This window comes from Pleurodeles waltl, chromosome 9 (genome assembly GCF_031143425.1).
Source record: "Pleurodeles waltl isolate 20211129_DDA chromosome 9, aPleWal1.hap1.20221129, whole genome shotgun sequence".
Classification (NCBI taxonomy): domain Eukaryota; kingdom Metazoa; phylum Chordata; class Amphibia; order Caudata; family Salamandridae; genus Pleurodeles; species Pleurodeles waltl.
In genome coordinates, this window is record NC_090448.1 from 983,642,476 (window position 1) to 983,786,654 (window position 144,179).

At 44.4% G+C, this 144,179-nt stretch overlaps 1 protein-coding gene across 1 annotated transcript; it reads left to right on the forward strand.

The window, feature by feature from the left end:
• The first annotated feature begins 2,314 nt into the window (after positions 1–2,314).
• Positions 2,315–46,348, forward strand: TMED10 (transmembrane p24 trafficking protein 10). Its single transcript, XM_069208464.1, has 5 exons — positions 2,315–2,532; positions 28,516–28,636; positions 34,909–34,982; positions 42,711–42,837; positions 44,481–46,348. Exons 1-5 carry the CDS (start codon positions 2,359–2,361, stop codon positions 44,600–44,602), a joined length of 618 nt encoding a protein of 205 aa, XP_069064565.1. The 5' UTR covers positions 2,315–2,358; the 3' UTR covers positions 44,603–46,348.
• The last annotated feature ends 97,831 nt before the right edge of the window (positions 46,349–144,179 follow it).

The following is a 144,179-nucleotide window of genomic DNA, read 5'->3' on the forward strand; positions in this document are numbered from 1 at the left end:
ACACTGTAAGAACTTTGTCTCTGGGAGGGTCAATGCGTGGATGGTGTTAAAAATGTCTGACCAACTTGCAGCACAACAATACCTGAATCCGAACTATAAAGTTTTCATCAAATTAAAGTTTATCTTTCATAGAATGTACAGTTTCCAAATGAAGGAGCCACTTCCACCCTGGAAAAATTCACAGAAATCCCCGGTTCACGGGCAAAACTTATTTACATATTTTGTGCATTTGTTCTGTTTAGTTAAAAGTACAAACACAGTTTCTTCTGCATCATTTTGATAACCTGCAAATACGAACTTGCAGACAAGCTTTGATTCAGTGCCTGAATGGTTATCGCATTGAACTAAACTTCAATTTTGTAGAATTTATGGATCAAGCAAATTGCATGCTTGATGGCAAATTAACGCTATTATATTTTGAGGTTTTATTTTATTAACTATATCTATTATTGTATGAGTTATTATTTGCCACTCCACCCTGAGACACTTCATGACACATCACTCAACTCCATTTCACTATACTTCATTATACTCCACTCTGACACTCTCCTCCATTCCACTCTACACCACTCCACTGTAGCCCACTCTGCGCCACTCCATCTTCTGACACTCCCCTTTAGGCCACTCCATCCTTCAACACTCCACTCACCAACACTATATATCACTCCCCTCTGTGTTACTCTACGCCACTCCACTCTACGACACTTCACTCCATCCTCCTCTACTTGACCTCACTCTATGACACTCTACGCCACTCCACTCTACAACACTCTGTTTTACTCTGTGCCTCTCCACTCAATAACACTCTGCGGCATTCCACTATATTCGGCTACACTATAAGCACCTCCACTCTAAGCTGCCCTACACCATTCTACGCGACTCCACTGTACTTCACTCCACGCCACTCCGTTGACACAGTATGACCTCCACTCTACGACACTTTACTCTACGACTCTCCACTCTATGCCACTCTGCTACACTCTACTCCACTCAAGTTTACAACACTCTACATCACACCAGTCTACGCCATTCTACTCCACTCTACACCACTCCACAACCCTCCATTTGATGACACTTACTCTATGCCACTCCACGACATTCTACTTCCCTCCACTCTACGCAACAACACTCTATGACACTCTACTCCACCCAATGCCACAACACTCTACTCCACTCTATTAACCTCCATTCTTCTCCCCTCCACTTTAAGGCACTTTTTCACTCCACTCTGCATCACTTCACTTGACACCACTGCACGACATTCACTATACTTTATAACACTCCCTGACACTCCCCTGTATGACACTCTACACCATGGATACTCAAAGTATGGCCTGGGGCCCGCATGCGGCCCTCTTTACCTTTACATGTGGCCCCCTGGGCAACAGGAGTATAGTGTTGCTCCTAACTCGATCGTAAATAAAGAGGCAATTGTTTATTTCAAGGTTAACTGGTGTTAAGGAAAGAAAGTAACGGTTGGGAACCACTGCTCTACTCCATTCCATTCCACTTTCCACCATGCCACTAACTTTTAGCCACGCTTAAAAGCAGCCATGCTAGTATAAAACATGGCTAAAACACATTGGCAAAGCCTTTTGCATAGGAGAAACTTAGCAGAGAATTATTGGCTTTGCCAGTGCTTGTTTTCACAGCTGGCATGTTTTTCAGGTCCATGCCATGTGCTACTCCAGTCCTGGTTTTTTCCTTTAAATTCTAGGACTTGTGGTGCTGTTTTATAATGGAATAAAAAAGACAACCAGTCTCAGTATTCAAAGAAAAAACCTGGACTTGAACAGCACATCACGCATGAACCTGGGAAACTTTGCAGGGCTGTGTTTCCTAGACGTACACGACTGTGTATAACAAATCGCAAAGAAAAGGTGATTTATGATTGGCAGCACTCTCATTCAATGGCAGTCTTCCAGCTACAGCTTCTATGCTCATTGAAGGCCCGCCTATGCCAACTGTCAATTTGTTGTAGAGGGGAGGGATGTAAAAGACAAGTGATGGGCACGTCTCCTGGCCTACGACAATTCTCCACCTCCCCGCTTTGTATTCCGGAAGTTCTCTCTGTGCCAGAATCCAACATGGCTATCGGTGAGCCAAGAAGGTAGGTTTTCCAGGTAAGTAGGCCCAGACATACCTTGGGCCCCGAGTGCGTGGTAGTACAATGGGTCCGAGTGAGGCAGAAGATGCTGATCGTGTTTCACAAAGGGCTCCGAAAAATGGAAACTAGTAAATGCCCACAGTAAGTATGGCGGCCTTGGCGTCAGACGCCCGCGACGTCTTTTGCGTTGGGATACGTGTCATACGTATCTGTACGTGCTGTGCGTGGTCCGGTCCTTGACTGCTGCCGCCATGGCTGTTCTTCGATTGTTGCCTCTGTTGCTCTTTTTTGGGCCAGTGCACCCTATATCATTTCACCTTCCTTCCAACGGGCGCAAGTGTCTGCGAGAGGAGATCCACCGTGACGTGCTAGTGACTGGGGAGTACGAGGCGAGTGAACAGCCCGGTGTGAAGACCCACTTGAAGGTAAGACCCGATGTTGTGGCGTGTTCTAGGCCAACAGAGAACTAGTTAATCCGACCCAGGAAGGCGGATACACAGGGCTTCATCAGCCCAAACGAGTGACCAGTTATGATCGACTAAACGCACATGAGGGCATGGTCTGAAGCTTCAATAGACCGAGAAAGGCCGAGTTCATGTATCTGATAATGGCAATAAGTCCCTGTGAAACACGGACACCGTGCTGCCACCGAACATGTACGTGTTTTTGTATTTAGCCCACCCCCCCCACAATTATTTTTTTTTATGTTGAAGAGCCTATCGATTATCTTGTAGTAGATGATGGGAGCCTGAACATTTTTAGTAATTAGCTCAAAGTGTGAGTGCTATGTTAGTGGTATAAAGGCTGACGATTGCTAGACACAACAAGCAGGTGTGACTTACGCACGTAACTAGTCTATCGCGATGGAAAATACATCCATGCGTGTGAGAGGTCAGGTCTGATAACTGACCAATGCTAGAGTTTCGTGTCTGTCTGAACCACCAACTCTCACAGTGCAAAAAGTCAGCCTTAGGTAGATGGAAGGATGGGGTATATCTTTGTTACTAGTCAAAGCTACAGGGATAACGCCATATGGAACCCTGCTGCACTTTTTCTGCCAACCTGTAGGGGACATTCTTTCAATACGTTTCTTTTATATTATGATAACGAACAGTAGGCAGCACTTACTACTTCCGGGCAGCTTCAGCATGCTAATTATAGAGCAACGTATATAGGGGGCGATGTAAGAGATGAGTAGGAAGATAGTAAAACCGAAAATGGCAGTTAACATTTGCAATTTCCAGTTAGCAGTTTACGGTTTCTTCTACTGTGTACAGTTTCTGCATGTGGATAGCCCATGGCGGATTAGGCAGGTTTGTCACTTAGAATGACTTGTGAGAAACATGGCCATACATGGTGATTTAGACCATTTCATGGGACCCAGTGTATCCCTGTCTCGATTCAACCTTAGTTAAATCTGGAAAAATCTTTTGTAATAAAGTAGTCTATAGTCTGCGACATGTAGTGTTCTTTCTTTTGTTCTACCATTATAGTAGGGCTACTCTAAACTTCGTGGGCCTGGGTTCTTGGTGCTTCCTTACTTGCACCAGTCTTTGTCAACAGCATTAATCGGGTAGCCTCTTGTCTGATGTAGCCCTCATGTTTTGGTGTGGCTCATATAGTGCTGAATTAGGTTGATTAGGAGTTTCAAGTCCTGAGAATGGTGTACTGAGTTAAAACAATAACATTCTAGGTGAGTATGTAAGTGGCCAACCAGTTGAACGGATATGTTGTGCTCCATTCTCTTCATACCATTTGCTGACATTGCAGGGTAATGTTACTTATGCTGAATTTGTTTTGGTAATCGATTTGAGAGTTCCATGTAGTAGAGTTGTGATAGAATCGTTGTATAAGCGAGGCCCACATTGTGATAGTGTAAGCATTGGTGGGAATTCGCATTGCATCAGGAGGTGAAATGTGCTGTCTGTCCTTTCTTTCACTTGGGGGAAGCAAGCGGTGGCAAAGGCAATAGAACTTGCCTATGCGTGTCAGTGTTTTTTAGCCATGCACGTAAACCCACAAGAAATAAAAATACGTATTAACGGATCCTTCTTTATTTTTTTATTCGGGTCAGTAAATATGAACCAGACTGCGGGTGCCGGTAAAACACAGATTAAACAAGAATAACAAAAATAAATGATACTCCTCCCGCCTCTAAATTGGTGTGAGGCCTATAGTCTACGAAGTGTGGACTGAAGTTGTCAAAAGCAAGGAGAATCATGTCATGGCTGTGATGTCTGAAATACATACATAAAAAGCATTTAAGAAAAAAATCTAACTTCTTTAATTATTGTGGAGCAAAAAAGTACCCCTGATAGAGGCAAGCAGCGGAAGGGCACTCTGTAAGGAAAGCGTTAGATTAGACATGCTCCAGGGTAGGGACAAACACACAGTCACTTGCTGACTAAAGAGAAGCTTGGAAATGAGTGACGATGAAGCCAGCAGATGGTAAGCAATTGGTGAAGTCTAGGCCCTCTTTAACTAAACAAATTGTCTTGCTAGCAACAGTACATTTGCTCTCTCTCCATACATCTAATATAGGGATTGGGTGCAGTGACAAATTGTCAAGAGGTTAAGGTGACTAGCAAAATACTGGATATCATAAGCATTGGCAAAGCTAGTAGGTCTCGCCCATGTGAGAGCTATTGGCTTTGTCAATGTCTTTTTGCTATGTTTTACATGGGTACTGGATATATTTATCTTTTTTTTGAAAATCAAGTATTTATTTGAAAAAAGGGACATTGATACACACAGCGTAATTTCAGCAGCTGAAATATTTATCAGAGGAGTAAATAAAAAATACGAAGAAAGAAGGGGACATAGGAAGAAAATGGGGCAATTCGAAGTAATCCCAGATAATTCAAGAGTGCTGTCGGGGACAGGTGAACAGGAATGAGATGGTCAATTGTATTTCAACTGTTAAGTTGAATTTCATGAAATGACCTCCAAACAGAAGAGCGTGGCGCCATCTTAAGAAAAAAATAAACAAAATAACACAAAAAACAACATAAATTCATAAGTAAAAATCTTTAAGTGGTTTTATAGCGCCCCCCCCCCCCTTTTTGTTGTTGTTGTTGTTTGTTGGGAGCACTCTGGACCAGAGTGAGGGGATCCCATTTCCAGTGAACACGCAGCAAGTGCTGCCATCAACAGTAAAATAAAGCCATCAGAGCACAGTATGAAAAGTATTAGTAACAAACAACAAGGAAGACCTCAGCAAGCCGTATGTACTTCCAGTTGGATAAAATAATGCTCGTATAAATTGTTTTGGTACATTACCCTGTCGCGTGGGCTCTCATTATCCTAAATGAGACTACTGGATTTCTAGGCAGCAGGATCGATAACGGTGTGGGGGACTGAGTCTGACCCACTTGTAAAGAACTCTGTCACCCTAAATCCGTTTTTTGCTCCGGCTAACTAGCAGTGCCTCATTTCTCCCATGGGGAAGAAATGATTAGGCAGCCGAGTGCATGACATATTTGGAACTTCTCAGGGAAGTCGTGGTCACTCAGATCCAAACCAACTCTCTCATTTACAATATGGTCTCATATACAAATGACAAAGACAGTATAAGTTTTATATAATGTTTTAATAAAACGACTGTATTTTAGATAATAAGGCGTGAGCCGCAATAACCTGAACAATACATCATAGTAGGATTGAAATAGTCACCAGGAGAGTAAAACATAAGAACAAAGCTATCATATTGCCTAACAGTTTCTACTCTCCCTCTGCTTGTTTTATTTAGAGCACAGCATGTTAAGCTTCTAGCTTGCCTTTCTGAATCACTGGGGTGACATAAGCCCTCATACCTGAGCAAAGGCCTGTGATCTGGTTCAGCATCTGCAACGAGGCAGTCAGCGTCTAGCTGTGGGTCTCTGGTCGGAATCTCCCTCTCGCATGTATTGGGACAAGGAAGTGATTTTATAACTAACATGTCATCGTGATCACAAAATGTCTCTACGCAGGAATGCCAAATCTAAACTCCTACCACGTCTATCGGCAATGTACCAGACTGTATCCTTGACTGAAGCACAGAGTGAATATGTTATGAAGAACTCCAGTGCTGAAGTAGGCAAAACAGTGTGATATGAATAAAAAACAACACCGTAGAATTGGCTATTTGAAAAATAACAGTACGAAGCCTAATAAAAAGCATTTAGAGCAAAGTGCACAGAGGCTCTAAGCTGTCAGCAAATGAATAAAATACATTCAGGGCAAAGTGCACAAAGGCCTAAAGCCTGAAGCTAATGCGCAAAGTATACGTAAAACTAACCACACTATAACCCTTGAGATCGGAAATGACATGGAAACAGTAAAATAAAAGAAGCAGGCAAACAAAACAAGAAAATAGAACATGCAGGAACCTGGCGTCTCACTTGAAAGAGATCTGTCCTCCCTCCTTATCCAGTAATTTCATGCAGAATATTTCCCTTTTCTTTTCAAGATCTTTGAAATTGTTTTCTTCACGTTGACAGATCAAGCGCACAACGGTATATAGCAGAGTCCTATGCGGCCTGCCAGCGTGTGCTGGGGGAAAGCTTGCCAAGGTGCCCAATAATAAACTAGAGTTTCTTTAAAAAAAAAAAAAAGCCTTTTTAGTGAGTAAGCGCAGTGTCAGGCAAAGTAGAGAGAAGCATCAGAGAGGTAGTGCAGAACAAAAGATGCTTCTAAATTTATGAACTTCAAAGCTTTGTGCGGCCTGTGACATGCCAGCTATGCTGTTTCAGTGGTTAGTTTTTAATAAGTATGAATATAAGGACTGTTAAGGTGTGCGCCCTACCAGGATATCTAAATAAGAGGAAGTTATGTAGTTAACTTTCACTTCAGAAAGTTGTGTCGTGAAAAAAACAAGGGAAAGAAGTGTGACGGGTTGGGTGCAGTGAAGTAGCGAGAGCAGAGTCCAGATGAGAAACAGACTCCCTCCCCTAACCCATTATGTCACAGCACTGGGGATCCCTCCTGCGGCCTACACACAGCTGAGGTGTGCACTATGTGCTGGTTCTTAACAAACCCTCTACTTCTTCTTTTTCTTCACCACAGAGACACACAATAACATTTCTCCCCACATACAATCCACACCTCAATAAACTATTTCACTGGCCTGACGTGGTCCCTCACTCACAGCTTTTAGCCGCCTCAGACCTCCTCAATGTAAACTGCGATGAAATATCGCTATCACAGGGCGTGCACCAGCAGCAGATATTATGCTTGATCTTAGTGCAGCTTTTGACATTGGTCTCCCACAATATTGTGTTAGAGATTGTGGGCATGTGGTATTGGGAATGAGGCATTACTTTGGTTTGCTTAATTACTACATGATAGAATGTTTCAAGTGTCTGTGAAACCATTCCATTCTATGGTCAGTCAGTCAAGGTTTTTATTAGTGTTTAGACACGTCTTTAAAACAACAATACAATAATACTCAAATAAAATTTAATAAAATGACCCCCCTCCAACAAATTCCACAAACCGTGAAATCCCCCATAGACTTTGGTCCTACAACGCTAAAAACACTATAACACGCTTGTTACCCTCAACCTGTATCCATCATAGCAAGGATCATCAAGTCTGAAACCAGCAGACAGCTAAATTGCCCCAAACCTAATTTAAAAAAATATCTACGTCACATGCCTTATATTGTATTTTATAAAAAGAGGTTTTAAAATCAAACAACTTGTTTTAAAAAATGAAGACCATCTAATAAAAGGTGGATATTAAAATTACATTTTGTAACTTTCGCCTACATCTGCAAGAAATCTCAGTGACTAAGTGTGGCAAATTTTTCCGGCCTTTGAAATATATTCTAAGGCCTGTACGCTGCAACAAGGAGCTCTTCAGGTGGCCTGCTTGAGCGCTACCCTTTTTAATGTTTATATGCGGCCTTTGTCCAATATTATGGAAGCCTTTGGCTTTTCTATAACTTCTTAACCAAATGATACATAGTTAAGCATAACGCTTTTTAAGAAACCCTAGCGCAACTGCTGCCCAGCTGAATCATATTATGAAGGCTGCAAAATGGGTGTGCGACAATTGTTTAAAACCCACTGGGGAAAAGACAACGGTGTTACTACTTTGCAACTTTATTGATATCTAGTCTTCTGCACGTATGGGTCCTTGTCCTCATCCAGAACGTAAAGTCCAAAATCTAGGTGTCTGGCTAGATCAAAATTTTATTTTGAAGATCAAGTAAACGTCGTAGCAGCCAAATGTTTTGGCATCCCAGGAGGAAAATTCTATGATTTTTGCCCACTGTGACTTAGAAAACTGTTATTTTAAACTCCAATAACCTCACATCTAAATTACAGCAACATTCTGTATTTAGGTCTCTCACCAATGTGACAGGCTACAGAGAATCCAAAATTGAGCAGCAGGCATATATAATATGCTGGTCTGAGAGAGCTGGATTGGTTACCGGTGAAAAAGCAAGTCCAATTCAAAATCCTGTTGTATTGCTAAAAGGCACTGTCAAATTCAGACCAATGCTATCTTCAAACTCTGATTAAGCCTGACATCCGTGCAAGAAATTGGATGTCTAGTGGGGCTAGGATAGCACAGGTTCCCAAGATTCATAAAACCCCAAAAAGTGGTAGCTCCTTTAAATTTCTTGCCTCTGAAATTTGGAACAGTTTATCAGGAAAACCATGGCAAACGTCTGCTGAAGCACTCTTTAGGAAACAACTAAAAATGTAGCTCTTTATTTAAAGATCAATTTCTGGTTTGTAAATCTGATGTAGCCTTTCTCAGATTATGCAGAATCCTAGCACGGGGAGGCTTCGGTAGAAGTAGCCATACATCCTTCAAATTTGGTGGTGGTGGTTGTCCTCTGGTGGTTTGTTGCTTTAGGTTTTTTGTTTAGGAAGAGCTTGCTGTTTAGATTCCTCTCACTTATTACACTTGAACACTCATTTTCAGTTGTTTCTTAAGATGTTGAGAATGTTATGGCACTTGAGAAGGAGACATAGCAGGTATATCTATATCTCGTCCTTCATGATACGACAAGTAGTTGAGGTAGGTGATGTGTTTTGGACTTCCTGAATACTTTTTAATATCTTCTGGTATGCAGTGTTCCAATTGTCCATTCTAGATCTAAGCAGAGCACTGGATGCCACAATATGAAATTGGGACTTGGAGGACTATCCTAAGTACTTTCAGTTGGAAGAAATATACACAGGCTGCCTTGTCATTGGCTACTAAAAATATGCAGCTGATATTATAAATGCCTAAGTTTCAAAATAACTGAATTGATACTCTGGTTCACTCATGATGGAGGGTCATGGACTTTCTTTCCTGAAGGTTTTGAAAGATGTTATTGTGGCCACATGATCCCTTCTCAAAATCATAGATGGAGGTTGGCTGGTGATTTCTTTGTACCCTAGGCGAGAATGAGCATGGACAGATGCATGTCAAATATGAAATTAATTTGTATAGCATTCTTTATTTCTCACATAACCAAAATGGCTATTTGAAGCTTACACAAATTTAGTAAAAGTGCAGAAATGATGGGGGAATGAGTCACTATTTGATCACAATATGTCCTAACTCTGGCAATTCAGCACAAGCTACTCTGGACTATATGACATAAGATTGCCATTATGAAACTTTTCCACTACCTTTTTACGGTCCATAAGAGTAAGGACCAGAAAGAAGTGTTTAACATTGCAGGATATGACTGAGAGGAAAGGGATCATCTCCCTGCTGTTACTTGTTTTCATGAAGATGATGATTAGTCTGGTTTGGGATCACATACTTGGTCAGGTAGTTGTGGGGATGACCGTGCAAGGTGTAGTGTATAAATTACAATCTGGGAAATAGTAAGTGTTTTTTTTTTTTTAGCAGAATAAAGTACTCCCAGATTGGTGGTAATTGTGTTCCTTAACGGCAGGTCCATAGCCCAGTGTAATAGATGTGTTTGTGTGCTTGGAGGGGGTAAAAGAGACCAGAGTCTGTTTGTGGCCTGTGTTGTACTTGCAAGGCTTTGAAGTAGTCTTGGCTTAAGTTTGAGTTTGCGTACCCTTAGTAATCCAAACTGCTGATAGTGTAATTTCAGGCAAAAGGTAGAATACTGTAGGTAGTGTAAAAGAGGCTATCCACCTTTTGATGTCAGAAAACTGCTGCATTGAGAATCCCAAGTTCTTCCTTTTATGCTATGGTGTCATACTGAAAGTGCTTGATCGCTGAGTGCCACATAGGACACCATAGAAAAAGAACAGTACCTGACATAGGAACTTCTTCATATCTGCATGTTATGTTGCCCTAAGGTAACTGTAACTTGTGCCCCCTCCATGCACAGTTTCTTCTTCAAATAGTACATTATTAATATTATCAATGATGTTATCAAAGGTGTCATGACTGCCGTAACTTGTGGGGTAGATAACAGTGCATGGTGAGGGCGTGAGTTATAGTTCTTAGGGCACAATTTAGTTCCTTGAAATAATTCTAACCGGTGAATTTCTATGGTTTTGTATGTTTAAAGTGTGAGCCTAACTATAACGTCCCTGTAACTTTTTTTTTTTTAAAGAGAAAAAAATATATATATGCTGTCCATTCTCTCTGGCACTCCACCATCAGGCTGTCTTCAACTGCCAGCAATATAATGCACTAGATATTTGTTGAGGATAACTGGACCCCCGCAATGCCCCCCAAATATTGGTCTTTGGAACCCTGAAATAAAAATGCCCAGAGTGCTGAATTAACTTATTAGAAATGTACTAGCAACTTTGTCAATCTTTTATGAAGAGACTTTATGCAGTTTTGAACATGCCACTTCATTCCACAAAGAGAGTGTCCGTAAATCCCTGGTTTGAATTTACACCGAACTAAGATTGCACAAATAGACAAGAAGTCACTCAAGCTGAATCACACGAAGGAGTCTTTTTGAAAATCATCAGAAATTGTTTAAGGTTGACTCAAAATTCCGGGGACAACGTTAATTGAGATTATGAATTAAAATTCAGCACAATTTCGGTTTTCAAATTAATTGCTTTTGAAGTTCTAGCTGTACAGTTACTTTCTTTGAAAAACTTGTCCCTTATTTTATACATCTGCCCTAGGCAGCGCTTCAGGTTGCCAGTGAACACAGAGATCTAACTAGATATATGAAGTTGGCACATATTTGGATGTATCAGTTAAAAGTAAGGTTCCAGAAACAGCATCATCAGAATGAGATACAGCAAAAGTTGAGTCCTATTTTACATTTCTCGTTTCAAAGAGGTCACTAGAGTGGAAGGACAGTGACAAAAGGATAGCCTATTTATTTAGATATAGCTATAAACTTAGCTAATGACTCCTCAAAGAATGGACCGTCTTGGGTGTGCTAGGTCAACAGAGCCCATCACACTTTGGGTATGCCCCAAAGTGAGTAAACATCCTCCTAACAAATGACTCATGAGGATTTTCTACTATTAAGGAATGCCTTTGCAGAATTAATCAGACAACATGCATATTTTTCCTTTTTGTATGACTCTCAATTTTATCTTAAATTCTACTGAGGCGCGACATCCCATAGCTCCATAACCTGCTTCAGTTACCAATGTGGTAATTTTCCTCACCTGTGCAACAAGATGGAGGTCCGGGAAAAAACAATAACCAATAGTCCCCCAGTATTACTGCTTTCTGCTGGGTGGCCTCCTGAACAGTGTGCTCTCTCCAGTTCATTTAGGCCACTGAAACATTGTTGTGCTACCCATCCTTCAATTTTGTCACTGCCTGCTGCTGTTCTGTCTCTAGGTTGTCTGCACCACCATATCCTTTGATTGTATGACTGGCATTTCAGCAGCATCTCCTCCATTTAGCTGCAACGGCCCTCGGCTGAAATGAAATATTGACCTGGAACGCAACCCACAAGTGCCCTTCCCCTTTCAAATTACCTAGGAAATCCTATTGATGATCGAGCTCCACAGTTGTGTTCACTGTGTTGGCCTTGAAAGACTGCAAGTCCTTCATATTTGAGGATGTATCCACAGCTTGCTCCTCCAAAGTCTGCACCCTGCCGCCTTCTTGCATTGCACTTTATTTGCCAAACTGACCAGGTTCCCTGCCACAGTCTTCATTTGACACCACCTCAGATATTCTCTCCCTGTATTGATCGATCAGAGGAGGGGTTGTTAACTCGGTAAAATTTGGATAATCCAAATTCAATCCTGGCTTAGCTGCTTTTGGGTTTTGTTAATATTGAGGTTGAAAAGGTCCCCTTTGTCCCCCCCCCCGCTGCATCGCAAGGCTCGACATGACCACCTGTGCTCCCCAATGCAATAGCCATGCAGGTCACAACAGCATATAGCCCTCCTTCCTCAACTCTGTGCAGGGCACAGCTCACCCACAACTGGAGCTCCCAAGACCGAGAGCACAGTGGTATGCTGTCACTGCTGCCCCCCTCACCACCCACGATGGAAAGTGGTTGAGCACTGCTGCTGCAGCCCCCTTCTCAGTACCACGAACTGCGGTTGCAGCTCTGTTACCACTGCAGTGACTCCAGGATTCTGCTTCCCGGGCCCATCCAGACTATAGTTATGACAATACACTATATCCACACAGCAATCCCTCTGATGAATAACTGGGATCAATTGCTTCCTGCTCATCCTGTTCATTGTCTTGCAAAAATCTATCTCCAGCAGGTTGTAGAAGGTATACTAGTCTCTACGCCGTCCCTCTTTTTAACTTTTTCAGTAGCAAACGTTTATGCTATACATTAACATGATTTTGCATCAACAAGGGTCTGACGCTATATTTTGCTAAGCTACCCTTATTGAGCTTCTGATTGCACAAAGTGCATTCTCATATTAGACTGACAGATTTTTATTGTCTGAAATTTGTTCCAGACAATGGATTCAGGGAGCAACCTAGACTATTCAGTCTGAACATCTTCCAGTTCGTTTCCTTCTTCGCCTTCTGTAGTCTGTACTTCCCCCTGTCCTTTTTGTTCTTGTCCCGAAACCGTTGTAATAGTAGAAAATAAAAGCACAGCAAAAAAAACAATATATTCTCCTTTGCTGCTGAGCTTACCTCTTGCAAGGAGAGTAATGGTTGGAGCATAAAAGTCAAGAAATAATTAAATTTGGAACAACACGTTCTCATGAACCAATCAGACGTCTGCAGTGCCCATATGGATTTGTGGTTCCTCAAATAAAAATGTGTCCCAGCATGCCCTGCATCTTTGGTTCTGAGAACTGTAAATCACAAATACTTTTTTTAGTTGCACTTAGGTAAGGCCTACTGGCAAGCAACATATAATTCTAAAGCTTAATAAAACTTTTTAAATATTCATGGAACACTAAAAAGACGTCTGGTGCGTTCCATCTTGCGAGAGTCAAAAACCTGGGAAAGAGCTTGTGAAGTGTCATCAAAACAGCCACATAAGGATGTCGTAGCCACTTAGCAAAATTGAAGAAGGAGCCAACTACAGCAGTCATCGCCACCTTCTGCATTTGAAGAACAAGCTGGAAGAGGTGAAGAGAAAGTAAAAAAAAAAAAAAAAGTCACTTTCCCCTTTTTTGTGATAGGCTGCTTCACTAAAGACAAAGTGGCAGATGTTCACTTGTGTTGCCCTTAACTTTGTCATGCATAGCTCAGGGTGGTGTCGTGAGTTTTGATACACCACAAAAAAGTTTTGTGGCATTTCAGTGGTTTGACCCAAAACCGTAATTCACTTTCTAACTTTTTTTGTTAATGAAAAATGTATATCTATTTTTAAATCTCTGCCTAAGAGGTTAGTGTTCAGATCAAAAACTTTGTGCTTTGGCCATCCAATAAGTCTGGCTTTGTGACTTGGTATATTTGTTCTGTCACTGCTGAGTTTAGACACTCAGTTACCATCGTACATGCATTGGAGCCCTCATCCATGTACTCGTACATCTACCCACCAACTTCTTCTTGAATTTGCTCACTCAACCATGCGGAGAAAAATACAAACTCGAAACATATAAGCAAGATACTTTGAAAGAAGAAAAAAAAATGCTGCTTAAACATGGTGGGCAGTGAATAATAATAATTAAAAAAACATACATGGTAATGGGCGGCCACCTTGGAAGGTATTGTGCATATTACATAATGGTTTTAAGTTCATTCTGGCTGCCATATTTGAAGTAACATGTTAGCCTTATTGGAATAATAATCACTGATTCTGGCTTTAGCAGTGTAAAGGCTTATTGTCTTTACTTTATTTTTTTTCACTATGTCTGCTTGTTGCTTTTATTGTACCCCTTTGGAAAAAACAGATGAAACCCGTGGCAGCCAACAGACCTTTTCCTAATAAACTAGTTCATTGTATAGTCTTTGTAACTGACTTCTCATCGTACCCAATTTGGTTGTACTGTATTGGCCACCTTTTCCATAGGACCACTATCTACCATACAGTCATACCACAGTGCAATAATAGTACACCACTAAAGGCAAATTAGCTTTAACAGATGCTTTTCAGAATAAATAAGTCAGGCCTTGTGCTTTGTGTTGAAGTTTCTGATATATTTATTGAGCAGAAGCTTTCCAAAAAGACACAACGTTGCAATTCAAGCACTGTAATCGGGAAAAATATAACTTCTGCCCAATCAAATGCTATAGGAAGATCAACCTGTGAAAAGAGTGAAAACCCAGGCTCGGTAGTGCACCATAATTTTCTGCTGAACACTTAAGGTCTGGCGCAGATGCACTGTTAATTTGTAAAAAAAAAAAAAAAAAAAAAACACACAAATTCCCTAGCTCTAGATAGCTGTCCTACCATAAACACTAAATTCCTTGCATCACCAACTTTGCCTATCACAGACAACACTAGCGATATAATTTGGATATCCTCTCTGTACCCGGTGAAAGAGGATATTTACATATAATATACTACATTTCCTTAGTAGCTGTACATATCCTCGTAGCGATTTATTAAAATTGGAAATCTGGGGTTCTATTACCCCCAAACAGTTCGGAAAGAGAATTAACGGCTCAAGTGATGTGCATGGTAAGTTGGTTGCCATTTGTGATGTCTGTAGACAAAAGTTGGTTGAAATTACTAACTCGCGTTCTCCATTTAATTGTAGCAGTATAGTTGTTGGACCACTTTCAACAATTTTCTTTGTATTGTCTATAACTAGAAATGTACTGACACTGTCGCCGAGCCGATTTGAAAAAGAAATATGTAGATTCACTAACATTTGAGACATTGTTTTGGATGAGGAGAGTTTATGGGTGCATAGCTCCCCGCAACTAGTGCAATTAAGTGGTTAGGTTTTAGTTTGTAGGTGTCACCTACCTTTTAACTGAAGCTTTTTCAGGACTTGTATATACTCACTTGTCATACCATAGTCAAAGTAGTTATAGTTACGAATTATAATTCACCTGTTATGCGTAGCTGAGCAGTCTATAACACATTCCAATAGGCTATTCTCATGATCTCACCCTTGTTATAACAGATGCAAATATAAATGTAATTCAATGTATTACAGGTCAGACTGCTTATCATATTACCATTGCCAATCTCAGATTGAAAACTGACTATAATTAGTTTTTGGGTAGTTTGTGATTTAGTGACATGCATTTAATTGTTAATTGTGGATGTAAATATTATAAAGTCCTAAGTAGTTAATTTGGTGTGATAGTTATGGTTTGTATGGCTGTGGCTTTTGATTGTGAAGCTAACAATAACTGGTGAGTTTTTTTTTTTTTTGTAACTAACTTTACATTACGTATTTTTTATTTTTCTAAGGTCGATTTCAGTGTTTTCTTTTAACATAAAGTGCCCATAGCGTCACTCTGTCTTTTTATTTTTCTAGTAATAAAATTCAGGTTTTACATTTTTTTTTTTTTTAATATATATATTTTTTTATATATATTCTGCATTCAACTTCTATGCACAACTGGGTTTAGTCTGGCCCTACTTCAACTTTTGCAGATGGCCAGCCCCCCGCTGTGCACTCATTTTTGTCGTGCACCACAGGGATTGGCTACAGAGCCTGGCATGAGGTCAGGCACTAGTCATCCCCCGCTATGTGTAGCCTTGGGCTAATGTGTGGGCCAAACGACCTGCTCTGAAGCCTGGCATTGGGGTTAACCTGCTATGGAAGGCCACCTGTTTGGCTTGACCCATCGGCCATCCTGTGCTGCAAACAGGCTTTGGCCATGCACATCATGCAGGGGTGTGGAATTTAATAAAATATCTTGCCCCTGTGGTGTCATGTAGTGCAGCGACAAATTATGGCAGCGATCTGAGAGCACTGATAATAGCCTCTCTGATTATGGCAAACACTATACTAGATCTTGAATACTCAAAAGTTCATTTTGCCACCTTTTCACAGATCTACATACTGGGGCTGGAGGTAGTGGTAAGCAATATTTCCAGGGTTGGAATGGCCTTTTGAGTCCGTGCAAACCTACTAACTTGCATGTTTAGGGTTTTCACAAGCTCTTTGCTAATCTTTTCCCATACTGAGAGAGGCTAGATATTTACTCCTGAGAAGGGCAGAAGCAAAACTTCTTCAAGGTTTGGGGAAAAAAGTGGTTGGAGGGAAAGTGGACAGATTTTCGCATGAATAAATCTACACATGCATATTTGCTTGTGCTAGCATACAGTGCAGTGGCGTGGAGTATTCCTAGTGTGGTAGCACACTGCTTTTACAAACCACGCATTTTCATTTGAAATGACTATTACATTTGTACAGGCATAGTTTTGCTAGTAAAACTATACAGTGCACTGACATGTGTAGAAATTACACCACCAAATATAGTTATTAGTTTTGAACATATTAAATTGTTTTTCAACACACTTTAGAAATAAAAAAACTGTGCTTCAATTGTGCAATCATAATTTTGATATATTCTAAAATAAACAGTTAATTTAAATATTATATTTTAGGGGGGAAAACGTTTGTACCCCCAGTCTCTAGCAATATTGTGACATAAATCCTCTCACTTTGAAGTCAGAGAAGGAAAAAGTAAACAGTCGCCCTTGGAAGACAGCACCTGGCGTTTGACCCTGGTCTTTGAATGCAAAGCAAATGTGACGAGATAAGAACAGGATTTACAGGCCTGTTTACAGATAGGGAGGACTCGGAAGGATGCTGTAAATAAGATTTTGGTAAAAGACCGACCTCAAGCTAGACAGCCTCTAACAAATAAAGCCAGCAAATGGAAAGCAAGAACATTTGAGTTGCAAACCACAAAGCCAGTGGCAAGCAACTTTCTGAATGTCCCCAAGATGTCCTTAGCAAACCAGACAGCCATGCTGTCTGGTAGGCTGCAACCTAAATATGGACAAATAAAGGAGGGGCCTCCTGCGGTAGCATTGGATCGTGTCTCTGCTGCAGGATATGACCAAAAGTCTTTCTGCTCCCACCTGCAGGGGCTCATTAGGGGGTGTTTTGTACCTCAAACCCCCAGGGGAAATGGGCAGATAGTCCATTCAAGGTATCTGGCTGTGGCCCCTGTCCAGAATATGCCCAACAGTTTGGAGAAGGCTGTTTGGAATGGGTATATAATTAGGTGGGGTCCGCCTGTTCCCCCTCTCCACTGCTATCCCAGTTTGTGACCTAGAGCATTCATGATTAGATTTGGCATCCAGACTGGGGCTGAGGAGTGTAAATCCCAATTCCCTCTCCCTTGTGATGGTGAACGGTTATACCTTTTTGGGTTCTGAGCCAGCCGGCAACAGGGGAACCCTGTCAGCTCTGGGCATTTATAAAACTAAAAGACCCAGGCAAATCCACAGTGCTGTAGCTTGTATCCATCCTGCTGTGTTTTACAGAACGTGCAGGGATCCACACACATCCTACTACTCAGTGTTCCCACACATCATCTGATAAAATCGGAATCCCGTTTGTGTTGTTGGGGCTAGCACGGCTGCAACATGAATGGATGAAAACGGTGACCAAGTCACATCTCTCTGGACTCTCCCGAGTGTCTAGTTTTTAGAAATGTTTGGGTTTAGTAGTTTTACCTAGGTAGCGGCCGAGACTAGGCCCAAGTACTCTGCCACCTGTAATTCCAACATGGTTCGATTTTGATGATGAAGAGTTTGTCTCGATGTTGCATTTTGAGTACTTTCTGGTCAGAAGCGCTAGGCCCAGCCACACAGGTGGAGTACCGTTTTTATCTGGAGAAGTGTGGGCACATTGAATAGGGGGACGTGTTCTTATTAATTGAATTTCACTCCTATTTTTGGCTTCTAATTGCAAGCCTTATTCAGAGTTGCACAAAACGCCCATTATTCCTAAAGTCAGTTTCCTAGGCACATTTAAAAAATGCATAGATTTGTGCCATGCCAATTAATCATTCATTAGATGTTTCGGCTTAAATTGATAAGCTTTAACTCATTTGTTGGGTCAGTGAGTATCTTTTTATTTTTTGTTTGTGACAACCACCAAACACCTGTAACCAGAAAGTCCTGACGGACTGACAGTACATGCTTGTGAAAATTGCCCATCGGACCACAAAATTACAGATAAAAACGTAAGCTATTTCAAATGTTTACTATTGTATATTTTTTCTGTTTCTTTCTTTGCATAAGCAGCGAGTGATCTATGGAAATGACTTTTTGCTCAATTTGGAAATGTATACCGTTCCTTGTTCACGCATGTGTCACACTTGTTTCCACCTGCATGTATGTTTAAACCACAAAATAATGGGAAAATAGACAACCACAAAAAAAAAAAACTCAAAAAAAACGATGGCATTTTTTATTTTAATTCTGCTTGTTCCTAAAACCTGGAAAGGTAGTGATCATAGCCCAGCAGAACTTTAGTTGATTCTATCTTTAGACTTCTTTGCACTGCTTCCCTTTAAATAAATACATAAAAAATATATATATTGCTCTATTTTGTCTGTTCTCTTAGTAGCTGCTCCAGGGAAATCTCCAAACTCTTGAGTTACTTCAGAACCCCCAATGTGTGTTAAGATAGATGCAAATTTCACGAATGAAAACAAGCGGTTTTAAAAGGCAAGCCCACGAACCAAAGAAAGTGACTAACGTAACATGGGTGTGGTTAAAATCCCCCTAAAGAGAGATTAGAAGAGGGATGCCGCGCTTTGCGCTCGCCCCTAAAAAGAGAAGTATTTAACTACTGACACGAAGTAAGATGGAACACACCACAAACGATATAGTCCGCCTTATTAAGATCGGCACTCTACTGTTACCAGGGTCAGCTCTTGAGTCCTGCTTCCCCTTCTAAGGGGCATGGTTATTTCCCCATTCACATGTGGTGACATCAAAGCTAGGCCCCTGTGGTGAATTCAATCTTGGAAGTTCTTTCAAAAGTCACTGCGGTCCTGCTCTAGAGCGCTTTGATCAGAGCAAGCTCCCTCAGGGAACCAATGGTAATCAGTCTTACACGCGGTTGAAGTTTTGGTTCAGAGCTCCTGGGCACACTGTGGCCCAGCAGTGATCAGAAGTTGAGACTATCAAGATAGCAGACATCCGCAGCACTCCACCGGTCCTGCAGTAGGTTCTCCCGGACTCAGGAGTTGAATCTTTGCTCTTTCCTCTACTGGACACAACCTGCTTCTTAAGTGTATACTGATTCAGGGTGGTGATCCTGCCACTTCATTATAGCCCCCTTCTTGATTTAAGGATGTTTGATGGTCATACCAGTGTGACATCCCCTTTCAGGCTGCATCACTACAATATGCAATGGCCCATTTCATAATACAGTGCTGCACAATGGCGATGTTCTTCACTGCAGCCCCATCTGGGAAGGAGGCACACTTCCTGCACAAGGACAGGCATTCTGATTAGTGCAATGGTCCTGACTGACCCAAATCTCTCACAGTGCTCCTGGAATCAATTTGGCTTGATCCCCATTGCATCTTGCTCCCTTCAGGTGCTCTCCTCCTCACAGAGCCCTCTAGTCTTAGGTCAGGCAGAAGCTGGTGCTCCAAGCGAGTATTATTATCCTCTGTGATGTTACCTCGCCCAACATGGGAGGATGACCGCGCCCAGTCCTGATCACATCTTCGGTTTGACAATTTGGGAGTCTCAAGCTCCTGTTTTTATAAACCTTTTCCAAACGCAAATGCAATTTAGTGTCTCTGTCTTTGAAATTTGTGTGTTGGAGGTTGCCCACTTTGATATGCCTACTACTTTGTTGTGCTCTTCCCCCAAAGAGCAGTCTGTAACAGCCGGAGTTTCTGATAGGCCCATACATAGGCCATAGGAGTGACTAGAGGATTACACATGGATGTCAGCCTCTGTGACAAGTGAATCAAATTGTTACAAAAGGCTCTCAGCACTTACGGATTCCCTTTTCAACCCCATGTTCTTCCAGGGATGTGCCTAGGCCCCCTTGACCAGTGAACTTTCTTTAAAATCAGAGCCCCTTTTGAAGTGCACGGAAGAGCCTGGCTCTTCATCCGCCGGTATGTGTCTGACCCAGCTGTCAGAAATGCAACAATCCACCAACCTCTGTGGTTGTGGCAGGAGGGGGGAGAAGGCCGGCTGAACTGGGTGAGAGGGAGCGGCGGCTCGAGTTGCAGGAGGGTGTTCATTCTCTACCTCTAGGTTCATTCAAAAAGCCCGAGGGTTCCCAATATGGGACCCACGGACCCTCATGCACTGTACCCCTCACAGAAAATTATGCTTGACATCACAGTGCACTCTGCCTGCATGCACTGTCCCTACGCACTATAGTGTGCTTGCCTACGTACATACCAGCGTGATGCACTGAACTCCATTTCCCAGTACTGCAGCTATCTCTCGCTCTCATATAGGTGCAGTGAGCTCAAACACTCGCTGTCCCCATGGACTGTGGCACACTCTAGCTCAAGTACTTGTTGTCGTGCATTCAAACAGGCACTTGCTGTCTTCCCACATCACCCCTGATGTAGGCCAGAGTTGAGGTGAGCACACAGTCATGGAACTTCTGTTACTGGCTCAGTAAGCTCCACTCCCATGGCATGGGTCAGTAGGCCTGGCCATACTACTTGATCTTTCACTATGAAAAAAAGTATGCTGCTACTGCTGCGCTTGTGCTCTAACCTGGCGTTTGTCTTGCCTCGTTTTCTGTCAGCGTGGGGTATTCATTGTTGGTCACTCAAAACTGTCTTGATAATATTAAATATCGATTTCTTTAAAAAAAATCTTTTATGTACAATCTACTCTGTATTATAGTGGTTCTGTGTGTTGATACTTGGAAAAAAATATTGTTTTGACTTTTTTGACAGGTTATATCATTCTTTTAATTTTCTGAAACTACTAAATGGATTTATACCAAAACAAGTTGAATCAAAGGCTAACTTGGATGTTATCGTGTCCAGCTGTTTTGCTGTAGCAGAAGATGGCTAAAAACCTGAGGGGCTCTGGATGAGAAGTGCATGTTTTAGGATTCACCTCTTTGTCAGTCTGCTTACAATGTTAAAGAATCAAACTAAGGTTCCTGTACACTTTGGAAGGTTTTGTTTAACTGGACCGGTTTTTAACATTAAAAAAAATGCTATGTATACTAGCAAAGTAGCCATAAGAAAAGGTGCTTTCTCTCTCTTGTGATATACATTGAGAGGGTCCACAGACACCTTTTTTTTTTTTTTGTTTCAGTTGTGGCACAGTATTGCTTTCAGGGCATTTTGGCTGTTCCGCCAACATTATTCAAGGCATCTCCGTTGTGTTACTAAGTTTGTGTCCTGCGTCTTTTGGGCTTGCTTTTGGGAGCTCATAGCCAGGTAAACACTGCTTTAAAGGAAAACATTGTTCATGGCAGTCCTGTTTTTGCTGGTATTGTTAGTAACTGCCTTTTAACATCTGTTTGTCATGAATCGAATGTGGTGGCATTTCAAGTAGTTCGAAGGTACACAAACCACTCAAAGCACTCTATGCCGGAATCAACAAAAAACTCTCCTGCAAATTGCAAAACATCCAGAACGCTGCCGCCAGACTGGTCCTTGGCCTACCCTGACACTGCCAAATCTCGCAACACCTACGTACACTGCACTGGCTCCACATACAGAAAAGAATCACTTTCAAGATCCTCACCCATGCACACAAAGCCCTCCACAACACCGGACAAGCCTTCCTGAACTAGCGACTCAGCTTCCACGTACCCCACAGGGCCCTACTCTCAGCCCAGCTCTCTTGCAGAAGTACCCCCGCATCAGGAAAAAAGAATGGGAGGATGCTCCTTCTCCTACCTCGCAGCCACCACCTGGAACATCAGCATCAGACAACCCACCTCCCTCCTCAGCTTCATGAAGGAATTGAAGACATGGCTTTTTTTTTTAAACCGCCTCAGTGGTTTATGCTACACGCGACACCCCCCCACCCCATCCAAGCACCTTGAGACCCTAACCGGTGAGTAGCTGTGCTTTACAAGTACTGATTGATAGTGGTTTTTTTTTTTATATATGTTGCAGCCATGCTGCCCATTTTTATTAACGGGCATGACGGAATCGTTGTTCTTGAAGCCATCAAGAATTAATATTTGTTGATCATCAAAATAGACAAAGTAGACCTTTCTAGTTAAGTTGACCATCTGCATCTACCTGGTGTGATTAATGTGACTTGGAAAAGTATGACTTTTGTTGTTGACTAATATTTGGTATACTTTTCTGGTTGTGTTGTTTGACTGGCGAAGTTACCTATCGTGATCCGCCTGCCCTGCTTTGTTGAACTATCGAATTACCTAATTCACCTCGATCTTCCGAATTGTGACCCTGCTCCTTCCCTCCCCCCCCCCCCCCCCCCCAGACTTTGTAAACTAGAAATCCCTTGTGGCTAGCTCCGTATGGGGGGGGGGGCGGAAACTGCCAGGCGGAAGCGTGTGTTGGTTGGCACTTGCCACCCTCTTGTACTGCGCGGGCTGGTTATTCAGTAGCACAAACAATGCCAGCCTTGTTCAGGCGCAGGCCTCTCTGAAGCGCCGGCTCTTTGTGGTATGGGCGCAGGCTTCCCAGCATCGGCTCAATGCTGAGGGTGTGATGTCACCCCCCAGTCCGGCCGCGTGCCTCGGCCCCATTGTTCGGGCGCCCATGTGAGACAGATGGACGTGTTGCTGAAGGGTGGACTATTGTTCCTGTGCGGGGGTGGATTTGCAGCGCCCCGGCGCGTTTACCGTAAATCCTTTTTTAGTCCGTCCGAGAGGCTTTCCCGCCTCTGCCCACAGCGGATTGTTGCGTCTCATGTGACCGGGTGCCCACGCCTGTCATTAGCAGTCGTATCACTTTCTTGACATACATACTCTCCTGCTGACTTCCCACTGCGTTCACATACACCGATTTATACGGTTGCCTTCCATAGGCTTGTAATGTTAACAATCTATTGATTGCGCACATTCCTGGTTTGAAGGGGGTGGTCCCCCTTTTTTTTAATGAAGTCCTAATTTTATCTTTCACCCGTGAAACCTCCCTCCACTTAAGTGCAACTCAATATGGAAATTAATATCCGTTTTTTTTTTTTTTGGCCAACGTCTATCTGTTTGAAGATGTTGCCATACGTGGACATCTTATTTCACCACACGAATAAAATAAATTAGTATTTTGAAACCTAAAAGTTTATTTTAACTTTGATGGTGTCACGTTTTACCACCTCTTTACACATTGATCGAAAGATGTCAAGATATGACAGCCAACAGTCTTCACTCTCAAGCGACACTCACCATGTAATCAACTCTGTAAGACCGTAGAGTTTTAAACAAATGCCTGCAGCGCTACCCCTCTTCTGGCAGAGTCCTGGTTACTAGTGGAAAGAGTTATCCACGTGCTGCAGTCATGAAAACACCAAAGTGATTGGTCTTCTGGCCCATAGGTTCGTCTCTGATAATGGGCATTATATTATGTTCTTCATTTTAGAAGGCAAAGTGAACGTTTTTGACGATGTTCATTTGCAGTAGTAGGATTTGGTCTGACGTTCAAGCTGCAGGAGAGCGGCAGGTAGTATTCCTTGTGACGCCACGAACCTGACATCTGAATCTAATTAAGCACGGCTGGCTTCCTTTTCGTCTTTGCCATTCATCATTTTATTGATTTGGAGGCCTTTCATATTTCTTTTGTCAGGGTGGCTGAAATATACCTTTATGATGGCTATTGCAGAGCTCGTGAACTAATGGCGCAGTAGTTGAGTTTCACGTTATAAAAGGATGTAGTAGGAGCCTGCTTTACTTAAGCACCGGGAACTCATTTGGTGCAGATGTCTGGTTCGATAGACTGGGGGATGCTGTCCATATTGCTGAGAGAACCAAATACTTTTTAGAAAGCAGTTTTACTCGCTGAGTTAATCAAAGCTTCTTTCTGGGTGCATGCGAGTGTCTCGTGGAATCAAAGGAGATTGGTTTTTAATAAATATTTTTCCTTTTCTGAACTTGGGTATCCTTTATTACAGTTGGTCGGTCACTGGAGCATATTTAATGTATGGGTTGCTTGGTCTGCAAAGCCTCTGCCTTCTGAGCTGCAGATGAGCTGGGGAAGCCTGTCTTGCCTGTTATCACATTAAGGAAGGCAAGTGTTTTGAGACTCTAAAGGCACTAAAGCTAAATTGCTGTTCCTCCGTGTCAGTGCTGAAAGTACAGTAACCCATCAGCAACACTGCACCACGCTCTGTTAGGTGAACCATCCACATTCTTTAAATATAAGCTCACATGGAAGGCTCAGGAGTTTTGGGAATTAATTTAACTAGTGATAACAAAGGGCCACTGCTACATGACCAAACTAAAACAGGGTTATGATCTGCTGTGTTTTTTTTTTTTATCCTTTGCTGCTTACTACTCATGGAGTTTCTGTCCTTAACTTGTAACAAAAACACGATTTAGAGCACCCCTTTGCAAAGGTGTGTGTTTTGCAGAAAGAAGGCTCTTCAGTTTCCTCAAGAGGTGCCCTTGATGTATGTATGTAGTAAAATCAGGGCCACTGCAATTATGTGGCAGGAAAGGGCCAAAATATGCGGCAGGGTTGAGTAAATTACGGCATAATGCGTTACTTTCTGTAATAGTATTCATTTATTATTCCGTCATTTTTAGGGTCGAGCTCTATTCCTGTTGTAATCTCTGTGGGCTTTTAACCACGCCCATTAGTTTGATTGGTTTGTGGGCTTGCCTTTTAAAATTAGTTTGATTTCATTAGTGAAGGGCATGCATACGTCATGCCTTTTCTGGTGTTTAGCCCTCCTCGACCGCACCGGCCGGTTACTGAAAACATAGGAGGCTCCATGTTTTCTGTATGGTTTCTGGACTACTTTTTTCTCTTTATTTCGTAGGTAGCACGCTCTCACTGGGCAGTAGTCGAGCACTTTGCATGACATCGACCCTGTTACATGGATAATTGCACTTTTGCCCATACATTTCACTGCAAGCCAACTTCTGTTTCCTTTTGTGTCTGCTTCACGCTTATGGCAGCCCTCAGCTCGCTTATGTGAAACTGTTTTGCTTTTCATTTTCACTCTGTGGCATGAAAAGTCCAGTTAAGAGTTTACAATGCTAATAGCTTTAACTTAAGCAAACGTGAGACCCATTGCATTGCAAATGCTTTGTTAAACTTGGTAACACTCTGGGCATTGATTACATCTAATTCGTACCAGTTTAACACCCAAAAATAGCAATAAGCAACAGAAAGGTTACCAGTATACAGCTTTGCAAAGGGCCTTCCTCTATGCCGCAGTACGTGTTGTGGCATTTTCAGTTACTTTTGAGCAGTTTGAGCTAGAAGCTTATTATTATTATTTTTTATAATCTGCAGATTAGGCTGCAGATGATGGACTATGTGTCAAATCTATAACTATGCAAAATTCACTGCAGCCACACAATTGAAAAATTCTAGTGGCCCTCTTTATAAGAAAACTAGGCCCACAGGTCCCCATAGCGTTGCTGCTATTCAACTAATTACTTTGTCCAAATAATTCTGTGCCAGCACTTGAAAGTATCCCTGCCTCAAGTCGGTAGCTTTTTTCGAATTCTGACAGAGCTTGAAACAATTTGGAATGTTTATGGCATGCTCAAGCCTTCTATAGCCAATCCAATTTTATTTTGTGTCAAATAAGATTTAGTTCAGTGCTCCTTCGTGCCTCGGAGGCAGAGTTGGGATTGAGATATATTTAGAATGTCCAGTGTCCTTTCCCTGTGTGACTGCATTGTGAAATTGTTTATTTGCGCTTTTTTCAACATAGAGAGGTCGTCTATTCATCTAGCTTCTGTAGTATCAATATGATGATGGTATACTTGGAAAATAATCTGCTCTGGAATTCTTTTTAGGTCTCCGCTACAGACCGCTTTTAACTTAATGTAGACGAACACCCATTGTGATTAATACCAAAAGCGGACCTGGAACCATGCCCATTGCTTAGTATTTCTGGCCTTGTCACTTTCATTTGCTTGCTTATTACTTAATAGCTTGTATTTCTATTCTCATGCTTGTCTCATTCCTGTTAGACAAACATAAACTGTTCCATACAATAAGAAATGTGTTCTTTTATAGAATTCAGCAACCATCAATAGATGAGAATTTTGAACATTTCTAAACTCAATGAAGCAGACACACACAAAACGAGTATCCAACATTTCTAGTGATGAATGAGTGCTCAATGCTTGTGAAAGTTCACACCATAAATGACAAATAAGAGTGTGCACACAAATTAAATACGAAAAGGAGTAGATAATCAATGTTACTTAATGTCCATTCAATTATCTGTTCATCAGTGGATACAATCATAAAGTTCCCATTTGCCCTTTGTATCAATGACGGTTAACTCTAGCCTAGTTATAGTTCATCATTAGGACTTTTAAAATTTACAGGGAGCAGCAAGCCATGTACTAGCAAAAAAAATGTAAAGTACATTTTGAGGGGATATCGTGTATATTTGTCTACAAATCATTTTTATTAAAAGAAGTTAACTCGCTTATTCACTGAATCTGGTACAGCAATGTGAATCTACAAATGAGCCGGAAAGAATCAGTGAGAATAAAATAAAAATCATCGTCATCAAATTATCATCATCTAGGATGTGTGGTACCCTTAATTTTTTTTTTTTTTTAAACATTTGAGGGAAGGTTCGACAAGTAGGATTCAGCAAATGCACGATTAAGATTCAGTCACTGTAGGAACCAAAAATAGAGTTTAAATGAATCGTGAAAAATAAGGAAAACTAAGTCATGAAAAATAGTTTACTTTACCAGATATGTTCAACATACCTTAAGGTACTTCTCTCCACAAGGCGAAGCATCAAGAATTAGCCCGCTGTGCGTATAATGAACAGTCCGCCAGACTGCGTCCAAAAGGTCTCATGGAAACCACTGCAGCAGTGTGCGCCCCTACAAGGAGGTATAGGAAGCAAGCAGCTCAATGCCATCCTTTAAATACAAAATAGCCGACCCAAGTCTCATCAGTAACAACTGAAGGAGGGCTAGAACCTCCTGTCTCATGGGTAAACATTGAAAAATGACTAGAAAACAAGAACAGCTGAAGTTTAGTGATGGCTCTTAGCAGTGTAAAAGCGCTTTTACACAACTAAAACTTTATTTTTTTTCTATACCTTTTCGAATTGGCATCCTACATCTTGGATAAGTAAATAAGAGAAAGGCACCTGTCTCCGTCATCCAAGGCATGCAGTGACGTATCTGCATTATCAACTTTTCCTTTTGTTTTTTTATTTTGGGCTGATGCTACACAGCATCGTCAAAAAGCAATAAATCAAAAAGGTAACACATTTTGTCAGTGCTTGTTTTTAGGACTCGTATTAAACCTTCAAGCTGTCTGTTGGCGAAAAGACAGTCAGTTCAGATTAGGGTCTGCCAATTGCTTACTATTGGTTAATGCTTATTTGCTCGCTTTTTATCCATCAGCTTGTGTGAGCTTTGCCTCCTATTCTGATTTGTTCCTTCCCTGAGTAAGAAAGCTACGTGTCATTCCACTGCTTGCTTTTCAAGCACTAATGTTTTCTTTAATACTCCGTGAGTGTGTGTCTTCCAGCTGTCTGCCTCACTCCGCAGCTCAGTGTTGCTGTCCTTGTCTGTCTGATTCTTCTTACGTTGCTTAAGCTACTTCCTTTCTATTTACTGATCCAGCTTTGATTGGTAAAAATAACAAAGTCTGCGTACTTTTGCAGACGTATGCATGCCTACAAAATGAGAGCCATACTGCACAGCAGCAAGGATGCTGTACATTGTGGCTAAAAACTATTGGCAAATACAGTAGGTCCCAAGGGCAAGACCTTTTAGCTTTGCCAATGCTTGTTTTCATGAGCTCTTTGTGTTGTTTCTAGCTCGGTGCTGCATGAGCCAAGCTCTATTGCTTGGGCTTTTTGTGAGTTACATAGTGCAGGCAAAGAGCAGTCATTATACACTGCGCACTTGTCTTTCTGCTGACTTGACACTGGGTAAAATCGAATTTTATCTAGATAGTTGGGTGAAGATGACAAATAGACCACGTTCATTTTGAGCTCCCCACCCCCTTCTAATTCCCCAGCTCTTAACGTTTGGAGAGATTCCTACTTTTTTACAGTGGTGCTGTATCTTTTGTTTCAGATCACAGACTCTGCTGGGCACATCCTCTACTCCAAGGAAGATGCTTCGAAAGGGAAGTTTGCCTTCACTACAGAAGAGTATGACATGTTTGAAGTGTGCTTTGAGAGCAAACTTCCTTTGGGTAAGTAATGTTATTACTGACTTAAAGAGCACCATATATGGACCAAGGGCATCTTTAGAAGGCACTGCCTAGTCAGCTGGACCGGGATAGGAGATTAAGGAACTCCGATCACCATGAGGTTGTGAAAGCCTTCACTCATTTCTTTAATTTGAAACTTGGTATTATCACAGCAGGAAAATATAAGATAAATACTGTTCATCAAAGTTTAAAAGTTTTCTGATGTGGCAAGTGTATCGTTTCAGAGCAATCATTCTTTAGCATTTAGTAAGTGGCTTTCATACAATCTTGTTTGAGTCTTTACTGGCCACCCAGGAGTGCTTTAAATTTCTGAGGACTGTTCACAGGGTTTACTTTTTAGGCTTCTCATAGGCGATGCACATGTTCTCTTTGAGACCCTTTGTAAAAGTAGGTGTAGATGCTGACAATTGCTTACAATTGGTTGCTTTCTTTGCCATTCATTTACTTGGTTATTGGTCAGCTGCTGTAGGCCTCCTTTCTTTTTTTCCCTCCCCTGGAGCATGGATACTTTACTTGTCTTTCGCCTGCTCAGGTTTTTTAGGCTCTATTTTTTCCTTTGTGTTTAAGCACTCTACCAGATTTTTTTTCAGCTGGTTTCCTTGTGTACTTCTCCCCCTCTGTGCCTCCCACCTTCCCTCATCTGAACTTGCTTCCATCCGTGCTTTGTTGCCAGTGATCCTTGCTACTACCTGCGCTCCCTCTGTTGTCCGTTATGTTGAGTGCATCCTTCTCACCTTCATTCAGTTGTTGTTTGTGTTTGTTACTTTCTGCTGTTCTCCCTCATGTTATTTTTAGGTTCCGCATAAGTGTACGACCTCTTGTATACTTTGAGTATACGTTTGTGAGCTTACAGCCATTTCATTTGTTCATTTCAATGTCATTTAAAAATCCTCGCTTGCTAGTGGTCAGTCATACCTCTTTGTCCCTCCTTTATAGGTCGCGCGTGCAAGCGCTTTTTGACCTGTTGTAAGTTTTCTGAGGGCTTTTAACCATACCTTTCACTTTCACTCGTTCACGGGCTTGCCTTTTAAAAATCCCTTGATGTCATTGGTAAATGCTTTGTTTGTCCCACCGTGGGGTGATTTTGTTACCGCCCTGCAGACTGACCCTGTTACATGGATTATTGCACGATTGCCAATATACTTCAGTGTGGGCAAACTATTATTTTTATTTCGTCTCTCCCCTTTGTGCTCCGTGCCGACCATGGCACTCACAGTGCAAACTCCATCGGCGGTATTGATGCACTGGTCATATTGTTCACACTGTTACCTAATCAGAGTCCTTTCTTTTGGCTCTCCCCTTCGCACTCCATAGCTTTCACAAAAACATTTATAATTGCTAAATGGTTTATGTAATAAACACAGAAATCCTCAGAGTGGGTCCAATATTCACTGCACTCGGGGAAACTCTCCCCATAATCGCTTGCAGGCGATTACTTTTACAAAACATTTTTGTTCAGAACAACCTGTGGTGGTCCTAGGGACAATAGGACCACCTTCAAAATGTTCACCACAATGTGCTCTTTCTGTCTAAGTCATCTCTGGGTCCCCACTCTAGGCTAGTGGGGATCCCAAAATAATAACCCCTCCTACCATTCAGTGTCTTTTTTTAAGCGCTCTCTTGGTTGTAACTTTTGGTTTACAACTGGGATTAGTTTGTGCTTTTAAATGCCTTGTTTTTAGTTTCATTGCAGTAGGCATGCTAACCTTAATGTGTATCGCAGTTTGCCCTCTAGGGGTTAAAAAAAAAAAATGGTTACATTGGATTACTTTGACATTTTCCTTTTGTGATTATGCCCTCTAGGGGCTAACTATATGATTACATGACCATGTTTCTTACAAATGCTATTTTCATTGTGATGTTCTCTAGGGGCTGTTCTGAGCATTACAGTCTGATGCCAAAAGTTGTATATATATATTTTTTTTCCTGCTAAAGGTTTTTATTGTGTTTTTCATAATAATTGTATATGTTTTATTAATCTCTCCTTATTGCAGTTTTACCAGGACTCAGGCCACTTAACATCCTTATTACACTATAACTGTTTGAACACTTTTGATTTGTTTGGGTGATCCTTCTAGTTTATTTCTCTTGTTACTCCTCCGTGGCTGTCTTGTCTTTTGGGGGGAATTATTAGCCAGCCAGCAAATCTGATGGTCGGATGGTGAAAGTAGCATTCTATTGGAATGAGCTTGGCAGATTTAAATTAAGATGCTGAATGGCAACATTTCCATCTTTGGCTGCTGATGGTGGAAGAAGGTAAATGGAAGTGCGTTGGTTATAAGCAGGGCCTCGGAATTATGTGACAAGAAAAGACCACATTCTGAGGCAAAATTGACCAATTTATATGGCAAGAAAAATTCAGTTATAAATTTACAACCCTGATAGCTCTAACTCCGACAAATGCGAGACCTATTACATTGCAAATGCTTGTTCTCTATGGGAGCATGGACTAACTACTGCATAATTACGCTTTGTGGTTATCTGTTCTATGAGGGACTTTTTATTTTATTTTTTTCTTGGTTTCCTGCTCGTGTTTGAAGCTCCCCTTTTCATTTGCAGAGCATTCTTGCTTTCAGCGAATATAACTGTTGTTCCTGTTAACATTTCACATGCTTTACTTAATCTTGAATTCTAAGTGTTTGCTTTTTCCAAAATATTACTTTTGTCTCTCCTCCCTCCATAATCTGAATGTACAGAGTAAAACTTTTCTCTAAATGAGCACTGCCCTGCATTTTTCAGCACGGCGCCCAAAAGTCATTGGGGATGTGTTCAATTCAAAAGTGCAGGGGTGCAGTACCTTATGTGGCCAAAAGAGGTCCCAGGGGACACCTAGTGACAGCATGTGGTAATGCACCCTTTACTTGCTTTGTGCACATTAGAACTGTAAATGTTGTAGTTTTTTTCAGCCAGCATATTATAAGTATCTTGCATCCATTTCCCATGCTTTCCTTAAACGTGCATTCTATGAGTGTTTGCTTTTTCCAGGATGTTACTTCTTTTTTTTTCTCAGCCAGCATATTACCCTTTTCTCCCCTCGCTTATAACCTATATCACCACTCCACGTAAAAAAAAAAAAAAAAAAAAAAACAATCCCTGCCAAGAGCTCTTACTTTCACAAACGCGAGACAGATTGCATTGCAAATGCTTGTTATCCTTATTGTTGCTTGCCCCAGCCACTCCCATCCTCTGTCACTTACCCCTTCACCTCTCATTGTCTACATGTTTGCTGCTGTACAACATAGCTAAAAGACCTTCAAAAATCCAATGACTGTCTTGTAGTTGAACCTGTTGGCTTTGCCAGTGTTTGTTTGAATGCTTGGTGCGCAGTGCAGGGAGCTGAAGGCTATCACAGGTTATGTTTTTTACACTAAACAAAAATAATTCTGGACGTTTTTGTGAGCCTTTATTTATGGGACCAGTTCAGTAACTGATGAAAGCTTGTCCTGTAAATGCTCATTTGGCCATTTTAGTCTGGAGAAAAGGATTGAAAGTAATAAATAATACAGCAACCCTCCTTCTCAATGAGTGTTTCTAACCAGTACTTCTTAGAAGCCCTAACAGATTAAACTACATCTATGGAATGCAAAGTTAAAATGTAAGGAGCATGAAAGGGTACTTGAACTTCGTGAGAAAAGAACTTCACGACTTAGATTTGGAGTATTATTACAAGTGCTTGTGCAGAAACGCAGCTTTTAATAAAGGCGTAAATATTAAAAAAAAAAAAAAAAAGTTTCTCCTCCCTATTTCATTTCTGCATTAAACAGCCAAAAAAGCACGTGTTTTCAGATTATACCCAGACTTTTATTATCTTGTTTTCCCTGTGGTCTTGCTGGGAAATCCGTAGGATTGGAGATTTTTCCCGAAAATCAGCTAGTTCTTGTTAACCCTTGTAGTGAACTTTTAACTGGCTTCAGCCTTGGAGAAGGGGTGCTTGCCGAATACTTTGTTTATGTAGGGCCCCTTGCACTTTTAAAACCCTGAGGTTCATGTTGCTGTACAGTGCGGTTACAGATTACATTGGTATGTAGTGTACACAAATTTGCAGCAGTAGGCACACAAAATGGCAATCCTGCGATATGCAGGGCTGGAATACCGAAGAAGCTGTAAATGCAACAGAACCGTACATTCATTTATTTACTAGTCAAATTAAGTCGAAAATGCAGAGTGACGGTATAAGAAATAAAACAAAATGCAAATGTATAGATTGAAATAAAGACTCGGTATAATCCTGTTTAGTCACAATTTACAGTGAGGACGTCAGGGTTTTAGCAACTGTACACTCGGGGCAGCAGCAGACATACTTGTTGTCATTCTGACAAGTTATCTTTTAGTGCCCAAGTCAGCCGCAAAAGACAGTACGGAGTAACAGGAGCATAATTTGTCGGTGAAATGAAGAAATCCCCAAAAAGTGTGCTGTTCCGGTAAAATCTTAGAAAGCGAAAAATTGTTTTTAGCGAAAGTTGTACAGGTCAACTTGGGAAAGGCATCCCTTATCGGATACACAAACCCTTTACCCACCGAATGCTTAATCACTGAGCTGTGCTCCTCGCTGGGCGGGCGGAGCAGTGCCCAGCGGTGCCCACCTAGGGGAATCTTACAGGGGCTCTGAAATCAGGGTAGTGCCCTGCGCTCCGTTAGGACGAGGCATGAAGGAATGGTAGATTGGGAATTTGTGGGGTTAAAATTGTTTATGGGCTCAAAAAAATGAGGAGACCTTTTATTATTTCAGCTAAGAACTCTTGGCAAGTTTAAAAACAAATGTGGAACCCAGAAGGAAGCCAACTAAGCCTTACTCGGACACCTTTTTGGGATTTCCTCATTTATTTAATATTGGATGTGTGCTATTAATTCCTCAAGCCAAGCCCCCTTTCTGGTTGTTTAGTTGTTTGTGGCTTTATAAATAGATAAGCGTTGAAATAACAAGGAGTGAGAGTACAGGACGTTTGAAATTTGAGTGGATTAGGACAGACTAGTAGCCTAAGCATGAGAAAGGCACAAACGAAGGGCAATAGGAAACCGCGATAGGGCGACAGTGTGTGGACATTGTATCTTAACAGTGATTACTAGTACAGAGATTTTTGTTTTAGAAAGGGGGAGGTACAATATTAATTCGATTTTGAGCTTGATTGTGTATGTATGCGTATGTTGCCCAAAGGTAGTCTTGGCCCAAAAGATATTGCTTTATTCTTTATACATCCGTGCATTTTGTGTTTTTTTTTTTTTTTTTGCTTTCACATCCTATTTTACATTTTTGCAGTATTGACTTCACCGTCTATAGATTTAGCTTTTTTTTTTTGTTTGGCTCCATACACATGGAGATTGTTCGTTTTCAGGGACTTTGCTTGGCCCTTGTTTGTGCTTGTATATATGTTGTATAGCTGTTTTGTTTGGAGGTATCACCGGGCTATGATCATAGATTTCGTTTGGCTTAAAATGCATGTGTAGTTTCCATTCAGTGTACACGTTTTGCGCATTTTTCCTTTAAGTGGATTTTGACCGTGCCTTAAGCTTGCACGGATGTGACTTTGCTTTTAGTGTGTAGCTTTGGCTCAACTTTGTGCGGTAGGAGTTTGAGTGACCACATTGCATGGTCTTGGGTACTCCTGGGCTTGCTGTTGTGTTTTTTTTTTTTTTGTTTGTTTTTTTAATGGTGATTCGTAACTTGGAAGAACGACTAATATTTGGAAGGGGGAAGCACTAGATAACGGCAGCTTTGCTGACAGGAAGTGAAGAGACGTTTGACCAGATGCGAGTATGACAAGTCTATGTTACTCAAAACCACAGAGCCACAAATACAGCACAGGGAAGAGAAGAAAGAGGAAGATCAGCGATCGTTCCGGTCCAGCAAGACCTCGTTGGCCAGTCACCTAAAGTACTTCAATCAGTTGTCAGTCCAACAACATTTACAGAGTTTCCCTTACCAATCATTCACTTAGATTGTATATGCAGGTGTGGGACGTTAGCATACATTCACCAGCAATGTTCCACTAGCTGTAGGGCATTCATAACTATTCATCTCAAGCAAATTAGTTTTGTCCCCTTCCAGACCTGAGCCAGTCATTTTCACCTCTGTACTGTGAGCTTTTATGGCAGGGCGAAAGCTGTATTTCTGACAATTCCACAGATGATGCTTGTGCTCTGCGTTTTTTTTTTTTTTGCAGTAGGCGGGTTGGAGGCCAAATGACAGGGGGAATGGCGCCCTGGGATATTTGCTATTTGTGTTAAACAAAAAAATTCCTTTGTTTGGTTTGCAGGACATGGACGAGTGCCGGACCAGCTTGTGATCCTAGACATGAAGCATGGAGTGGAAGCTAAGAATTATGAAGAGGTAGGTGTGGAGGTTAAGGATGTGGAGGAACCTGATGGTTGGGATGAGTGTAAGATACCTCAGAGGGAGCCAGAAATTGGGATGGCACTGAGTTGGACCAGAAAGACTGCGTCAATATGATTAAAGGCAAAGACAGAGCATCATAGATGCCTGGCTGAGGAGAGCATGCAAAGCAAGTGAATATGCCTACCGTACATCAGGAGAAACGTGATTTCTCCCTCTCGTCTTCATGTCCTTCCCTCGTCCCTTCTGCCCTCTGTTCTGAAGTTGCATCCTACATTATCGATCCTTTCATTTAATTTGAAATTCTGAAACACACACACACAACCTGAATTAAGACCGGGGAGTACCTTTTTCTTAGTAAACACTCAAAGATGTGTACTCTCAACCGAAAAGTGAGAGGTCAGTGAAACCTCCTGACCTAAGTCTATTAAGCCTGTTTCGGATCTGCTCATAGGGGATTCACCATAACATAAAGAAGTTCCTTCTTTTAGTCACTTCAGAGCAAGAGGGGCAAAGGTCCACAAGTGTTATTTAAAAAAAAGCATTTTTTAAGTTTTTATTTTTTTTTATTTTCCCTTGGTAAGGGTTTACAAGAAAGGCATTTTGGTGGGTTCCTGTTCGATTCGCTAGCTTCATAGTGAATGCACTGTGGTCGTGAAGGAAGGGAAGAGTAGGAGGACACAGTGGGAATTAGGCTCAATCAATGGATGGCACAGGGAGCAGGATCAAAGTCTATAAACAGTACAGCTGGATGGTGTAAGAAATACACTTTGCGATTTCCCTCAGAGGTCAGAGATGGATGATACTAAAGGCCAAGAGCAGAAAAGAGAGGGCCATGGCCGGAAAAGGGTTGCATGGATATGTGAGGACATCAGTAGACGGGGTGGCACACCAGGAGCACTAGAAGTGAATAACAGAGGGGCGTAGAACAAAGACATGGCACTAGGTTATTGAAGATAGCAGGAATAGGATGTGTTCAATGTGGGGCTGAGGAGATGATGACCGTGCTCTCTTCCTCAACGTTAGCTGCTGCTCTCTCCATCTTTAAGGATCCCAGATGTTTGTACTGTAGCTTCTTTTTTTAATACAGTTCTCAGTGTTAAAGTTTGGGTTATTTCTGAATGATATAATGTCTTCCTATTATGTGTCTGAGGGTCAATTATCGTATCCATAGGGTGGAAGACCTTTTCTCATTCCAAGATTTAAGCTTACGACTTGCAGGTCAATGCTTCATCTTGTTGGCATGTATAGTCATTATCTCTATATTGTAATGTTCTCTTATTAAAATTACAGTACCTCGGGTGCCTTTGAATGAGGTTCATGATCATCAAATTAATGGGGCTGTGATGGTGGCACAGCCAATTGTTTGAAGGGAAATCTTTTTTTTAGTAATATCTCAAAGAAGCAATACTTTTCCCTTCTTGGTGATGGGATTTTCAAAGGGACCTTACAACAGAAATGTGTCCACTAAAGGTAAAGATCTAAAAATAATCACGTGATGGTGACTATGAGATTATGTGAAACGTTGTTGGACAGTAGAAAGCCCTGTGAAGCCATCCTAGGGTAGACTATTCACCTTTGAAAAGCATATAACATAATATGAATATCTCACATTCAACTTATGTTATGAAGTTGAAGCAAAGGACAACTAAGTTGTCTAGCAGAGACATTTCTACTTGGAGCATTATGAAGTGCAAAGAGTTCTGCATTCAGAATCCATACTGCCACTTTTGATACAAGTGTTATGGCGAGAGTCCAGACTAAGCATCGAGCACCATGCCAGAGGTGAAAAAGCTTCACTGATCAGATCCTGCAGTGAAGTGACTATTTAGTAGTTTGGCAGAGAGCAGACTAGACCTTAGGATAATAACTATGCACTTACCAAGCAGAGTGTCAGTTTGCATGGTGACTACTTCTATATTCTCAACTGTTTCCAGAAGTTGTAGACGTATGGTTCCAGGTTTGAACAGAGAGGTATCTACTCAACTCTTGGGGCACTATTGACAACGGCTACAACTTTCACTTTCAAGTGAAAACTACTCTTTACTTTCATCCACATGCTGTCCACGTCAAGGACCAGAATGACGGTTTGATTAAGTGCTAGGTGTGGACTAATCCAGCAGATGATAGATATTTCTTATATGGCCAACCCATGATATCTCTGCATGTTTTGATCCTGCATTCCACATTGCCGGGATTAACTTAAACGTTTTAAACTGTGCAAGTTGATGTATAAATTCTTTAGGCATCCTCTGTAACCCTCTTATTCACTTTTTTGATCGTTTCGTTAATGACAGTTTCAAAATATAATCTCTTCAGATTTGATTTGTGAATTGGATGCTCTCTATAAATAGCTGTTCCCAGCTGTTTTTTTTTTTTTTATCAATGGTGCGTTAGCCAGGAGGATCACATACTCAAGACTTGTCTGTCCCTGCTTTAATGGTGCAAGCCCACAGTTACCTCATTCTAAGCACCACTGACGTGAATGTGTTTCCCCTCATGCTTCCATCCTTCCGGCTTTATCTGCTTTTGAGGTAAAGACCGTGCAAAATGCAGCAGCTGTGTGCTTGTGTAACATGCCAGGCTGACGTGCAAGCATGCTGTTGCATCATTGTTCTAGGCTGCTAGATTATTTCTGCATACTGCTAACTTAGCACTTTCATCCGTGCTTGCAGTTCTCTGTGGGTCTGAAATCTTATTTTGCCCTTTAAATTCTTTTTTGACCAAACACCTCAATTTCTCAACTCCCTCCACTTGATCATTTATGGGCACATCACGCACAGCTCTCAATTTCTCACGCACCATCTGCATACAATCCCTTCATTGTTCCCATACAGAAGTATCTATCTGCACATAATCTTCCCTGAGAGATCACTCACTGAATGGAATCACTCTCCTTGCTATATAAAGACACTTGTGGCAGAAGTCGCTCACTTTTTTCGGTATTATATTGCATTATTACATTGATATGTCACATCATACCTTAATTTTTGGGCATCTACAACTTCATGGAGCAAAAGTACCTCAAATGTTAAACTCTCACAATTTAATTTCTCCTTACGCTGAAACATAAGCCAGCAATCTACTTTTTATCTGGCTTGAATTCCTAAAAGCGACAGCTATCACCACAAAACTAGCTTCCTTGTTTCTAATCTTATAAACCACATCCAAGTTATGATAAGGTGAGGCTCCACCGCTACAAGCTCTATAAGCGTAAACTGTCTCCTTCCAAGATCTGCTGCTGGCAGTGTAGGCTATAGTAACCTGTCCATTTGAGATAAGCTGCACCACAAGAACTTCTGACGCATGCGTTCTAAGGCCTGAATCTCCAAGAGATCATTCTCAGAAACTGTATTTCATCGAGGCTCCTGCTCTTCCTGGTGCAAGGGCTGCAGGTTTGACCAAACCACATTTCCGAGAAAAGAAAAAAAAATCCATATGTAGCAGCTTCTTCTAACGCTACAAAAGAACGGAGAGCCCCCCCCTCTCTGTATTACAAGTGTTCCTACCTTTTCAAAATTTCAGAACATGGCTCTAAAACTTGCTCCTTGAGAAGCACTTGGACCTACTGATCGCATTCTCACCAGCACCTTCCTTAATTCCTGCTTGCTATTCTCTGTGCTGGGCACCTTGTTTCTAGTGTAAAACGCATTTATACCTCTGGGAGTTGAGTGCGCTTTAGAGAGATTTTATATATATATATCATTTTTTTGTTCCGTGCACTCAAACGCCCTTTACAATTCATAATCAATTACACATTTGCAAACAGCCTGTGCTAGTTTACCTGTTCACCTGTGCTCCATCAGTTGAAAAACCCTTTACTTCCAGCTTCTGCACTTTCCCAGTGCCAGTCACTTATCCCTAACTTTTAATATTATATTGTCCGTTGCTGTTTGCTATCTGTTTGTTTTCTATATATTTATTTATTTTTGGTGATGTACCTGTATAACCATATTGGTAACCCTGATATTTCCTTATATATATATATATATATATATATATATATATATATATATATATATATGTATATGTATATGTTGCGTTATGCAGTCCTTGCACTGTAATCCTCTCTAATTTCTGACTAATGCTGTACCGTAAATGATCTACTGTTATACCAGTGAAAGCCAGATTCCCTTTTCCCTGATGTTTTCACACCTTCCTTTGTACAGGGGCTCTAGAACCCAGTTCATTGACTGGGCTCTAGAACCCAGTTCATTGACGTTTGTGCCATATAAGATGATGAAGAAAAATCTATGGATCCCAGGTTATGTTGATGGTGGGACAGAGGTTCACCAGGGTGATCTTCTTCATTAAAATAATTCTACATGTGAGTAATGTTTTAGTATGGCCAATTTTGAGTGTCTGTTGTAGCCAGTCCCTTCAGAAAATAGGTCCTTCGCCTCTTTGGCATTCAATGGTTTGGTTTGGGTGGATTGATACTGTTTTTTCTGTTTAACTGTGTCCTATGGCAATTTCGGTCTGAGTTACTAGTGATTTATAACCTCTAAGATGGTATAACTCTCGTCCACCCTGCATTGAATGTAGTCAGCCAGCTTGTATGGGTAATGTTCAATTTGATTTGCTGACCTTTGTAGTCTGAATGGTAGGAAATGTGGTCGTGTTTCACTTTCCAATTCTCTGATGCTGAAATCAGACCACAAACCATCTGGGGCTGACATCAGTTCTTCTTTGCTGTCTCTGTGCAGGGTCTGTCCCTATGTAGCCATTTATATCCGGCCTCTTACTTGACATGTGCACACACCATGAACTTTCTTCTAGTCCTCAGTCTTACTTTAACCTTTTGATGCCTCTCTTCTTCATGCTGCGGCTCTTCATTGCTACCAAATCCTCCTACCAGAGGATCTTGCCTGGAATCCTCACCTTAAATGTCTGAAAGTATTGTGCTGGTTCGGTGGTTCACTGGTCCCAAACGGACTACTGTGGTGACATCTATGCTGTGCTTCCTGCTGAAATGCTAAATATCCTACATGAAATCCAGAATTATCCGACTCACCTTCTCTTTGGTAGAGAGATATATATAGACCTAACCTTGGACGACCTGGGCCATGAAAACTCTACACTGGCTTCTGCCTTAGCCACAGACCATTTCACATCCTGGCTTCTTGCCTTACAAGCATTGGCATTTTTCCTGCTGACCAGATATGTTGGGACAGCCACCACAACCTTGTGGCCAGCCCCCTTTCCAAGTAAATTGCTTTTGGATACTGATGTATTTACTTTTCAAGATTGCGAAGTCTGGCGGTCTTGTTGCTGCAGCTCCTACCCATACTTGACCATTTCCGGTATAGAAGAGTGTTATAAACCTATCTACGCATATCCACATATAGTTCTTAGACTTGTGTATTTTTAAAGACCTAAGAATTGTCAATCAAGCTAGGGAGCAGTTCAATCTTGTACATAATGTGAGACCATTCAATGTTTTGTGAAGTGGAACTGACATAAGAGCTAGCTTGTTGTAGAAACTGGGCAGGCTCAAAGAACTTTGAAATATTTTTCAGTGACTGATATGCTTCTAGGAGGTGAGTCCTCCGCTTCCTCTCTGAAATGAGATTGCAGCCCTGAGATGTAAAGGAATGTTGTTCAAGATGCTAGGAGCATGTATATAAAAGGTGTCTTTCTTACATGTCTTTATTGTTTTGAGTATGAAGATATTACTATTTGAGTTGCCCTTCTAGGGCCTTGAAGATCATGATCACTGTTGAGGATAGCCAGTGCACGTCCGTCAACTTCTGAGCACTGTAATTTTTTTTCTTAGGTCCTTTGAGTCCGATGTCCGTTTACAGGATCCATTCCATTGAGCCAGGAGGACAGTGGCATGCGAGCAAGTTATTTTTAAACATATCCCTGTTGGGTCCCATCAGTGGAACGCTAGTATATGTGATCCAGCTGCAATAGGAGGCTATCTCTAATACAGCAGGGTGGTTCAGCCCGGAGTTAAAGCTGTTTGAGGGTACTTTGTTTATTGGTGCGTGCAAGTAGTGTTGGCACCATCTTGGCAGGCTGGCGGTTTGGGGGAAGAAGCAGAACTTGGTCTGCTTTAGTGAAATCTGATTCAAGTATGTTAATTTTATACTGTCTAAAATTGAGAAGTGTGAGGTGGTTTGTTTTTTTTCCCAGTGTTTTATGAAGGAGAGGTTCTCGTAGCTGGTGAATCTGAGTGGGTTTGCTTCATGGGTAGTTTAGAAGTGAATTTATTCACCTTCGTATGTGGACGCACATATTGAGACATATTTTGCTACTGGTAGTGAGAATTAATTTGTGTTTTTCAATTGTTCTTCTTGGGACAGGTGCTTGATGTCCCGGTTTATCAGATTAAGGCAATGCTTTAGTCACGACTTTTCCTTGATATTGCTGATTTTAAGATAATTGTATCCTTGGGATATCCATATATTTGTATTCCATGATTGGCAGGAAGGACACTGAGGTGTCCAGTAGAAGACACTGGAAGTGAGGCGGGATCCTTGAACATCGTATGTAGCAGCTGAGGTTTGGAGGTACTCATTGACAGACCAGTTGTGAGGTGGAGAGATGGTATGAATGCCGGAATCCCATGCATGTTCTCAGATTGTTGATATTGTCATCGTACGACATTTTTGTTAGATTTTGCATGCTCTTTTATTTCCTCCCATGTATTCTAAGAGTGACATTACACAGCCCATTGCTTTAAAAAAGAATTTAACATTTTTGTTTAGTTTAACCTTCTCTGTTACCCTAAAAGAGGTTTTACATCTGCATGTGTCTCAGGTGGTTTTAGTTTGATAATATTTCGGCCTTTTTAAACTAGTGAAGGTTTGGATCGAGTGAACACCACCCGTCCTCCTTTTCGCTACCCCTGGGTGTGTGACCTCCCTTGGAGTGAATTCTGTGGCCACTGATGGCCTGTCCCTGTGTGCATTGATAGTGAGTGTCGAGAGGTTGAAAGCCCCGTTCTTGGTGCACTGCATCACTTTGCTTTATGATTAAATAATTGTGTGTCTGGGGTTCAGGTTCCCTTTGAAGGCTAGGTCGGGCACTCTAACTTGCTGCTCTTGGCTCACCAGGTTAGAGAGGGTGGTGTTGGCAGAAGGAGCACTTCATGGTCCCTTAAAGAAGAGGATGTAAATGAAGAGCAGAAAGGAGAAAACCCTATCTTTATACCACTGTGGGGAGATTCATCGTATTCCACATGGTTTTAAGTCGGTAGATCTAGGTTCAGAATGCCCTTGTCTGCATGAGGGGCTTAGCGAGGGCGTTGGTAGGCAGGGCAACTAGCGCATAGCTCTTGAGACTCATTGAGCAGTTTTCTGCAGGCAAGGGTGCCCTGTAGAGGGGTTGTACGTGCTTGATGCCCAGCAAGGAGATCTAGAAGCAAGATACCAGCAGGCAGGATCACTGTGCTGGTGGGAGATGTCCTAGCACCGGGTGCCCAGCCCAGAACTGGTCAGTTAGTGGGTGCCCAGCACCTAGATCTGCATGCAGGACGCCACTGAGGGGGCAGCAGGAAGAGTGTCCAGCGGTGAACCTTACGGCCAAGAGGCCCAGAGAGGTGACATGTAGGCAGAGTGGCCAGTTCCTAGATCAGCGCTCTCTGTGTTTATGGACAGGATGCCTAGCACTTATGTTTGTAATCCGGCCCCAGCACGGAGATGTGCCGCGGGAGTCCTGTTAGGCGATGTGCGTGCGGCGATGCTTCCATCTCATGGATGCCTCTCCTTCTCTTTGCAGATCGCTAAGGTGGAGAAGCTGAAGCCCCTGGAGGTGGAGCTACGGCGCCTCGAGGACCTGTCCGAGTCCATCGTCAACGACTTTGCCTACATGAAGAAGAGGGAGGAAGAGATGAGGGACACCAACGGTGAGTGAATTTGGGCGAGGATACCGCTGCGATCCTAATAAGAGCGGGAGGAGAGCTGCCGCCAGTGGTGAAGAGCTAGCCAAAGGCGCAGAGATACTGGGGACCATGGGTGTAAGGGCCGACTTCACCCATTTAGCACCTGCTTTTTAGTACTAAACCAGAGGATGTGGGGAGACCGTTCCCTTCCTTCCTTTAGGGGCCTCTTCGCCCTTGCTATGCCCTGCTCTACCCACGCATGCACCACGCATCGGTAACTCGTCTTTTATGTAGCACATATCCGGTTTACGTATGTTGATTTGCTCAGTCCAGGCATTCATTACTTTCCTGAGCAGCATACTACTGTTCAAGCGGCGAATTTGATATAAACTAGTAGAGCAGGCACCGCGGATGAAGCTCATGAAGTGGCCTTGGGCTCCCCCTGCCGGCTGCCTCCGGGAAGGTGCTATAGAGTGAGCACAATGATACTTGGAAATAGTTGTGCAGCGAAGCTGTTGAGAGCACTGCTTGGCGCTCAGTGTTCGAAGTGGATACAAAAGGTATAGGAACTGCGACACTGCAGCGACACCTGGGTGCGGGGTCAAATATGTAGTTAAAAAGAGCAAAAATATACTGTAATTAGCTTGTGGTCCTTTCACCGCCAGGTATCTGCATATGAAATATTTGGTCCAACGGCATACTTAAGTGATAGTTAAACAAGTTGTAGTTAATTTCTAAAACGTGGATCGCAAACATTTAAGCTCCTTCTCAGACTTTATCTTGTCACTGAATTGCTGGGAGGCATCTGTGTTAACAGCATTAGAAACTGACATGCAGGTGACACACATCTCTACAGTATATTCACCTTTCTACCTATGGTTAGAACCTGGGATAAATATCCGAAACCATTCTGTGCAGTATATTTATTAACTCTCTATACTTACTCATTCAGGTTAGAAGGTTCTGGTCTCCAATATGTGCATTTACCCACTGCCTTTTCAGATTGGATTTATTGTGCACACTTGGAGGCTATACTTGCAATAGCAACTATTCCGATTGTATATCACACGCCCCCTTACCCACAAACCCCACTTCCAAGCTTTTCAAAAGAAAGGGAGTTATGCTAGACTGATAGTTCCTACTACCCAAGTGGTCTTTTGATTTGGTGCAGTGGCTTCAGTTTTAATAGGGACCATATGGTGTTTGCCAGCCCTGCAGACGACTCAGTTCATCATGCACTTTCCTTTGCCAGAAGGAAAGCACCCTTGTGGGCAGGAATTTTCACTTTAGTCATGCAGCTGTATCTCTGTCCTCAACACACCCTTCCCTCCACTCTGTGTCGGTCAGGGCCAGGATTAACCAATCAGGAACCGTTATTTTATGTATTTATTTTTAATGACGTGTATAGGAACTGTTTTTGTAATTGCATTTATATAGTGCTTACAACGCTTGACGAGGTGGGTTAGCAAGCGCTTTAGAGCGAGTACCATGCTACTCTGGAACCCAAGTTTAATGGTAATTTCAGTGGTTAAATTTTGGTTATTGCGATTAGTCACGCGCTTTCAAGAAAAAAATCTATAAAACAGTCGTTCCCAGTAGTTCCTGCTCATTTTGCCCTTTGACTGCCTTGGTACATGGTTTTGACGCCCATCTCCTTCCTCCCACAGAATCCACGAACGTCCGTGTGCTGTACTTCAGCGTCTTCTCCATGTGCTGTCTGATCGGACTGGCCACCTGGCAGGTGTTTTACCTGCGGCGCTTCTTCAAAGCGAAGAAACTGATCGAGTGAATGGACTTGCGCACATAGGAGGCGGGGAGGCTCCCCTTCCTCCTCTTGCCTGTTCCCATGGGGAGTCAGAGGAAGAGACTTGCCACTGCCCAGAGCCTTTTTATGGACTCCCAATCCCTCTTCTGTGCCCGACCCAGTAAATAAACTGCCGTGGAGGAGGGATTCCAGCGGCTCTGAAACCTATCACATTCTGGCTGGGTGCAGATTCTGGTGACAAAGGTCTTTGGGGTGCAGGCAAGGGTTTTATGTAACATTAAATTTTGGGAAAGGTGAGGTTTCTTTAGTTTTTTTTTTCTTCTATTCTTCCTCCATCCCTCCGCACCTTGGCTGTTCTTTCCTAAATTGACACTGTACAAACCCTTCTTTCCTTGGATTTGGTCCTACTAGTGCTGCTGGACTTGGCAGATAATTTTTGGATTAGAGTTAATGAGGTGAAAAGTTACTGAAATGCCGCCTTCTGTGACTACCAGAGGTGAGGTGTGGTGGGGTCTACTCTTTCCAGCCTGTTCATGCAGTTCTGCTTGCCATGCTCTAAAAGCTCAGGAAGGAGCAAGGTGCCAATGCTGTCTACATGGGGAATAACCGAAGCTTTTGGGGGAAGATGTGGTCATGGTACTATCATGCTTGCAGGTCAGTGGCCTCGTGGGGGTACTAGACAATCTTTCATCTATTTTAATGGTAGCACTGCCCTTTTCTCTGGCTCTGAAACGCATGACTTTCACTAAACTTTGGTATCTGGCTTGATCCAGCAAAACAAAAACAAAAAAAAAACTACCACCGACAAAGCCCATTTAAATGGTTTTCAGCCAGATCATTTAAACCAGGGTATGCTGTACATTACATGTAAATGTCTTTTTAATTCACCTTGATGAACCTGATGCCAATGTTTGAGGTGCTTTTAGCTTCTTCATTCTTTATGTAAGACCTGAAATTCTGTTGTGCACCTATGCAAGAGATTGTTTTTTTTCTCTGCCATTCTATGACAGGTTGAGGGTTTGTCTTGGCTGCAATTGTCACTCTTTACAATCTGCAGATTTTCTAAACTCATTTTTTCCGGGAAGATTGAACCCCAACCCCCTCATTCCTCCTAAGCCGGAGTGTTTGACTCCTCATACCCTAGGCAGTGGCTGATCTAGTGAACAAATGTGGTCTTTGCTCCATTCTGCAGCTGGTGCTTGTTTCCACATTTGATTCATACCAAAGCAGTCCTCCTCTATGTTGGCAGACTGACTTGTTTATTTGGCAACATTCCCTTGTTATTGTCCCACTCTTCATGCAACTGCTAGCCTCACACCCTTCCCGAGACATCCTCCACCCACCCTCCACAATGCGACAACCACTTTTCTAGCCACAGATGCTCCACATATCCTTGTATGCCTTTTGTATCCTGTACCCGTCAAGAAACAAACTGGTTAGTAAATGATGGCAGAGTTCTGAGTGCCCTTGAGGTGTTTCGCAGAATATTCTGTTGCCTTGACTCAGTCGCTAGTATTACTTTTTGTTGTTGCTCGGGCTGTGCTCCGAAGATTTTTCCATTCACATGACTGCTGATGCAGTGGGACCCAAACTGTTGTTTGAGCTCTATTGCGTAGATGAGGCGTGTCATAGCTTTTCAGTTGTGCCACTTGACAGTCTTATTCTCCACATACTGCCTCCTTCCGTTGGTTAACTGTTGCCTGTGTGTATTGAATTTGATGGATGTTTTTCAAACATGTTCTAAAATAAAATATTTAGGGGAAAATTGAAGTTTTTTTGCCAACACTGTCACTGTTTTCTCCTAATGACTTTGACATGTCCTCTTTCTCAATGAATGGCACATGTTTCTATTTTGGTAGGAAATTGAGTTGTAAATAGGCCATGGTAAAATTATGCAAATATCTACCTAAAAGTATCAAACTTGATCAGTAGCTGTACATGTGAGCGATGTTGGAAAGGCATAGACAATGACAGTTTGCATGTAAGGCGCTAATTATAGATGTTCCAGATGATCATTCTAGGGTGTGCGATCAGTCTGATAGATCCACAACAGCTGTCAACGTTTTTTCACATTGTTCCTTCAAAAGATTTGCAGCCGTTCTTGAATTTGTTCTCCCAGTCTACATAGAATCAGTTTCCAAATTGCATGACTATCCTGAATTGCATTACAATAGTTTGGCAAATTGCGATTGTGTTTTCCCTGTCGCGATTATTGAACATCACCTCTTTTAATTAGTCACTAGATGAGTATATCCTGTAAAATGGAGAGTGGAGATAACCCATATAGATGCATTTGAGAGGAATGGTAGAGAAGTGTTCATGAGGCTTGCTTTAGATTAGTCTGATCAGTGCAAGCACTTAGCACGTGGAATAATTTAACTAGCAAAATACAAAATGGACCAGATGGAAGGAATCTGTGACAAGCTTACACACAAAAATTGGCATTGGCAAACCAGAGTAAATGAGATGATAGGGGTGGTTGAAAGAAATCTGGGCATGACATGTAAACTGTTTAAAATCACTCTGCCTTCTTATCCCGATGTCAGTGAAATGTTGCATTGTCCCAACCATCCTTGGTAGTCATTGGAATATTCCTAATATACAAGAGTGCCCAAATCTTGGCTATGTCCTATTCTGAACTTGTAGGGACGTTCCCATCTAGTGGGAGAACAGGAGGCCACCTTTTCAGGGTCCAAATTGGCACATTGTGATGTCTACAGATTACTTACCTGATGCGCCCAACTGGATCTGGAAAATTGAAAAAGCTCACCTACGCTGGCAGGTAGTGCTACAGCTCTAACTTTACACTCGTACCTCCACACATGATTCAACAGAGCTGTATATCGTGTATCTCTGGCGTGCTGACATTGGTTCCTTTCTCTCCCACTCCCTTTGATGGGGATGTGGTGTTGCCTTTCATTTAGTTACAAAGCAGTTATTTTGCAGTGCTTTTGAGGCAGTGTCTTGAAGAGGTCAGGCTGTCATAAACGTTGCTTCTGAGAGGTTCTTCGGATCTGCATGCAACATTCTGTTGGGGTTCCGATCCTGTGCATGCCAACATGCCTGCTTCTGTTTGTGACTTCTCTTTTGATGACCTGAAGGGAGCTTCTTGAGTTTCTGGAGGCTGCAATGACCGACCCAGTTGTTGCCTTGCATGGACTGTTGGGTTCATGAAGAAGTCTTCCTAGTCCAAGTTCAGGACGTGTCCAAGGACTTGTCTTTCTCTTGATGTCACTTTTGGTTGCAGGCTCAGTCAGAAGGTTGGTGGGTCCATCCTCCCAAGTCCAACCTCACTGTTGTCTTCAGCACTGGGCCCTGCTTTGATGGACCTGAGCCCGACACCTGTGCCGGATCCACATTTGTCTTTTTTGACCTGCAAAGTTGGTGTGATTCACCTCACCTATGCCCACTATATTAGTTCTGTTATGTAGGTATCTACTTGATTATTGTTGTTTTTAGTAAGGACGAATGAAGGGTCTGTCTTGTCCATTTGTTACCGGTTTTGTAGGTGCTTGGCATTTCTGTGATGTTTTGTTTGGTCCCACTCAGGCAGTTTTCCAGTTGCATCTTTAAAAAAAACAAAAAAAACATACAATCTATATTGTACAATAAAACCAAGTAATGGTGGAGCAGTTACTTATCGGTTTCTTTATTATAGGTGTTTTGGGGACACTGGGCCTGCCATGCCAGGGCAAGACTGATGCTTTCTTGTTACCCTGAAGTGCCCCTAGTCATCACATGTATTGGCTTCTTGCATGTTTGTTTCTGTTTTGCCTTCACTCCATGAGTTGGTTGTCTCCATGGGTCCTTGTGGCATGCCTGTTTAAGTTTTTCCTTAGACTCCAGCAGGGGCAAAATAATTAGTGCCTTGTTATTGATTTGTATCACAAGACATCAGCAGGTAGACGACCCATCAGAAATATTAGTTGCTTGTCTTCGATAACTTATCAGTAGATAATGAGGATTCCTCATTGACCTGTTCACATCCCCATTCTGAGGAGTAAATTTGTATATTTAATAAGTGTCAGATTTTATTTAATCTCTACCTTTAGGGGTGTGGGGAAAAAAACGGTGATAGCTTATTTCGGATCACCAGGGTGATGCGATGTGGTTCTGTGTAGTCACATCTGGGGAAGTACCTGCATCAAGCTTTAGCTGTGATGTTGAATACTGCAGTAGGACAACTATTTCAACTTGCATCATTACCAAGGGTAAGTAGCCTAGTCCTTTGTGCCAGTACTCTGCACAAGTGCAGGTGTAGTATTTGGCTCACCTCTGTCCCTGTACATATGCCCCTGCCTGTCTGGTTTCTAACTGCCCCAGATAGAAAAATGAGGCCGAGACCTGTTTTTCTCACACTTTGAGCTCCTGAAGCAGGGCCTTGATCCAATGTTTTGGATGTTTTTCCTTTTTTCCCCCTTATATACTGTTCTTTGTGGATCATCAATAGATTGTTATTCCACCATGTTCTGGCTTAAAGGTGTGAGCATCAAGCCACAGGCGTTTGCAGCAGCTGATGCATATAAGCTTACATATTAGGTTTGTGGACAGTCTGTCTACTATCCATACAAGGTCCTTCTGTGCTTCCCTGTTTTTCATGTATAGTAACAGTGCACCGGTCTTTTAAGGCAAAACATTGGATGTCATAATTATGGAAAATCTGAGGGTGTAAGCTCAAGGTCTCCGCCACCTGATGTGATAAATCCTTTTGCATTTGTTAGGTACCAAAGATTGTTTCTCACATGGTTGCTTTCATTGTACCTACCTACCTACATGGTGAAAGTTTTTACTCTATGTATCTGCCAGCTTGTTGCAGCTAGTCTTCCAAATTCCAGGGAAGGGACATGAGTAATCTGTTGTATAGCTATCTGCAGTCACACTACTCTTCTGGGCACAGAGTCCACACCTATACTGTGTTGAAACAATCAGCCAGTTGCTTCTGCATGCAGGATGACTGGTTTGCCTCACTGAGGTCTAGCCAGCCTCCCTCCACAGCAACATGTCAACGCACTTCTGTTAGGTGCCGAGACATGCACAGTGGTATCAAGTCCAGCATCTCTTAAGGGTGGGCTCCAGCACAGCCGTAGGGAGGCCTATTTTGCCATTTGCTAAACCTCTGTGGTTGAGCATTTCTTTCTGCTGGTGGTAGTTGAGAAGAGCACCACTTTAGTTGTGAGCCACTTTGCAAGAAATGTACAAGACAGAATTTCATTGATCTTAAGGCACATCCTTCCTGTCCCAACCATATTCATTTTTTTCTACTTTCATTGTACACCAAGACACACCGTATCTGTCATGAGGTTGGCCTAACACCGAGGCCTGCCATCATGCAAAGCAAGTATGTGACACCTCTAACTTCTCTGCTGGTTTAGTTTCTGGGGAAACAAGATGTCAACTGCCTGACCCTCAGGAGCTTATTCCAATACTGGTAGTCTGTCTCCACCCCTTAGGACTTTCCCCCATCTGTTTCCACTTCTCAGAAGTAGTGAGCCTCATGGCAAACACACACCTTATCTGAGCTCTTTAAGCAGGACTTTGGGTCAGGAATATTTACTTTGCTGACCCTTCCAACCTTCATGTGGTCAGTTTTCCCACTCTTTATGTAATGTGCCTATTTCGGTGGCTGCATAGTTCTACACATAGTAAAAGGCAGACAGTCACTATGTTCAGCAAAAATGAAGATGTCAAAATAAACAAGATGTTCCATATTATAAGATGGTGCTGGTTACCCCCGGTGTCTCTTGTACCCAGAATTGCTTTTAAAAAATGCTTCTAAAATATAGGCTCTTGCACTGAGGAATTGGATTCTTACCCTTCATAAAAATGCTGTGCTCTCTTGGAGAAAACCTTTGACTTGATCACCTCCACCGAGCTTTTAAGACTGAAGAGATTAATTTATTTAAAATCAAGGGTCACCACACCCTCTAGTTTAATCTCCATCTCAAAACTAAAACTACTAAACTAGAGAGTCCAGACTAGGTCGGGGAAGCCTCAACATGTCGACAGACAAAACAGTATTGCTCGTTAACCAGTACCAAATCACAATTGGAGCAGCCAAACTGAGATACTGGGGTGGAGCAATTTACAAAGCTGGAAATAATTAACAGGGTTAGGCCGATTTGTTTATGCTGCTGAAGCTCCAACAAAAGTCTATCCAGGTATAATCCCCTCTGCGTGGATTTGTTAAAAAATAAAAATTCTATAAAATTAACAGTAGGCACCAAGGTTTGTCGGTCAGTGCTATAAATCCCAAACTACTTGACACATTTTCCTCTTTGTTTCAAAAAGTTGGAAAACATTGAACCGATTCTTCTAGATTAAAGTCTCACTGATTTCATTGATTGATTCTGCTCCTGAATGTCTTCTAAAAAGAAGCATGCTCATCCTCTGTCTAACCCCTTTCACCTCCACCCCCAGCACCCTAGTTACCACATGTTCTTTTTCTCTCACGTTGCCAGTGTTGTCTGAAATTCTGGAAACAGTCATTCTCTCGTAGGGGGATCTCCATTGATAGCACAGAATAGCCCTGCCCACTTGCGTGGACCCTGGAGCACTTTTTCCAAAAATATTTTAAGTGTAGATGTTTACCTTTCTTCGCAACGCCTGCAGAGCAACATTAAAAAAAAAATAATAATAATAATAATTAGGCAGCCTATAGCAATATACTGCAATAGCCCAATTCATCTTGTACTTAAAAAGGGGCCAGTAGAATTGTATGCGTATAATTTTGTGATGTTTTTATAAAATCACATACATCTCTATCAAAAAAGGGTTTGTGAAAGAGTATAGAGATGGGGAGAGCAGGACAGTGTAGCCCCGTAGGCTGTTGTGTTAAACAGAGGCCTTGCCTTTAAGAACCTAGGGACCACCAGTATCCTATCATGCTCAGCAGGTGGCAGTTGCTTCATTTCTGTTTTCCGGCTCCTGCTGACAGGACCTTGAAGCACTGAACTCTGCCTTTTAGGCTTTTTCTCTTCAAATTTTACCACAGGTGCCACAGATCAAGGAGTTTGTTATCCCGTCCATTAACACAATGATCTCCCCATTGGTCGCTCATACCGGTCAAGCTGAAGGCCAGGCTCATGGTCTAGACATCATTCCAGATATATGTCCTCCACGTCTACAGAATGCTATTCGCCTACATGAACAGTCTCTCCCCCACATAGTTTCCCCAATAGAAATGAATACCTTTCAAGAGGTCTTGGTGGGAGGAGCAGTAAAATTAAATATTCAAATGTCAGTGTGCCTACTCCTTTAGGACTTCTAGAACTGATACTGGAACTCTTTGACTCCAGCCTCAACCAAGTCTGCTCCGTCAAGGCTGCAAAGAAGTACAGGCCTCCAGAGCAGGATGCACTCTTCCTATGTTCATATCCTCCTCCAGACTCTGTGGTCATACTGGCGGCCAAGAAACACCAAGCCACTAGTCCTGCCTCTCCCATGCCACCAGATAGAGAACAAGAAGTTGGATTCTGTGGGCTGCAAAGTCTGTAGCATTGCGGCAAAGACAATGAAAGTAACCAGTGCAACTGTCCTTCTCGACAGATATGATAATGTAGTGTAGGAGTCACTCCAGAAGTTTGCTCAAGATCTGCCCAAGGACAAATGTGAAGACTTCCTGGAAGTAGTAAATGAAGGTTTGATTGTCTAAAACCAAATAAACGCCGAAACCGATTCCTCTGTATTGGTGGCGCACAAATATATTAATGGCCTGGCCCTTTGCAGACATTCTTGGCTTCGCCTCACATCTCTGAAACCAGAGTCATAACAACGTATACTTAATCTGCGTTTCTCAGGATCGCCCCTCTTTGGCAGCCACACCAATGATAAAATGGCTTGATTTAAATCCAAGATGGACACCCTTTACGGGGTTGGCCTGGAAAGGCCCAAAGAACAAAGTAAATCGTTGAAGCCCTACCAGTGATGATACTACTCTCAGAGGGTTCAAACCCCTCACTGGCATCAAGGCCGACCTCCGCAACGAACGACCTTATACGCAGCAACCAAGGCAGCCTAGGGAAAGAGCCAGCACAATGGGGAAAACCTGCAACAGGCACAAAACCTTGAATATTCCCTTCCCCCACCTCTTCCATTACCCACTCTGGTAGGGGGAAATATTTATCACTAGCAGAGTGACAAGAAATAACAAGACGCCCGGGTACTGAATACTGTTTGGCATGGCTATTGTCTCAGGTTCACAAGTCCTATGACCATACCACTAAAACCATCCAATCCCCACATGAAGATGCTAAGATCGGAAGTCAACATCTTACTTCAGAAACATGGAGTGGAGGCCGTTCCTCACCAACACCGGGGAATAGGCTTTTATTCCAGATACTTCATGGTTCAGAAGAAAGGCAAGAAGGAATTCTGACCTATTCTCGACCTGAAATTGGCCAACAAATGGATTTGACCAGAAAAGTTCCAGATGCTGGCCTTACTTCAGATCTATCCCCAACTACATCAGGGAGATTGGCTCTGTTCCATCGACCTTCAAGTGCATATTTCACATACCAACTTCAAGAAGACATCAAAGTGCTTGAGGTTTGCGGTGGGGCAGTATTACTATCAGACCATGTACTTTCATTTGGCCTAAAGTCAGCACCCAGAACATTCTCAAAGTGCATGGCAGTAGTAGCTGCCCTCCTCAGAAAACATTGTCTTCCCATACCTAGATGACGGGATTCCTGAAAAGTTGACGCCTTTAGTAGCCAAACTTCATTTCAACTGGATCTGTTATCTCCTTCAGTGCGTGCAACTTCATGTCAACCATAGCAAGTCAACACAGTCCCTGGTTCAGACATTGCTTTTTTTTTTTTTTTTTGTAGCCTCCTTCAACACTGTTCCAGGCAAGAGTGTGTCCTTCGAAGGAGAGATGCTTATTGATCCTTCAAAAATGTCACTCTAGTGAAAGTCTCTCATCCATAGGTGAGGGCAGTGTAATCTCTCCTCGGCTCGCTGGTCTCCTGCATCTTCCACACTCCAAATGCCGTCTCCACATGCAGCCTCTCCAAGAATGCCTCCAGGACCATTGGGACCAACTAATAGGAAATTGGAAGGACTGGATCAAACTTTACCTTCGTGTGAAACACTCCCTGAAATGGTGAGGCTCTCAAGCCAATCTGCTTCAAGGACTACCTTTACACCAACAGGGTCCTTCTCAGACCATAGTCACGGATGCATCACTACAGAGATGGGGATCCCACATGGATCGCCTGCAAATTCAGGGCGCATGGTCTCAGGGATGTGACCTATCACTTCAACCTCCTTGAGCTCTGGGCCGTTCATCTAGTGCCCAAAGCTTTTCGCTAGTCATTCAAGACCCAGACCCTGCTTGTTTGGATGGACAATACAACCACCATGCACTACCTCAACATGCAGGGTGGAACGAGGTCTAGGCCCTTGTCACACGAGGCCCAGACAGTTTGGAAATGGTTGGTAGCCTGAAACCTATGGATCACAGCGCCTCACCTTTGAGGTGTGCAGAATACTCAAGCAGACGCTTTCAGCAGGGTTCTGCAAGAAAACTGTAAATGGGTCTTGTGCAACGACTTTGTTCAACACCTCTGCGACCTGTGAGGCACTGCAACCATTGACTTGATCGCCACTGCAGAAAACAAAAAATTGCTGTGGCTTCGCTTTGAAGCACTCCCAACCAGGGTCACTGGGGAATGCCCGGTGGATCGACGTGTTTCGCAAACTTCTTTCTTAGAAAGCGGGTATCCTTGCGACAATAACATCAGCCTGAAGGGTTAGCGAGATCCAAGCACTATGTTCTCATGAACCATATACAGTATTTCACTCTTACAAAGTGGTCATGAGGCCATTTAAAATTCCTTCCTAAGGTTATTTCGGATTTCCATGCTAATCAAACCATCTCATTACCAACATTCTTTCAGAATGCCTCTACTCCAGTTGAAAAACACTTCATTCTCTAGATGTGAGGAGAGTCTTGAAGTTTTATCTGGATAAGACACGTGACATCTGCAGATTAAACCAATTATTTATCAAGTATGGTCTGGTCCGTACAGGGTTAGCCAGTTCCAAGCAATTCATTTTGGAATGGATAGTTTCCTGTATCCTGTTGTGCTATCAAAAAGCAAACAAGACACTCCCAGCTAGACCAAAATCACATTCCACTAGGAGTAAAACGGCTACTACTGCGGTTATGAGGAATATCCCAATAGCAGATATCTGCAAAGAAGGCACACAGAGGTCTGTTCACACATTCACTGAGCACTACTGCCTGTCCTCTAATGCTAGAGCAGATGCTCAAGAAGGACAAGCTTTCCTCAGAAACCTATTTGCCAAGACGAGTACCTTGTTTATTCCTCTGTCTCCTCCACCGCTTTTAGTAGGGATGGGCTTACTCTGTTCAGTGCTTATGAACATCAGTGGATCCCCCTTGCAAGAGAAGGAACAGTTTCTTACATGTAACTCCAGTTCTCTCGTGGGGGAATCGCCATTGAAGTCATAAGCAACCCTTCTTCCTCCCCGGTGGACTGGACAGAGGTAACCGTGGGACCTAAATTCCATCGACGCATCATCTCAAAAAGAACTGTAGCAACTACCACCTGCTAAGCATAATGGAGTACTGGTGGCCCCTAGGTTCTTAATGGCACAGGCTCTGTTTGTAACTCGTATGACAGCCCATAGGAAGCTACTGTCCTGCTTTTCTTCATCACTATGCTCTAGCAAAAAGGTTTGTGAAAGATTTATGCTGTTTTACAAAGACATGAAATTATACACATAAACAATTCTCCTGGTCCCTTTAAGTACAAAATGAAGAATTTGTCCATTGTAGCCTATTCCTATAGGCTGCATAATCTTGTTCTTTCTTAAGTTACAATACAGGCCTTTTCGAAGAAAGGGGGGCGTCTACCCTTCAGAAGATAGATGGTGAAAAAGTGCTTGGTGGTTCCCACATGTGCGCAGAACTATTCTGTGCTAATGGCTATCAATTGAGATTTTACTACAAGAGTAGTGGAGTTACAGGTAAGAAACTGTTCCTTCCTACTCAACTTCAATGTCATCTGAAAAACAATAACCTTTTTTCCCCTTACAGTTTGATTTCATGATACCAAAAGTACATGAATTGGAATAGTGGACAATGCCTTCAGGCTTGTATACAATGGTGATGGGTGCGTTCTGATCATGTTAGATGTTTCTAAGCTTTTGACACTAACTCCCTTAGTCCTACTAAATATGCTAACCTTGATGTTGACTGCTGACAAAACCACTCCTACCTCTCCCACTGGTCTCAAATTGTCACTTTAGGACCTTTCTTTTCATCGAATGTCTTCCCAGCATGGAGTGTCTTGCAGAACTCACCCCGGACACCCTATTTATTTAACATCCACCTTGCTCCTGTATTTCACATTCTCCTTAATACCTATGTTAATGTCTAACCCAGTTATGCAGACACACAGGTTTATAACTGTATCTGTCACAATTCCTCTGTATAAGCCCTCTATCTAACAGCAATTTGTGGAAGATTTGTTGAACGCCAGTTTTCTCTGGCTTAAAAACCTTTAAGACTGAGGTTATTGCCTTTGTGTATAGGGAAAGAGACAGCTTTCACGTACTTCCCATTGAGGTTATTTTAAGCAAACATGTAAGGCCAACACCAAGGTAAAAAGAAAACTGGGTAGAATATTTGAAGCATACATTGACCTTTGTGACCAAATCACTCCTACAGTGGGTAACTTCTCCAACCGCTTGTGAAGTTGTACTGGTCTTATTACGACAGTCATGTTTAGACATACCTTGTGTGATAGGAGCTGCTGTAGCTCTTTTCTGGGCTACTGACTAACCTGTTAGCCACGATTTTTCACACCTGCAAAACAGTTTGTTAGACTTCTCTTTGGATGTGGCAAATAGAAACACATCTCAGAACCTGTGAGGTTGCATCACTGGCTCCATATCAAAGACCGGGTAAAACTTGCCTGCTAGTTGCTCAATTGTTTGAAAAACACTGCGGCAAGCTATGTGACAAACTGCATTGTGGCACACCATTCAAGGAGAAACCTTAGGATCAGGACAAAAATCTAGTGTGTCCCTGGAGTTAAATTCAGTTCCAAAGAGGCTCCCACCTTTTCTGTCCTGACCAAATCTCTGCTGGACCGTTTTATTGTTCAAAAAGTCTTTCAAGAGATGGGACATGGTGACCCCTCCTGTTGCTTGCACTGCACATGATCCTCAACCCCATGCTCAGAATGTTTTCTTCCGCTGTTGAGTCTTGTGTTCTCTCTGAGCTCCAGTCCGAGACTATCATTGGCCTCTTCGGTTCGGGAAAACCTCCAAACCTGTCGGTATTGTTTTTGATCACGTTATTATTTGTTACATCACGTTACGGGGTCGTAGGGAATCTATAGCAGTGAAATTTTTTATTGAGGCCTTTGGGGAGGCGACGTTAGGGTGGTCATTTTTCTCCATTAAACATACTAGAGAATGGAAAACTGATCGAATGGACGCTATTCCGTTTCTGTCAGAAATGTCACTCCAAATTCCTTCCGACTGGTCACCATCAGGTCTGTAACCGAGGTCTGCCAGTTGTTCCGGTCGAAGAAAACCATGAGACCGAAGAGATCATCGACACAAAATGCAGAGGCAAGAATTAGAGGAAACAATATTTTCGGCATAGAAGACATCATATCGGACACAGAGAAGGAGATTCAAGAGGCATCAGCTGCTGAAGAAGAGGACTGTGGAAATGAAGGCGATTTCTTCCCCCATCACCCCCTCCCCCGGTCAACATGCAGTGAGTAAACATGCCCATGCTATACCCAAAAGATTACATTAAACCATCTTAATTGTTTTTTCAAGAACCTAATAAATTCCAGTGAGAATAAAGAACAATCCACTTGTGTACACGGTTATCTTACAATACTTGAAGATATAGTGTTCAGTATCTATACAGCAATATCTGATTTTACCACCACCAGGAGTCTTTCCAGTGTACCCTTGTGGCAGGAAAAGCAACTAACATCCCTCCCTCCCTCCCAACTGTGCATCTGTATAGTTGACGTAATTGGAATACGGGATAGTGTAAAGGGATAGCTTTCAGCCGCTCAAGTATCTGTGACAGTGCAAGAATGTCAATCTCTTTGTAGTCCTTCTGGAGTAGAGACTGGCAAGTGCAGGTTTGGGGGTTGGGTGATTCAGGTCGGGTAATAAAATCGCCCAGGTCTGTAACTCGACTATCGGAGACATGGGTTGGTTTAAGTCCCAATATGATTTCATATTGTTAGCTGCCGCCTCCAGCTAGAGGCTCTGTTAACTTCATTGAGAATCTCCTTCCAGTATAATGATAAGTTTGGGCAACTCTATACCATATGGAAGAGATCTGCATTTGAAGAGTGACACAGCCGGCACTCATCAGGTCTCATACAGTAAATGGCATGAAGTGTTCAGGGAGAGAGGTAAGCCTGGTGTAAAGAACAACAAAAAAAATATTGTCGATGCCTAAAACGGGGATTAGAACTGACCTGACTCTCCCCATGTGCATATGTTCCCATTCACAGTCTGCGATAGATTCCATGGCCACTTCTCTCCATGGCACCTGTATTTTCAGCTGCGTTGTAGTTAAATCTTCACGGAGTGCACAGTATACATGGGGAGACGAGGCGTCTACCCCAGCCAGTGTAGATGAGCATTAGGGAGCTTCTGGGAAGGAAGGCCAAATCTCTCTAGCTGTTGCGGAGAGTTTGTTATATTGTAGGAATTGCCCCAGCCCAAGGCAGAAGGTATTGAATGCTTCTGCCATTGAGATGAACTGTCCTTCAGAGTATAGGTTGCCAAGAGGGGTGCGTCCACTATCTTTCCAGCCTTGAATTGACATTGAGTCCTCTATCCTAAAACACAGTTACAAAACCCATAGGGATATGTCGGAAGCAAAAGGGGCCCGACTGATAACCTTTTTCAGCATGTTCTCCCACACATTTGCCACCTGCTGCATTGAGCATTTTGTGAAATTCTCGAGCCCTCCATTGACAAAACTGGTAATTCTACATCTAAATGTGAGCCTTTCCGTGGGCTTTTTCCTCACGAGTCCTCTGGGTCAAGCCAAGCAATAGCATGTTGGAGATGTGCAGCCGTGTAATAGAGCTCAATATTAGGAACTTCCAGACTTCCTCTCGCCCAAGTCCTTTGTAATGTAGAGACTGACGTGTTTCCATTTGTCAGCCCATAATGGGTCAATGCTGAGACTATTGATAGTTTTAAAATATTTCCTGGGGATAATCTAGAATAATCCCTGGAGGGCATAGAGGCAGCAGGGGAGGAATATCATTTTCGCAACAACCATCCAACTCATCAGGATTAGAGGTAGCTCTCAACAGAACTTCACTGACTTCTGTAGACCCTGTATCCCTGACCTGATGATCAGGTCTAGGAACGATTGTGCAGTAGGTACCAATAGAATTCCTAAGCACTGACATTAGTGAGTTCCCAGGGAATCGCTAGATGGGAGAGATTGTCCTTAGGCTGACACACAAGGGAACCCAAAGGATACAACCAAGATTCATTTGGGTGAACTCTGAGGCTGGACATTTGTTCAAAATTCTTGCATCACTGACATAACGATAGCGATCGACTCTGGCGGTTGATGGATGTAAACCAAAACATCATTGGCATATAGAAAGACCGTGTGTGATCTTCCCAACTGTTATGCCCAGGGATTCATAATCGGAGTATCGAGATTTTATAGCGTTTTAAATAGGTGTATACTCACCGTTGCTTCTCCAGGTGGGTAATACTACAGCCATTCCATGTCAGGCATTTAGTAGTAAAATCCATCAAGTACCGGGATTAATATATCTGCCCTCCTGAGCGGTGCCTCCTGCCTCTCCCTGACCTCCCCCACTATCAGTTATTCTGGAATCAGTTGAATAAATTGACATAAACGGATGCAAGGAATCTCCAACAACCTATTTCAATCTTTCTGGTGTGTGAACTCTGATTCCATTACCCAACTGCCCCTTCAGGCCCCAACCCGTTGGGCAGCCCAGCCAAGTACTCTCACCCAGCTCTACCTCTCCGGTAGACTTGTCTGACTGCCCCATTACCCCAAAAACCGAAACTAAAACAAAACCAAACTAATCTTATCTGCTACCCTGAAGATGAGACCTTGGAGAGGGTGTGAGACATCTAGTGGGAGCCTTCAACCTCCCCCATCATTCGTACAGTAAGGAGTGTTCTTTAGTTGTCAAGTGGTAGTTAAATCACTCCTGTTAAAGTTTTGAGGCTCTTCATAGGGCAGCTGTCAAAAGGCCCCTGTAAATCCTTACTTAAAATGGGTAGCATCTATTCTTGCTTTTTCAAGAAGCATCATGCTTATTCATTACGTGTTGACTCCAGTCGGTCTATACCAGTACTGTCACTTGAGGCGTCTGGGGGTGCTAATTTTTAGTTAACATGCATATGCCTTCCTAGAGTTCACCTTTTCTTGGTGGCTGATACCTAGATTGATTTACAGCTAATGAGCGTGTTTTTGAGGAGGCAAACACTTGGCCACCTATGTGTGTTTGAGCTGTGTTGTGGGCATAATTGTGTCTGGGATTGTCATGGCCAGGTAGGAATGTGAGATGATATGGATGTTCCTTTGGGTTGACTAACCCCCAACTAAATGGCCTGCAGCTGTGTTGTGTTTACTGTTGAATTAGGAACTGAATATCAGAGAGCAGTTGTGGCCATTGTTAAATCCTTTGTGTATCTCTAACTAGCTGTTTTGCCTAGAACTAGAAGGCATACTGAAAAGGATTGTGGCAGTCAAATCACAAAATTAATAATATATCAATCTTGAAATGAAATTAGGGTTGGCATGTTAAATATTGATTGTTTTTCATATTGTGTAGATCTTTGGATATCACATGGCGGTCCAGTCCTTAGCAACAGTGACTCACAGAAGTCTCCTTCCGGTGTGGTTCTTAAATCATTTGTCAAGTCGGAGTTTCAACAGAGCTTGAGATACACCCTCACCTCGATGTAGGTCATAGGGAATCCTCAAGACTGAGGTGTTGAGTCAGCGGTAGTCCTTCAGCCAGGTGGGAGGGGCCGAGTCTAGAAACAGATTTGGCAGACAATAGTGCTACCAAAGATTGGGTTGGGGGATTGGGGGGTTGAGGGGGAGAAATGGATGAAGCTGTACAGGGTTGAAGGGAAATCATCAAGGACACCGAAAAGCCACACTGGGTTTCCCACCGTAGATCAGGAGAGAACAAGAGTGGCAGGGCTGGGCTCAAGGGGACTGAAATAAGGTGCAATGAGTGGAGAACACGCTAGACTGCCGGACCGCTGGAGGAATAATCTAATGGAAAGGAGACCATTTGTGACTACACCGGGGGTAATGCAGTGTGGGGACACCTGGTTCGGGGGTTGGGGATAGTAGAAGTTTTTAGCAGACTGAAAGACCCCAGGGACACCTGGTTATGGATGGGGTAGTAGGGAGTGCTATGGTCTCAAAATTAAATGAGTTTAGTCTAGAAGGCAGAGAGTGAAATCATAAAGTGTGTGACAAGCAGAGCGGGGCAATCGGTATGTGGGATCTGTTTACCAGAAGGACTGGGCCTGCTCGGCAGTGTCCTGTTCCATTACTTGAAGGCACAGGCCTTTCCATAGGTACATGTAAACATGGGCATTATACATCTCTTTTTCACCATTCATTCTTTTCTAGAACATGTTTTCATTATGCATCCAGAGCTCCCAGCTCTGATCTCCACATCGATCACCAAGCTGGATTCCCATATAAATCTTCATCCATCCAGAGAGTAACCCTTGGCTGGGACATAGTTATTAGTTGAGTAAAAAACCTGGAATTGGCACTTGGCCACCACTTTGCCCTGCAGATTTCTCATTCTGTTTTCTTACAGGAATGATGTATTACGAGGGCTGGGAAAATATTGAACTTGCTGCGTAGATGGTGCTGTAAGCCAAGCTTTTAAGCTGATGAAAAGCCAGCTCCAAGCGTTATTGCATTATTAATTGCTTCAAGCTCGAATGTTATTAATTCCAGTTAGGCTTCAGTTTCCCATCAGCAAGCATCTTCTAGAGTCAGGCGTCTGTTTCAGCTAACAGAACATAAAGTACTACTTATGCCGATACCCTCATTCATTAATATATGGAATTTGCTCCACTATGAGATGATCATGCTTTTCAGAACTGTAAGAGAGGGAACCCCAGGTTATTTCTGAAACATCCCCCATTGAATAGTTATATCTGTCAAAGATCACGAAAGGGGGAGTATGGGCTTACCAAAAAAAGACCATTATCAGCAGATTCGTCATTGGATAATGCAAACAGGCAGATTAACAGCCTGCATATGGGAACTACCACCTTCCGAAAAAACACTAATTAAATACTTGGTAACAAGAGATTGGATTGCAAGCCTGTACAAATTGCTCATGGCTTAAGAGTTGGGTGTTGTTTGGAAGTTTTATTAAGAGACATAACCAGAATCTAGGCATGGAATTCCGGGGTCTGGAGTGGAAGTTTCTTTGTAGGGACATAACACAAATGTAGCGTAGCGCTGTAGCATAGTGAATGTTCATAAAAAACAATGATGGTACTTAACGCCTATTAAATTACATAAAATGTTCCCTCGAGCAACAGGTAAGGTGTTGGAGGGGATGTGAAGGAGTGTGCCCCACTGCATATTTTATGGTTGGGGCTGGTTTTAATGATAAATTGGATTTTGGAGAGCGTTATTGACTGGTTAAGATGTTGGTGTTCCTTATTATAGCTGATGAAAGTGCAGTAATTCCATACTGGGAAGAAGCTACATCAAGCCTGTGGAAGCTATTACCTTCATCTGACTCCAAAGAGAAGTGGATCATTAGTCATTTACCTTGTGCGTTGAGTGCCTGTGTCTAAAATGATACCTTTTGTGAAGCAGCTGCCCACTACTCAGAAATTTTCACATTGTGATCTCTCCATTTATTTTGGAAAATTAGTGCAGTCATAAGGAGCTTTGATTTGGTGCAGGCATTTAGTCTCCATGATCCCATGGTCAAATACTTTAAATAGACCCACAATGATGATACTAACATGATAACTATCCTATCTTCATTACCCTGCTTAACCTTTGCTAGTTATGTTTCCCTATATGAATTCTAACGTGATCTGGCATATGCGGTTGGACGATGGGGCTTAGGTGGCTATTCTGCTGTCCATGATTTCTGCGTTGGGGCAGCTTCCATCTGGTATGACACCGGTCAATAAGCTGGCTGTTAATATCTGTCACGCCTCCCTCTGTGCTATCAAAGAGGAAGGCAAATTAGCTGGCGAGACACCATCAGTGTGGACCTCGCTAGCCCAGGTATCTGCCCTTCAAAAGTTCTCTGATTGGGATTTATTGAGCATTTTTCAGTTGAAAGATGCGTTATGCCTTTATGAATCTGTAGCAAGACCGACATACCAGTTTTCTGGTAGCTCCAGATGACACATGCCATCTAGTTCCATCTGATGGATACTGATGAGAGCTGATTTCAATCTTCTGGAAGTTAAACTTAATATGGGGGCCTTTGAAGGCTAAAAATATGTTGCACCGTTAAAGGCCCCTGGGCATTAGCCGAATCCCTGATAAATTTTCTGCCATACCTGAGGTATGAAAGACAAACAAATGTCGGAGCCTATCTGAAGAAGATTGGAAGGATGCCTGCATGTCCACCAGGGAGAATACCGTGTCTGCCCAACACTTGATCCATTTCAGGTTTCTAAGGTGCTATATACATAAGAGATAGTGGTAAATCCTTGGGGATTCATTCCCTTTATGCTGAGGCAGTATACTGAGATTTGACCCTTCTCCGTGCACCTTGAAGCAGCTTGATTAATCAATTAATTAGCAAATCACCGCCCTCTCCAAGACTATTATTGTAACATATATTAGATGGGTTAGAGCCAGCTATGTAGGGCCCTAATGCATTTCAGGTGACAGTGACTGCCTTCCTCCACGAAGGGGTGGCTTTGTGACAAGAAAAGATGCCTGTTTTTTGCAACCCATATTCGAGGATTATGGCGGCACCCAGAAACATCGCAACATATGGGGTGGGGGCCAAGACCGGATCCTTTCCATCCAGAGAAGCCTCATTGTGTAGGGATCGCGCTAAGTCACAGAGCTGGTTGTATTTATCATACCATGTTACTACAGGGAAGTTACTTGACCTCTAAGATTGAAGGCTCTGCGTTTATTTGATTGGACAGAAGTTTAGGGGAGCTAAGGATCACGAGTCTGAGAATGAAATATAAATGGTGCAATAACTGTCATTTCGATGTTCCCCGAGGTTAATTTGATATGTTTGAATATGTCGTGACTTGTAAACTTAGAATGGAGTGGTTGTGTAAGATTATTTTTAAGTTATCTGTATTATGTGAAAAATAGCATGTGATTTAGGCTGGCATTAAAGTGGGTATGGCTGACCTTTGTGTATTATTGATTTTGATGTATGCACATTAGAATATATTGATGGACAATTTTTTATTTTTTTATTTTTGTGTAAAAAGAGAAATATTTATGACTCCAACAGTGACCAGGCCAGCTGTCATAATAATGGGTGACCTGACCAAATGCGTGGTGATGAGAGTATCAGCCCATGGTACACAGGCCTAAAGGTGAGAACAGTTAATATAAATTTCTGGTGATCTGACTACTTGAAGTGTGCGGTTGTGAGGTATGATCCTGAAACTGTTAATGGATTGCCCACAACTAACATTCCTCTACATGCACATCACACCCCACAGTTTACTCAAAAAATCATCTGTAGCTGTCCTGCACCTCACTGCTCCAACCTCAACATCTGATGCTTGCCTTCGGCTGTTCATTTTTCAGACCTACCTAGTACAAGGGCGGAGAAGCAGAAAGCAGTCCATCTTCCCGGGCTTCATCGGCTAACAATACAGTGCCCTAGCTTGCTGTAGGATGTCTCTTGTGCTTTGTTCAGAAACTGGGGACGGATCTGTGTTCTTTGGACTGCGTTTTAGACAATGTTAACTGAGGGTCCGCTAAAGCTACCACTGCTAGATGGATACACTCATATAAAACTCAACTAAAGTTTGCATGAAGTCTAACCTCTTTGGTGCTAGACCGCTGTCCAGCAGGGCTAAGGTGTCATCCGTGGCATTTCCCAGGTATGTCTCTGGCATAAACCGATGCCTGGTGGCTGCACGGCTAACCCTTCACGCAGACTGCCTACACTAAACCCCTGAGACTTCTTTCTGGAATGATGCAAGATTTGGCAAGGAAACACTTCCTTTTCTTTTTGTCTAGGCTTAAGCAACCCAAAACTGCACCCCTCCCCATCCCTTTCTTAATCTCAGTTGCTGTGGAATCTTGCCACTCGATAGAAAGTTCTGATTTTTCACAGGAGGGGTAGGTGGAAACAACATGATTTTATTAAAGACATAGAGGTTAATATTATGCATTATCCTCTTTATTGCCCTACACACACACAGCAGCAACAACTAGAACCTTAACATTTAGAATTGGAATCCTAACAACATTCTAAATGAGTATAAATGCCCCTAACACCAAGTCCCTATGTTGAACAAGAACCACCAGGCAACTTGTAATCATAAACAATATAGTTTAAGGTTGGGTAAAATATTTGGAATTTATGTTGTTAGCCTCTGTCGTTGATAAATTGATGATTTTCTACCAACCTCTGTGGTGGAAAATCTGAATTTTATGGCAAAGCAGGGAGGTCAATATTATGCATGTTCAAAGCCTTGCCATAACGTTCAAAGAAGCACAATCTACTAGTTTAAAATATTTTTTTAACGATCAGTTGACCAATCGGCTAAAGTGAGAATACTTTAAAGATTTCAACCCATCATAACTTATTTTGAAGCTATAGCTCCTTTCGCTGAGTCTGCCCCAAATCTAGCTAGATCAGTTCCTCCTTTGTTCATAACCCCTTTACTCCAATATGCCAGCGTAGCGCATGAAAATGGCTTTAAAGGATACGTAAAAGTAATAAGCAATTGTGAGCTTTAGACATACTTATAGTTCTTTTCGTAAAAACACACCCTCTAGAACATGACTCCTAGAAGACACTTCCGAAGCCCAAATGTTGGACACTCCTCTGAAAGATATTAAACAAAGTAGCATAGTTATTTAAAAAGTCAGATCCTTTAAGTACAGAAATTCATTCTCTCCAGTTACAGTTCCTTCAACACAACATCAGCATCTCAAAGAGAACAATATTTTTGAACCTGGAGGCACTTCCAACCGCACCGTTCTTATCAATCTCTTCACCACATAATGTTGACCTACTGGCAAACCATCCACTAACTCATGGCCTGCTGAAATAGCAGACCTGCTTAAATTTACTGTACAGTAAGAACTTCCTCCTAAAAGTACCTGTCAAATAGTTGACGTTCACCAAAGAACCTGAAATGGATCCAAATCCCTCCCAGCACACCAATTTATCTATCTCTTCCATGCCAACCTATATGCCTTAGTTGCCTGGAGCCTATGACCCTTGATGAGTTTCGTATTCTCTGACAATAAGTCTGACACCTTACATGCTTTCCTGAAATCATCCAAGCCATCAACTGCAGTTTACCCCGTTGCACTAGATTGTGACATTCTCCTACATCCACATTACTTCAAGATTTGTCACAAGCCATCGCTTTGTGACCACCTACAGTGGCCTTTATAGCCTTGTCATCCCACTCCAAAAAAGTTGACCTTTTTCGTTTTGCGTGAGGACCATGTCCTTTTATTTTTTGTGCTCCATCTTTACTTTCCACTAAATGGTTTCTCTTTTGTGTAACTTTGCGAAAACTGTTTGAATTAGCTGCCTTTACCTCAACTTCTTCCACAGACCAGAAGTCTTCATCCTCTGTGTGAACTTTAGTTCTAATTTTTGGAAGGGTTTTTCCACACAATCATGCAGCCTCTTACCTAATTGTGATGCTAAAGCTGAAAATGCTGTCTCCACACAACCATGGAATTTGTCATCCCAATCCTGTCCTTCAGCAGTATTTTCCTCGATCTTTCTATTTTCTTTATGTATTCTAGTTTCCACAAATCCGTTTTACTCCAAAAACCATACTTCCCAATATACTCATCAACCTGTCCTCATAAACACCTTTCATCCAACAGTGTTTTCCGACTAAAAACATATTTTTGTTTTTCCTAAATATGGCTGTTGTGCTTAACTACTATTAATATACCATGAAAACCAACTTAAAATGTCTGCCAGCATCCTTGACACTTCTACAGCAAGCCCAAGGCAGCTTTTCAGGCGTGGGCTTAATTAGACTACACTTGCACAATGTAGAAGGCACCCAAAGTCAGACCACGCAGAAAAAGGTAGAACAGCACTTGTGCGCACAAGAGACCGTGCTAAAGTTTCAATTCCAAACTGCATCCAAAATATTACAAATAGCTAATAAGTGATCACTTGTGTGGTGCAGAAATGTTTCTTTTTGAGGCTAAGTAATGTTTCTGAAGCTTCACGAGTGAGTGCTTGCGCATGCCCTGTCCACCACATTCAAGCCTCAAGAGAAAACTCGCGTGAAGAATGCAGCCATCCTACAGCTCTGATTACCACCAGCTCCCACATAAAGAAAAACTGTAAAACATAAGCCCATTAGAACAAGCAACAGCCTAAGTACATGAATGTAGAGCACTAACCAGGAAACTAAAAAAAAAAAAAAAAGAAAGAAAGAAAATCACATATAAAATGCGATATGGCAGACATTTTCATGCAGATCTTCTTAATATTTCACATCTGACATACAAGTCGCACACAGAACTAAGTGGGTGTATGAAGAGTGGTCAGAGATTTCTTGTTAAATGTACTGTGTGAGATGCATCTGGGGCTAAACTTTCTGAAATGGTAAATAATCTAGTCTGCTATGCGTTCTCGTTGCAGGGGTATAACAAGAGAACTATGGGGTGTGTGGATTGTGGTCCCTCCAGATGTCCCTAAGCTTTAATTCTTCCATCATACTCTGCAGAGTGGCTGTCATGCTGGGTTTGGCATGGTGCCGGGAGGGAGAACGATTCATAGCTCTGTTCAAAATACAAATGGGGTGATCTAGTATGGTATAAGCTGTACGAAATGGAGCAGCTGCCTGGGCTACTGAAATGAAAAAGGTGCTCTCCCCCATTACCCCCCACCCCCAATACAAGATTACCTAGCTTCCCTCTGGGTCCACTACATGTGCCTGGTGTAGAAAGGGTTCTCCCGGAGCTATCCAAATCTACGTTTCCCTAGCATAGCCCAAAGAAGAAGTAGCATAGACTTGACCTCTCCATTGTTTTTTCAAAGTTTGAGTACAGTTTCCTTCCCCCTCCCCCCAAATGTGTCTTTTGTAAAAAGGCTGTCGAGATTTTATAGTGTTTCAAATAGAGGTATACTTGCTGTCGCCTCTCCAGGTGGGCAATACTACAGACATTCCATGTCAGGCATTTAGTGGTAAAATCCATCAACTGGAATTTATGTATCTGCCCTTCTGAGCGGTGCCTCCTGCCTCTCCCTGGCCTCACCCATCATCAGTTACTCTGGAATAAGTTGGATAAATTGACATGCACAGATGCAGTGACTCTCCAACAACCCATTTCAAACTTTTTGGTTTGGGAACTCTGATCCCATTACCCAACTTCCCCCACCCGTTGGGCAGCCCAACCAAGTAATCCCACCCAGCTCTATGCCTGCGGTTCCGACCTCCCCATTACCCCCTAAAAGAGGAAACTAGTTGCTTCAAAACCGAAACTACAGCGAAACCAAACTAATCGTATCTGCTACCCTGAAGGTGAGAACCTGGGGAGGGTGCGAGTCCTCGCTTGTGAGCCTTCAACCTCCACCATCATTCGTCCAGTAAGGAGTCCTTTAGGTGTCAAGTGGTAGTTAAATAACTCCTGTCGAAATTTTGAGGCTCTTCATAGGGTCCCTGTCAAAGGACCCCTAGACATCCTTATTTAAAATGGGTAGCATCTATTCTTAATTATTCAATAAGCATCATGTTTATTCATTACGCGTTGACTCCAGTCAGTCTATACCAGTACTGTCACTTGAGGCCTCTGGGGTGCAAATTTTTTAGTTAACATGCATATGCCTTCCTAGAGTTCACCTTTTCTTGGTGGCTGATACATAGATTGATTTAGAGCAAGTGAGCGTGTTTTTGAGGAGACAAGCACTTGGCCACCTATGTGTGTTTGAGCTGTGTTGTGTGCATAATTGTGTCTGAGATTATCTTTGCGAGGTAGGAATGTGAGTTGACATGGATGTTCCTTTGGGGTGACCAACCCCCAACTAAATGGTTTGCAGCTGTATTGTGTTTACTGTTGATTTAGGAACAGAAGTAAGATCAGAGTGGTTGTGGGTTTGTTAAATGTGTTGTATATCTGTAACTAGCTGTTTTGCCTAAAACGAGAAGCATACCGAAAAGCATTGTGGCAGTCAAATCGTAGGGTTAGTAATATATCAATCTTGGAATTAAATAGGGTTGGTATGTTAACAAATATTGATTGTTTTTCATATTGCGTAGATGTAGGTCAAATGGCGGTCCAGTCCTTAGCGACAGTGACTCACAGGAGTCTCCTCCTTGTGTGGGTCTTAAATGGTTCAAGTCATTTGTCAAGTCGGAGTTTCAACAGAGCTTGAGATACACCCTCACCTCGATGTAGGTCATAGGGAATCCTCAAGACTGAGGTGTTGAGTCAGCGGTAGTCCTTTGGCCAGGTTGGAGGGGCAAGTATAGAAAAAGATTTGGCAGACAATAGGGCTACCAAAGATATTTGGGGGGGTGGGGTTGAATAAAGCTCTACAGGGTAGTAGGGAAATCATCAAGGAGATTGAGAAGCAACACAGGGTTTCCCAGCATAGATCATGAGAGCACGAGAGTGGCTGGGCTGGGCTGGGCTCAATGGAACTGAAATAAGCTTCATTGAGTGGAGAACACTCTAGACTTTGGGACCGCAGGAAGAATAATCTAATGAAAAGGAGACCATTTCCGACTAGACCGGGGGTAATGCAATGTGCAGACACCAGAGGGTGGGAGTCCTAGAAGGTCAGAGCAGACTCGAAGACACCAGGGACACCTGGTTATGAATAGGGCAGGGAGTGCTATGGTCTCAAAATTGAATGAATTTAGTCTAGAAGGCAAAATCAAAGAGTGTGTAACAAGCAGAGTGGGACAATCAGTATGTGGGATCTGTTTACCAGAAGGACTGGGCCTGCTCGGCAGTGTCCTGTTCCATTACTAGATGGCACAGGCCTTTCCATAGGCACATGTAAACTTAGGCACTATACCTCTCTTTATCACCATTCATTCTTTTCTAGAATATTTTTTCATTATGCATCCAGAGCTCCCAGCTCTGATCTCCACATCAAGCACAGAGATGGATTCCCCTATAAATCCTCATTTGTCCAGAGAGTAACCCTTGGCTGGGATCTTGTTATTAGTTTAGTAAAAACCTGGAATTCACCAGTTTGACACTTGACAACAACTTTGCCCTGCAGATTTAAGTCATTCTCTTTTCTTACAGGAATGATGTATTTTGAGGGCTGGGAAAATATTGTACTGGATGCATAGATGGGGGTGCAAGCCGAGCTTTTAAGATGAAAAGCCAGCTCCAAGCGTTATTGCATTATTAATCGCTTCAAGGTAGAATGTTGTTAATTCCAGTTAGGCTTCTCAGTTTCCCATCAGCAAGCATCTTCTGGACTCACGCGTCAGTTTCAGCTAAGAGAACATAAAGTACTACTTATTCTGACACCCTCATTCATTAATATATGGAAGTTGCTCCAGTATGAGGTGGTCATGCTTTTCAGAACTGTAAGAGAGGGAACCCCAGGTTCTTTCTGAAACAACCTCCATTGAATAGTTATATCCGTCAAAGATCATGAAAGGGAGTATGGGCTTACCAAAAAAGACAATTATCAGCAGATTCGTCATTGGATAATGCAAACAGGCAAATTAACAGCCTGCATATGGGAACTACCACCTTCCGAAAAGACACCAATGAAATACATGGTAACAAGAGATCGAATTGCAAGCCTGTACAAATTGCTCATGGCTTAAGAGTTGGATGTTGTTTTGAAGTTTATTAAGAGACATAACCAGGATCCAGGGATGGAATACCGGGATCTGGAGTGGGAGTTTCTTTGTAGGGACATAACACAAATGTAGCGTACTGCTTCAGTGAATCTTTATAAAAAATAAATAAAATAATGGGATGGTATTTAACGCCTGTTAAATTACATAAAATGTTCCCTCGAGCAGCAGGACAGGTATTGGAGAGGACGTGAAGAGGAGTGTGTTCTCTGCATATTTGATGATCACGGCTGGTTTTGATGATAAATTGGATTTTGGAGAGCATTATTGACTGGTTAAGATGTTGGTGTTCCTTATTAAAGCTGATCAAAGTGCAGTAATTCCATACTGGGAAGAAGCTACATCGAGACTGTGGAAGCTATTACCCTCGTCTGTCTCCAGAGAGAAGTGGATCATTAGTCATTTACCTTGTGCCTTGGGTGCCTGTTTCTAACATGATACCTTTTGTGAAGCAGCTTCCCACTATTCAGAAATTTTCACAATGTGATCTTCTCTCCATTTATTTTGGAAAATTAGTGCAGTCATAAGGAGCTTTGATTTGGTGCGGGCATTTCGGGTCCTGCATGACTCCATAATCAAATGCTTTAAATCGACCCACAATTATGGTCTTAGTATGATGGATATCCTATCGTATTACCCTGCTTAACCTTTTCTAGTTATAAATGTTTCCCTATATGAATTTCAACGTGATCTGGCATATGCGTTGGATGATGGAACTTAGGCGACTGTTCTGCTGTCCATTATTTCTACGGTGGGGCAGCTCCCATCTGGTATGAGACCCGTCACTAAGCAGGTCGTTAATATCTGTCACGCATCCCTCTATGCTATCAAAGAGGAAGGCAAATTAGCTGGAGAGACACCTTCAGTGTGGACCTCACTAGCCCAGGTATCCGCCGTTCAAAATTTCTCTGATTGGGATTTAGTGAGCATTTTTTCAGTTGAAAGATGCATTATGCCTTTATAAATCTGTAGCAAGAGTTTGACAGACTGGTAGTTCCAAAGGACACATGCCATCTAATTCTATCTGATGGATTCTGATGAGAGCTGATTTCATATTTCAAGAAGCTAAACTTAATATGGGGGCCCTTGGAGGGTAAAATATGTTGCACAAGGCTCTGGGCATTAGCTGAATCCCTGATAAATTTCCTGCCATACCTGAGGTATGAAAGACAAACAAATGTGGGAGGCTATCTGAAGAAGATTGGAAGGGTGCTTGCATGACCACCAAGGAGGATACCAGGTCTGCCCAACACCTACTGATCCAATTCCGGTTTCTAAGGTGCTAAATACATGAGACATAGTGGGAAATCCTTGGGGATTCATTCCCTTTATGCTTGAGGCATTACACTGAGACTTGATCCTTCTCTGTGCAACTCAAAGCAGCTTGATTAATTAATTAGCTAGCGAATGACCTCCCTCTCCTAGACTATTATTGTAACATATTAGATGGCTTAGAATCAACCGTGTAGAGCCCTAGTTAATCTCAGGTGATAGAGACTGCCTCCCTCCACAAACAGGTGGCTTTGTGACAAGAAAAGATGACAGTTTCCTGCAACTCATGTTCGAGGAATATGGCAGAACCCAGAAACATTGCAGGATAATGAGCGGGGGACAAAGACTGGATCCTTTCCATCCAGAGAAGCCTCATTGTGTAGGGACCACGCTGAGTCACAGAGCTGGTTGTATTTGTCATACCATGCTACTACAGAGAAGTTACTTGACCCCCAAGATTGAAGGCTCTCCGTTTATTTGGTTGAAAGAAGTTTAGGGGAGCCAAGTATCATAAGTCTGAGAATTAAATATAAATGGTGCAAGAACTGCCATTTCCATGTTTCCCGAGGTTAATTTGATATGTTTGAATGTGTCGTGACTCGTAAACTTCGAATTGAGTGGTTGTGTAAGACTTTTTTATCTTTATTATGTGCAAAAATATATGTGGTTTAGGCTGGTATGTGTGACCTTTGTGTATTATTGATTTTGATGGATGTACATTATTAGAATATATCAATAGAAAAAAGTTTTTTTTATGAAAAAGAAAGGAAAAAAAAACAATTCATGACTCCATAAACAGTGACCAAAGCAGCTGTCAAAATAAGGGGTGACCTGACCAAAAGTGTGGTGATGAAAGTATCACCCCATGGCACACAGGCCTGAAGGTAAGAACAGTGAATATAAATTTCTGGTGATCTGACTACTTGAAGTGTGTGGTTGTGAGGTCTGATCCTGAAACTGTTAGTGGTTCTCCTAAACTAACATTCCCCTACCTGCCCATCACACTCCACAGTTTACACAAAAACTCATCAGTAGTGTGTCCTGCACCTCTCTGCTCCAACCTCAACATCTGATGCTTGCTGTGCATTTTCAGACCTACAAGGGTAGAGAAGCAGAAAGCAGTCCATCTTCCTGGGCTTCATCAGCTAACAATACAGTGCCTTAGCTTGCTGTAGGATATGTCTTGTGCTTTGTTCAGAAACTGGGGACGGATCTGTGTTCTTTGGACTGCGTTTTAGACAATAATGTTAACTGAGGGTCTGCTAAAGCCACCACTGCTAAATTGATACACTCATATAAAACTCAACTAAAGTTTGCATGACGTCTAACCTCTTTGGTGCTAGACCACTGTCTAGCAGGGCTAAGGTGGCATCAGTGGCATTTCCCAGGTATGTCTCTGGCAGAAACCCATGCCTGGTGGCTGCACGGCTAACCCTTCACGCAGACTGCCTACACAACCCGAGACTTCTTTCCGGAATGATGCAAGATTTGGCAAGGAAACACTTCCTTTTCTTTTTGTCTAAGTTTAAGCAACCCAAAACTGCACTTATCCCCATCCCTTTCTCAATCTCAGTTGCTGTGGAATCTTGCCACTTGATAGAAAGTTCTGATTTTTCACAGGCGGGGTGGGTGGAAACAACATGATTTTATTAATGACATGGAGGTTAATATTATGCATTATCCTCTTTATTGCCCTACACACACAGCAGCAACAACTAGAACTTTAACTTTTAGAATTGGAATCCTAACAACATTCAAAATGAGTATAAATGCCCCTAACAAGCAGCCATCTTCCTTCTTTTTGCTGTGAACAAACCGAGTCCCTATGTTGAACATTAACCACCAGGCAACTTGTAATCATAAAAAATATAGTTTAAGGTTGGGTAAAATATTTGGAATTTATATTATTAGCCCATGTCTTTAATAAATTAATGTTTTTCTACCAACCTCTGGTGGAAAATCGGAATTGTATGGCAAAGCCAGGAGGGCAATATTATGCATGTTCAAAGCCTTGCCATAACAGTCAAAGCAGCACAATCTACTGGCTTAAAGATTTTTTTTAAGTCAGTTGACCAATCAGCTAAAGCAAGAATACTTTAAGATTTCAACCCACTATAAATGCTTTTGAAGCCATAGCTCCTATAGCTCAGTGTGCCCCAAATCTAGCTACATCAATTCCTCTTTCTTCATAACCTCTGCCCCACCTTGCCAGTGTAGGGCATGAAACTGTTTAAGAGGATACATAAAGGAAATTAGCAATTGTGAATCATCCTGTTTCTCAAACTTTCAGTTCTCTTTCATACTCCTTCAAAAACTTTACTACGCACAATTATTCCTTTTCTCCCATATTTGGATAAAAACAATAGTTTAAGACATATTTTTAGTTCTTTTTTCCAATGTAAAAACACACACCCTCTGGAACATGACTCCTAGAAGACACTTCTAATAACCTTATATTGGACACTCTTCTGAAAAATATTAAACAAAGTAGCATAGTTATTTTAAAAGGCAGATCCTTTAAGGACAGAAATTCATTGTTTCTCCAGTTAGACAATTCCTTCAACACAATAGCAGCATCTCAAAGAGACCGATATTTTGAACCTGGGGGTACTTTCAATCACACAGTTCCTATCAATCTCTTCACCACATCATGTTGACCTACTGGCAAGTCTTCCACTAACTCATTGCCTGCAGAAATAGCCGACCTACTTAAAGGAGAACTTCCTCCTAAAAATACTTGCGCCAAATAGATGACAATGTTCAGCACAGAAGCTGAAATGGATCCAAATCCCTGCCAGCACACCAATGTATCTTTCTCTACAATGCCAATCTGTATGCCTTAGTTGTACCTGGAGCCTATAAACCCTTGATGAACTTCGTAGTCTGACAATAAGCCTGACACCTTACATGCTCTCCTGAAATCATCCAAGCCATCAACTGCAGTTCCCCTTTTGCACTAACTTGTGACGTTCTCCCACTGGCTTCACCAACAACTTCACACATCCCCTTAAAAGTACTGGGTTATCATCGAACTCAACACATTTGTAAACCACACTAACTCTACTTGTTCTTTCCTCATTTTTATTAACACTCTTTATTATTGATAATGGGGGAAATGCATAATTGTGTGTAGTGCCCCGATGATGCCGAAATGCATCTACTGCATTCTGCCTCTTGCTCTGGTTTCCAGTTACAAAACATTTGAAGCTGTGCATTCAATTTGCTTGCAAAAAGATTAATTTTTTAAGGACCTGAATCCCTCAGATGCCACTGTATTGCTTAAGCCTGTAATGTGCTGGGCTTGTACCATACTATTCTGATCTATGCAAAAGTGTCAAAAATTCTTAGCCAAAACTGCCAGTGCCTTTAATAGAGGTCCTCCCAACCGATTCACTTACCTCAGTGCTGACACATTGTCCATCATGAAAATACACATTTTACACGATCCATGACAAAACTCCCTTAAAAAGGCCCTGCTAACAACTCCAGATAACTGATCTGTATCTCCTTGTCCTAAAAGGACTACTTTACCCCTGTTGAAAATGGGCCACATCTTGCTCTCCATACTTGCAGATTGGCATCTGATTCGGTTACTAAATAGGGCGGCATCTCCAAAAATGGCCCTTCCCGTACCATGCCTCTAGATTCTCTTTCCACCAATCCAACTCCTGTTTCGCATCTGTTAGAAATGGGGCCTTGAGTTGGTAGTCGGTTTGCACCCTGTCCAAGTAGGGACCCTCACTCTAGTCAGGATAAGGGAGATACCCACTCAGATAACCCCTGCTCACCCCCTTGGTAGCTTGGCACGAGCAGTCAGGCTTATCTCCGCAGCAATGTGTAAAGCATTTGCACATAACACACAGTAATAAGTGAAAACACTACAAAAGGACACCACACCAGTTTTAGAAAAATAGCCAATATTTATCTATATAAAACAAGACCAAATACGATAAAAATCCAACATACAGTAAGAAAAATATTAATTCTGCAAGATTTACTAAAAACGACAGTTCCTTGAAGTCGATAGGCCCAACTGGGGCTATCACAGCGTTGTGATCAACAAAACCAACAGTTGAGGCCGGCCTGGCGTTGCGGGCCGGTTATGGTGTCAGGAAGACAGTACCTTGGATTTGCAGGGCGTCATGATCCTCGCGTTGAGCTCCGGAGAACGGCGTCACTGATGTTGCGGTGTCGGTTCCGGAGTCAGTGCAGGAGTCGTCGGGCCCTTGAGGTCACACGCGTTGCAGATTGAACTCCAGGCTGATGAAGTCGGGTGCGCTGGCGTGGATGGCGTCGGGGCTGCAGTGCGAAGCGGGACGATGCGACGTGCGGTGTCCACAGGTCACGGTGCAGTCAGCGGCTCGGTGACTGCGTCAGCGAGACCAGGGCTGCGGTGTGAAGCGGGTGGTGTGACGTGTGGTGTACACAGGTCACGGTGCAGGCAGTGTCGTCGTTGCTGAAGCGCTGTTGTCGGTAGGCCCAAGCCAGCGTTGCAGGACTGGACTGTGCTTCGTGACCCTCACGAGCGGTGTCCACAGGCCATGGTGCAGGCAGTATGCCTGGTGACAACACAGAAGTCGATGGTGCTGGCGTCGGTGGACCAGGGCTGCGGTGCGGGATGGGATGGTGCTTCGTGTACCTCACGAGTATTGTCCACAGGCCACGGTGCAGGCAGCGGCGCTGGTGTCAGCAGGAGCGGCGGCGTCAGGGATGCCCAGGCTGCGGTGTGAGCAGGTGATGCCGGAGTGCGGGTCCCACAGTTCGCGGTGCAAGCAGTGTCCCGGTGAAGTCGTCCGATGACTGCGTTGATGAGACCAGGGTTGCGGTGCGAAGCAGGGCAATGCGCCTCCGTGTGGCATCAGGAGGTCACGGTGCAGGCCAGCAGCGTTGTTGGCGTCGTCGTGGTGGTTTCTCCTCTTGAACAGCACAAAACGCACAGTACCCACTGCTGCAGGTCGAGGAAACTGAAGTCTTTTGGTGTCCCTGAGACTTCCAACAGGAGGCAAGCTCTACTTCAAGCCCTTGTATAATTTTCTCAAGCAGGACACACAGCAAAGTTCACCCTTTGCTCTCTTTTCAGGCAGAAGCAGCAACTGCAGGCCAGTCCAGCAAAGCAACACAGCAAAGGGACAGCACTCCTCCTTCAGCTCTTCTCCTGGGCACAGAGGTTGCTCTTGATTCCAGAAAGATTCTAAAAGTCTGGGGTTTTGGGTCTTCTTCTTACACCCAGTTCTGCCTTTGCAGTTGGCAAACTTCAAAGCAAAGTCTCAAGTGTTTGCAAGATCCTTCCTTGTCCAGGCCAGGCCCCAGACACTCACTAGGGGGTCAGAGACTGCATTGTGTGAGGGCAGGCACAGTCCTTTCAGGTGTGAGTGACTACTCCTCCCCTCCCCTCCAGCACAGATGGCTAAACAAGATATGCAGCCCAGCCCCCTTTGTGTCTAGAGGAGAGGTGTGAACAGCCCAACTGTCAGACTGACCCAGACAGATAATCCACAAACAGGCAGAGTCACAAAATGGTATAAGCAAGAAAATGCCTAATTTCTAAAAGTGGCATTTTCAAACAGACAATTTAAAAACCAACTTCACTTAAATGTATATTTTTAAATTGTGAGTTCAGAGACCCTAAACTCCATATTTGTATCTGCTCTCAAAGGGAATCGGCGCTTTAAGGATATTTAAAGGCAGCACCCATGTTAACCTATGAGAGAGATAGGTCTTGCACAGTGAAAACCAAATTTGGCAGTATTTCACTGTTAGGTCATATAAAACACACTAGTATATGTCCTACCTTAAACATATACTGCACTCTGCCCATAGGGCTACCTAGGGCCTAACTTAGGGGTGCCTTGCATGTAGTAAAAGGGAAGGTTGAGGCTGGGCAAGTGGGTGCACTTGCCTAGTCGAATTGGCAGTTTAAAACTGCACACACAGACACTGCAATGGAAGGTCTGAGTCATGTTTACAGGGCTACTAATGTGGGTGGCACAACCAGTGCTGCAGGCCCACTAGTAGCATTTGATTTACAGGCCCTGGGCACCTCTAGTGCACTTTACTAGTAAATCAAATATGCCAATCATGGATTAACTAATCAACAGTACAATTTCTATAGGGAGCACTTGCACTTTAGTACTGATTAGCAGCGGTAAAGTGCGCAGAGACAATAAACCAGCAAAAACAGACCTAAAAAAATAGGAGGAAGAAGGCAAAAGGTTTGGGGATAACCCTGCAAAAAGGGCCATTTCCAACAGCGTCCATATTCAACTAAATCTTTGGAGAATATCTCCTCCCCCAAACTGATATGCTGGGCCTTTAATCTCTGCAATGCTCGATAATGTAGTGGAGCTGGGAATATTGCCTGAATTGAAGCTGAAATCAAGCCCAAAAGTCTTGCTAGCTGCCGAAGTGAAACTAAACTACTCTCCTTATTCCCCTCAAATCGTTTTCACCTTATCCGCAGGTAATTTCAATACACATTTCAATTTCCTGATCTGAAATCCTAAAAATAAAGTTTCCTGGATCTGTACTGAACATAATTGCTCCCTGTTCACAATGAAACCCAGATCCTCCAAAACACAAACTGTTAACTCTGTTTACACATGTGCCAGATCCATATCATAACATCTAAATACACTATCGGATGTACACCCCTTGCTCCCAGCCATGCCATTACTGGTGCCATTCCTTTTGTGAAACACCAGTGAGCTGATGTAAATTGGAATACAAGGCAAGTGAACCTCCACATTATCCCTTGCCATTAAAACCTCAGATATTTTCTATGTTCCTGACATATAGGTATTGTCGATAGGTTCCTTTAAATCTGGGCATGTTAACCAATCTCCTTTTCTCAAAGGTCTCTCAATAAATTAATTCCTTCCATTTTTAAATGACTGTACTGTACTCAATTGTTCAAATCTTTAAGTTTATAACTGGCCTCTTTTCTTTGTCGTTCTTTTCTACCAAAAATATGTTGCTTACAAATCTTCTTAAATCTCTCAGAACTTTGTCGCACCCTTCTCCACAAGTGCCTCCACTTCCTGAGTCTGCAAATTCTCAATTTTTTTTTTGTGAACTTCAGAATCCTTGTATTTGTCACTTGAAATGGTACATCCACAAAATCTGTTTGATAACTCTGTATTGTTTCCAACACCATCTCCTCTGAGGTGATCTCCAACCACCACGTTACAAAGTGAGCGAGATTGCCACCCAGCTTTAATGGGGGTACATAGTGGGTCTTTTTGCAAACATACCTTGTGTTCTTCTTGCCCTTCTGTCACCCCCTGATCATGGAGTCATGCAGGACCTTAAATGCCTGCACCAAAAACAAAGTTCCTTATTACTGTACTGATTTTCCTTTTTCTCTCTGGCATTGTGGGTAAAAATCCTGGGTTATAATATCCCCTGAGGGTTTAAAGCCTCACAAGAACAAAGCTGCCCACATATCTGGCAATTTCCTTAACAAACTCTTCTCCAAATAGCAAGCAAATTGCTTCAACCCCTGCTTCTTTATTCGCCAGTTCAGCTATTTGGGGTTGATCTTAATGAGAATGCATTTTCTCCTTCCAATACAAAGGGCAGCATTCGAATTGCTCAATAAACAAACTGCTATCTGCACTCATTGGCGCAATTCCTCAATATTTATTTTTGGTTTATTTACATATGCCTCCTTGCGCATGCCAAATATTTTATTCAAGGGTCTAAAAACATCCAGTAACCTGTCTTCTCACTCTTTAAGGCCCTTTTTTAAGCCTTTTCCAGGGTCCCTTCCTGGCTTATTTAAAAATACCATCATTTTTTAATCTAACTCGGGGGTATAAGTGATTTTATTATCTAAAGATGGCCTTGGACACTCAGACCTCAGCCTATTTCTGACTTCTTTAGGCATTTCTCGTCTTACCCAATAGTCCACATATTGGGCCACATGACTAGCTGATGTCCATTGAGGAGACAACAGATGCTGTATAATTTGAGGATCAAATATAATCTCCCCTAGTATATCCAATAATCCTTCCTCTTTTTTTGCTTTTGCTGTTTTTGAGTATTAACTCCTCATTATCTGACTCTTCTGAGTCTGAGGAGCAGCTTATTTCTACATTCCCATTACTTCAAGATTTGTCACAAGCCACCGCTTTGTGACCACCTACAGTGCCCTTTATAGCCTTGTCATCCTATTCCAAAATGTTATCTTTTTCGTTTTGCTTGAGGACTTTCTTGTCTTTTCATTTTTTTGTGCTCCATCCCTACTTTCCACTAAATGGTTTCTCTTTTGTAGAACTTGACGACCACTGCTTGAAGTTGCTGCCTTTACCCCAAATTCTTCCACAGACCAGAAATCTTCATCCTTTGTGCGAACCTCTTTAGTTCTAATTTTTGGCAAGGCTTTTCCACACAATCATCCAGCCTCTTACCTAATTGTGATGCTAAAGCTGAAAATGCTTTATCCACACAACCATGGAATTTGTCTACCCAATCCTGTCTTGCAGCAGTAATTTTCTCTATCTTCCAATTTTCCTTATGTATTCTAGTTTCCACAAATCCGTTTTACTCCAAAAACACTTCCCAGTATACTCATCAACCTTCATTCACAAACTCCTTTCATCCAACAATGTTTTCGGACTAAAAACATATTTTTGTTTTCCCTAAATATGGCTGTTGTGCGTAACTACTATTAATACACCATAAATACCAACTTAAAATGTCCACCAGCATCCTTGACACTTCTACAGCAAGCCCAAGGCAGCACTTCAAGCGTGGGCCTAATTAGACTACACGTGCACAATGTAGAAGGCGCCCAAAGTCGGAAAACGCAGAAAAATGTAGAACAGCACTTGTGCGCACAAGAGACAGTGCTAAAGTTTACATTTCCAAAGCGCACACGAAATATTACATATATCTCATGAGCGAACGCTTGTGTGGTGCAGAAATGTTCACTTTTGAAGCACAATGATGTTTGAGCTTCACGAGTGAATCCATCCGCATGCCCCGTCCATCATATTCAAGCCTCAAGAGAATGCGTGTGTGAACAACGCTGCCACCCTACGGCTCTGATTACCAGCAGCTCCCCACATTATAAAGAAAAACGGTATAAAACATAAGCTCACTAGAACGATCAACAGCCTAGTTAAGTATGTAAATGTAGTGTTCTCGCCACGAAATTAATTTAAAAAATGCGATATGGCATACATTTTCATGCAGATCTTTTCAATATTTCACATCTAATATACAAGTTACACACAGAACACTGCATGATAATTCTCCTGTTCCAAGTAGAAAACAATTCAACCATATCACTCATTCGTTATGTGTGAGCAGCAATAAAGAATGCAGATGGCTGCTTGTTGAAGACGTTTATACTCCTATAGAATGTTATTAGGGCTGTAAATCTATACATTAAAGTTCTAGTTGTTGTGGCTGCTGTGTGTGTGGCAATAAAGATGATAATACACAATATTGACCTCAGTGCATTGCCATAAAATCGGAACGAGCCAAGATGTAGGACTGGGATAAAGGTGCCTTTATGGATGACTCCTTTGAGCTTTGCCCATAGGCTCCTTTGTACTGTCAGTGCCCTATCTCCGACTTCATTCATTGCAAAAAAATACATCAAGTGACTCCTACGGTTTGTTTTAATATGATACCTGCCGAGGGCCCACTTAAGTGAGTGGATGGAGTGTGCCACTTATAAAGCACTCAGACTTGTACAATATTTGTTGCACAAAGCTCCTTCTCTATTTTCATACTTTGTTTCCACTACTACGTTGGTTGAATACCTGCACGTTAATAATGGGTAGGGTGTTCCAAAACTGCTGGTACAGTCCTGGTTTTTCATCATCAGGCCTGGCAGATTTCAGTAAATTTAGCTTGTATCCCAGTTTTTAGAGAGGGTCGACAAACACAGAGAAAAGCACATTTTTACCCAGTAGAGGATTAGTTAGCAGCTCTTATGAGAAAATAATTTAATTAACAGATATGATACAGTGTTTTAAATTTACATTTCCCTTACTGGATCATTTTCTTTGTTTTCGGTGTGAAATGAATGAAGGTAGCCATTCTGTGCTTCTCAGTTGACGTAAAATTGTAGTCCTACTTCTCTGTTGGTCGAATGGACTGGTTTGCAGGTTGAAGCCTAAAAGACATCTGTGGGCACCTTCAATTCAATTCAGAGGATACAGAGGGATATGAGAAAGATTTTTGGAGGGGCCAGGAGAGCACAGCGTCGGCTTTCCAGGTGTGGTTATGAAATCATAGGGACATTCAGAAAGTTTCCCTGGGAATGCATTCTGCCATTTGCTTACCACTGGATTTGTGGTCTGTGACTCACAAGTTCTGACTTTGTTTGCTGGCTTTATTTGTTTTAGGCTATCCAGGGTAAATTTGTACTCCCAAGGAGGAAAGACTTTTCACACCAACTTCTGTAATCGGGCCTGTAAATTTTGTTTTACCTTGCCACATTTGTTGTTCATTCAAGTCTGAGGTCAAATGTCCGCTCTATTTCCTAGTGAGTTTGGTGTTTTCTTTTCTTTCTCTGATTTCAAAGTGAGGGGGTTTAGGTAACAATCTTGATAGATCATTGATGATGGGAAAGATTTTGTTTCCCTAATACACAGCTCTTAATTGAACTGTGCAAGTATTTCAGAATATATAAAAATTAGGAATTTAAGAAATGAAGCACATTTTTGTTAATTCTGAAGTGTGTGTGGGACAAATACTTTAATATGATCTAAACAAATCAGTACACTATGTAATGCCATTTGCACACGTTATTGTTTGTGGACTGTATAGTTTTATTAGTAAAACTGTATGTCTGTGCAAATGTAATCGTCATTTCAGTTGAAAAACTGTTGTTTGTAATAGCAGTGTGCTACCTCACCATGCAAACTCCAATCTACGCCACTCCACTCTGCACCAAGCCACTGCACTCTACTCTGCACCACTCCATGCCACTTCACTCTACGCCTCTCTACTCTGTATCACGCTACTTTATGCCAATGCACTCTGACACTACACTACTGCATTCTTCGCCACTACGCCCTACACCACTCCAATCTGCACAGCTCCACTCTACGCCACTCTTCAACATTGCACTCTATGCCAGTACACTCTGTCAATGCACTTTACTCTGAAACACACAACACTCCTGTACCCCATGCCAATTGACTGTCGCCACTCTAATCTTTTCTGCACAACTATACTCTATACCACTGCACTCTACATCACTTTATGCCAGTGTACTCTACTCTGAAACAATCTACTCTACACCACTCCATGCCACTCCTGCACTCTACATCACTTTATGCCACTGTACTCTACTCTGAAGCAATCTCCTCTACACCACTCCACTCGGTGCCACTCCACAACACTACTCTGCAGAAAAGCTCTCTTCAACACTAAACTCTGCAACACTGCACTGTCTGCTACTGAACTCTACAACACTGCACTCTCTGCCACTGATCTCTGTCACCCTGCTCTGCACTACTCCACTCTATGCTACTGCAGTCTACGTCACTGCATTCCATGCTACCCAGCTATGCATCACTGCACTCTACTGTGCACCACACTGCAAGATGCTGCATTGTATGCTGCGGAATTCTTTGATCCTGCACTCTGTCAGTATACTCTGTGTGAGGGGGCTCGCTCTGCCTGACAAATGCGGAAAACGAGACGCAACAAAGACAGGAAGCGTGCCCCCTGGGGCACTGGTGAAAGTGAGATGTGCGGTAGAGTCCTCGTACGTCCTCGATCAGAGGCTGGATATGGGGGATGCGAGAAAGAGAAAACACAGAAGCAAAGAGGCAGGCAAGGGTCACCTGGAGCAGAAGGTCAAGGAGCCGGCTTGAGGAAGCAGGTCAATGGAGGAAAGCACCCACAAACCAGAGAAAAGTGAGGCTGCGGAAAGTGAACCAGAAGGAAGCCGCGGCATGCGAGGATGAGAACTGACATGGAGAGAAGAAGACGCGATACCCCGCCATGTCCTCAGAGGGACGTGGCTTTCTGAGGTAGGTGCCTGCATACGCTGTCGAATTGTGTTTTCACCCAGTGGATGGGGTGCTAGCGGTAAGGGCAAAGATCGCAGGTCATTTATTGTATGAGTGCTTGAGTCAGTAATACTGGGCACTGAAAGTGGCATAGGCTATGAAACTAGAAAGCCAATAGCAGTGTCTGAAAAAGAAGCGTACAGTGGTGTGGTGTTCTGTCCTATATCCCACAGCACTCCCTGTCCCTTTTTCCCCAAACCCAGTGTGAAGAAAACAAAACTACTTACCAGAAGTTTGTCCGAGGGCGTCTGGCCAACCAGAGATAGGAGGAGACTCTGGAAGAAAGAAGAAGAAACTGTGACCAAGACGGACCAGCCAAGACTAGTGTTACAGTTAGGAAATTCCACAATTGTGTGTGTACACTACTGTCTCCCTGATAATATCCATCGCTATTCTACTACCCTGCAACACTCGATGAAAATGCACTCTATGCTGCTGCATTCTGTTACTATACCCTGCAACACTCTAAGCCAATACACACTACATCAGTACACTCCTCCACTGCACTCTACTCTGCACCATTATATTTGGCGTCGTTCCACTCAAAACCACTCTATTATCCACTGTTGCACTTTGACACTCTACTCTGCACTACTGTATGCTATGCCAATGCACTCTATGGCATTATATTATACACTACACAATTCTACTCTGCTGCACACTACTCTGCATCACTCTTGTGACTGCACATTGCACTACTCGCACCACTGTACTCTTATTGTATTGCATTGCATTTATGGAGCACATTCCGGCTGTAGCATCGAAGCGCTAAGGAGTGAGTGAAGCCGGGGGATCCCTAGTGCGAACAAAGATCAATGTGACTACCAAAAAGCGTCCTCCCTAAATAGAAAAGAGCCAAGTTTTTAGCTGCTTCCGGAAATGGAGGTACATATCTTCCTTCCTAATGGACAGCGATATAGAGTTCCAGAGTTTCGCCGCCACCCCCGAAAAGGCTTTGTCCCCCCCCATCTATCCTTTTGACAGCAGGGCACCGAAATTAGATCAAGAACAGAAGATCTGAGAGGATGACAAGGTGATATTTACAGCCTTCCAAGTGGAGAGATTTGTGTGTGAGGCAGTGTCTTAAAAATAATGCACTTTTCTACCAGTAACCAGTGCAGCTGCCTCAAGCTGCTACTGGCAGTTGCTGAGCGCAGGAGATCCAAAACGAGGTGAGCTGCGGCAACCTGGATCAGCTGTAATCTACAAAGGGAGTTCTTGCTGATGATTTAACATCAAAGCATTGCGGTAGTCAAGTTTAGAAACAACTAAGGCTAAAATCACTGTGATTCTGAGTTCCTCCTGAAGAAAAGGAGATATTTTCTTGAGCATTTTCAGAGACTAGTAACAATATTTAATATTGTGGTTCACTTGTTGCTCAAAAGAAAGAGTCTTATCAAATGAAATTCAGAGGTTTCTGGCCATTGAGCTCGGGACTGGACACTCATCGCAAGACTGCGGCCACCAGCAGTAGCTCCATAAATTAGTGTCTAAACCAAAGAAAATAATTTCTGTCTTTTTCTACGTTCATTTTAAGCCAATTATGGCTCATCCATTTGTTAATCTCGCTCATGCAGTTATGAAATCTGTCTACCACCTCCTCCCAATTCTGATTGACAGGGATGATCAGCTGAGTGTCATCAGCTTAGAAGACCACTTGAAAACCGAACGTGCGGACCAGTCTGGCCAGTGGGGCAACATAAAGATTAAACAGAGTTGGTCTGAGAGAAGACCCTTGTGGAACCCCGCAGGGGAGTTTAAATGGGGTAGCCTTGAGTCACCACAGTTTATCGTGATGGATCTATCCAACAAAAATAAATTTAAAGGTTCTAGGGCCTTTTCTCGAACTCCTGATTGATAGAGGCATTGGATCAACAATTGAGGGGAGATGGTATCAAACGCTGCTGAGAGATCCTGCAGAACAAGAATGGTGCCCTCCCCCGATCCACTTGTCTCCGAATAATGTCAGCTGTCGAGACAAGAGTGGATTCCGTACAATGTGCTTTACGGAACCCGTGTTGGGAAGGGTCAAGGCCGCCACTGGCCTAAAGAAAGCCAGCCAGTTTGATATTTAGATGTTTCTCCAAAATTTTGGCTGTGTAGGGAAGTAAAGAAATGGGTCGTAGATTTTTCAAATCGTTTGGTGCGCCGCCCGGTTTCTTTGTAAGCGGAATCACAATGGACTCCTAGGAGGGAGGAAAGCACCCCTCCTTCAAGATGTCATGGTAAACCAGTTCAGGCACAGCATAGACCAAGTAAGTTACTAGTTTAATAACTTGGGAGGGCAAGGGTTGTTAGGGGACCCTGATTTAACTCCACACAACAGTTCCTTAATTCTATTTGCCTGTAAAGGTTGAAAACAGGTGACCTTGGGTCCTATATCTAGGGCCAGAGCTTCCCCCCTGAGCTCCAATGTTCCTCTCCACTCCGGTGGGGGCTGCGCGAAGTTGGCGTGGAGCTGGATTATTTATTTATTTTTAATCTGCGACTGTTTGGAAGAAAGCAAGAGAATTTTCCAACACCAGGGATGAGGGAGGGGAGGTCAGGAAGCGGGCCACCTCAAAATATTCCCTGGGTCCATTATCCGCTTCCTTAATTTTGCGGGAGAAATAATCAGATTTAGCTTTTTTGATGGCTAGTCTGTAGTCCTCAAGAGTGGACCTAAACATGGCTCTCTGCGCATCATTCTGGTGAAACTTCCATCTGCGTTCCTGTTGTCTGTAAAGTCTCTGTAAGTTTTTGAATTCCTCTGAGTACCAAGGAGAAGATAGATTCCTCCCCGTCTTAGAACTTAATTTAACAAGAGGAGCTGAAGAATCAATGGCCGTCCTGAGCCCAAACTCAAAGCCCTCCCACTTGGAAATACCCTGTTCTCTCGCCTGATTCCAGCCTAACTTAAGGACCCTAGCCAGGCTCTGCTCCTCCACCCTATGCCATTGCCTGGATAGCCAATGGGCTAGGGGAACACTGGTAAAGACTTTTGTACTTGCTACCTTAAAGGTCAGCAAGTGATGAACTTCTCAATCCAAGGCCATGTTTTCCAATCGGGTATAATTATTGTGGCGGATAAATATACCATCCAGATCGTGTCCTGCGCGATGTGTGGCAGACATGCCAGTAAAGTCCCAATCAAGGCTTAACATCAGGTCCAGAAACTCCCCCGTGGCCGTATCATGTTTATATTTGAGATGTATATTAAAATCTCCCAACACCATGGCCTTGGGGGCCATGGCAATTGGTTCAAATATGGCAGGCCAGAGAGAAAGAAAAGTGTTCTTGGGGCCCGGGGGAACGATAAATTAGAAGGCTCTCAAAGAGTACTGAGTATTGAAGTCACAATTTGAAGTAGCCCCCTTCACAGATATCTGGGCAAAAATTGATAGATTCAAGTGCGCAGTGCATATTGCACCTAAAAAAACTATGCACCACTACATTGTAAGATGCTGCTGCACTCTACGTCAGTGCAGCTGCAACACTTTTATGCTAATGCACTCTACACCAGTCCACACTGCTCTGCACTCTATGCCAATCTACTCTACGCTACTGCTGTCTGCCTCACTCCACTGCAGTTTTTTAAAAAATATTTTTATTTTTGCAGTTATAGATAACGAAACACAAACATAATGCTCCAATGCAAACCAATACACCTAAGAGTCAGCAGAAGGTAGACCTCACAGCTCGTGTCATAGAAACCAACAGGAGTATACTTAAAGGAGAATGCGTCATAGCACCGCTCAGCGATGTGGGAACAGAGCTGCATCATGAAAACATCTGGATGTAATTGATGAGAAATAAAGGAAGAGATAGAAGGCGGAGTGCTGTGAGCAAGTAAATGCAAGGAAAGAGAGAAGACCGATGAAGAAAAGGAAAAAAGGGAAAGGGAGGGGGATAACAAGACACAGTAGCCTTCAAATCGCCTACCGGTCTGTATGTAAGCAGTGATATAAGGGCACGTAAGGGGAGCTCAGCTATTGCATAATCAGTGGTGAACACTGGGCATCCGCATGTTATTCAATACCTGGGTCTCCAAGTAGGATCCCGGGGTGGTGGTGGGGGGGGGGGGGGGGGGGACAATATATCTCTCTCGGCCGGGAACCCTCAGGCATAAGCTCCCAATATATCATTAGTTGTTCCTGACAGTAAGCTGCGTCCTGTAACCAGTCACAGCAACGGGGGTCTCGCCGTTGCCCCCCAGTATATCGTGACCCTACGCTTGACAAGCAGCAGCAGTCCCACCAGCCTCCAATGTGCAGGTGGAATCCCCTCGACATAGCCCATGAGAGCAAGCTTAGGGGTGTGCGGCAGCAGGAGTCCTGTCATCTCCTCAATCGCCCGCAACACCGCTGTCCAGTATTCACGCAGCGCAGCTCCAAGCGAGGTGCAAGAAGCTAGCCTCAGGAGCCAGACACCTCTCGCTGCCCGCATCAGCTCTAAGGCCTATACTTTTCAGTTTACAGGGCGTGTAGTACAAGCGGTGTAAAGAATTAAAATGTAGAAGACGCAGCCTATAGTTAGGCGACAGCTCTCGCATGTGCACGCAGCAGCGATGCCACACCTCGTCAGGAATGGGCTTATGAATATCCACCTCCCCCTGGGCCTTTGCCTTAATCCCGATAGCAGACACCGCATTCTGCATGCAAACACATAAGCTTGTGATAAGCCTGCGCAGAGATCGCGTTTGATATAGCAGTTCCAATGCTCAGTACATCGGGTGCGCAGCAGGAAAGCAGGGATAACGAGCGCGGAGCAAGGCGCGGATTCTTAAAGAGTAATCTGTGCGGCACTGAGTCATGCATGTCACCAAGGGCAGCCTCCAAGGAGATAAACGTCCCATCTGGAAACCAAGATCCTAAGGTAATTAAGTTGGATTCTCGAAGAAACTCCATGTGCAACTAGATGCCTAAATACCGCACCACTCTGTCAGCCAACTTGAGGGGGGTATCTAGAGGGGCACCGCACCGTAGCCTCAGACAATGCCACTGCAGTTTATGGCACTACATTCCACTCCACCACTGCACTCTGCACCACTCCAATCTACTATGCAACACACTAATCTATGACACTATATTGTACACCTCTGCACACAATGCCAGTCTTCTGCATTCTTCTATAAGACACTCGCCCTCCGCCACTAACTTTTAGCCATGCTGAACAGTAGCCACGGTGGTGTACAACATTGCAAAGCACATTGACAAAGCCAATAGCTCATACATAGGCAAAACCTATAAGCTTTGCCTATGCTTGTTGGTTTTCACAATCTGTTCATTCAGACGAAGTGCGGGAGCAAGTGTGCTAAGAACAGGAGTTAACTTCATCCTTTTACAGAAAGAAGCGGAAAAAGATTCACATGCTTTGCATTACTCTGCCATCTAGTGGTCTCAACACACATTGCTCACTTTTTTTTGTCACAAAATGTACAGCTCAACTTTTTCTCGGGGGCCAAAATTGCAGTATGGTTTGTGGCCGAGGGCTGCACTGAAGGGCCAGCGGGGGGGGGGGACTTATTTTGCACTTCATGTCTCTTATTAGTGTTCTGTAATCTGGTATTGTGTCTGAAACGGCAAGCCTTAAGAGCTGATCCAGATATAAGTCTGTTAGCTTATTTCTGAGTTTAGTCTTCAAAAGTCCCATTGTGGAAAACGAACTTTCACAAGCATATGTTGACCCAAACATACAAATTATTTTCTGGGCCACTGTAAAAAGAACAGGAAGTTTGTCAGAAGGCACAGTGTTCCAGACGTCTTTGGGTGCCTGCCCCAAAAAAGATGCTTCGAGAGCTGAGTTGTGCTGCATGTCTATCAGCTCCATTTGTGCTTGCTGTCTTTTCACGCCAATAAGTTCAACAGCATCAAGATTTCGTGCACTCACCATCCAGGGGTTTTCAACCAACCTGAACAGAGGGGTGACGGTTATGAATTGAGAAAATCGCATTTTGATCTCCCCAGATATTTCCTCAAGACATGCACCAAGATTTGGCAGCATTTCTTGTGCATTTGGAAACCTCTGAGTTACAGCCAACAGTTTTGGAAAGTGGGTGAAGTCAGCAACATCCAGCTGTTCTTTGAATAGCACAAGCTTACTTTCAAATGAGTAAATACCATTCAGCATGGACCACACAAGCTGTTGTTTGCCTTACAGCTTCAAATTAAGAGCATTGAAGTGTGCAAATAGATCTGAAAGAAAATGGAGCATAAAAAGCCATTTCACATCCTTTAGTTCTGGGAATGTTTGACCTCTGCTGTTTACAAAGTGTGTCAATTTCAGGAAGCAAAGCAATGAACCACTCCAGAACTTTCCCGTTGCTTAGCCATTGCACTTCAGTGTGCATCAAGAGGTCTGTATATTCAGCTTCAGAATCCTGCAGCATAGCCTTAAAAAGTCTATGGTTAAGGGCTTTGGTACGTATAAAATTAACAATTTTCACTGCAAGTTTTAGGACGTTATTCAGCTCTCCATGCTTTAATTTTGCACACAAAACCTCCTGATGAATAATGCAGTGGTATTCTATTACAGTCTGTCCAGTGAGCTTCTTGTTAAGCAAAGATACAAAGCCTCTGTCATGGCCTACCATAGCAGGAGCACCATCTGTTATGATGCTAACAAGACTGTCCAATGGTATGTGATGTGTTTCAAAGTAGTTGCAGATACTGTCCAGAATATCTTCTCCTCTTGTGTGCCCTTGCAGTGGTAGAAGGCACAGGAGCTCTTCTTTGGGATGAAGCGATTGGTCCAAATACCTCACCCAAACTAATAACTGGGCCACATCGCCTATATCTGTGGACTCATCCATGGCAATGCTGAAGAAATGTGACTCTCTGACAGCTTTGATCACCTGCTTCTGGACATTTTCGCCCATTGCCTCTATTTTGCGTGCACAAGTGGAATCCAATAGCTGTAATGCACCGATTTCTTTTAAAATTCTGGATTTGTTGCTATAGTTTTCAAACAAACTTTCAGCTGCTGAAAGGAAACATTTCTTCACCAGCTCTGCCTCCGTGAATGGGTTCTTATGTTTGGCAAGCAGGTAGCATTTTTTGAATGATGCTTCTGTAACAGCCTCAGATTCCTTCATTTGGCAAAGGAAGAGCTTCTGCTGGGAAAGAAGTGTTTGCTTTAACGATGCCACTTTTGCTGAACGCAGTTTTGAGTGCAATGGGAAGTTCTCAGTATAACTTGCGTGTCGATTTTTGTAGTGCTGTTCCAGGTTATATCTCTTAAGAACATTTACTTTCTCTTTGCAAAGCAAACAGGTGGCTTTCTCCTTTGGCCATTCAACAAACAAGTACTCTTCTTCCCATGCTGCCTGGAATGATCTGTGTTCACTCTGTAGGCATCTGGGTTGTTTGCGAGGCTTGGTAACTGGACTGTAGGCCATTGGTCTCAAGCAAGTTTGTGCTATGAGTATCAAGGGTCAGGAATCAGATTTTCCACTCACAGCCAATGGACCGACACCACTTCACGACCGACCGATGGACCGACACAACTTCACGACAGACAGATGGACTGACAACACTTCACGACAGACCGATGGACCGACAACACTTCATGACAGACCGATGGACCAACACTGCCTCATGACCAATGGACCAACACTGCGTCTCGCTACAGACCTCTGTGCGCAACACCAAAGTAATATGAAGTGATGTGTAAAAGGAAACGAAGCACACCGTGATCAACCAATTGTCAACACACATGCTGGCCTTTGCCGATTCCCAGAGAACCATGTTATAAAAAGTATTTTTTGCAATTATGCTTGCAACCTGTTAGGCATCATAGAGTGATAATGAGTAGTCAACAATCAATTACAGTCTCACCTCAAATATCTTGTGGCCAGCAGTATCACATCAGTGGACCTGCCTCCATCCACTTTTATGTAGTTCATTAACTGAATAATTTGGTCAACGATTAGAAAGAAAGAATACACCAGAAATAGGTACTTATGCACCCTAATCATTAATGGCAGTCATAATGAACGATAGAAACAATTTTAACAAAATAAATGTAGCTACATTTAATTGAATCAATCAATAATCAATCAATAATTAATTGGCCATGATGTCTTGGGAGTTAGTTTGAAAATATGAACCAGTCATTTAATGGTAAAGGACTGCTGACAGGAAACATTTACCTACAAAGGAAACATGCAGCCATGATTAAGCTGTCTCACAACTCTACTTGTTGGACACAAAAGATATTTTTTAGTTATCAGAAACATATCTGTAATACGGAATGGCAAATAGTGCATTTTTGTTATGTTCAGATGCAGTTTTTTGTTCGATGGTCATAAGGGAGAAAGGATTTTGAGACACTACAATCATACAGAACTATAAAAATAATCCTCATAACAATTTTAAATCTGCAGACACATGTTAAAGTTACCTTTATTAGTGTTTTAGGTTGCTCGCAAGTTTACTATCTGGCTTTGGTGAAGGTCAATGAACTGTTGCACTTCACAGAAGTTTACTACCGTTCACCTTTAACCGGCTACTGTCTCAGATTTCCAGGAGTACTCTAAGAAATGCTGTCAATTCTGAAATACAGCCATGGGAAGGGCTTTTCGCATGCATAATTATAAACAGTGTGCAACCTCTGACAGAGAAAAGCCTTGCCATGCAGGCAATGGCATTATTTATTCCTCCTTGAGTATAATATTTTCCTTACGGCAAAAACTCTTCCCTGAGACCCCAACGATTTTATGGCTTTCCATTGCCATTTCGACCCTTCAAAGAAGGGGTTCCCAAAACTTTTACGGAACCTGCTGCCAAGCTAGAGGTGCTGTCAGGAACCAGGTACAAAAGAAAAGCGACATTCGAGAATCTGCTTTAGAGAGACATCTGTATTCAGGATTCTGGTGGCATCAATAATTGATTCCTCTATGGTACTGGTAATCAATGTGGATAGCACCTATTCCACCACAGTCATTTTGCAGCTAGTTTGCAGGAAATGGCGCCATATCAGACAGGTCATTTCTAAATACCAAGATTGTATTTTCAAGTGAATAACTGTTTATCATTTTTAGCAGTTTACTTTTGCTGGCAGAGGCCCCCATTTCCAGCCAAAACTGGATTCGGTCCAAAAAGAAGAACCATCAAAGAAATCATGTCAACACTGAGCCACCTTAACGTCACTCACTGCAATCATTATTAATGTCATGTGCCATAGTCCTCTCTTCCTGGTTTGGCACTTGTGCTGCTTGTGATGCTTTTTAGTCCTGTGTGTATGGAGGAATGGGATTAGATGTGCCATGGAGAACAATATCTCCAGCAATGGATCTTTTGTAGATGCCTATTAAAAAAACTTAGCTTGTGCAATTATCAAAATACTGCATTTCTGTGTCCTCGTTAGGGAAATGTTTCTGTTTAGCAGAGCTTGTTTGATCCTTTCAGACTGCACTAAAGGTAATCCAATCAGCTGTTTCCATCCAGTACATCACTGCAAACTATTGAGAAGGCATATGCTTCAGAGCTTACCTTACTTCAAGTTTTAAAAGTATTGTTTGAGAAGCATATAGAAGGACAGTTATGTTTAGTGCAAGGTTACTTTGCCTGCAGAACAACCTCCATTTAAAAAAACGAAAAATCAGTTTTTAACTATAACTGCCCTTGTAGAATGCCTGGGTCACTGCTTCTGACCCTGTAGATCGAGAGAATCAGGAGTTTAAAATAATACAAAGATTTTGATTAACACATTTTCAGACATGAGAAAATGGAGATGTGAGGAGCAGCCTTTGAACAAAGGATATACTTAATGTCTTGTGATGCTCAGAAAAAGGCACTTACCTTAGATGAGACAAAACATTGTAAGGCGGGCGGCAGATGTGGAGACGGTGGCAGGAAGTGGACGAAAAAGCCCCTTAAAAGTTAGCTGCAAGCGCTGACTTTTAAGGGGCTTTGGCTTCCCGCCACTAGCCAGGCTCCTGACGTCACCGGTAAACGCCATACGATAATGGCCCCCGTACGTAAACATAGAAGAGGTCCGCGGGAGCATGCGCAACGAAGCCGCTATTGCGCATGCTCCAGCGGCCCTCTTCTATGTTCACGTACCCCGGCCATTATTGTATGGCTTTTTTCGGACGTGGTGTCCGCGGGCCGCCAAGGTAGGTCCTTGGGGCCGCTGGCGGCCTGCGGGCTGTACTTTGAGTACCAAGGAGCTAGATGATAAGGGATGGATTTATTCAACTGCATGTCAGGAAGGTGGCACTTGGTAAAAATTTGATTCCTCACCCCACGTTGCCCTTTGATTCGGCACCTTACCATTATTTTGCATTTAATAGGATCAGAAATGGTGCATTGAGCTTCACAGTCCTGGTATGTTTTTCTTTTTCTTCAACGTGGCATCATCCTTGAACATGGGGCCGAAGATTTTGGGGTGGGAGGGAGGGTGTCCTTCAGTAACTCCAAGTATGTCATTTGCAGAATGGGTTTTGTTTTAATATATCTTTGTGATTGCATGCTAATTATCCTGTAATTTTCTCCAGAATAATTGTGCAACTGATTTTCTATTGAGCACAAGACAAAATGTCCTTCCTCACAGACGTTTGAGTCAAGGACACACCAGTGCGAAAGGGAACTAGTTGGTGCCAAAGAGTGTGGGCTCCCAGAAATGATGGCCGTAAAAGTCAAACCAGAGTTCACCAATGACCAGTCCAAGTAATCAGTGATTTCCCTTTTTCTGGGTTAGAAGCAAAGACTTAGTGTTCCCCTATAATGAAACATCAACCCACAAATACCCTGTAAAGAATTGTACTTTAGCATCATTGGCCAAAAAAAACCAAATCACTAACAGCTAATAATGCCTTTGACCGCCTGTTGCGCCAAATGAGCTGTATAGAAAGGCTGTCCCAAAATGGCTATGCTGCAGTGGCAATCAGCTTCAAGGCATACTTCGGGATTTTTTTATTATATATATATATATATATATATATATATATATATATATATATATATATATATATATATATATATTTTTTTTTTTTTTTTGGTCTGAGAACCCTGTCAAAAGGGCCACAGAACAAATGGAGCTACTGGGCCCTCTCCTCATCCTATACAGGGTCTTACCCAGCAGCAGCTGTGACCTGGTGAGCACTCATGCTGCTTCAGAGCCACAGCTCTCAGAGTTCCAGTATGGCCACATGACGTTGTTGCGTGACTGCTTAGCCCTGTCCAGGCCATTTTGATTCCAGGCAATCCAAAGCACATACCTGGCAGCCGGATTGGAATGGTCTTTTAACCTACGGGGCTGTGCGGGCTTCAGTGCACCTCGTTAGCCCATTCTTCTAAGGCCCCTGGTGACATCACTGCAGTAAGTTGTTTGTGTAGTTTACCATGCTTTGTTTAGCAGAGACTGCTGTTGCAGATTGCACGGACCTGTGTGATGGACTATGAGTATATTCGATCTCATTGTTGAGGCGGAGGTGCCAGCTGTGACATTGTTAATGCTCCTGTTGGGAAGTGACCGGGGGTTCAGCAGTGTTGCAGACCCCTATGTTGGTGCTTCAGGGCCTGCGAGGTGGTATGAGGCAGGCTAAAGGGGTTCTTGCTGTGCCAGTGTTGTTCTTTCGCGAGACCCCCGACTGTTCGGACTGCACACAGCCCTCTAATTCCTCTACAGATCCACGAATGCCCCTGATGATGTTTCCTCATCCAGCAATATTCCCATGTATCCCATTAGAGAGACAAACAATGGCCAGAGCAAAGATTAAGCTGGAGACTGAAGTTCCAATCAGCATGGAAATGTGAAGTCTGCAAGGGCCTGTGTTTAATATTTGTGTCCGTCTCTACTGGATTTTATATCGCCATACATTGCAATATACAGCTATATTTTGAAGGCTTTGTAGCCAGCCTGCTTTTTGTCCTCTGCTCACAATACTTGAGTTAGGAAACCTTGCAGGTGTACATTTTCTGTTTCCACAGCTACAGATAGCCATCTTTGTTTATGATGTAATCTAAAAATAATGCAAACTAAACAGTGCTCTCCTGTCTTTCATAGGTACAGAATATGTATCAGGATATGACTCATCACATGGGTAGAAAATTGCATTTGAGATAGTCTGTCTTATGTTTCATTGACAAAAGGTTTGGCCTCCCCAGAGCTCACATTCGCTTTACTCCATAATCTTGAAAATTATTTTTACGTCTTGACTGACAAAACACAAGTGCTGTCGCTTGCTAGACATTTTGTTAGCTCAGTGGGGGTCCTAGAGCTTTCTTTTGTTTGCTTCAGCTTCACTCATTTCCCATTGATTAGCATGTGTCAGCTTCACTTCTTCTTCATGTAATTGGAGCAGGGCCCAAGTAATGCTTCCTTGTTAGACTGTGTTCTTTTGTTCCTTCTCCTGTCCTTGTTACTTCTCCCCAGATGCTGCCACCACCTAGTCCTCCAACCCCACTCCTGCGTTGTTGATTCCCCTATCCCTCCTACACTCGTCCCACTGCCCATGGTGTTGCTTTTTTTTCCATTTGTATTTATTGGCATTTCCACAGTACAGGAGCACACATTGCACTTCAAAACACATTCCAGTATCAATACAATAGTAATCAAGATTGTGAAAGCATAAGTGATACTCCAGTTCACTCCTAAGGGTCGTCTGTAGCACCCCCCTCCATACGCCAGTCACATTACATTGACAGAAAAGCACAAACATGAAAAACTCCCAACATAAGCAACTATGGAGCGATCCCGCCTCTCAGCTTCCAAGTCTTTCAAATTCTTGTTACCTGTGTGGTGGTCTCATTTTCTTTGGACCTCTGCGTCCTCTGCCACGCTCATCGCAGACCACTCTGTCCTCCAGCATTGTCCCCGACCATCTCCAATTTAGCTTGGACCATACAGGGACCATGGTGTTGCTTACCTCCTCCTTACCTTCCTAGTACCACTGCTTAATTTGTAGATAAAAACGTGCCTGCACCCAAAGTCCTCCTCTTAAATACACGGCTGTCCAATTAAATGTGCAAACACGGAATACTGAGGCAGCGTAATCCTAAAGCCATCTCTGGCCTCTTCAATCTATTTACAGCCACTCCCTGCCCCTCCAGCTCACTCTTGCATCTTTCTGCTTTCTCCCTTTGTGGCGCTTTTTTTGTTTTTCTCTTCCTCCGTCTTCTCCATGTGTCTTTTGCTCACAGTAAATGCTTGAGGCAGAAAAATAAGTGCTGGTGATCCGCACCGAAAACAACAAGCACAAATTAAGCACTGCCTAGCCCGCTCCCACCATCTTACTGCTGTCCCTCGCGTTGCTTGCCCCTTCACAAACTCCCCTCTGCTGTCCGTGTAGACTCACAGTAAAAAAATAAATATCTAGTACGCAGCCAGCACTAGCCGCGTAATAGAGGTTTTTATCCCCTTTATTTTTTTGTTACTTAACCTGTAGTAGATTGTTGCTTGCCCCCTGTCCCACACTCACAAAAAGCTTCTACAAAGCAAATAGCTCTTGCGTGTGCAAAAGCGCTGCTACTGTGCAGCATAACAGAAACTTTATTTTAAAAGGTGCTATTAAGCAGCTAGCTTCTTTTGCGTCAGAACGTTTTTTTAGTTTTACTTTATGCTGTGCCGGGCAGCATCCACAATGCTGTATAACATGGCTAAAAAAAAATCATTGACAAAGCCATGTGAGCGCGCATAGGCGAGACCTATTGGCTTTCACAATGCCGGTTTGTTCTTGGTCTCTAGTGATGAGATGTGTACTTTCACTCGGTGTTTCGACTACACATAGTCCTTGCTTTGTGAGTATTGTCTCTATGTCCCTGAACCACACTGCCCATTCAAGAGCCTTCACTGGTCTGGCTCTTACTGGTTTCCAGTGCCAGGCACTCCCAAAGTGACTTTGGGAACTCAAAGAAGGATATATATATATATATATATATATATATAGTAGAAGGCGTCTGCCGAAACGCGTAGACATTCTTTGCAGGAGATTATGTTTCAACTAATATAATAAAGCGTATGAGATTTACTCTTGAACATTGATTCTCTTATGTCCTCATGAGTCGGTGAAGGAATTGGTGCAGCCGTTTGGTGGGTATCGTCCTACCAGTTGTGGATTATATATATATATATATTTAGGTCTTCTGTTTCTTTCAGTTTCTTATCTCAGATTCTGCCCACTTTTATTCATATTTATTTCTCTGTGGCTTATATAGCGCTAGCACCGTCATTGAGATGTCGGAGCACTGTCTGCTACAGGCGTGAGATGTCAGAGCTCTGTCTGTAACAGACATGAGGTATCAGAGCAGTGTCCGTATGTGAGAAAGTAGCCTCTTTCTAGCCTTGTTACCCCCACTTTTGGCCTGTTTGTGAGTATATGTCAGGGTGTTTTCACTGTCTCACTGGGATCCTGCTAGCCAGGGCCTGGTGCTCATAGTGAAAACCCAAAGTTGTCAGTATGTTTGTTAAGTGTCACTGGGACCCTGCTAGCCAGGACCCCAGTGCTCATAAGTTTGTGGCCTATATGTATGTGTTCCCTGTGTGATGCCTAACTGTCTCACTGAGGCTCTGCTAACCAAAACCTCAGTGGTTATGCTCTCTCTGCTTTCCAAATTGTCACTAAAAGGCTAGTGACCAATTTCACCAATTCACATTGGCATACTGTTACACCCATATAATTCCCTAGTATATGGTAGTGAGGTACCCAGGGTATTGGGGTTCCAGGAGATCCCTATAGGCTGCAGCATTTCTTTTGCCACCCATAGGGAGATCTGACAATTCTTACACAGGCCTGCCAGTGCAGCCTGAGTGAAATAACGTCCACGTTATTTAACAGCCATTTACCACTGCACTTAAGTTACTTATAAGTCACCTCTATGTCTAACCTTCACCTGGTGAAGGTTGGGTGCAAAGTTACTTAGTGTGAGGGCACCCTGGCACTAGCCAAGGTGCCCCCACATCGTTCAGGGCAATTTCCCCAGACTTTGTGAGTGCGGGGACACCATTACACGCGTGCACTGTACATAGGTCACTACCTATGTACAGCGTCACAATGGTAACTCCGAACTTGGCCATGTAATATGTCTAAGATCATGGAATTGTCCCCCCAATGCCATTCTGGCATTGGGGGGACAATTCCATGATCCCCCAGGTCTCTAGCACAGAACCCGGGTACTGCCAAACTGCCTTTCCGGGGTTTCCACTGCAGCTGCTGCCAACCCCTCAGACAGGTTTCTGCCCTCCTGGGGTCCAGGCAGGCCTGGCCCAGGAAGGCAGAAAAAAGGACTTCCTCTGAGAGAGGGTGTTACACCCTCTCCCTTTGGAAATAGGTGTCAGGGCTGGGCAGGAGTAGCCTCCCCCAGCCTCTGGAAATGCTTTGATGGGCACAGATGGTGCCCATCTCTGCATAAACCAGTCTACACCGGTTCAGGGATCCCCCAGCCCTGCTCTGCCGCGAAACTGGACAAAGGAAAGGGGAGTGACCACTCCCCTGACCTGCACCTCCCAGGGGAGGTGCTCAGAGCTCCTCCAGTGTGTCCCAGACCTCTGCCATCTTGGATTCAGAGGTGTGCTGGCACACTGACTGCTCTGAGTGGCCAGTGCCAGCAGATGACGTCAGAGACTCCTGATAGGCTCTTACCTCTCTTAGTAGCCAATCCTCCTTCCTAGGTAGCCAAACCTCCTTTTATGGCTATTTAGGGTCTCTGCTTTGGGGAATTCTTCAGATACCAAATGCAAGAGCTCACCAGAGTTCCTCTGCATCTCCCTCTTCACCTTCTGCCAAAGGATCGATCGCTGACTGCTCAGGACGCCTGCAAAACCGCAACAAAGCAGCAAAGACGACTACTGCAACCTTGTATCGATTCTTCCTGCCGGCTTTCTTGACTGTTTCCTGGTGGTGCATGCTCTGGGGGTAGCCTGCCTCCTTTCTGCACCAGGAGCTCTGAAGAAATCTCCTGTGGGTCAACGGAATCTTCCCCCTGCAACCGCAGACAACAAAAGACTGCATCACCGGTCCTCTGGGTCCCCTCTCAGCACGACGAGCGTGGTCCCTGGAACTCAGCAACTCTGTCCAAGTGACTCCCACAGTCCAGTGACTCTTCAGTCCAAGTTTGGTGGAGGTAAGTCCTTGCCTCCCCACGCTAGACTGCATTGCTGCGTACCACGTGATTTGCAGCTGCTCCGGCTCCTGTGCACTCTTCCAGGATTTCCTTCGTGCACAGCCAAGCCTGAGTCCCCGACACTCTAACCTGCAGTGCACAACCTTCTGAGTTGTCCTCCGGCGTCGTGGGACTCCCTTTTCTGACTTCGGGGGGACTCTGGTTCACTCCTCTTCTAAGTGCCTGTTCCGGTACTTCTGCGGGTGATGCCTGCTTCTGTGAGGGCTCCCTGACTTGCTGGGCACCCCCTCTGTCTCCTCATCCAAGTGGCGACATCCTGGTCCCTCCTGGGCCACAGCAGCATCCAAAAACCCTAACCGCGAACCTTGCAGCTAGCAAGGCTTGTTTGCGGTCTTTCTGCATGGGAACACCTCTGCAAGCTTCATTACGACGTGGGACATCCGTCTTCCAAAGGAGAAGTCCCTAGTCCTCTTCGTTCTTGCAGAACTCCAAGCTTCTTCCACCCTGTGGCAGCTTCCTTGCACCCTCACCTGGCATTTCCTGGGCTCCTGCCCACTCTCGACACTGTTGTGACTATTGGACTTGGTCCCCTTGTCTTACAGGTACTCAGGTCTGAAAATCCACTGTTGTTGCATCGCTGGTGTTTGTTCTTCCTGCAGAATCCCCCTATCACGACTTCTGTGCTCTCTGGGGGTTGTAGGTGTACTTTACACCTACCTTTCAGGGTCTTGGGGTGGGCTATTTTTCTAACCCTCAATGTTTTCTTACAGTCCCAGAGACCCTCTACAAGCTCATATAGGTTTGGGGTCCATTTGGTTCGCATTCCACTTTTGGAGTATATGGTTTGTGTTGCCCCTATACTTATGTGCTCCTATTGCAATCTATTGTAACTTTACACTGCTTGCATTACTTCCTTTTGCTATTACTGCATATTTTTGGTATTGTGTGCATATATCTTGTGTATATTTCTCATCCTCATACTGAGGGTACTCACTGAGATACTTTTGGCATATTGTCATAAAAATAAAGTACCTTTATTTTTAGTATATCTGTGTATTGTGTTTTCTTATGATATTGTGCATATGACACCAGTGGTATAGTAGGAGCTTTGCATGTCTCCTAGTTCAGCCTAAGCTGCTTTGCCATAGCTACCTTCTATCAGCCTTAGCTGCTAGAAACACCTCTTCTACACTAATAAGGGATAACTGGACCTGGCACAAGGTGTAAGTACCTCTGGTACCCACTACAAGCCAGGCCAGCCTCCTACACCGTAACATTCGTGAGACGTCAGAGCACTGTCCGGAGGTGCATAGGTGGAGGGAGAAACTACAAGGTAAGGCGGTATATTATATTCTATAGATCACTATGCTATATAATTCATTGTCTTGAGCTGTTAAGGGCCACATCATACACACAAGTGGTATCAGAAGGCAACTTTTAAACTGTAGTAGCAGATGTGTGTTGTTTCTTTTTCCACTCTCAGTTTTTGTTCGTGTGCAAGTGTGACGCCTAGTACTGCGTATGGCCTCTTTAGGTATCACTGTTGGAAGTGTGCATGCTGTGGCTAGGTTGGTGCATAATGCCTAGAGTGACCTGACCTTGCTCACCAAAAACCGGGACATTTTGCAAAAATAGAAGAAAGACTACATTTCAACTGATCGTCGCAGAATGACAGCTCTCATCAACACCGGAATGCAGAAGAGGCACTAACAAAATACACAAAATGTGGATTTTTAAAACCAGCAGCATACCTGTTAATTAAATTAGTTATAACAACTGAAATCTAGCCCTGCTCTGGAACACCGAAAAAAAGAGCCTCTCACTACTTTCAGTTGACCCCCTCTAAAAAGCGGGACGTAAGTCAAATTTGCCGGGACTGCTGGTGAAAAACCGGTACTGTCCCGGCAAATCCAGGACTCTGGGTCACCCTATTAATGCCCCCTCCTCCTGTCAGTCACATCCTGGACATTGTTCATAGACACAGGTGTTCCTCAGGCACCATCCCAGCAGAGCTGTGAAACAGCTTCATAAACCTTCTGTCAACCCAGGGGCCTGGCGTAAACTCTTTATCAAGCGTTGCAACCCGCATGTACTGTCTATGCTAAGCGGAAGACGTCACTTCATTCAAGGAGCCAACAGCACACAGCAAGACCGTCCGGGGGCCTTACACAGCAGCCTGCGGTTTTAAACTGCCTTCGCAGATCTCTTCGGAATGTCGCATGAACGAACGGACCTGGGTGACGTCATCACAGCTCAATACATAAAACCATAGCTTGGTGAGTTGTTTTTCAGCCACACGGTTCGGGCAAGGTGTCACACACTCAATTTCGATTTTTTTTTAAATTGACAATTTTGGAGACTTAAAGCAAAGTTGAAAAAATATTTTTTCCAAGCAGTGTCTCGTGCTCGATTGAGGAAAAATGTTTGTTATAAAATATCAAATTATGTATGTGGGCCTGTATTATTCTCCGCTTACGGTAATAGATTTCTCATGAACAATTAACGGCGTTACCTGTAAGGCACAGTAGACATTCCTCTCCTCCCCTTCATTGGCCCCCTCAACCAATTGATCGCCCTCACATGATACCACGTCTGGGAATCCAGTATGGGAAGAACCCAGGTTCCTACCTCTGGGGGTGATGGAACCAGTCGCAGATAAAAGAAGGGGTCACAGTTTCACGAAGCAGTGTATGCAGAAGATAGGGGGGATGACAGGTCTTGCCCCAACTGTAACCTTTTTCTCAGTGCAAATGGCTTACATCATTGCAGGGCTTTAAATGGCCCTACTGTCTCAGGGTTTGGAGTTTTACCACCAGGGGGATTGACTTTTGGCTGCCAACAATGCCTACTTCAGCATTCCCATTTACCAACTAATACACTATGGAAATTCGTGAGGTAGGGGGGGGATTACATTTCCCAATTTCTTCCACTTGGTATGCATTTGGTCCCCAAAAAGGGGACTTGGTACTTACATTTAGCTATCTCTCAAGATTGGCTAGTAGGACCGTCACTGCAAGAATTACAAAGCTTTTGTCAAAGGTTCTGGGGACCCTTTTCAATCTAGGTCTGCTATAAAATTTGTATTTAAAAATCAAGAATTCCAAACTAGACTGCCACAAGTTTGTGAAGTCAGCCTGTGCACCAGAAATGATGTGGCTTTCTTGTAATGAGGCTGGCTGGCAAGGCTCATTGCTGGTGGGCGGTTGTCTCCCTAGAAGCGGGTGAGTACCGTTGGTGGGCTGGAGGAGGACTTGTTCCTCAAGTAGCTTGTGTCTCTCTGCTCAAGACAGCAGTGGCCACAGCCAGCCTCATATGGTTCCAGCAGGCTGGTACTTGTGTCTCTGTGGACTTGACTGTCCTTTTGGACGTTTCCGTGGTGGCAGCCTGCTCTTTCTCTTTCTCTTGGCGGGATGGGCATTGTGGTTGCAACACGTTTAAAGCCCTCTTTGTCATTGCATTCATCACCGACTTCAGATGATTTTTGTCCCTGATTTTTGCTCTTACTCTGCAGCTGAAATTTGTCATGGAACATCTTGTTTTGGTGCTTATTTGCAGAGCATTTTCCCTTCTCTGCGCTAAGGGTAGTTTTTGTGCCTTGCTTCCCCTCTCCTATATTACTCTTCAACTTCAGTCAACTATGTCATTTTTGCCAAGGAAGTATTCCCTGCCCTTTATGCTTTATCCTCCTAAGTGTGTTCCTCTTAATGAGGCTATGTTGACTACTTTTACATATTACCTCAAGTGGAGGGTGGCGCCATAGCTACGGGGAGGAGTCGCTCCTTTCGTAGGCCATCAAGAAAAGTTAAGGAGATATCATCACTGTGCCCTGCCCTTGGCAAGAGGCATTCTCCTGTGTTTTTTTCTGAGAAGGAAGTCCAAATCGGCATTGTGGCTTCCGTGACGTCCAGGTCTGATGTGCTAACGGACAGATTACATTTGAGATTTAGTTGTGTATATAATGGAATCACAAGGCAGATCCTCCGGGCAGCTAAATTCACATTCTTAGCCACAGATTATCAAAGCCTTTTCATTTTATTTTATAAAATGTCTGTTCAGTTTAAACAAACTTTAAAACATATAACAACATTATTCATGATAAACCGCTCTAGTCACAACATCATTTTTTTTAAAGACACCCCAATATAAAATTACAATAAACATTCTTTTGTAGTCCATGCATTCATCAAGTTGGATGTGACTTGATGCAAAGTTCTTTAGTTACTGCATATGCATTTCTCCATATTCCCATTGAATGCCCGGATATTTTACACTGCACATTCTCCACTTTGGAGCCACTCTCCTACCTTATCAGGCTGTTTGCTTTTTCTGTCAATCAGCTCTAGGCAGTTTCAATTTAACTCTCAGAGGCATTTTAGACATCTGTTCCATCTAGTGCAGAGAGAAGGTTCTGCATATCGATCTGCTGACCACTTGGAGATGGTGACTCCTTTCCTCTGGACCTTTATAGGAGACTTCTTAATTATGCAACACTGTGAATGAGAGGTTCTGTCATTTGCTACTTGAGTTTGAGTGACTTAGGCATTGTTGCAACCAAGTGTGATAATGAAGTCACTCCCTGTGCACACTTAATTCTCCAAGAGCATTGAGGACTGGCGTTCAAGCCTTACTCTAGGAGGGATGGTAGAGGGTTTGGAATTTGGATACCTCATGACACAATATGTACTCTTATCCAGTCAATAAAAAGTGTAAGGGAGTCAATTACAATTTAGTGAATGTAGAACACCTATCAAAGCCTGGCAGATGTTTATTACCAGGAAAAGTTTAATAATAATCAATCAGTAATCATGCCTATCATTCATATCAATGACTGTGTTTGTTCAGGAAGCTTTACATACCAATCTGTCGTAAGCATATCAAGTGCCTGAGCTTTGATATTCAGCTCTGAGCAGGTTTTCAGAAGTTCTCCCAAGCCTTCTCACTTCATAGAGACAACAAATGTAACACATTTTGCTCCACAACATTGAGGATCTAGAATTGGGTCTCTTGTCCTGTTGGAAGCCAGTGTTGTTAGCCTTAGGATAGTAAGGGCAATACCACAACAAGGTGTAATGAAGCAAAGTGGAACTGTTTCTCTATCTAGTGCTGCTCTATAGGTGTACATCTATTGCTAGCAACTGTAGCAAACGAGTTCCACACATTTAGTCCCCCATGAGTTTTTCTTTCGACTACCCAGTTTTTGGACTTTTACTGTGAGTCTCACTACCTGGGTCTCATGTATGGTAAATTCATGGCTATTGGACTGAGCATGCTGACCACCAGAGTCTGCCTTTTAAGATAAGGCAGCCACTGCATAGTTAGGGTAAGGGGCTGTGGGCTGGTGTAATGCTATGTGTATTTGACCACTGACTCCATTTTGTGCTTAGCTTCAGGTGCCGTCACAGCGGCGGTGCAGTGTTTTTCCACACTGAGCTTGTTTTCCACAAAGAACGTGTTTTCTGTCTTCTCATCAGAACAGGGTCACACACTTGCAGGAACATAACATGGGGTATATGGAAGGTAGATATGATAAGAGTCTCAGGCTGGGAATGGTTTCATCAAGGAAAAGTACACATCTGTCTCTGGAATACACATTGAGGCAGGGTCCGTTCCTTTGTGTGTTTTTGACACAGACCTAGTAAGCCAGCTCTTGAATTTCATAACTGAAGGGAGGGGCTTTACAAGAATCTTCCTCTTGAGTTAGTTTAAGATATATAAGACCGGGAAACTTGGCTCTGAGGGAGGAGCTCTCCTGAAAGTGGACGCACTGTTCAGGATCCCATGTTGGTGACGTTCTCCTGTCTCAGCTGTTCAGGCTTCCTCAGCTTGATGCTGGCAAGGATGATAGATTCAACCCCTTTGGTGATGCATTTTAATTCTTAATTATTTAGCTTGACTATATATTCACTGTATTGAACATTTTCTGCATATCACTGTTGAACTGCTGTGAGTATTGTGCCCTATACATTTGTTTCACTGCATTTGTTAATACTCATATTCATATTTTCATGTGCTTTTATTTGACATCTGAGAAATGCCTCAATACATCCATTACACAGAGTAGGAGTGCTGCATTCTTTGGCATTGTTTCCTCTTAATTTAAATTAGAGCAACACAGATAGTTACAGGTGAGCACACATGAACGCAATGTGCAGGCTGTGTGTGTTAGGCAACAATTTAGTGCAGCCTGCAATCTGCACAGTTAGATTGTTGCAGAAGGGACTCTCAAAGAATTGGGGCTGACCTGGGGTAGGCTTTATAATGTAAGTGGGCAGTCATAGTGCAGGTCTATAGTGCCTACTGAAGGTCTGTGGTGTTTACACTATGTACACACTAAAGGCAAAATCTGTGCTAAAGTACAGTTTCCCTCCACTTAGGCCTACAAGGTCCAATGACGTATTAATATGGGGGTAAACATGTAAGTGTGAATTTACAGTCTCTACATCCCACATACACACATTAAGGCACTTTAAGATTTGTCATATTTCCCTGGCTTAGTTCAGAATCACATTCCAGGCCTTTGTCCTCCCTACAAGACCAAGATAATCACTCCGCTTCCCAACAGAGGGATAAAAGACCACCCCACACAAAATAGCAATTAACAGTGGTTGACCCACTTCCTGGGAAAGGAAGGGGGTAAGGAGGAAATCTGCATTTGTTAATTAGCTTCTCACACTGCACTTGGGCTGGTACAGTGCAGGCCAATTGGAACAAGGAGCCAGACCTCTAGAACCAACATAGGATGGGCTCACCTTTGAAGTTTTGGTAGGAAGGGATCCGGCAGCTGGGTCAGCTAGGACAGCTGAGCCTCTCAAAGGAGCTCTTTCCATATAACACTTTGTTGCTCCATTGGCTTGGCCCTGAATGCTGTGCAGGAAGGATGGGACAGGGGTAGAGTGATGATGTGCCACCCTAGGAATGGCCAAGGGGCACTGGCTTCTAGACCGTTTCACCCCCCCTTAAAAGCCCCTGCACAAGTGTTGCAGTTGAGGCGTCTCCACCACTCACATGCCTGATAACTGCAGTACCTTGTGTGTTCCCCTGGCACCCAGAGCTCAGAAGAGGCCACATGAAGCCGACAGCTATGGGCTGTGAGTTTCGGTCACTTGGGTTTCTCTTCTCTTGTGCTCCTGGGCTCCCAGCTGCTGCTCATTGCGCTCCCAGTTCCAAAATGGGGAAACCTGTCTGAGGGTTTGCAGCTGCATTTCAGAGCTGTTCCGCAGCTAGTCCACTTCAGGTTTTCATTCTCTTGTCTTTTCCATCAGGGCTATTTTTTCATTGATTCTTATCTGGTTTTCCCAGTCCTTTGTATTTACTGGTGTGTGATGTTTGTCGTATACTTTTCCTGTTCCTTTACTATATAAAGGCTACAGTCTGTTTAGAGAGTACAATGCAACAAAGCTGTGTTCTCTCGCTTGGTTTCTCACTCTTTCCCCTTGCTGACCCTGACCTGAGTATTACACTACTGGATTCCATACTCCTGGCTTTCTTCAACACTGTGAAGCCCTCATGCAGCAAGGAGGTTGTTTGTGTTTAGCTTTTTTGTCCTGTGAAGGTGGCGGCTTTTCAAGGGCACCTACATAGCATTCATTCAGACAGTGGAAGACATGAACACGATTATGGCTAAACACCCAGATATGAACAATTGGGGAAAGAGGTGAGAAGACATTGGGATTGTAAGTGACAATGGCAAAATGATGCCCATCTAGAAGGAAAATCCACCTGATGCCCTGCAAGGGTGGATTGAAGTACTCCAGCTGACCCCCAGGACTAGGATGGGTCTCTTCAGGGCCATTGACTAGCATATGCCCTCTGTGGAACATCTGGGAGAATGGACCAGCGGGGGGGGTCTTTGAATCTTTCCCCTGGATCCCCAGTGAATGACACCCACATGTGCCCTTCAACAAGCCAGGAGGCTCTGTGACCTGGTCTGGTGAGTGTGCCTGGGATGGTGTTCTGCTGGCTGATGGTGACTGGCTGTGCTGGATGTCCCCACAAGCAGGAGAAGATTACCAGGAGCCAGGCCGAGGACAGGTAAGGTCAGGTGAGGAAGTCAGAGTTGTGTTCCCAATGAAAATCTCCCCCTTGAAGAGAATTTTCCTGGTAGGTAGGGCTGACCACCAAGAGCAAAACAAGCCAAAGATCTTGAAAGCGGTCCTACGTGGCCAGAGATATTGCCATTTCAACTTAGGCCCCACAGGGGGACCAAGCTGAGAAAAACTTGAGAATGTGTGATTCTCTGTGGCTATGGGGGAAAAAAATCCCCTGGGGAGGGCCAAGCCCCAGGAGTTGCCGCAGTTCTCCCCCCACCCCCCTTTTTTTTTTTATTCAGAGTGACATGGAATGGGTAGGGCATCTCAGAAGTTATTTTATGCCCTGGGACCCCCCATCTTCTCAGGGGCTGGTACATTTCAGATGGTGTCCTGGGGCCCAATCTCCCTGGACAGGGACTTCTTGGCCGGACGCCTTGTTGCCCTCTGTCCTGATATCTGTCAGGGGTAGGCATGCCCAGCATCGATATGACTTCTCTCACAAGAGGCAGAAACACAAGAAGAACTTGCCCCTGCTGCGCAGGAGCAGAAAGAGAAATGCGGACTCCCAAGCATAGCACAGGACGTGCGTGTGTTCACTGGGAGGCGACTGAGGCTGTGGGGGTCTTCGGACTGCCCCTGTGACCCCCGGTGATCCTCACCAGCACATGGGTGTCCCAATTGTGACTGGGGCACCTAGGATTTTGAGAAAAAACTGAGAAAGGCTTGCGGCGCAAGGCCGCACCACTGAAACCAGAGCAGGTGTGCTGCTCATTAGGTGTTCACGGCTCGGGCTGGACATAGTGCCTTGCAAGAAGGCTGAAAAGTATATTTTCTTCTGCTGTGGTGCCCCAAGGAGTGGCGAGGGCACCGCCAACATGTCCCAATGTGCTGAGGCGAACTCCAGAAAGTGCAGCAGCCCTTTCCCAGGAATGTTGTCAGTTACTCTACCTCTCCCACGGGATTGAATCTGTGACCCGGTGGGAGGGTTTCTTTAATTTTAAAGTAGTCCTAGAGCTGGAAATGTTGCGTTTGGGCTCTGGAGTGCAGAGATCCCTTTTGGCTGGTCCCATGGCTGTCGTGGCAGTTTAATAACAGGAAAAGAAAGACTCTGACTTATGTTTTGAATCTAAAATGCTGTATCTGAAATCTTGATGTTGACACTTCAGCATTTATTTACCATTATAATGAATGATTTTGATCACTAGTACTGTGGTGTTGAGGTGTTATATTATGACGTGTCTCCTTTTTCCAATGTGTTGACACTTTGACAAAGACAGTAGGCCTCCCTTATTTAAAATGGCACCACCCTGTATTGTAATGCTGCATCTCGTATAGGTGGTGGGTAATATGGGGTACTTAGAGTATAATATCTAAAATATATATTTGTAATTTAAGGCGTAGTATTTAATAGTGTACGTAGTAAAACACATTTTCCTTTTTAAAAGAAAAAGCACTGACTGGAAAATAATTTGAGTGTTGGTGTTGCATACCACCTAGCTGAGGCAACTAGCCCACACCACATTCCCCAAGTAGGCTTTGGACAGCTCTGCTTTGCTGCCCCGAGAGAGTCAAGCGCTACAATGGTGTACTTGGTTCCCAGTAAAAAGCTAATTGCAAACCTATCATCTGGGAAGGATTCACGCCAGTGCTTATTTTTTTAAATAAAAAAGTGCAGGTGCCCCAACCTCTTCTATGAAACACACGGCTGCTGCAATTAAATGTGCAAGCACGGAATACTGAGGCAGCGTAATCCTGAAGCCATTTTAGGCCTCTTTAATCTATTTATAGCCACTCCCTGCTCCTTCAGCTCACTCTTGAGCTTTCTCCCTTTGTGACGCTTTTTTCTTCCTCCATCTTTCCCATATGTGTCTTTTGCTCACAGTAAATGTTTGCGACAGAAAAATAACTGTCAGCCCTCGAAAATAAGTGCCAGTGCCCCACCGGAAACCACCATCTCAAATTAGGCACTGATTCACATCAATTGCTATTAATGACCAAATTTCTTACATCCACTCAAATACATTTTGTATTTGTTAGAACTTGTGGCATTGAATCTCCAAGATCAATTCAATTTGTGTGTACTTGGCCACCATAGAAATGTATAATATAATACGCCTGCTGGAGATACCTCATAGTTCACCCTGCACTATATAAAAATGTCTGGAATGTCTGTTTCTAAAGGTTCCAGCTATATGAGGGCTGGTTCCGATTTCAGAGCTGTACTCGATAGATTGAAGAACAAATATTTTCATCCTAAGTCTTTCTACGAATAATGTACATTCGTTAGAAATTGGCTTCCTGTGTCTCCATCAGCACAAAAGTTGTATTACATCATTGGTTCTATTGAGAATTCTGTGCGAGGCGCTTTACCTCAGAGAATGAGAAGAGCACTTCCATGCTTGTGTAGGAAGGAATCCAGTTCTTTTGGGAACGTATTTAAGCTTTTCTTATCTCATCTTTCAACTGTCCATTATGCTATTACAACTTCCAAAGAAGCTGGTGAAATTCAGCCCTTTTCTATAGAAGATGCATTCCCGTGATTCTAGAGGTGCAAACAAATAAGATCACACCACCCCCATCTTGATGGAACTCCAGTGGCTCACGTTGCCAGCCCACACCATCTTCAAAACCAGCTATATCATCTACCAAACTACCACAAGCAGCAACATTGCTTACCTTACGGACAACCTTGCCACCTCTGGTGGTTCTCGTCACACCTGCAACCAGGGGACCATGAGACCGGAGACTAGGATGTGAAAAAAATAAAAACCAAGGCAGCAGGACTTTTCTAGCTATGCATCCATGATTTGGAACAACAACCCTGTATCCTCAGGACTGCCCTAATGCTGCTCCAATTTAGGAAAAGAGTTGAAGATGCAACTCTTTAAAGAACACTACATCATAATGCATTAACTCAACAAAAAAAAATATATATACCTGTATTATCACTTGTAGACTTTATGCTTGTCTTTGATTTGAACAGCAGTACAGTCCCTTTTGGCTCGGTCGCGCTTTAGAAATGCCAAATGCATGTACACATTCAAAGCGATGCTAAGAACGTGCCATAAATTCATTCCCAAAGTTATTTCGGATTTTAGGATGAAAAAAACTGTTTTTGCCACTGTTTTCTACAAACCCGAAAGCAGACTGGTACGTACATTTGACTGCACCTTATATTATGTGAATAGAAATAAATGCTTTTGTTGTTTCAATTAAAGTTGTGTCTGTGGAGACTATAAAAAGGCCCAGTGATTTCCTAGTGAAGCATCATCAGGGTTATAGTGCATAGCCAAGGCTCCCAGTTTTCCATTTTTAAAGATCAATACAGGCAGAAAACAATGTGTTTTCTGTCTGTACTTATTTTTAAAAGTGGAAAAATACTGAAAATGTTGCTTCTTGTGAGTGACTCTCCATGCTGTCTTTCATGAATTCCAGGACAAGAACCGAGCAGATACACAGCATGCAGAGTTAAAAAACAGGTTGAGATTTCCCTAAATAAATGCATATATTAACATTTATTTGTAGTATAATGCTGATATTTACCTGTGATGGAAACGTTTTGCTATATTTGGCTGCTTAATTGGCTAAACTGCAACAGGCATCAAAGTATGAGTGCATGTTTATCAGTTAAACGTGGATTTATGACATTTTATGACTCTATTCTCAAAACACAAAATAAATTTGGAAACATACAAATAAGATGTAAATAAAAAATATGTCTGAATACAGACAGAAATGTTAAAAAATACCATAAAACCTGGAGCCCTGCATATAGCCAAAGGTTCTGTGCTGGCCAGCAGCCTGGTAACATGAGGAATTATTGTATATTCATCTAAGGTGACTTCAGTACCCATCGTCCTATTTGCAGATGTGGTTCTCAGGAGATGGCTAAGGCAGTGCCGTGGAGAGAGCCTCCACACTTTCAGAAATCATTAGTGCTTGGATTCTGATATTTAATTAGATAAGTAAAGTCAGCTGATTTGTACTCAGAAACCTGTTTAAATGATGATCAAGCCTCTCCCTCGTTCCCGGGTGATTCATTATGCTGCTTTATTAGCTATTCAAAAATGCACAAGAATATATGAAACATCTAGTGCAGAAGGATAAATAATAATTTACCCATAAACGCAAACAGGACTGGCTCTAGGGTAGTGTGACCGGTGAAGCTGCACCTGGTGCTGACCTTTGGGGGTGCTCTGTTTACAAATTACTTTAAAAGCACCCACTGCTTTTTCCTTGTGCGTTCTGCAGTTTTTAGGCAACAATAAAAGATGGCAGCATAACTGGTGAGTAATGATTCTGCTGGAGGGAGATGGAGTATTGTCTAGTCGTACTTTTGACTCCTCATAAAGTACCACAGAGGGTTGATAGCCCACTGCGAAGAACGTGCACCATGCAGATCACAAAACTGTATTTAATGTGGCTAGCTCAGTGGGTTATTGCTTTTGTCCCAGAAATCCTTTAGTTACTTGTAGTTTATAAGTTGCAATCGTAATATAGTACAATGACCTATGAACTGTCATGAAAAAGCTGCATGCGCACCGCATAGTGTAGGTTAGAACGTTATGTTTTCCCCTGTCTTTTATTATACTAATGTTGCTGAAAAGGCTTTGTTTGGGTAAAAATACATTTTGAGTAGTAAAGCCACCCTCAACCACAGTGATACATCTTAAATCTGGAATTTGTGCTTCTTTAGACCAAACACTCTTAAAATATACTGCCTACTAGTATGGATGACATGTGATTCCTCCGCCATGCAATCAAATCAAATCAAATCATTAACATTTATAAAGCGCGCTACTCACCCGTGCGGGTCTCAAGGCGCTAGGGGGGAAAAAAGGGGGGGTTATCGCTGCTCGAACAGCCAAGTCTTTAGGAGTCTCCGGAAAGCGGAGTGGTCCTGGGTGGTCCTGAGGCTGGTGGGGAGGGAGTTCCAGGTCTTGGCCGCCAGGAAGGAGAAAGATCTCCCACCCGCCGTGGAGCGGCGGGTGCGAGGGACGGCAGCAAGTGCGAGGCCAGCGGAGCGGAGGGGGCGGGTGGGGACGTAGAAGCTGAGGCGTCTGTTGAGGTATTCCGGTCCCTTGTTGTGGAGGGCTTTGTGTGCGTGGGTGAGAAGACGGAAGGTGATCCTTTTGCTGACTGGGAGCCAATGCAGGTGTCTCAGGTGTGCGGAGATGTGGCTGTTGCGGGGTACGTCGAGGATGAGGCGGGCCGAGGCGTTTTGGATGCGTTGCAGGCGGTTTTGGAGTTTGGCGGTGGTCCCGGCGTAGAGGGTGTTGCCGTAGTCCAGGCGACTCGTGACAAGGGCGTGGGTCACGGTTTTTCTGGTGTCGGCGGGGATCCAGCGGAAGATCTTGCGGAGCATGCGGAGAGTGAGGAAGCAGGCGGAGGACACGGCGTTGACTTGCTTGGTCATGGTGAGAAGAGGGTCCAAGATGAAGCCGAGGTTGCGGGCGTGGTCTGCGGGGGTCGGTGCGGTGCCGAGGGCCGTGGGCCACCAGGAGTCGTCCCAGGCGGGCGGGGTGTTGCCGAGGATGAGGACTTCCGTTTTTTCAGAGTTCAGCTTTAGGCGGCTGAGCCTCATCCAATCTGCGACGTCCTTCATACCCTCTTGTAGGTTGGTCTTGGCGCTGGCGGGGTCCTTGGTGAGGGAGAGTACAAGTTGGGTGTCGTCGGCGTAGGAGGTGATGATGATGTCGTGCTTGCGTACGATGTCGGCGAGGGGGCTCATGTAGACATTGAAGAGTGTCGGGCTGAGCGATGAGCCTTGAGGTACGCCGCAGATGATCTTGGTGGGTTCTGAGCGAAACGGAGGGAGGTAAACTCTTTGGGAGCGGTTAGCGAGGAAGGAGGCGATCCAGTCCAGGGCCTGGCCTTGGATCCCGGTGGAGCGTAGGCGGGTGATTAGGGTGCGGTGACAGACGGTGTCAAAGGCAGCCGAGAGGTCGAGGAGAATGAGGGCGACTGTTTCACCGTTGTCCATCAGGGTTCTGATGTCGTCTGTGACTGAGATGAGGGCGGTTTCCGTGCTGTGGTTGGTTCGGAATCCGGTTTGTGAAGGGTCGAGCAGGTTGTTGTCTTCCAGGAAGGTGGTCAGCTGTTTGTTGACGGTCTTTTCTATTACCTTGGCTGGGAAAGGTAGAAGAGAGATGGGGCGGAAGTTTTTCAGGTCGCTTGGGTCAGCCGTAGGTTTCTTTAGTAGGGCGTTGACTTCAGCGTGCTTCCAGCATTCGGGGAAGGTAGCAGAAGAAAAAGAAGAGTTGATGACGGTCTGGAGGTGCGGGGTGATGATGTCGTCGGCTTTGTTAAAGATGAAGTGCGGGCAGGGGTCCGAAGGGGCGCCGGAGTGGATAGAGTTCATGATGGATTTGGTTTCTTCCGTGTTGATGTGGGTCCAGTTGTTGAGGGTGATGTCCGGGGAAGCGGGTTCAGTGGTGTATGGTTGGGTCTGGTGTCCGAAGCTGTCGTGGAGGTCGCTGATCTTGCGATGGAAGAAAGTGGCGAGGGATTCGCACAAATCCTGTGAGGGCGTGACGGCGTTGGCGCTGGCGCTGGGGTTGGAGAACTCTTTGACGATGCTGAAGAGTTCTCTGCTGTTGTGGCTGTTTTTGTCTAGTCTGTCGGTGAAAAAGTTCCTTTTGGCAGTGCGGATCAGGTGGTGGTGTTCGCGTGTAGCGTTCTTGAGGGCGGTCATGTTGTCCGCGGTGTGGTCCTTGCGCCAGGCCTTCTCAAGGGCACGACAAGTTTTCTTTGATTCTTTGAGGGTGTCAGAGAACCAGAGAGGTTTTTTGGTGTTGGTCTGTCGATGCGTGCGTTTGAGGGGAGCAAGGTTGTCAGCGCAGTTGGAGATCCAGTTTGTGAGGTTGAGAGCTGCGTCGTTGGGGTCGGTGGTGAGGGTGGGTTGGTTGGCGGCGAGAGCGGAGAAGAGTTGCTCTTCAGGGATCTTGTTCCACTGTCGACGAGGGGTGGGTTGAGTGCGGAGGTGGGAGGTCTCGCGTCGGAATGTGAAGTGAACGCAGCTGTGGTCGGTCCAGTGTAGGGCAGAGGTGTGGCTGAAGAAGACGTGTTTGCTGGCGGAGAAGATAGGGTCGAGCGTGTGTCCGGCGATGTGGGTGGCGGTGTTCACCAGTTGTTTGAGGCCGAGGTTGGCGAGGTTGTCGAGCAGGGTGGTGGTGTTGGGGTCGTTGTTTTGTTCCAGATGGAAGTTGAGGTCGCCTAGGAGGATGTAGTCCGGTGAGGCGAGGGCGTGCGGGGAGATGAAGTCGGCGATGGCGTCGCTGAAAGAGGCGCGAGGTCCGGGATCCTCATTGTTTTATGTAATATGTCCTATAGACTGATATACAAACGTATGATTCTTTGTCTGTGTATGTGTCTGTGATGTAAAGTGCTCTGTCACTCTTTGCTGGTATGAGTAGCGCAGTAAGACAGATGAAATGAATGTGGGAGAAGGGCACTGTTGTGGGGTGGGAGTGAGTGAATCTATAGAGAACGGGGATCTCAGGGTGTGGGGGGCATCACAAAAGATTGTTGCTCTTGGCACCACCAGCGCTAAAGCTGGCCCTAAATGCTGATTGTCAGCAATGCTATCTTTCACAGAGTCAAATGTAGCCCTCCTTCTTCCCAAAGGAAGCAGATATTTCTTTTATGTCTATTACTTAAAGAACATTTTAAAATGACCTCACAGTGTAGCTGATGCAACAAGGGCTGGCTTGGATAAGGGAGGAACAACCTTATAAGGAAGTAGATAAGCTGCATGATGCACACCAATGTTGCTGGTAGTCTATGGTTAATGTAGAAGAAACTACTTGCAGGGATTCACAGCCTGGTGGCAGATAGTATTAAAAAACATCTGAATCTATGAAAGATGTAAATTCTGGAAACTAGATTTAAAAGCAAGTAATTATTCCATCCAGGCACTCTTTGAGTTTTTGTAAGGTGCTGCTCAATAGTACTTAGTTGGAAGAGCAGTATCCCTCAAGACCTGAAGGTCAGGCGCTGAAGCGCTTGCCAATACTGTATACATACTACACTGTGTACAGTGTGTGGTTGGGAGAGTGCTGTCTTAGTATAGAGACTGTGTAGGAAATGTTTCCATATGCATATTGACCACTGAGGTGTAATGATCGTGTTATGGGACTGTAGTAAGTGTAACTTTAATCTTCTTGTGAGGAGCTGTGTTTTCATTTGATATTGGCGCATGTGCTCTGAGTCTGGACTGATGGGGTCGCAGTGTGTCGTGGGTGATACTCTCTTCTTAAATAAAGAATATTATTCTTATCTGCGCATCTCTGATTCTTCACTATATTTGGTGACAGGACGAACCTGAATTGTCGCCCACCAAGCCTCTTACGTCACTTCATTGGAGCAGCAACAGCTTTGGGAAGGTTTCTGTTTCATTCTCTTGGAGCCTGTATAGTTGTATCACTACATCAGCAGGAGTTGTGGAGCAACTCCAGGGCTCCCTTGTTCCCTATTCTTGTTAAGGGGGTCTTTGCCAATTGGTTTGGGGCCCCGCTTCTGGCGCATCATAGCACTCGCTGACTTGCGGCTGCTTGAGATCTCTTGCACAGTAGGTCTTTATTTCATACCGCGGCCGTGACAACAGCACTCATGCCTACGCACCACAGCGTGACTTGCAACGTCGTGGCCATCTTAGAGCAAGTACATCATGAAGTTACTTTACTTTACACACTTCACTACGGTGTGTTTCAATACTGTAGGAGGCTGGCCTGGCTTGTAGTGGGTACCGGAGGTACTTACACCTTGTGCCAGGTCCAGTTATCCCTTATTAGTGTAGAAGAGGTGTTTCTAGCAGCTTAGACTGATAGAAGGTAGCTATGGCAAAGCAGCTTAGGCTGAACTAGGAGACATGTAAAGCTCCTAGTATACCACTGGTGCCATATGCACAATATCATAAGAAAACACAATACACAGAAGTACTAAAAATAAAGGTACTTTATTTTTATGACAATATGCCAAAAGTATCTCAGTAAGTACCCTCAGTATGAGGATAAGATATATACACAAGATATATGTACACAAACCAAAATTATGCAGGTAATAGCAAGAAAAGTAATGCAAGCAGTGTAAAGTTACAGTAGATTGCAATAGGAGCACATAGGTATAGGGGCAACACAAACCATATACTCCAAAACTGGAATGCGAACCACGAATGGACCCCAAACCTATGTGAGCTTGTAGAGGGTCGCTGGGACTGTAAGAAAACAGTGAGGTTTAGAAAAATAGCCCACCCCAAGACCCTGAAAGGTAGGTGTAAAGTGCACCTACTACCCCCAGAGAGCACAGAAGTCGTGATAGGGGGATTCTGCAGGAAGAACAAACACCAGCAATGCAACAACAGTGGATTTCCAGACCTGAGTACCTGTAAGACAAAGGGATCAAGTCCAATAGTCGTGACAGTGTCGAGAGTGGGCAGGAGCCCAGGAAATGCCAGCTGATGGTGCAAGGAAGCTGCAACCGGATGGAAGAAGCTTTGAGTTCGCAAAGAAAGAAGAGAGCTAGGGACTTCTCCTTTGGAAGACTGATGTCCCACTTCGCGATGAAGTTTGCAGAGGTGTTCCCATGCAGAAAGACCGCAAACAAGCCTTGCTAGCTGCAAGGGTTGCAGTAGAGGTTTTTGGGTGCTACTGTGGCCCAGGAGGGACCAGAATGTCGCCACTTGGAGGAGGAGACAGAGGGGGCGCCCAGCAACTTAGGGAGCCCTCACAGAAGCAGGCAGCACCCGCAGAAGTACCTGAACAGGCACTTGGAAGAAAAGTGAACCAGAGTCCACCCGAAGTCACAAAAGGGAGTCACACGACGCTGGAGGACAGCTCAGAAGGTTGTGCACTGCAGGAAGGAGTGCCGGGGACCCAGGTTTGGCTGTGCACGGACAAAATCCTGGAAGAGTGCACAGGAGCCGGAGCAGCTGCAAATCACACGGTACCCAGCAATGCAGTCTAGCGTGGGGAGGCATGGACTTACCTCCACCAAACTTGGACTGAAGAGTCACTGGACTGTGGGAGTCACTTGGACAGAGTTGCTGAGTTCCATGGACCACGCTCGTCGTGCTGAGAGGGGACCCAGAGGACCGGTGATGCAGTCTTTTGGTGCCTGCGGTTGCAGGTGGAAGATTCCGTCGACCCACAGGAGATTTTTTCAGAGCTCCTGGTGCAGAGAGGAGACAGGCTACCCCCAGAGCATGCACCACCTGGAAACAGTCGAGAAAGCCGGTAGGATGAAGCGATACAAGGTTGCTAGTAGTCGACTTGCTACTTTGTTGCAGTTTTGCAGGCGTCCTGAGCAGCCAGCGGTAGATCCTTTGGCAGAAGGTGAAGAGGGAGATGCAGAGGAACTCTGATGAGCTCTTGCATTCGTTATCTGGTGAGATCCCCAAAGCAGAGACCCTAAATAGCCAGAAAAAGAGGTTTGGCTACCTAGGAAGTAGGATTGGCTACCAAGATAGGTAAGAGCCTATCAGAAGGAGCCTTTGTAGTGCTTCTCTTCTTATCTCGTTTTCAGCACTTACATAACATATCAAGAATGCACTTCTGAGTTCAAAGAAGACTTTTATTGTTGTTAATTCTTCCCCAACCGCAAGTTCGTAAGTGACGAATTATTAGATTTTAAGCACACGTTCAATGAAAACACAGTTGCAATGTACACAGCAGGTTATATTTATAAGATATTGAATGCTAAGCAAAACAAATACTTCACCGTGTGAGAAACTATTTACAGCTTCATCTTTCTAGGGTCTGCAAGTTGATGACTCCTGGTCAACTGCGAGAAAGAGATTTATCTACCCACACGGGAGACTGGCAACTGGCGCCAAGTTCCAGTCCGAAGTCAGGCAGATTCGAATCTAATTCTCTGAAGCCTGTGAGCCACCCTTAGAACAGCGTTCCCCCTCCTCTCAGACCCGGGAAAACTACGCAAGCCTTTGGAGATTGGCCAGATCTCCTAGAGTGCTCCTCTTCCCAGGCTTGAGCAGGATGGTAAACACCACATGTACTCTCTCTTATCAGGTCTAGTCTACTGTGAGAAGAAAACAGCTTGGTTCATCTTGTGCAAAAACACAGCTTGGAAAAATACAGCTTGGATCCTCAACTGCAATGTCTAACTCCACGTTAAAGGCAATAGGCAGCTAACCCAAATATCAAATGCAATGTCTAATGTCATGTTAAAGCCAATAGGCAGCTGAGCTGAATACAAAATGCAATGTCTAATATCATGTCAAAGCTAATAGGCAGCTGAGCTGAATACAACATGTCAAAGCCAATAGGCAGCTAAACTGAATACATCGTGTCAAAGCCAATAGGAAGCTAAACTGAATACAGCATGTCAAAGCCAATAGGCAGCTAAACTGAATATAGAAAGTAATGGCTAATGCCATGTCAAAGCCAATAGGCGGCTAGGCTGAACAAAACATATAATGTGCTACTGGTGAACATTGAGCAACTAATATGCGCAGTGGTGAAACACAAAGTCATTGGTCAAACTTAATCAAATAGCAGGACAGCCTTCGACGTCACCTGCTGGCACTGGCCACTCAGAGCAGTCCAGTGTGCCACAAACACCTCTGTTTCCAAGATGGCAGAGGTCTGGGACACACTGGAGGAGCTCTGGGCACCTCCCCTGGGAGGTGCAGGTCAGGGGAGCGGTCACTCCCCTTTCCTTTGTCCAGTTTCGCTCCAGAGCAGGGCTGGGGGATCCCTGAACCGGTGTAGACTGGCTTATGCAGAGATGGGCACCATCTGTGCCCATCAAAACATTTCCAGAGGCTGGGGGAGGCTACTCCTCCCCAGCCCTCACACCTTTTTCCAAAGGGAGAGGGTGTTACACCCTCTCTCAGAGGAAGTCCTTTGTTCTGCCTTCCTGGGCCAGGGCTGCCTGGACCCCAGGAGGGCAGAAACCTGTCTGAGGGGTTGGCAGCAGCAGCAGCTGCAGTGGAGACCCCGGAAAGGCAGTTTGGCAGTACCCAGGTTCTGTGCTAGAGATCCGGGGGATCAGAATGGCATTGGGGTGACAATTCCATGATCTTAGACATGTTACATGGCCATGTTCGGAGTTACCATTGTGATGCTGTACATAGGTAGTGACCTATGTACAGTGCACGCGTGTAATGGTGTCCCCGCACTCACAAAGTTCGGGGAATTTTCCCTGAACGATGTGGGGGCACCTTGGCTAGTGCCAGGGTGCCCACACACTAAGTAACTTTGCACCCAACCTTCACCAGGTGAAGGTTAGACATATAGGTGACTTATAAGTTACTTAAGTGCAGTGGTAAATGGCTGTGAAATAACGTGGACGTTATTTCACGCAGGCTGTAGTGGCAGGCCTGTCTAAGATTTGTCAGAGCTCCCTACGGGTGGCAAAAGAAATGCTGCAGCCCATAGGGATCTCCTGGAACCCCAATACCCTGGGTACCTCTGTACCATATACTAGGGAATTATATGGGTGTACCAGTATGCCAATGTGAATTGGTAAATTTAGTCACTAGCCTGTTAGTGACAAATTTGGAAAGCAGAGAGTATAACCACTGAGGTTCTGGTTAGCAGAGCCTCAGTGAGACAGTTAGGCATCACACAGGGAACACATACAGGGCACATACTTATGAGCACTGGGGCCCTGCCTGGCAGGGTCCAAGTGACACATAGACTAAAACAACATATATACAGTGAAATATGGGGGTAACATGCCAGGCAAGATGGTAGTTTCCTACAAATACCATGTTGCCATTTTGACTTGACAGACATTCCAGGTATTTCAAACCACACCACTCTGTGTACGGTAATTGTCATCCATTATTTTCCACATTCCTGAACTGGTTGTGTTTTTTTTACCAGCACTTTACCTACCACACATACCTTTGAGTTGGCAGATGTCAAGCAAGACTATTCTGTGTACTGTAATTTTTAGTCAATCGTTCCCGTAGGAGCAATAGTTTAGACTATTCAAAAGTCACATTGTTGCAATTGTCGCAGGCAATTACAGCCCTCATCGCAAATGTGCTCTGTTATTTAACAGTCTAGGTCAGACTGGCCAGCAAATGTTTGAATATTGCCACCAGTTCAGGCCCCTCAAGGTCAATCGGGAGGTGCATGTTGGAATGTATACCTTGAAGCTGTGGAAAGATTACGCAAACAATTTTCTGAGGAGCCTAGCATTATGTTGGAAAGACACATTTTTTTCAACTGAATACAATCCGCTGAAGAAGGGGTGAAGGAATATATTTCTGCTCCCAGGATTTTAGGGTCAACCTGTGAATTTGGCCCAAATCTTGACACTTACATTTGTGACAGTTTTGTGTTAGTGGAAATATGGGAGAGACTAAGTTGCAGAAATCCTTCACTCACAGAAGTTATTGATCTTGCTAACAGCATAGAGGGGTCTCTATTTTTGTCTAAAGTACTTAATGCAGGCACCTTGGTCAAAATGTTTTCTAATGATAGTGATCAACAATTGGAGCCTTTGTCCACAGTATCTTCAAAAGGAAAGACAAACAAGTATGGGAACAAAAACACTACAAGTGTGTGCTATAGGTGTGGATCTAAAACTGACCATAGCAACTTTGCAGGGTGTCCTACCAAAGGCAAGTAGTGCCTGCTTGGTAAAACGATGGGACATTTTTTAATAGTGTGTAAGAGTGACAAAGCCCCCATAAGAATAAGTAATGTAGAAGTTGACTCTTGCATGGAATCAATAAACAATGTATTACTAACTGTTGAGGGTAGTTCTGTATGTTCACCTGTTAAAGGTCCACATTGTGAATTATTGATTGATGACATTCCTTTACAGGTCATGGCCGTCTCAGGATCTCCCATTACCATTCTTAAAGACATTACATTTTATGAGAATTGGAGAAGACCACTTAACCCTTCTGATATAAATCCTAAAGCATTTGGTGAAAAAGATATTGAAATGTTAGGATATTTTGGGCCATATGTATAAAGAAATGGCCTAGCGAATCGAAAATCGCGATTTTAAAGAAATCGCTATTTCCGAGTCGCAATTGGCCATGTAACAAAATTGCGATTCGGAAATAGCGATTTATTAAAAATCGCAATTTGTGGTTTGCGAGGCCCATTTACCGAATCACAATTTGCATTTTCGCAAATTGGGATTTTTTAGCGATTCGGTAAAAAATCGCAAATTGTGAGAAGTTTCGAGAAAGCACACCTGGAGGAGCCTGATGACATCACAAGCAGGAAGTGAGTCATCCCAGGCAGTTTCAGGTGCCACACCCAAACTAGCATCCTAAGAGAGAGAGCAGCCCAGCCACACAGAGCAGCACTCTGAAGGAGGCAGCACACCTGAGCAAGGATGGACACCTCAGCCCAAGGACAGGATAAGGGACAGAGAAAGCGCAAGCTAAAATTCAGCGAGCAAGAGCTTGAGGTGCTGACAGAGGAGGTGGTCAGGAGCCATGACTGCTTTTTTGACAAAAGCTCACTCCAGGTGCCTGAGAGTGAGAAAAGGAGACTATGGGCAGATATCCAATAAAAAATCTGCGCAATTGGAGTTGCACAGCGCTCGGTAGAAGTAATTAAGAAGAGGTGGTATGACCTGCGGTCCCGTGCGAAGGAGAGGGTGGCAAGGAGACTGCAGGAGGCCAGGGGCACAGGAGGCAGTCCACCCACAGAGGCACCATCCACCCCATTAGAGGACCTAGTCGAGTCGACACTCCTCCCTGAAGCTGTGACAGGGGTCACAGAGATAGACAACTCCGGCACACCAAGTACCAGCCAAGGTAAGTGCAATATTGATTTGTAACCCCATATTTGTATGCACAAAATCCCCTTAGGAATTAGCAAGTAATGTTAAACATTGTGCGAAGTAGTCCAGTCCACATCTTAGAAGCAGCACAAAAATGCATTATGGGAGTGGCAGTCCACAACCCAGAGCTAAAAGTAGCACCTACAATGTATTTAAGTAGAGCGACACCCAGAGGAACACAACACACACAACACAGTTTAGAGAAGTACCTGTACCTTTATTACCATTGTGTGACCATAATAGCAACAAACATAACTGACATGCTGCATATTGTCGTTGCAGGTGGGCCAGGCCCAGCAGCCACAGCATCAGCAAGTGTAGGCGAGACAGACACCCATCCGGCCTCTGATTCCAACACCAGTGGGTCTCTCAACATTGCGCCTGTCCGACGCAGGCCCAGGGCAGTGCCACTGCCAGAGCTCAGCCAAGACTCAGATGAGCAGCAGGAAGGGCCAATTTCACAAACACCAACAGGCAGGCGCAGCCAGATGCGGGAGGTCAGGTGTCAGCAGACCACAGCACCCCACAAGATGGCAACCAATTCCGGGGCACAGCAGCATGAGGCAGGTGGGGGTCCCTTCTTATTTGGTGGCATGGAAGCTGCTATGTTGCAGCAGCAGCACCTACAAAACAAGAGGATCCTGAGATTACAAAAGAATTTGCGCCAACACAACAGGAACATGGTGGGCCTGCATCGCCAGTTAGAGTCCCTTAATTCAAACATAGAACTGCTGCATGAGGGACAGGGGCAGGCATCACAGGACACCAGAGACCTCACAAGTGCTGTCCGTGAACTATGACATGAGCTGCGCCATGAGAGGGTGAGCCAGCGCAGACAGGAGCGCAGATTTCTGAACATGTTTGGGGGCTTCTGTCGTTCTGTGAACAGGGTGGCAAATGCAACGTCACTGATTGCCCGTCGTGCAGTGGCTGCACAAGTGGAGGTGGCACACAGCAGCAGCGATGTTGCAAATGGACTGGTACAGATCACCAATGTGATCGACAACATAATGGGACAGAGGTCAGCCACACCGAGTGAGCTTGCACTGGGGGACACTGAGGACAGCTCCAGCCTCAGCAGTGTAGCTGTACCAGTATTGGACACCAGACGGTGCAGTGCCGGGCACAGCACTGCCACTGAGGCGGACAATAGAGGTGCCAGTGCGGTACTGGGCACCCGAGTGGTGTGCGAGGCCGCAAAAAATGACTGTAGCCGCCAGTGGACTTATGTTGCCATTATGACGTAATAGTGCATTACTCAGGTCCTTCATTGTATCTAGTTTATCACTTAACCTTTTTTTGCAATTCCTCAAACGAACATTACCTGATTTAAGGTAATAAATTTATCTCACTACAGGTACAGTTGTCGGAGGATTTGCGTTATTAATTCTTACGTCTGAAATGGTTGTGTGTGATGTCAGCACGCCTTTGCCTCCCCTCTGCTGCACTGGTCCTGTCTGCTGGCTGTAGGGGTGGTATGGGATCATCATCATCATCAGATTCAGTATCACATATTTCTACAGGTATGATGGTGGCTATATTGTGCAAGATAGCCCTGTGTGCTGCATTGTATCCCCATTCAGCAGGTGTTGCAGGATTGAGGTAGGGCGTCATCATGTAGGTGCGCACTGCGTAGGCACTGTCTCCTGGAAGGAACAGAGTGTATGATAAGAAGTGGGCCATCTGACATCAGCATGCCATCAAAGCGCCATTGTATAGAGGGACAATACCTAGTAGATATCCTTCACCAAACTCCCCAGCTAGCAGTCTTGTGTGTATGCCGCTGTGGCGAAAGATGTACGAATCACGTGTGCTCCCTGGGTACCTGGCCACAAGATCAGTTATGATGTAGGAGGCATTGCATATCACCTGTATATTCATTGAATGTTGGTATTTCCGGTTGCGGTACACATACTCTGGGGCTGATGGTGGACAGATTGCCACATGTGTCCCATCTATGGCACCTAGGACGTGGGGGAACTGTGCTATCTGGTAAAATTCAAATTTTGTCTGCTGTATTTCCTGTGGGGTGTGGGGGAATCTGATGTACTGGTTTACTTTGCTCAGCATGGCATTGATAAATGCATTGAAAAATCTGGAGAGGGTACTCTGTGAGACCCCTCCAGCTGCTGCTATGACCCCTTGATAGCTACCTGAGGCTAGTAGGCGGAGGGAGCATAATACATGCACATGGGTGGGTATGCTGTGAGTCCTTAGTGTTCTGCGCTGCAGTATGGGTTGTAGCTCAGCTATCAGATCAAGTATCATGGCTGAGTTCAACCTATACGTCTCAGATACTTCCTCCTCTGTCAGGTTAAAAAGTGTAATGCGCACTCTGAAAATGCGCTCCTGTCTCCTCCTCCCTCTCATCAAACCTGCCAAGATCCTCATCCTCCTTGCCATTACGTAGAGTGCAGCCATTGTGGAAAAGAGTCTGAGGCATTCTGGGCCTCTTTATATAGGTTGCACCTGGTTACCACCTGGTTTCACTTAGTGGTATTTAGCAATTTGCGATTTTTTGATGCATCGATTTGCGACTTGGATTTTGCGACTCGCAATTTCCTACTGGAAATACCGAATCGCAAAATGCGACTCGCAAAACCAGGTCGCAACACAAACATTCGAAATTTTTGTGATTTCTTATTTTTGGTCTGCGAATGCCTTTCATGCATCGCAGACCACTTTTTTGCACTTGCAAACGGACGGATTTTGCGATTCGCACAGTTTGCAAGTGAAAAAAGTATCATACATAGGGCCCTTTACTCCCAAAGTGGATTGCCTTGGTAGAAAAACTGGCATTTAAGTTTATGTAACCATAAAATGGGAAAGCATATTAGGATAGCAGGACCCGCCACTTATGGTTTGTATCTTGTTCCCGGTTCAAACACACCTGCAGGTAGAGTGGGAGTATTACCTACTAATTATGTCTGCAGTATGCAGGATCCTGTGAAGGGTCTGTTGCAGGAGTTTAATGATCTCCTCTGTGATGAAGCTGGCACAATGCAAGAATTTGAACACTGTATAACAGTGGTTCCCAACCTTTTGACTTCTGTGGCCCTTCACTTTATCATTACGGGAACCATGGATCCCCACTGAATTATTATTGGAACCCGGGGACCCCTCCAAGTCATTATTTGAAGCCAGGGGCCCAGGCCTATACATTTTCAATGATTTGAACCTGAAAACAATAGACAAAACATACAGAAACAAGCATTCCATCAAATACATACACAAATGATAACACATTTAATTTAATTTGCAAACAAATAAAATAAAAAAATATATATATTTTTTAAATTAATATGATGGTTGGGGCTTTTCTAAATTCAGTTGAAGCCACATATTGTCCATCCTGTATTCTGTTTCATGCACCTGCACTGCTCCTGTGAATCAATTTGAGGATACTTATTTAATTTTTTGCCTCCAACTTCAGTTCTTTGACATTTACAGTATGTTTAAAACGGTACGTTTACCTATTTTATTTAGATACACTTTATTAATCTGTTAATATTAGTTAATGTTCTAAGTAGTTAAGAACCCCTTGAGCAGGCTTCACGGACCCCAAGGGTCCCTGTAACCCAGGTTGGGAACCACTGCTGTATTAGGTTAAAAGCCCAAGCACAGCTGGTCACTCACAAAGCATGTCCTGTTCTGCTAATTGCCACGGAAGAACTGAAACGTGCTCTAAAAGTCTTTTTAATCAAGGGATAATTGAACTTTGTGATCTGTCATTATGGGTGGCACCGAAAGTTGTTGCAAGGAAATTTCAGGTGAAATCAGACTTTGTGCTGACTTGAGGGCCCTGAATTCTAATATTTTAGTGGATTGTCATCCCCTGCCTAAGATCCATGAGCTGGTAGCCAACCCGGGAGGTGCTAAGTGGTTCTCCCTCATCGATTTGAGATCAGCTTACCACCAGGTAACCTGTCCAAGGAGTCACAAGCGCTAACGACCTTCCTCACACCAGTTGCCGCCCACAAGTACCTGAGATTACCGTTCGGATTAGCATCCGTGGCTAGTGTTTTTCAGAAATTATTAACTAGTCTGTTCGGTAATCTCAGGGGGGGTGCAACCTACCAAGATGACATTGTGGTCTATGCCGACAATCTAGAAATACACAAACCAATCCTTAGTCAAGTATTAATGATTTTGTCACAATGAATATGACCATCAGGATAGACAAACGGAGGTTTGCAACAAGCGAACTTGAGAACCTAAGTCACACCATAACAGCCTCTGGCATCAAGCCCAATTTTTCTCTCATTAGAGCCATTAAGGAGGCCAAGGCTACTAATGATAGAGATGCCTTGCGTTCCTTTTTGGGTCTAGCAGAATATTATGCGCGGTTTGTACTGGGATATGCTCATGCAGTAGAACCACTGAGAATTTTGCTTCAAAATTTTCAAAAATTTCAGTGGTCTGAAAGAAAGGAAGATACTTTTAACCAGATGACAGATTTGATTGAAACACCTGGAGCAATGAGTGCATTTCAGGAAGGGTGTACTTCTATCATCACGATGGATGCCAGCATACCTGGATTAGGGGCTGTAAGTCTCTGGCAAAGAACAAATGGTGGCCTTCACTTCAAGGTTGTTAAAACAGTATGAAAAACAATACAGTACTATTGAGCGAGAGGCTGTAGCCTGTGTGAGGGTGAAAATGTAGGATGCATGTTTGGGGCTGCAAATTCAAATTGAATACTGACAACAAGCCACTTGTACACATCCTCAAAGGTGGTTGCTGCATTACGGTTGACCGTGTTGCTACCTTATGAGGCAGCTGGACTGGTATTAGGAGGAGAGAAGGAAGTGACAAAGATGTCCTGGGATGATCTGTGATACATTTACTCTGTGTGACTATCATGGATTGGAGGTAAGTGAAGGTCACAGTATATAGCCAGTGGGACATGCAGTGTCAGACATGGTTTCCTCTGTTGGCCAGCACTGTTTGGCAGATCTTTCTATTATATGCCTACTTTATTGTCTTCCTGTTTAATTGCTGCAGGGTGGTTATTTGCAGAGGCCTAGGATAGATTACATCAGGGAGCAACTGTTCCCCACAGCATAGAGATCTTATGAACTGAACCCAAAAGCAACTGTCCCCCTCCTCCTAGTGATCAAATGGTTGCTCTCAAGACTGACTGTCCACCACCTCCTAGTGATCTTATGGGCTTCTTGGAATTACAGAATTCTACTGGCACATTTTATTCCAGAATTGGGATTCTGAGAATTGAAAAGGGTGGCATTTGGTGACGATGTTGGAGTTGTCTGTGGCTAGGGTGCATGTAATAAATCTTACATGCCTGTACTGTTTGCTTCCTACGATCATTCTTCACACTGGTGACAAGTGTGTTGAAGACACTCCTCCACACGCTACAGTGCTGTGCTAGCGTCAGGTTAAATCTACAGGTCTTAAAGAAGGAGGGTCTGTTGAGCAGAGACAATTGCTAACAAACTGGACAGCAATGGGGGTGGAACAAGACTGTCAGCCAGGACTGCAACAGCAGTTGAATGAGGAGATTGCCATTGGCGGTGTGGAAAGAAGCTGGTCTGGTGTCTCGCTGTGGGTGTTGGCACATTGCTGTGGTGATTATCTCATGCTAGGGCTATGTCATAAGATGACTGCATCGTCCATCTTGAATCATCTGGAAATTGTGTGTCATCACTCAGGTGGAGCCTCCTCTGAAGTTAACATACACATTTTTGGAGATTGAGTATGCTTTTATGTCTTCACCTAGGCATGGTAATTTTTAACTTAATTTCAGCCTTTTGTGATTGGCTGTGTCCATGTCTAAGAAGATGTGGCAATTTTGACAGCCCATTTATTGCAAAGTCTTGCAACCTTCTATACAATCTTGTCTTTGTGCAACTGTAACGTCCATTCAAAGTGTTTGTTTTGAAGGAGGTGATCTACAGTTTGGAGTAAGTGGCGTGACAATGGTGAACCTCACCTGATCCTGTTGGAAAGAGGTGGTTAGATAAGAATTTTAGTATTTGAAACTGTGTATTATAAATCAAGGCGAAGACTTTCTTATATGTATGTCCTTAAAATGCACAGTGACAGGCACACTCGTGACCTCACATTTATCTTTTCAATAACTTAAGAGAATTTTATGTACACTGAAGGATGTCTTCCTTGTATTGTTACAGTGGTTTTTTTCTTCTTCCTCATGTGAGCTTTTTTTCTAAACAAGACCTTCATACTGGTTAAGTTGTGAAAGTTGGCTACAAGAACTGTGTGCTAAAGCACAGATTTGTGTAATGTTTGTGGTACATTTGTTTACACCTTTTTATTCAATTTTCTAATTATTGTATTCATTAGTATAACTAATTCTACTTCCTGAGTGTTTATAGTTATTTGTATGCTCTTTGGTTTAAGGAAACGCAGCAATAATCAAAATATAATCCCACCGCCATTTTTCTTAAACCATGCTGGAGAACCAAATAATACAATGTAATTTGTGGGAGAAAAAAATTCTTAAATTGTGCTTGAGTGTGTGGCACTAATCTAAGTGCAGAACACAAGTGTTCGCTGTTATTACACTGACTGTGGGTGGAAGGTCAGGAGGTCGTTGACAATTCGCCAGAATTAAAAAAGGACAAAGCCAAAAATCTTAATAAATTTAAATCATGTTACAGTTTTGGAAAATTATTATTTTGGTTATTTTGTGTGCAAAGTGAGGCTGGAACAGTAAAGGAGTTTGTAAATGCGCTTAGGAAACTGGCAGTGATGTGCACATTTGATGGCTTGGTTGATGAGCTTGTTAGAGATTAGTTGCTTTTGAACTGTAAGTGTAAAAAAAATACAGAAGAACCATGGATCAAAGATGAGCCTCCTTTGAGTGAGGTTGTGAATATCGTTAAGAGAGTGGGACACACAAAGAAATGTGTTGATTAGATTAGGTCAAAGAATTTCACAAAGGCTAATATTTCTGTGGTTATGGAAGGAAGTGGGCAAGTAAAATGAGGTATGAGCATTTGAAGGTGGTGTGCAATGAATGCAGAAAGAGTGGATCTTTTGTGAAATGCAGTAGATGTGCAGGTGTTGTTCCACACAGATGTTTAGCAAAAGAGGTTACTGATTAGGTAGTTTTACAGCTTTTATGCAAGGAGAAGGGGTGGAGATTGACGGAGCCAAGGTTAGAATGATGTATTATTCTTGCTCTTTCATTACCATCATCTCTAAGGAGATCTATATTCTTGTTTTCAAGGATTTGTTTAGACTTTCTGACATGGACAGGTCTTCCTGGTAGATAGAGCTGTCAAGCAAACCAGATATTTGGATTTTTTGAACCAGCATTGGGTCTTAGGAATAGTTTGACAGTGACAACATTTATTGTCTTAGTAAATGAAGATTGCATTTTTTACTGTCTTCATCAGAAGGCTGTTGGTGTTTCTTGGATCCTAATGCTGACCCATAAGATACAATCAGTGGAGGTATTGTGTGCTGAAGGGTTGTTCTAACTTTGGAAATTAATTTTCATCTGTTTTCTGCAAGACATTGGGTTGCCTTAAAACATATTTATACAAAATAAACTTAAAAGTGATGTATGTTCAGTTTTGTCTGGTTTTATTTAAGCTGTGTAGGTTACCCTTTGCGATACTGGATACTGTGAAAGAGGAAATTAAAGAGTTTAGTTCAATCTGGAGTGATTGTGTCTGCTGAGGTGTCATAATGTTCATGCTGATTGTCAAGATAAAGTAGCCCACAGGTGATATTTGTGTGTGGACCTCGGGCCCTACACAAAGTTGTAGTGCTTGACTAGTTTACTCTCCCTTCAGTGGTGTCATTTTCAAGGGGAGAGGAGTATGCGGTCCCTATTCCCGGGCAGATTTCAGCCATTGAGATCCCAGCTCCCAACTTTATTTTTAGGGGGAGGGAGACACACAGCCCTGCTTCCCCTGCCGATTTGAGCCATGTGAACCCCATCCCCTGGGGCCCAGCCACATTTTTAGATGGGGGGTTCACACGGCCTCCCTCCCTGAGCGATTTCAGCCCCAAGGACACCATCATCGGGTCCTCTATTGTAAAAGTGGGAGCCCTGGTGCCCACACATGGCCCCTACCATACTGACGTTTGGGCCTGTGGGGAGGAGCCCTGTGGCCACAGTCGGCTACCCACATACACCGGGAGCCAGCATTGCTCCTGCCTGCAGGGAGCAGCTCCTAATGCTCCTTCATCTGGGCAGGAGTAATATTTTGATCAGTTTACTTGCCCACATCAGCGCAGGCTGGGAGCAGATTAAAAGTCCACTTCCAATGAGTGGGAGCACTTTCAAAGCTGCGCCGGCTGGGAACGACTTTGTGTTTGCTCCTGCTTGGCAGGATTCTCTTGCCAAGCAAGAGCAAACACAATCAATCAATCACGTGAGGGTCTCAAGGCACTGAGGAGGGTGGTGAGGGTGCTGCTACTGCTCCAACAGCCTCGTCTTGAGAAGTCTCCTGAAGGTAAGGAGGTCCTTGGTCTGACGAAGGTGGGTGGGAAGAGTGTTCCACGTCTTGGCGGCGAGGTGTAAGAATGATCTGCCGCCGGTTGTAGTTGTGCTGATGCGTGGGACGGTTGTGAGGGCGAGGGTAGGGAAACTGCTATGTCCTGGGGTGGGCTCCCTTTGACATAGCCTCTGAGCCTGCTGAGGGTGATTGTGTCCCTCCCTAAAGTAATTGGCCCCAGGGCCTTTTGAGGCTTGCAGAGGAGGGCCGGTCAGCCCCCTCCTAATTTTCTTAAATTTTGGCCATGGGGGTGGATTTCCCGAGGGTCTTTTGAGATTCAGGGCGAGAGGCTGCATGGCCTCCCCATCTAAAGATACCTTGGCTCCAGGTGTAGGCTCCCTGGGACCTCTAAAGACTCGGGGAGAGGGACTGCATGGCTCCCCTCCCCGTATAAATAAATCTCAGCCCTGGGGGTGGGGCCTCTGGAGGATCTGAGAGGGGAGCCATGCAGATACCCTCCCCTTCATGAATACAGCCCTGGTGGGTTGGCTCCTCTGGGCTTATAGTAATTGAATGCAACCCAGTTGCCAGAGTCTTGCAGTACCTTGCCATTTTTGCAGTTTTCTCTTTCTTTGTGGCCCTAGGTGGGGTCCCTTTGGGACCCCCGATGGAACCTTGGGAGTCAGGGTATTGTTACTCTGTCGTCATATACTAGTTTTTTTTTCTAAGTTCAAGACAGGGGACTTAGGGGGTCATTCCAACCCTGGCGGTCAGTGTTAAACCTGCGGCCAAACCGCAAACAGGCTGGCGGGGTAAAAAATGGAATTCTGACCCTGGCGGAAACCGCCAACAGAGACCGCCACATTACCACACTGCCCGCCACGGCGGCACAAACAAACAGCGCGGCGGTCACCGCCAACAGACAGGCGGGACACAATGTACCGCCCACTGTATCACAAGCTACCAATCCGCCACCTTTTCCGGGGCGGTAGCCCCGCCGATAAAAACACGGCGGAAACAGCCATTTCGAAGGGAAAACGCCCACCTCCATATACCCCACGAGGAATCAGGACAGCATGGAACCCAAACTCCACATACTCCCAGCGATAGTGTTCCTACTCCTCTACCAGGAGCACGAACGCCGGCGCAGAAGACAACGGTGAGTACAGCACCTACGACACAGGGGAGGGGGGAGAAGAACATATTACGGGTACACACATAAGCAACACACCCACCCTCACCCTCACCCACTACAACACACACATCAATGCAGAGCAACACATCAGAGTGACACCCCCCAAATCCCCCGGAAGAATGCAAATACAAAAGGAAATGATTCTAAACACTGGAATATATTGTATAACTGGCTTAAAAATATATCTACACATCAAAAAATCTTATATACATAAATGTACAAGTCCGAGCATTGTAGCATGCATTGTCCGTGGACCACTGGGCCCAAATCACATGGGCAAAGCCCACACAAGATACCTGACTCCAACGGAGAGAACACTGGAGGGGCATCAGATAGCAAAACTACAGGCACCTCAGGGGGAAGGGAAGGGGGGCACATCAGCCAGATGAGTGAACGACGCCAGATCCACGAGGGGCCTCCATGGCCACTGTTCAATCCTGGGGAGTGCAAAGCCACAGTCTCACAAGTCTCTGCAGTGGGTGGTTTGCCCACTGGACCATCCTGGGGAGTGCAAAGCCACAGTCTCACAAGTCTCTGCAGTGGGTGGTTTGCCCACTGGACCATCCTGGGGAGTGCAAAGCCACAGTCTCACAAGTCTCTGCAGTGGGTGGTTTGCCCACTGGACCATCCTGGGGAGTGCAAAGCCACAGTCTCACAAGTGGATAACAGTCTCCACTGGTTCTGGAGGGGGCTTTGTGCCTTGAGTACTTCGTGCAGCCCTGCCCAACACAGATGCGGGCCAGCCCCTGCTGCTCATGGGGCAGCGGTGCTTGAGATGAAGGGCCCAGTTCAGCGGTGCTTGAGACGGCGGTGCCCTGTTCAGCGGTGCTTGAGATGAAGGGCCCAGTTCAGCGGTGCTTGAGACGGCGGTGCCCTGTTCAGCAGTGCTTGAGATGAAGGGCCCAGTTCAGCGGTGCTTGAGATGAAGGGCCCAGTTCAGAGGTGCTTGAGATGAAGGGCCCAGTTCAGCGGTGCTTGAGACGGCGGTGCCCTGTTCAGCAGTGCTTGAGACGGCGGTTCCCTAGACGGCGGTGCCCTGTTCAGCGGTGCTTGAGACGGCGGTGCCCTGTTCGGCGGTACCCTGTTCAGCGGTGCTTGAGATGAAGGGCCCAGTTCAGCGGTGCTTGAGACGGCGGTGCCCAGTTCAGCGGTGCTTGAGATGAAGGGCCCAGTTCAGCGGTGCTTGAGACGGCGGTGCCCAGTGCAGCGGATCTGGCCATGGCGTGGAGGTCATTTGCCACCTGTCCTGTGGCTGGCGGAGCCTTCCTGCCCATCTGTCCTGTGGTTGGCGGGGCCCTCCTGGGCTGCAGTGCCGGGCCTGTTGGTGGCCTCCTGCCCACCTGGGATGGGGCTGGCGGGCCCTCCTGCCCACCTGGGATGCGGCTGGCGGGGCCCTCCTGGCCAGCTGGGCTGATGGCGGTGTTGTCGGGCGTGCTGCCCTTCCCAGCCTTCCCTGATCGCCTGAGTCCCTTCCCCACCTTGGGCGGTGTGCCAGCTGTCTCCACACTTGCTGCCGGAGCCATGGTAGGGGTTTTTGTCCCTGCTGTTTTCACCCTCTCGCGCCGGCCACTGCCTATCTTTGGATGTTTCTCCGGGGGTGGGCTGCCCGTGCCTTGGCTCCGTACTGAACTTGCTGCCCTGGAGGGTGGGGGACTCCACAGTCCATGGCAGACTGTCATGACAGGGCCCGGTTTTGTCGTGGCTGAGGTGCTGACTATAGTCCTATGACATGGACAGGGTGGGGGAGTTGGTGGAAAGAGGTTGAGTTTGGACAGGCAAAAGCTTCTTAGGAGCAGTGGGACGGGTAGGTGTAGTGGGTATGGGAGTGGAGGAAGAGGTTGTGGTTGTAGGAGTATGAAGTCTGGTGTCTTTGGGTGCAAGTGCTTGGGCTGGAGGCTGTCGTGAGGTGGATGGCTGTTGGGCGGGTGGCTGCCTGCGTTTGTGTATCTTGGAAGAGGGGGTCACAGACACACTGGGAGAGGACACAGGGGACGTGTAAATGGTAGTGGGGGTGGTGACTGCACGTGTGCAGGGGGTTCTGGTGTGTGTGCTGGTGATGGACGTAGTGGCTGAAGATGTTGTGCATGCAGGTGTGAGTGGAGATGTGACAGGGAGGGAGGAGGGAGACGAGGAGGAGGGGGACACAGTGGAGGCAGTGGGTGTTGGTATGTCTGTATGTGGATGTTGCTTGTGTGAATGCCTGTGTGATGTGTGGTGCTTATGTCTGCCTGAGCTTCCCTTGGGTGTTGAGGTGTGCAGGCTGGTCTGATGGTGTATCAGGGATAGGCAGAGGTACAGGTGATAGGGTCTGGGTGGAGGAAGTTGGAGGGGGGAGGCTAGAGACAGGGACAATGGCTGCCATCAGTGCTGAGGCCAGAGTGTTGAACGATCGCTGTAGGGCAGCCTGACCAGAATGAATGCCCTCCAGGTATGCATTACTCTGGTGCACCTCTCTTTCTACACCCTGGATGGCATTCAAAATGGTAGACTGCCCAACAGTGAGCGTCCTCAGGAGGTCAATGACCTCCTCACTGAGGGCAGCAGGGGTGACTGGGGCAGGGCCTCAGGTGCCTGAGGCGAAGGAGATGCCCACCTTCCTGGGTGAGCGGGCACGGGGCAAACGCTGAGGGGCTGCTGGGAGGGCGGTGCTGGTGCGGTGGGTGGCGGCTGTACCTGTTGTTGCGGAGGGCACAGATGTTGCCGCCACCACAAGGGAGCTCCCTTCAGAGGAGGAGTCCGTGTCGCTGATGTCTGCCCGAGTCCCCGCTGTGGAGCTCCCCTTGCCCTCCGTCCCACTGGTGAATTCGGAGTCCGTTGCATGGCCCTCCATGGCCATGTGGGATGCAGCTCCCTCGTGCTCCGATGTCACTTCTCCTCCGCCTGATGATGCTAATGCACACATGAACAGGAAGACCACAAAAAAGGGGGGGAGGAGAAAATAAAGACATGTTGAGTGCATGCATTGGCGACACCGTTGGCGGACAGGACAGACACAGAAGCCCCGTGCACTACGCCGCGCACTTGGGGTCGACTACTCAATCCGTGGAACATGGCCTGCAAGCCTATGGACGACATCTGCACACATAGATGACACAGAGCCTTGATTAGCTGTACTTGGCACCCTACAGAGGTGGGGGGCGGGGGCACAGGGCCATGCCTTACGGAGGGGCCTAGCCTACAATAATCGCCCTGGCCTAGGGATACCCACAGCCCTCCTCCCCCACCCAGACACCTCCACTGCGCGCAAAGTCAACAGAATGAGAGTGTACTCACCCCCTAGTGTCTGCTGTGATGTCCTCACGCGCCCATCCAAATCGGGGTAGGCCACCGCCAGGATCCGGGACATCAGGGGGGTCAAAGTCCGACTGGCACCCCTCCCACGTTGGGAGGCCATCCCCAGCTGAGCCTACGCCGTCTTCCTGCTCCAGCGTCAGATGTCCTCCCATCTCTTCCGGCAGTGGGTGCCCCGTCTCTGGTGGACCCCCAGGGTCCGGACGTCCTTGGCGATGGCACGCCAAATATCGATCTTCTGGTGGGCGCTGACCTATGTGAAATGTAGAGGGGGGAAAAAATAGTCATCACCATCTGCATGCTCAATGTGATTGGCCCCCCATCCCTACCCTTGCCATGTGGCACATGCTCTCACCGTCGTTTGATGCATGTCTCAATCGCTCCCCTCCCCACCATCATTCATCCACCCCACTCAACACAGGCATTGCCCACAAAGCATGGTCCCAGTGTACTTACCTTTTGGTCTGGAGGACCGTAGAGTAGCGCATACTGGGGGAGGCCCCATCCACAAGTTTCTCCAATTCCTGAGCAGTGAAGGCAGGGGCCCTTTCCCCAGTCTCTTCCAGACCGAGGTCACAGCAGCACTTGCAGTGTAGGTCCTCTCCTGTCGAAGATCAGGTATCGAGTGATTAAGCTGATAGAAAATGGCGGTCACGCCCGCGGCGGTGCGTACCGCGACCGCCGGCGCACATTTTCATTGGCTCCTGAGACCCATAGGGTTCAATGTTAACCAATGGTGCTTAGCGTCGCGGTCTTCGACCGCCTACCGCCACGGTGTGCCACGCCAGCGCATTTATCTCACATCCCATTGTCGCACTTCACAGGTCAGGCAGCCGCCATTTCAAGGGCCACAAGGCTTTCTTTCTACTGCGTCACACATACCTAGCATCAACACTCATACAAGCCATTCAATGCATTGGCAATCGTGTTATGTGCAAGCTGTGGTTACGTACCTGTGGGTTGATTGACTCTGTGCTCGCTGTTGTCCTTCATAGGCACCGTCCGCTGGGACATGCGAGGAGATGGAGGAATCTTCCAGTGTACAGACCGCTGGTGGACCTGTCGACAATGGAGGAAAGACATGTCATACTGACATACAGGCTTGACCGAACCACTACCCATGAACTGTGTGCCCAGCTGGAGCCAGACCTGATGTCGCCAACCCACAGGGATCCCCCCTCTAGTGCAGGTGCTGTCAGTGCTCCATTTCTTAGCAAGTGGGTCATTTCAAACAACAGTGGCCATATCATCAGGGATGTCTCAACCTATGTTCTCCACGGTGTTGTCCAGAGTGTTGTCTGCCCTGCTGAAACACATGCGCAGCTACATCGTTTTCCCTGAGGTGGGGGATTTGCCTACAGTGAAAGGTGACTTCTATGCCCTTGGACATATCCCCAACATCATAGGTGCCATTGATGGGACACATGTAGCTTTGGTACCCCCCAGCAGGAGTGAACAGGTGTACAGAAACAGGAAGAGTTATCATTCGATGAATGTACAGATGGTGTGTTTGGCAGACCAGTACATCTCCCATGTGAATGCCAAGTTCCCTGGCTCAGTGCATGACACGTACATCATGCGGAATAGCAGCATCCCTTACGTGATGGGTCAACTCCAGAGGCACCGTGTGTGGCTAATTGGTGACTCTGGTTACCCCAACCTGTCATGGCTACTGACCCCAGTGAGGAATCCCAGGACAAGGGCAGAGGAACGGTACAATGAGGCCCATGGGCAAACTAGGAGGGTGATCGAGCGAACCTTCTGCCTCCTGAAGGCCAGGTTCCGGTGCCTCCATATGACAGGTGGTTCTCTCTACTACTCACCAAAGAAGGTGTGCCAGATCATCGTGGCCTGCTGTATGCTTCACAACCTGGCTTTGCGACGCCAGGTGCCTTTTCTGCAGGAGGATGGTCCAGATGGTGGTATTGTAGCAGCTGTGGAGCCTGTGGAGAGGAAGCCGAAGAGGACGACATAGACAACAGGAACACAGTAATACAGCAGTATTTTCAGTGACACACAGGTAAGAATCCACACCGGCATATTACATATACTTAACCACTACTACGTCTCTACTGTCTGTCCTTTTCCCCCAGTGTATGGTAACTGAGTTGTGACTTTCCCTTCCGATTTCAGAGATGTGGGCCCCACTGCGTGACATCTGCTTTGTTTCCCCATGGACTACAGCTGTGTGACAGTGGTATGTTGGCATTACAATGTAAATAAGCATTTTGGCACAGTAATCTCTAATACATTTGTACTAAATCACAGCCAGACTCCAGAATGTTTTGTGCAATAACTGTGTTTATTTCTGTGCTCTATATTGGTGGGTGGCTGCAAATCGGTGAGGGGTGATGGTGGAGGATTGTCCATGGCAGAGTCCAGACTAGTATTATCACAGGTGCATTGTCCAAATGGCTGTGGGAAGTGGAGCAGGGGCAGTTTAAGGATGGACAGGGTGACAATGTGGGTCAGTGGGATGACAATCAGGGAGGTATCCTTTGCTGGCGGGGTCTTGGCATCTTACTCTGTCTTCTTCCTGGATCTCAGGGCCCGCTTGCGGGGTGGTTCTCCTTCTGCAGGGGGTGGGGTGCTGCTGGCCTGTTGGTCCTGTGGCGGGGCCTCCTGTCCACTAGCGCCGGCAGAGGTGGTAGGCAGTTCTTGGTCCATGCTAGTGTCAGGGGCCCTTTGTGGTGCCACAGTGTCCCGCAATGTGGTGACTACCTGATTCAGAGCCCCTACAATGGTGCCCAGGGCGGTACTGATGGTTCGTAGTTCCTCCCTGAACCCCAAATACTGTTCCTCCTGCAGGAGCTGGATCTCCTGAAACCTGGCCAGGAACGTCGCCATCGTCTCCTGGGAATGATGGTAGGCTCCCATGATGGAGGAGAGGGCCTCGTGGAGAGTGGGTTCCCTGGGCCTGTCCCCCCCCTGTCGCACAGCATCCCTCCCAGTTCCCCTGTTTCCCTGGGCCTCTGTCCCCTGGACCGTGTGCCCACTACCACTGCCCCCAGGTCCCTGTTGTTGTTGGGGTGGTGGGTTAACCTGGGTGCCCTGTAGTGGTGGACACACCACTGCTTGACGTGTCCTGGGGACAGAGGGATGGGCCCGCTGGGTGGGTGCTGTGCTGGTGTTCCCAGAGGGGGGAAGGTCTGCTGTGGCCTGTGGCTGTCTGAGGGTAACCGACTGTCCCGAGGTCCCCGATGGGCCGGGCTGGTCATCTAGATCCAGGTCGACAGAGGTGCTGTCATCACTGTGGGCCTCTTCTGGGGGTGGAGTGGACATTTGTGGACCCTCCTACGCGGTGACGTGGCGTTCGGGTCCTGCAGGGGTATAAATGGATGGTTATTGCATCTGTGTGTGCCATAGCGTGCAATGGGTGGGTGCCCGTGTACCCCAGTGCTGGCATTCCTGTGTGGGGGCTTTTGTGACGGTGGTTTTGGGGGGGGATGGGTATGTGCAGTGGGCATGCTTTGGTGATGGGTGTCCATGCTTTGTGGTCGCATGCAGGGCTTGGGGTTGGGATGGGTGGGTTGTGATGGTGAGACATTTGCAAGGAGTAGGTGTGATGGGGGTGAGGGTGGGGGTATGAGTTGGCATGCTGGTGGGGTGGGGGGGATGAAGTTGTGAAGATGAGACTTACCAGAGTCCATTCCTCCAGATACTCCTGCGAGGCCCTCACGATGCAGGATTGCCAAGACCTGCTCCTCCCATGTTGTAAATTCCGGGGGAGGAGGTGGGGGTCCGCCGCCAGTCCGCTGCACCGCGATGTTGTGCCTGGATACCATTGAACGCACCTTCCCCCGTAGGTCGTTCCACCGCTTCCTGATGTCGTCCCTATTTCTTGGGTGCTGTCCCACTGCATTTACCCTGTCGACTATTCTGCTCCATAGCTCCATCTTCCTGGCAATGGTGGTGTGCTGCACCTGTGTCCCGAAGAGCTGTGGCTCTACCCGTACAATTTCCTCCACCATGACCCTGAGTTCATCCACAGAAAACCTGGGGTGTCTTTGCGGTGCCATGGGGTGGTGTGGGTGATGTGTGGGGTGGATTGTGTGGTGCTAAGTGTGGTGATGTGTATTGGTGTGTTGTGTGAACTGCGTGGTAATATTGCTGGGTGAAAGTAAAATGCGCGTCTGGGTGCTCGGATCTCTATTTCTCTGTGCGTGGTCCCGATTCTGGAGGAGTGGGGGTTTGAGGGTGATGTGGGTGTGTTTTTTATATTGTCTTGGGTGTGTGGGAGTGGTGTTTGTATGTGTATCAGGTGTGTGTATTTTGATTTGTCCAATGTGGTTGTATTTTGTAAGTGTGTGTGTATTTTGAGCGCGGCGGTGTGTACCGCCAATAGTATACCGCGGTTGAAAGACCGCCACGTGGATTCGTGTGTCGTGATAGTGTGGGCGTATTTCTGTTGGCGTGACGGTGGAGGTTTGGTCATCGCCAGTTTCTCGCTGGCCTTTGGTGTGGCGGACTTTTGTGGATGTCTGTATTTTGGAGGTTTGCCGTTGTGGGTCAGAATGACCGTGGCGGTTTACCGCAGCCGCGGCGGTATGTTGGCGGTCTTCTGACAGCGGTAAGCTGATTTTACCGCCAAGGTTGGAATGACCCCCTTAGTCTTTGGGTCCTGTAATGGCTGCCAGCAACATTTTTCTCATGTTTCTGGCAGCTAGTCAGCGCTCGCTCTCGTATGAGTCTGACTTCACCGGGAGCGAGATGGACCAAGGTCACTAAAGCTCCCTCAGCCAATCAGAATACTCTATTTTAAAATTGGCGCTCCTGCAACAGTCTTGTTAGACTCTTGCAAGCCCAACCTTCCAGAAAAACAATAGTTTTTACCCTTAATTTCTCAATAATAGCTGAATGGATTTACACCAAATCACAAAAAAAACACAATCTCGGACCTAGATCTAGCTTCATGCCAAATTTGGTGTAATTCAATTCAGCAGTTTTTGCTGTAGGCTGTCTTAAAGACATCTATAGAAAATGCATGGGGATTTTGTGTTTTGAGACCCCCTCTTTTTCTCGGGCCCCACTTGACAGATGACCCAGAAACTTTCGAAGAAGGAGCTGAGGTGGAAGAACGTTTTTTGGAAAGGTTTGTTAAGACTCGTCTGACAGGGTCAAAGTTATTAGCAAACAAAAAAATACTCTTTTTATGAAAAAGCAGACCTAACTATAACTATCAAGTGGCCACTAACACTAGGATTTTATATATATATATATATATATATATATATATATATGTATATGCCTAAACGTGTTCCTGCGTGTCAATACATTTGACTTTTATGATTTCTTCGATTGTGGAGTGCCATACTTTTTTTATGTCAAAAAGCAAGTGAGAATATATATACATACACATACATATACTTATATACACACGCACAAGTGTCTCAAAAGGGCCCCACTGGTGACAGAGGTGAATCATATGACAATAAAATAACGCCATTTGTCATCCTGTCTAACACAGCCAGCTACCCAAATTGTATTCACAGTACCTGTGTAAGAATGATTGACCTAAGGTCTTTACATATTGGAGCAAAACGTAATATTTTAGCTCATGCAGTAGAATGCTGAGTCTAGGGAATCACCTCACTTCTGTCGGAACAGCCAAAGGAGTTTTTGTAAATAAGCACCAGCACTCCCTGTATCCACTACATCAGGCCCCACAAAGTCGGAAAGTGGCTTTAAACCAGTTTCGCTATGAACCAAAATTCTGTAATGCTCCCTGGTGACAACTTCATCAATAGATGTTGATCAGAAATGGTTTCTTCCAAACCTGTTCTTCCCCACAGAAAACTAATGAAGCAGTATTCCAGACCTCCAGGCCTGGCCCCCCAAGTCCTGGATAAGACAGCGACTGGAACTTGCATGTTGGAATTTCAACAAATGAGAAAAAGAGGATTACATCAACAAAACACCTGTAATGGCTTGATCCTTTAGGAACTTCCTATAAAGTGGTTACCTATTAGATCTCTATCAAGAACAAAGAGGAAATAAGTTGGTTCTCCTTAGTAAGACACCAGTTGCGATCCCAGAAACTAGATCTAAGCAAGAAGAAATAAGAATATATCTAAAAGCTGCCTGTGCAGCGACCATCAAATTGATATGAGGCCACACTTGTTGCTGCCCTTCCAGAAGGGGAATCTGTAAGAGCAGGATATCTGGGAAGATTTCCAAAAGCAGCAGAAAAGGTAAATCCAAAACAAACAGAAGGCGATTAGGCCTCCATCATGCATGCCTAAGTTACAAACACTGGACAGCTCATGCAAGGTATGATTATATCCCATTGTGAGAGCAAAGAACAACTACCCAGAAACACAGGCATCCAAGAACATCCTGCGCTGGCAGATATGAAGTGGTCTGTAGTGTGCAGGTCTAGATGTGCTGAAGAACAACATAGACATTTAGCCAGGTTAAAAACTGGAAAGAGGCATGTGCCAACAACTCCCTTTTATGGTACGGATCTCCTGACTAGTGATGGCAGTGAGGGGGGAGTGGGCAAAGTGTGTTGAAAAGAGGGATGTAATGTGACGTCCTATGGACACTCCATGATATACAGCCAAACGAAGTGACAACCAAAACTCTATATCGCCACAATAAAAAAGAACTCAGCAATTAGCACAACTGCTAAGGGCACTCCTAGAACCCACCAACTGCCCAATGTACAGAGAATCGGGAAAATTTAATATTTTTCTTGCTCCTTTATCTGTTCTTCTATTTTTTTTCTTACCCCTTCTTCTATCCCCCCAACAAGGAGCATATTGTCACTTGACTACTACACCAAAATACTTTCGACCCTGTGAAAGCTGAAATAATTACTAATAATTTTTATATTTGTTATGGGTTAAGAATGTGCATTCAGAAAGCTAACATAGAAAATAATGTGCAATTTGGAAAATGTGCCCACTTGAGTGGCCGTCTTTAAAATATGTAATGCCTTTAGTAAATGCATATTATTATTCACTTGATGTGCATGTGCAGAGAAAATGTAGTAGTATGTCATATGAATGATTTAAGTTAGCGAGGTTTGGGCCTAGTCTGCATAGCTTCATATTAAGCTGTATTGACTAATATATTAGTGGGAAATGTATGACCTGAGAACTAATGCCTATATTGTTCACAATGTGCTGACCAAACATTTTGCAGATGTCTTTAATGTTCTCATGCGAGCCGCTGCTAGAATATCTTGTATTAGAAATTGCAACTTTGTAAAGTTTGATGCTTGAGACAGCAATGTTCCAGGAACCAACAATGGATGCACTGACTGGAGTACGGATTGCAACCCGTACTCCAGTCAGTGCATCCATTGTTGGTTCCTAGGAGCATGATGAGTTTGACGATGGGAACAGGAGAAGAAGAGCCACTCATCGACGCGTTAAAGACAACGTAGTTATATATTAGATTTGGGTTTTTATTTCTATTGGACTAACTGTAAACATACAATTTCTGACCAATGACAATGTGGGAAGATTCTTTAGGACATTCTAACTTAGCCTGACTGCACAGAGGAGAGAAAGCTCATTCTAATCTGTATTTCTCCTTAGTGGTTCTGTTTGAGGAGCTGAATAAGTTCCTGATGACTTTATTTCTATCTTTGACTTTAATGCTTAAGTTTCTAATGCTGGATGCTGATCCCTTAGATATTGTTCCTTAAATGGTTCAGATAGCTTAGAGTCCCCCGGGTCTGAACCATTCACTTTCACTGCCCGTTACTGAAGCTGACCAGATGGATTCCAACTGACAAAGAGAATCGCAGCTTGCTGATCCATATTGAGGAGAGGTATAAAGAAAATGTTATTGTCCTTGTTGTAGGTTTTGTTCTTTGTTTCTAGGTACCACCTGCCATTTTGATAGAGCCACAGTAAGATGTTTTCCAAACTAACTTTAACTAAATTGTTTTGCATGAAGTCCAAACATGCTATTCTAAATAGAAAGTTAGTTGGGGAGCCCTGGAAATGTTAACAAGTTGTGATTAACAAAGAATTTATGTTGTTCACCTATTGAATCTAGATGTATATAATTTATATTGCAGACTTAGGCCCTCATTCTGACCTTGGCGGGCGGCGGAGGCCGCCCGCCAAAGTCCCGCCGTCAGGTTACCGTTCCGCGGTCGAAAGACCGCGGCGGTAATTCTGACTTTCCCGCTGGGCTGGCGGGCGGTCTCCTTCAGACCGCCAGCCAGCCCAGCGGGAAAGAGGCTTCCACGATGAAGCCGGCTCGGAATCGAGCCGGCGGAGTGGAAGCTGTGCGACGGGTGCAGTTGCACCCGTCGCGTATTTCACTGTCTGCGCAGCAGACAGTGAAATACATGTAGGGGCCCTCTTACGGGGGCCCCTGCAATGCCCATGCCAGTGGCATGGGCACTGCAGGGGCCCCCAGGGGCCCCGCGACCCCCCCTACCGCCATCCGGATCTCGGCGGTCCGACCGCCGGGATCTGGATGGCGGTAGAGGGGGTCGGAATCCCCGCGG

What these genes read in the sequence shown, in the direction of transcription:
- TMED10 (XM_069208464.1), top strand. Translation starts at nt 2,359, where the DNA reads ATGGCTGTTCTTCGATTGTTGCCTCTGTTGCTCTTTTTTGGGCCAGTG. An exon ending in AAGCTAAGAATTATGAAGAG is followed by an intron (nt 34,983 to 42,710) that starts GTAGGTGTGGAG and finishes TTCTCTTTGCAG; the next exon opens with ATCGCTAAGGTGGAGAAGCT. An exon ending in AGAGATGAGGGACACCAACG is followed by an intron (nt 42,838 to 44,480) that starts GTGAGTGAATTT and finishes TTCCTCCCACAG; the next exon opens with AATCCACGAACGTCCGTGTG.